Source organism: Tamandua tetradactyla, chromosome Y (genome assembly GCF_023851605.1).
Source record: "Tamandua tetradactyla isolate mTamTet1 chromosome Y, mTamTet1.pri, whole genome shotgun sequence".
Taxonomy (NCBI): domain Eukaryota; kingdom Metazoa; phylum Chordata; class Mammalia; order Pilosa; family Myrmecophagidae; genus Tamandua; species Tamandua tetradactyla.
This window is the reverse complement of record NC_135354.1, coordinates 15587552-15731730: the sequence shown is the minus strand read 5'-3', so window position 1 is coordinate 15731730 and position 144179 is coordinate 15587552. Positions and strand designations below refer to the sequence as shown.

At 37.6% G+C, this 144179-nt stretch overlaps 1 protein-coding gene, 1 long non-coding RNA gene and 1 other non-coding gene across 3 annotated transcripts; 2 read left to right on the top strand and 1 right to left on the bottom strand.

Moving 5' to 3' along the window:
- Positions 1 to 59663: 59663 nt before the first annotated feature.
- On the top strand, positions 59664 to 63417 carry LOC143672523 (testis-specific Y-encoded protein 3-like). Its single transcript, XM_077147128.1, has 6 exons — positions 59664 to 60825; positions 61706 to 61783; positions 61918 to 62029; positions 62128 to 62273; positions 62384 to 62466; positions 63125 to 63417. The coding sequence occupies exons 1-6, from the start codon at positions 60256 to 60258 to the stop codon at positions 63216 to 63218; spliced, it is 1083 nt and encodes a 360-aa protein (XP_077003243.1). The 5' UTR covers positions 59664 to 60255; the 3' UTR covers positions 63219 to 63417.
- Positions 63418 to 68665: 5248 nt separating this feature from the next.
- LOC143672634 (uncharacterized) lies at positions 68666 to 125096 on the top strand. The gene is made up of 3 exons (XR_013169924.1): positions 68666 to 68870; positions 124061 to 124226; positions 124883 to 125096. It is a non-coding gene; the product is annotated as an uncharacterized LOC143672634 (long non-coding RNA).
- A 17978-nt stretch (positions 125097 to 143074) lies between these two features.
- LOC143672646 (U4 spliceosomal RNA) lies at positions 143075 to 143215 on the bottom strand. Its single transcript, XR_013169928.1, has one exon. It is a non-coding gene; the product is annotated as a U4 spliceosomal RNA (small nuclear RNA).
- Between the last annotated feature and the right edge of the window lie 964 nt (positions 143216 to 144179).

Sequence of the window (144179 nt, the reverse complement as noted above, 5' to 3'; positions counted from 1 at the left end):
GCATAGAATAGGAATTTTGTTACATCCATTGTGTCTTCTATTTTCTGTTTCAAATACTTTTTACAATTGGTTAAAAAATCCATTTTTAAAACACCTATATTGTCTTCATCCACATATTACTGAAATATTATGGGCTTAACTTCACCTGCATTGAGTGCCTCAGAACCTGTTGTGGACTTTCACATTCTCATAGCACAGAATATCTGCTCCAGGTAAAATATTATTCTATTCTGCAATTTAGTTCTTCTAAATGGAGTTGTGCTCATCTCTTCTCTTTGTTTGGGAATGGTGCATTCTTCTTTACCCATCCTGAGTTTTACTATAATTGTTGTGATTCATAGACTAATAGTGAGTTCTACATGATGTCCAAGGTTTTTTTATTCACTGAACTTTCATTTTCTTTTTCTACATATAATATAAAGTTTGTCATTTTAAACATTTAAAGGTGTACATTTCTGTTGTATTAGTACATTCATGTTATAGGGTAACAGCCAACATTATCTAGTTCAGAATATTTTTGTCAGTTTCCAAAAATAGTCCATGCATAGTAAATAGTCTTTTTTTTTTTCGCATGGGCAGGCACCAGGAATTGAACCCGAGTCTCTGGCATGGCAGACAAGAACTCTGCCTGCTGAGCCACCATTGCCTTCCCATGCACAGTCTTTTTGATTTGTAACTACATAAATAATTTAGGCAACAGTTTTTCATTTCTGAGGAAAATGACATTGGCATGTTTAGGAGATTACGTGAACTTTGTGCATACTTTGCATAATAGTGCCATCTTAATGATATTAATTTTTCCAGTCTATAGCACAGGATGTCTTTCCATTTACGTTGTTCTTATTTATTCTTTCCAGCATTGTACACTTTTTTCAGTATCCTAGTCTTTCATGTTTTTGGTTAAAGTTATTCCTGTTAAATTTTATTTTTTAGAATTGCTTTAATAAATTCATTGTCATTGTCATTTCATTTCTTTTATTTACTTATTTATTTTTCATTTACTTTATTTTTAATGCAATTTTATTGAGATATATCCACATACCATACAAACCATACAAATCAGTGACTCATAGTACCATTGGTACGTGTGCATTCTTTGCCATGAATAATTTTAGGATATTTTCTTTACTCCAGGAAAATAAATAATAATAATAATAATAAATAAAATCTAATCCTCCCAGATCCATGATTTCCCCTATTACTCACCTACAGTATTGGTGTGGTAGATTTATTACTGGTAATGAAAGAATAGTAAGTCATCACTTTTAACTCTGGTCCATAGTTTGCAATAGATGTATTTTCCCTGTATTATTAACTCCTTTGGTTGTGTGAAACATTTGTTCTAGTTCATGAAAGAACACTTTTATGTTTGTTCAGTTAATCATAGACATTGTCTACCACAAGATTCACTGTGTTATACATTCCCAATGTTTTAGCTTCCAGATATCTTTCTGGTAGCATACCTGATTGTAAAGTTCCCATTTCCCCAGCATTCTCCACTGTTGTTTATACTCACAGTAATGTGCCAATACTACCTTTAGCTTTCCTAATATTTCAAGTCAACCTAGTTAAACATTCTGCAAATATTAAGAATCCCATCCCTGCTCTCCTGCCTCATTCATTTCTATTCTGGTAACCTGTACTGCAAATTTTATGACTATGGGCTTACACATTATAATTTAATTCATATTAGAGACATCATAAAATATTTGACCTTTGTTGTTTGACTTATTTCAAGTAACATAATGTCGTCAAGGTTAATCCATGTTGTTGTGTGCTTCAGGACTTCATTCATTCTCTCTGCTCCCCCTGGGCAGACAGCTTGACAAGTCTGGCTGTTTGCAGGCCCCAGGTTAGACCTTTTTCACTCAATGCAGAGTTATACTTGGTGTTTTTGAAAACCAAACTGTAAAAATAAAGTCTTTTAGTAAGACCTCAAAACATGAAAGCTAAATGACAAATATGGGCAAAAAGCAAAGGAGGATCATGCTGTTTAATTTTGTGTCTGTTCCAGGGGTGGGTATTGTAGACTCAGATGTCTAGAGCAAAGTGGTGTTGTTTGGGAAAGCTAACTACTGATTCTCTCTTACAGTGCATTTTGCTTGCATCAAACAACAGGACAGAGATATACACAAGTCCATGCCACTTCTTGTGGTAAGAGGTCATTTCTTAAGTTTACACCCAAAAGTCAAGCAATTAAAGAAAAACAGATACATGGGACCCCGTTAAAATTGAATACTTTTGTGCTTCAAAAGATTTTGTCAAGAAGGTGAAAAAGTAGCCTACTGATGGGAAGAAAATATTCAAAAACCACATATCTTTATTTGGCATTGCATTCTTAGATATGTTGGCATAGCATTCTTAGAAATTGTTGCATATGTTTTGCACATGCAAAAATGAACACATGCAACAAATGAAAAAACATATTAATTAGCCTTCTCCAAAATTAAGTTTTGCTCATCAGTCACTTGTATAAAGAAAGAACAAAGACAATACATATAAGAAACTATTTGCATGCCATATATCTAAGTCAAGTGTGTACAATATATGGGTCAAGTGTGTACAATACATGGGCCAAGTGTGTACAATACATGAAGAACTGTTACAGTTCAACAGTGAAAAAGACAACCAAATTGAAAAATTGGCTGAGACCTTGAATAGGTATTTCTCAAAGACACATCAAATATCAACGGAATATAAGTAGGCTTATAGCATATAAACGTGACCAAAAAGTACATGCAAAAAAGTATAGTATTGTTTTTATTAGAGATATGAAAAATAAAACCACAAGGAGATGGCAATGCACATCAGTAATAATGGCTATAATCAAATGAAAAAAATGACAAGTGCTATTCAGTAGGCAGAAGAGCTGGAAACTGATACAATGGCAGTGGGAGTGTAAAATGATGTCGCCATCATGCTACACCAGTTTGGCCGCTCCTCAAAAAGTTAAACATATGATTACTATATGATCCAGAAATTCCTCCTCTGGATATATTCCTCAAAGAACTGAAAACAATATTCAAACAAAAACTCAGACATCAATATTCACAGCACACTATTCACAACAGTCCAAAGGTAGAAATAGCTTACATGTCTATCAACTGATAAATAAACAACATGTGGGGAATTCATACAAGATGAAAATTTTCAGCTATGACAGGGAATGAAGAACTGATACGTGCTACAGTATGGATGGACCTTGAAAACATTAAGCCAATTGAATGGAGAATTATGCAAAAGATCAAGTACTTCGGGATTCTGTATACTGTATATGAATTATCTGAAAGTGGCAAATCACTAGAAACATGAAGCCGATTAGTAGTTTGCAGATGCTGGGGGTAAAGAGAGATAAGCACTGACTGTTTTATGGGTACAAGATTTTCTTTGGGGGTGATAAACATATTCTGGGTATAAATAGTCATGGTGGCTATACAACATTGTGACAATGTATTGTATTACTAATGTTAAATTTTATATTATGCATATTTTATCATCATAAAAATTCCATTCTTATAACTTGTATCACAGATCATGTGAATAACATAGATCTTTATGATTTACTGTTCCTGGAGAAATGCTTCTTCTGCGAGTGAGATAACTAGAATTTCTAAATGTTGCCTTCTTCTGGCCTTGACTCATTTTCTTTGAGAAAAGCTTCTGTGTATTAATTTTGTGAGATGCTTAAGTTCCTTCAATTATATAACCCACTGGAAACATTGCAGAGTGTGTCAAAAAAATGAATAGGATCTTTTAATGAAGAAAGGAACCTCAAGTTTTTAAACTGGAAGGAATATCGAACTGATACTTTGCAAAAGAAGATAAAGAAATGGCCAAAAGCATATTAAAAGATGCGTAATATCCTTAGGGAAATGCAAATTAAAACCACAAGGTTATTTCTGTATACCCCCTAGGGTGACTAAGTCCATTAAAAAATGTCAAGTGTCTGTGAGGATATGACATGGAGCAGCTGAAACTCTCATGTCCCATTGGTGGGAATGTCAAATGGGACAGCCACTTTGGTAAACAGATGGGTATTTTATTATAAAACTTAAGGCCACCAACTCTATACCCAGGAACTTATCCAAGAAAAAAAAATTGGTACTGTACAAATACTTGTACATAGATACTCTGATTCATAGTAGCCTACAATTGGAAAGAATCCTATTATCCATCAAATATAGAATTGCTGAACAAATTTCACTGTATTGATACAGTGGAATACTATTTGCAGGTACAATGAGTATGACTTAATGTAAATTAAGCCCAATGAAGGCAAAATTAATCTTGGCAAAAAAAAAAAGAAAGAAAAAAATAATAGCTAAAAACAGTTGTTTCCTAGCTTGAGATGAAGATCGGGAAAAGCCTTAGGTACTTTTTGAAGGGATAGACTGTTTGTGCTGGTTTGAATCTTAGTTGTGTACACCAGAAAAGCCAAGTTTTTAAATCCTCATTCAGTATTGCTGGCTGGAATCTTTTTGATTAGTTTCCATGTAGATGTGGCCCACCCAAATGTGGGTGGTAACTTTTGATTAGAGAGTTTCCAAGGAGTTGTGTTTCCACCCATTCAAGGAAGGGTTGCTTACTGGAGCCCTTTAAGAGGGAAGCATTTTGGAAAAAGTTTTAGAGCCCATATAGCCAAAGACCTTTGGAGATGAAGAAGGAAAATGCCCCTGGGGGAGCTTCATGAGAACAGAAAGCCTGCGGAGGCAGCCAGCAGACTTCCCCATGTGCCCTTCTAGTTGAGAGTGAAATCCTGAACTTCATCGGCCTTCTTGAACCAAGGTACCTTTCCCTGGATGCCTTAGATTGGACATTTCTCTAGCCTTACTTTAATAAGGACTTTTCACTGTTTTAGAACGTGTAAAGTTGCAACTTAATAAATTCCCCCTTTTAAAAAGCCACTGTGTTTCTGGTATACCACGTTCTGGTAGCTTGCAAACTAGAACTGAGTTTGCATTGGAAGGTAGGTTACATGTATATATGCAACTGTCAAAAAGCTATTAAATTGTACTTTTCAGGTGTGTGAGTTCTTTTTATATTCCACCGAGTTCTATTATACATTCACTGAATGCATATATTATTTTGAAATAAATAATATGTCATTTAAAAAATGTAAAAAGTCATTATGGGACAGATAACCAGAAACTGTGTACAAACTTATGAAAATGTGCATCACCATCTGTGAAACCATCTTTCGTTGATAATTTTGCAGGAAACATGAGAACAGTAGGAGAATTTATTCATTGATCTGTCGTCTATCTAATGAAATATTTCAAATCTTCCCAAGCCCACTGCCATTCTCTCTCCAGCCTGCTTCCATGAACCCTGAGGAATTTTATGAGTCAAGATTTTTTCTACTATATGTAATACTCTTTTAGAAACTCTTCCTTGGGTTAATTTTTTTACATCATAATTCTCTTAACCAACTCCTACACCGTTTCTGTCAAGCTAAAGGCTAAAATCTTCAGTAAATCACATGGCTATACCAAGTCAAATGGAGAGCAGAATTAATTCCTGGTAAATCTCATTCTTTCTGGTCCAATAATCCACTATTTGAGAACAGAGGAAAGAATAATGGATGAGTATGTTTGTGAGGGTCTTTAAGAAATGTTTAGATCAAAATTTCCTGTTACTATTAGACTGATAGTCCAGTTCCAGTTTACTTCATGGACCATAGAAGGAAGGCACCTTGAAGATGTCAGGCAATTCAATGTGGTTATTTATGGGAGTATATATACTCAGATACAGAAACTCCAATAGAATAACCTAAGAAGGTTAAAGAGTCCGTAGGGGTTTCAGAAAATTTTTGAGATAATGTGGAAAGAAAAATGATATTCCTGCCCATTTTAACTACGAATACCAGATTCTCTATTTGTTTCATGTTCACAGTCATGTTGTTTCTTATCAAAATCTGTTAACTGCTCAAGAGAAAAAGTATACTCACTTTGTACATTTTTAGACATTTTTAATCTAATATTCTACTCTTATCTCTGACTGTCAGCCCCATTGAGAAGGAGTCAGTTTCATCGTCTCAACAAATTTATGAGTAAAGATGGGAAGGTGTCAAACTCTTGCGTTTGTTTGATTTTGAGGTAAGAAGTTAAAGGTCCTAGAATGTTGCTCATTTCTTGACTTGCATACTTGAGATATGAAGTTCAGCATCTGAAGCACTACATTAGTTCACTGAAAGTCGTATGGGTTGTTTGAAATTTAGGCATAATTTTTCAAGAACAGAAACACTTCTATACATCCCTGGAAAACAAATATGGGGTGTCTGTGCTCTTTAATTCAACATGCTAAATTCTTCCTGCCAGAAAACTTTGATTTAATGGCTTTCAATTACCCAAGACATTAAAGTATTCTATAATTGAACTTGGCTAATGAGCATTAATATTAACCATCAAGACATTTAATAGTCAGACTGAATTGGAGTAGACTGAATTTGAAGATCAAATATTTTTTAATCTGCCCTTTCTCCACTCTTATGAGCACCAACCAGTATTTATATTTAATTACATCTTCTTTAGAGTTGATTACAAATGATTCACTTCAGTCAGAAATTATTCATTGTTCTACAATTCTAGTGCTAAAGGTACAGGTAGGGATAAATGAGACAGAAAGTTCAGGTCCCCATGAATGTCATAAACTATGGATTATATGTTTGTTGTTGTAAGTACCTTTTGAGCACTATGGCTAAGGGTTTAATGTTTAATGCTGCACTATGAGCACAGGTGATTTTTTTTCCCCTCAGGCTGTAGAAAAAGGTGAGCTACTTAATTATGCTGAACTTCAGTTTCTTACCTGTGGAATAGGAATAATTATAGTATACATCACAGAAGGTTGTGGGCATGGTTGAGTGAAATAACTGCAATGACATAATTAACAGTGTGATTGGCATTTTATGTTATTTATAAACAGTATCATTACTACCTATAATATAAAGGAGGGTGGTTCTTAAGGCAGTTCAAAAAGTCTTGCTTAAAACTGTTATGGTTAAGGAAAAGGGGAAAAATGGATATTTTGTCTTTAATATAAAAGCAAGATAGATATGAATTTACTGATGACTACTTGCGGGACATTGGCCCACTGTGACTTCATGAATACGTTATTTTATATTGAACATTAGGTAAGAGGAACTCAAGATGGAGCGACTAGCAGTGACAGATTTTTAAAGATGCGTGAATGAGGAACAGTAAGACTATATGATGTAGTGAAGTGGGATTAACAAGAGAAATGGGATTAGCTTTATTTTTCTTTTAAATTTATAGGGCCTCAGGAATTTAGAAAAGACGTTGGGTTTAACAATGGTAGAGATTTATTGGGATCTACATCCTGTTTTGTGGTTGATTTAAATAAAATTATGAAGAATTACAGCAGAATAATAGATTCCAGCTAGTATGGTTTTTCCTATGAGAAAGAGAATCATTAAATTTGCACATTTTATTAAGTAGGCTGCTGGTTACTTTTCCGTGTATTATTGTTTGTAATTTTTGGTAGCCTTTGTGCACTGTTTAGAAAAATAGTGGATTAAGAAATATGATTCTTCTAGCTTTGCCTGTTGGTTTATGCATGCAGGATCACTGTCTGTAGTGCTCTCCACTCATGTAATTTCATCACTTTAATTTAAAGAACTACATGGCAGTTGAATTTTCAACCATCAAACCTAATTTCTCTGGTTTTTTTTTTCACAAAGGTTTAATTATGTTTCAAGTGTATAATATCGTTTCTCTTTGTACAAGTCTCTAGCACCTTCTCACATTTCTTGGAAAACGAGCATTTTCGGTTGTAGGTTGCTCGCTGTCGTCGTAATGAGAATTTTGACCCAGTAATTTACAGTGCAAGTGGGTTGAGTTCTGTCGCGAGAACATGGGTAGGCAGTGGGTAGATTAGTCAACCGTGATTACTGAGGTATTTCCTCCATCTTCTGTGGAAGCTGGTACTCTTGTTATGGTCAGTTTATGGCAGTCTGGCGTTCACTACTGGGCCATTATGCCTTAATCTTAGAGGTAAATCAGTGCAATGTGTTGTTTTCTGCAGTTAAGGATTCTGTTGGGTTAGAGTTACAGAATCTGTGACAATGCTTAACCCTGTACCTTTCTCTGCTGCGTGTTTGTGTTTCTTTTAGTTTTGTCTATCTGTACTTGAGAATTTTTTTCCCAAAACTTTTTTGTGGATATGTCTTTTTTTTTCTCAGTTTTTTTTTTCTTACTGTCTTTGCCCCCGTTTTTTCCTTATCTTGTGTCATTTCATCTGATACTTTGTCTCTGAGTTTTATTTTTATTTTATTTTAACGTGTTTTTATTGCTGTATTTGACCTTTTTTTCCAGATATTTCACTTAAGGTTTTTCGCTCTGTTAATTTAATTTTATTGTATTCAATTTCTCATGTGTATCACTGTCACCCTTTGATACCCCTACCCCTCAATTTATCACTGTCTTATTTTTAGGCTTTTTCTACCAGATTCCTTTTACATTTGCTCTGCCTTTTCCAGTCACCCCCACCCCCCCATCTGCTCTGTATCATTTTCTTTGTTGGGTTTGAGTATAGAGAACTGTCCTCTTTGTTTCTTTCCTTTCAAATAATTTAATCTTAAAAACATCCTTATTTTTTTCCTCCCCAATGCCTGAATCTCTTTTTCATTTTATCCATAGCTCTTCCATTACTTTTGACGATTTTTAGTATTGCTACTATGTACTCTGCAATCTTTGTTTACTGGCTTTTTTGTTTGCTTTTTCCTCCCTATTTCTTATATTTGATCCATTTTTCTCTTCATCTTTTTTCCCTGAGTTACGAGGAACATTTACTTTTCTCAGAATCTTAAATATCTTTTTGGCTTTGGACTTCCTCTTTTCCTCAGTTTCCTTTCTCTGCTTGTTTCCTTGCCCTCATTTCTTATCTATGTGACTTTTCCCCTTTTCTCTTAATTTATTACACACCTTAGTTGTGCTCATTGTCCAGCCTTCCCTCATTACCCTACCTTCCTTGATTTCATGCTCTTATTCTTTATTTCTCTTTCTTTCTATCATTCATATAACCTTTCTCTTAGACTCCTGCTTTGAGAATGACTCAAACGAGTCATTTATTTGACTTCTGTTTGTCATTCTCAGTCTGCTTCCCCCTGTTTTGTTCCGTATTGCCTTGCTCCTTCTGATGTTTTTATTTTTTTATTTTTATTAATTAAAGAAAAAAAAGAAATTAACACAACATTTAGAAATCATTCCATTCTACATATGCAATCAGTAATTCTTAACATCATCACATAGATGCATGATCATCATTTCTTAGTACATTTGCATCGATTTAGGAAAAGTACTCGCAAAACAACAGAAAAAGATATAGAATGTTAATATAGAGAAAAAAATAAAAATAATAATAATAGTAAAAAAAAAAAACCTATAGCTCAGATGCAGCTTCATTCAGTGTTTTAACCTGATTACTTTACAATTAGGTATTATTGTGCTGTCCATTTTTGAGTTTTGTATCTAGTCCTGTTGCACAGTCTGTATCCGTTTAGCTCCAATTACCCATTATCTTACACTGGTTCTAAGTCCTATTGGTCTCTGTTACCACTGACATATTCCAAGTTTATTCTCGAATGTCTGTTCACATCAGTGGGACCATACAGTATTTGTCCTTTAGCTTTTGGCTAGTCTCACTCAGCATAATGTTCTCTAGGTCCATCCATGTTATTACATGCTTCATAACTTTATCTTGCCTTAAAGCTGCTTAATATTCCATCGTATGTATATACCACAGTTTGTTTAGCCACTCCTCTGTTGATGGACATTTAGGCTGTTTCCGTCTCTTCGCAATTGTAAATAATGCTGCTATAAACATTGGTGTGCAAATGTCTTTGTGTCTTTGCCCTTAAGTCCTTTGAGTAGATAACCTAGCAATGGTATCGCTGGGTCGTATGGCAATTCTATATTCAGTTTTTTGAGGAACCACCAAACTGCCTTCCACAGTGGTTGCACCATTTGACATTCCCACCAACAGTGGATAAGTGTGCCTCTTTCTCGCATCCTCTCCAGCACTTGTCATTTTCTGTTTTGTTGATAATGGCCATTCTGGTGGGTGTGAGATGATATCTCATTGTGGTTTCGATTTGCATTACTCTAATGGCCAGGGACATTGAGCATCTCTTCATATGCCTTTTGGCCATTTGTATTTCCTCTTCTGAGAGGTGTCTGTTCAAGTCTTTTTCCCATTTTGTAATTGGGTTGGCTGTCTTTTTGTTGTTGAGTTGGACAATCTCTTTATAAATTCTGGATACTAGAACTTTATCTGATATGTCGTTTCCAAATATTGTCTCCCATTGTGTAGGCTGTCTTTCTACTTTCTTGATGAAGTTCTTTGATGCACAAAAGTGTTTAATTTTGAGGAGCTCCCATTTATTTATTTATTTCTTCAGTGCTCTTGCTTTAGGTTTAAGGTCCATAAAACCACCTCCAATTGTAAGTATCATAAGATATCTCCCTACATTTTCCTCTAACTGTTTTATGGTCTTAGACCTAATGTTTAGATCTTTGATCCATTTTGAGTTAACCTTCGTATAGGGTGTGAGATACGGGTCTTCTTTCATTCTTTTGCATAGGGATATCCAGTTCTCTAGGCACCATTTATTGAAGAGACTGTTCTGTCCCAGGTGAGTTGGCTTGACTGCCTTACCAAAGATCAAATGTCCATAGATGAGAGGGTCTATATCTGAGCACTCTATTCGATTCCATTGGTCGATATATCTATCTTTATGCCAATACCATGCTGTTTTGACCACTGTGGCTTCATAATATGCCTTAAAGTCCGGCAGTGTGAGACCTCCAGCTTCGTTTTTTTTCCTCAAGATACTTTTAGCAATTCGGGGCACCCTGCCCTTCCAGATAAATTTGTTTATTGGTTTTTCTATTTCTGAAAAATAAGTTGTTGGGATTTTGATTGGTATTGCATTGAATCTGTAAATCAATTTAGGTAGGATTGACATCTTAACTATATTTAGTCTTCCAATCCATGAACACGGTATGCCCTTCCATCTATTTGGTCTTCTGTGATTTCTTTTAACAGTTTTTTGTAGTTTTCTTTGTATAGGTTTTTTGTCTCTTTGGTTAAATTTATTCCTAGGTATTTTATTCTTTTAGTTGCAATTGTAAATGGGATTCGTTTCTTAACTTCCCCCTCAGCTTGTTCATTGCTAGTGTATAGAAATGCTACAGATTTTTAATTTTAATCTTGTAACATGCTACTTTGCTGTACTCATTTATTAGTTCTAATAGTTTTGCTGTGGATTTTTCCAGGTTTTCGACGTATAGTATCATATCGTCTGCCAACAGTGATAGTTTTACTTCTTCCTTTCCAATTTTGATGCCTTGTATTTCTTTTCCATGTCTTATTGCTCTGGCTAGAACCTCCAACACGATGTTGAATAACAGTGGTGATAATGGGCATCCTTGTCTTGTTCCTGATCTTAGGGGGAAAGTTTTCAATTTTTCCCCATTGAGGATGATATTAGCTGTGGGTTTTTCATATATTCCCTCTATCATTTTAAGGAAGTTCCCTTGTATTCCTATCTTTTGAAGTGTTTTCAACAGGAAAGTATGTTGAATCTTGTCAAATGGCTTCTCTGCATCAATTGAGATGATCATGTGATTTTTATGCTTTGATTTGTTGATATGGTGTATTACATTAATTGATTTTCTTATGCTGAACCATCCTTGCATACCTGGGATGAATCCTACTTGGTCATGATGTATAATTCTTTTAATGTGTTGTTGGATTCGATTTGCTAGAATTTTGTTGAGGATTTTTGCATCTATATTCATTAGAGAGATTGGCCTGTAGTTTTCTTTTTTTGTAATATCTTGGCCTGGTTTTGGTATGAGGGTGATGTTGGTTTCATAGAATGAATTAGGTAGCTTTCCCTCCACTTCGATTTTTTTGAAGAGTTTAAGGAGAGTTGGTACTAATTCTTTCTGGAATGTTTGATAAAATTCACATGTGAAGCCGTCTGGTCCTGGACTTTTCTTTTTAGGGAGCTTTTGAATGACTGATTCAATTTCTTCTTTTGTGATTTGTTTGTTGAGGTCATCTATTTCTTCTTGAGTCAAATTGGTTGTTCATGTGTTTCCAGGAACCCGTCCATTTCATCTAAATTGTTGTATTTATTAGCGTAAAGTTGTTCATAGTATCCTGTTATTACCTCCTTTATTTCTGTGAGGTCAGTGGTTATGTCTCCTCTTCCATTTCTGATCTTACTTATATGCATCCTCTCTCTTCTTCTTTTTCTCAATCTTGATAAGGGCCCATCAATCTTATTGATTTTCTCATAGAACCAACTTCTGGTCTTATTGATTTTCTCTATTGTTTTCATGTTTTCAATTTCATTTATTTCTGCTCTAATCTTTGTTATTTCTCTCCTTTTGCTTGCTTGGGGTTTAGTTTGCTGTTCTTTCTCCAGTTCTTCCAAGTGGACAGTTAATTCCTGAATTTTTGCCTTTTCTTCCTTTCTGATATAGGCATTTAGGGCAATAAATTTCCCTCTTAGCAGTGACTATGCTGCATCCCATAGGTTTTGATATGTTGTGTTTTCGTTTTCATTCGCCTTGAGGTATTTACTAATTTCTCTTGCAATTTTTTCTTTGACCCACTCGTTGTTTAAGAATGTGTTGTTGAGCCTCCACATATTTGTGAATTTTCTGGCACTCCATCTATTATTGATTTCCAACTTCATTCCTTTATGATCCGAGAAAGTGTTGTGTAAGATTTCAATCTTTTTTAAATTTGTTAAGACTTGCTTTGTGACCCAGCATATGGTCTCTTTGAGAATGATGTAGTATCCTATAAATGTCTGTTAAGTCTAGCTCATTTATAGTAATATTCAGATTCTCTATTTCTTTATTGATCCTCTGTCTAGATGTTCTGTCCATTGATGAGAGTGGTGAATTGAAGTCTCCAACTATTATGGTATATGTGTCTATTTCCCTTTTCAGCATTTGCAGTGTATTCCTCATGTATTTTGGGGCATTCCGGTTCGGTGCATAAATATTTATGATTGTTATGTCTTCTTGTTTAATTGTTCCTTTTATTAGTAGATAGTGTCCTTCTTTGTCTCTTTTAACTGTTTTACATTTGAAGTCTAACTTGTTGGATATTAGTATAGCTACTCCTGCTCTTTTCTGGTTGTTATTTGCATGAAATACCTTTTCCCAACCTTTCACTTTCAACCTATGTTTATCTTTGGGTCTAAGATGTGTTTCCTGTAGACAGCATGTAGAAGGTTCCTGTTTTTTAATCCATTCTGCCAGTCTATGTTTTGATTGGAGAATTCAGTCCATTAACGTTTAGTGTTATTACTGTTTGGATAATATTTTCCTCTACCATTTTGCCTTTTGTATTATATATATCATATCTGACTTTCCTTCTTTCTACACTCTTCTCCATACCTCTCTCTTCTGTCTTTTCGTTTCTGACTCTAGTGCTCCCTTTAGTATTTCTTGCAGAGCTGGTCTCTTGGTCACAAATTCTCTCAGTGACTTTTTGTCTGAGAATGTTTTAATTTCTCCCTCATTTTTGACGGACAATTTTGCTGGATATAGGAGTCTTGGTTGGCAGTTTTTCTCTTTTAGTAATTTAAATATATCATCCCACTGTCTTCTAGCTTCCATGGTTTCTGCTGAGAAATCTACACATAGTCTTATTACATTTCCCTTGTATTTGATGGATTGTTTTGGTCTTGCTGCTTTCAAGATCCTCTCTTTCTCTTTGACCTGTGACATTCTAACTAGTAAGTGTCTTGGAGAATGCCTATTTGGGTCTATTCTCTTTGGGGTGCGCTGCACTTCTTGGATCTGTAATTTTAGGTCTTTCATAAGAGTTGGGAAATTTTCAGTGATAATTTCTTCCATTAGTTTTTCTCCTCCTTTTCCCTTCTCTTCTCCTTCTGGGACACCCACGACACGTATATTTGTGCGCTTCATATTGTCATTCAGTTCTCTGATCCCATGTTCAAATTTTTCTATTCTTTTCCCTGTAGTTTCTGTTTCTAGCTTCTGTCTCTTTAAATCTACCATTGTAGGTATCCATTGTTTTTTCCAGCTTTTCTACTTTGTCTTTCACTCCCATAGTTCTGTGATTTGTTTTTTCAGTCTTTCTGTTTCTTCTTTTTGTTCAGCCCATGTCTTCTTCATGTCCTCCCTCAATTTATTGATTTGGTTTTTGAAGAGGTTTTCCATTTCTGTTCGTATATTCAGCATTAGTTGTCTCAACTCCTGTATCTCATTTGAACTATTGGTTTGTTCCTTTGATTGGGCCATATTTTCAATTTTCTGAGCGTGATCCATTATCTTCTGCTGGCGTCTGGGCATTTAATCAGATTTCCCTGGGTGTAAGACCCCACAAGTTGAAAGATTTTTCTGTGAAATCTCTGAGCTCTGCTTTTCTTATCCTGCCCAGTAGGTGGTGCTCGTGGTGCTCATCTGTCTGCAGGTCCCACCAGTAAAAGATGCTGTGGCTCCTTTTACTTTGGAAAACTCTGGCTGTAGGGGCGGGGTTGCCCACCAAAGCGGCTTGGGGGAGTGCCAATCCGACTCTCCCAGCCGCCCCAGGTATCTGCGCGTGGGGAGGGTCACCAGTCTCCGCGGCTTGGGGGAACGCCTGTCCAAATTTCCCAGCCGGCCCAGGCGCCAAGCGTGGTGGGGGGGGCACCAGTCGCCGTGGCTTGGGGAAGTGTCTATCCACCATTCCCAGCCGGACTGGGAAGCCACATGTTTGGAAGGGATCCCGGTCGCCATTCTCCGCAGCTTGGGGATCTCCGATCCAATTCTCCCAGCTGGTCCGGGGGGGGGGCCATGCGTGGGGGGGACGCCAGCTGCCACAGCTTGAGGGGATCACCTGTCCAATTCTCCCTGCCAGCCCGGGAAGGAGGGCGGGAGGGACTCCGGCCGCCTGCCGCTCTGGTCCGGGGAAGCCCGTGCCCCTCGGTGATCTCACCAGAGAGGGTTCTCCTAGCCAGTCAGCAGCATTCCAGAATGGGGTACGCTGTCTTCTTGGTCTCTGTTGTGGCTTCGGGAGCTGTTCTGAATCGTTTCTACTTCTCTAGTCGCTGTTCTGGAGGAGGAACTAAGACCCGCACGTCTTACTAAGCTGCCATCTTCTCCAGAAGTCCCTCCTTCTGACTTTTTTTCCCCAAGGTTTCTCTTTTCTTCTCTATTTTGTACTGTGTTTTTATCTCTCTGACTTACTTTCTCTGTTTTTCTTTATACTATCTTGTGTCCACTATCTGGGCTAATTGCCTCTTCTATTCCTCTTTTAAATCTACCACTGTCTCAGAACATCTCATCATTCTATTTCTGATTCTGTTTCAACTTTTCTTCTCTCTATACATTTTCTTCTGTTCCCCACCGGCCCCCACCCTTTCTGGGTTTTTTCCTTTTTTTTTTGTTCTTTACTTTCCCACACTTACTGCTTTGTCTCCTTTGTCTTCTGATTTTTCTAACTTTGATTTTTGGGACAAGGATTTGAATGACTTTGAAAAATATTTTTCTATCTTTCCCTCACCTTCCTCATCTGGATAAAAACTGATTTTTCCTAATTCCAACTGATTCAGGCTCGATTGCTATCTCTCTCACTGTTTGATTACCATGCCCGATACCTTTAGCTCACTTTATCCTATTTTACCAATTATACTCCAAATCATGTAATTTCCAGACTTTCTTTGACCAGTTTTTTTTTGTCTTTGATCCTGTCTTTATTTTTTTCTATGTATTTTAAGTTGTCTTTTTGGGTTTTTGTACCTTCCAGTGCATTTGCCCATGCAGAGCTTTGCTTGCCTCTCTCTCAGTTGCTCATTTCCTTCACATATCCCTTTCTTATAATTTCTACCTCCTTGTCTCTGAGTGATTTCATTTTGCCTTTCTTTAGTTTTCTCTCTTGCTTTTCTGTTTGTTGTCTCACATTCCCTTTTCTTTTTCATTGCCTCTACAGTTTTTCACTTTTTTAAAACTGTCTTTTAACTTTGTTTTTGTTCTGTGTGCAATTTGTCTTTTCTTTCATGTTGAATCTTGCTTTGTTCACTTGGCAAGATTTTTCTGGCTCTTTTATATTGACTTTGTGAAAGCAGGAAGCTCTCTGTGTCTTTTATTTACTCATGTATACTAAACAAACATGACTAAACATGGAGTAAATTGGTGCACAATAATCAAATGTTTCTCACTTGTTTCTCTACTTGCGTACCTATTATATATTTTTTGCTTTTCTATATCTGTCTTCATTATTTCTTTGCTTTTGTTTATGACTATGTACTTTTTCTTAAAGTAGCTTTGTGCATGGGTGTAGCAAGTTGTGAACTGTGTAAACCTTGGTTGACTTATACTTTTCTCCTTCATTTTACATTTCTGATTTCTGTCTTTTTTCTTCTTTTTTAATCAGTCCTTGGCCATCATTCTTTTTCATTCTTTATTGCTCTAACTATATAGTGTTTACTTCCCATTTTTGCCTTCTTCATGTCCCACCATTCTAATACTGAGACATGCTTTTTATTTCAGTTTTATAGACTTCTTTCTTTTGCTCTTATTTTCCTCTTTGATGTCATGCTTTCTCATGTTTTTTTGTTCTCTTAGGTTTTCATGTTCTAAGTAAATTTCACCATTTGTGAAATCTTTTCTGGAGAAAACTACTGCTGATAGTTCTTCATTCACTTCTGCACACTACTAAAGAAAAGATTTATACTAGCAGCCAGGGCTGGAGGTGGTATACAATGACGATATACAGGGGGCTTAAGGTGTTAAAGCTTTCCTTTGCTCATCTGTTCCATCTCTTTAGCATTCTCCTTTATCTGAACTTCTTAAATCTTCCAGAAGTCTAAATGAGAAATCGCATTCTGTGGAAATTTTTAAGACTTGAGGTGAAAATGCCAAAGAAGACTCATCTTCCTCATCTGCTGTTACCTCTCAGGAGCAAAAACACACTAAGATGAGAAGCTTGATAATATTCCCTGTGCTTGTAGAACACAAAACAGATGAGTTGACTAAAACTCCCACAAACCTGTCCAGTTTTGCAAGTATTAAGCCTGGCATTGGCTCTGCCAAGAAATTGGTAATTAAAAACTTTAAAGGTAATATAATCATGGATTACAGGTTCTGGTCTTTCTTCCCCATTCCTTATTGTTGCTGTCATATTTTAAATCCAAAGAGTTACTTTAAATTTTCTGAAGGATTAGCAGCATGATTCAGGGTTTTGCACCCCAAAGACTTCGGGTCCAGACATGATATCGTCTCAGAGAAACGTGACCTTTGGAAAATTGTTTCATGTCTCTGATCCTTTGTTTTCCTATAAAAATAAACAGCTCCCTGGATTTCTGAAGTATCATGCTAGATTGACAAGGCTTTACAAATTATGTTTCCTGTGTTCCATCTACTTAAAGAACAGCTCTGTCATATTGCTAAGTGATAGTCTTCCACTTGTTTCAAAAGGCAACAATTTAAACTTCTGATAACTTAGAAAATGTAGTGAGAAACATGCACCTTTTAGAACAAAATGAAATGAGATACATATCCATTAATGAGTGGATACATTTCAAAATTTCCAAGAAAATATTCATATCATTTTAAGAAATTAGAAACTCAATACAACTATTGAATACCGGTTGGTTTTTTTTTTTTCATGTAAAATTTGTAAAGAAATCATCTTTTTGTCAGTAGTATGCCAGTTTGAATCTATTGTGTACCCCAGAAAAAACACATCCATTAATCCTCCTTCAGTATGGCTGGGTGGGATCTTTTTTACTTGTCTCCATGGAGATGTGACCCACCCAGTTGTGGGTGGTAACTTTTGATTAGATGGTTTCCATGGTGATGTGTCTTCACCCATTCAAGGAGAGCTTGCTTCCTGGAGCCCTTTAGGAAGGAACCATTTTGGAAAAAGTTTTAGGACCCACACAGTCAGAGCCCTTTGGGGATGAAGAAGAAAATGCCTCTCGGGGAGCTTTAGGAAATGAACAGAGGAAGCTAGTAGACACTGCCATGTGTTTTTCCAGTGGACATAGGTGTCCAAAACCCAAAGACTCCAGCAGATGCCAGCCCGTTGCCTTCTCAGCTGACACAGTTTTCTGGATGGCATCAGCCTTTCTTGAGTGAAGATAATTTCTAATGCCTTAATTTGGACATTTTCATGGCTTTAGAACTGTGAACTTGCAACCTAATGAATTCCCTTTTGAAAGCCATTCTGTTTCTGTTACATAGCCTTCTGACAGCTTACAAAATAGAACAAACAATTATTCTTTTTTTTTTAAAAATACAAAAAATTTTTTTTTAAAAAAAACCACATCTTTTGTATTAACTCAAGTTTCCACTTCTTAGTTTACACTGTAAAGGCATAACTCCACCTTCGGTTACTACTTTTAATTGTCAGGGAAAAATTTACCTGTTTCCTATTCAAAATAATTTCATATTTTAGAAAATTTTTAAATTTATTTTTTCTGCTTTTATAACACAGTTTACTCCTTGATATTTTTTCATCTTTCTGTTTTCTTTTATTTCATGTCCTAAAACTGATGTCTGCTGAGTTTATTGTGCTGAAACTACATATTGGATTATTATTTCTACTACAAAAAGCACTTCCTTACTTTAGAAACCAAATAATATTTCATAGGATGAAACTTTGGAATTTCTACCTGTATTTGGTAAACTTGAATAAAAATAGGATACATTTTAAGAAATGGAAAGCCTGGGTCCTTTTTTTTAAAAAAAAAAAACCTGAACAGTATTTGAGATTCATTTGATTTGTATTTTCATAATTAAGATTTAAAGTTATAGAATCAACATTGGTTATTTTCTAAAGTTACTGTTTTTCTATTTCATGTAAATGAAATTTATTCTTTTGTTTCAAATTTTAGGATTCAGAATGTAATTAGATAATGTAATAAAATTATATATTGAATGTGACTACAAGGGCAAATTTTAAGTGGTATGCATGTTACTAGAATAAAACTTAAAAAGAAAAACTATAGGAGTGTGCTACACAAATAGTGAGCTCTAAGGTAAACTATGGACTACATTTAGTAGTACCTTATAATAATATCTTTCATCTATTTTAACAAAGTTACCTCACTGATGCAAAGCATTAATAACAGGAAAAACTGCATGTGTGAGTGGTTGGATGTATGGGAACTCTGTTCTGCATGAGTTTCGTGTGAACCTATAACTTTTCTAGTAAAAACAAGCAAGTAATTTTTTTCTTAATTAACTGAGTTAGAAAGCAGAGACACAATCAAACTCCAAAATATTCACTTGAGGAGGAGAAACTCAATAAAGCAGTCCAAAAAAACCCAGAACATTAAATCAGAACTTTCCTCTATAAGAAAAATTGATATTTTTATTTTGAAGCTCCTTGATAGGGAAATGATAGTTCAAGAATAACAAATTCCAACATTTGAAATGAAAAAAATTTCATTTTTTTAAATGGCATTCACTCTCAAGCCTCAAAAACACACCTTGTCCAAAGAGGCAAACATTCCTCCTTTAATATAGAATTTTACTATCTAATTATACAAATTTCATCCTGAAAGAATGAGTTCCTTTAAAAGAATGAAAACTATTATTAGGTAATGAAAGTGTATTTTCATTCAAACTATATTTGAATGTAGTTAGCCATATTCAAATATATAATTTAATTATATTCACATTCTGGGACTTCCATCACAATCATTCTTTACCAAAAATTTGTTTCACCCTGAACAGAAATCCTAAAAAATTAAGGACTAACTTCCCATTTCTTGGTCCCACACTGGTCCCTGGTAACCTGTGTTCTAGTTTCTGACCATGAATTTGCACATTCTATTTATTTCATCAATGAGATCATAAAATATTTGTCCTTATTTTACTCAACATGGTGTGTTCAGTGTTTATCCATATTGTTGCGTGTATCGGAACATCATTACTTTTCACAGTTAATACTCAACTGGGTATACAGGCCCCTTTTTGTTTATCCATCATCTATTTTAGGACACTTGGGTTGATTCCACATTTTGGAATTGTGAAAAATGCCAATAAGAACATTCATTTGCAAATATCTGTTTGCGTCCCTGCTTTTTTTCTTTTCAATGTAATTTTACCGAGATATATCCACACACGATACAGCCCATCCAAAATACACAGTCATGGTTTTTACAATCATCTTCAAACACCAGTTTTACTGATTACAGTGTAACAGCTTCAGGTATTTCCTTCTGGCTATTCTAAAACACTAGACACTATAAAGAAATATTTACATAATGAGTCAGTAGTCACAATCAGTCATTTGTTGCATCCTAATTTCTCAATTACACCTCCCTCTGATGTGATTTTCCTCTCAGTCTACGGGGGAAAATACATTTACTAAACAAAACTATACAGACTTAGCACCAAGAACATGCCATAGAACTTTCAGTAATGCTGTTGGTTGTGGTTGGCATGCAGTGGTAATTTGCAGTATTTGGCTGAAGCTTGGATAGCAGGAACCTCCAGAATGACCTCTCGACTCTATCTGGAATCACTTAGCAATTGCACTTTTATTGTGGCTCATTTCTTTACTGCTTTTAGGTCAAGAAGGCATTCTCCATCCCACAGTGCCAGATCCAGGCTCATGCCTGGAAATCATGTCCTACATTGCTAAGGAGGCCTGTACTCCTGGGTAACTTAGTTAATTTTTACTTATATTAGTATTACTGCTTTTTTCGCCTTATTTTGTTTTGCTTTGCTGGCAACTTGAGTCTAATCCTTTTGCTTTTCTTCAGTAGTTTAATTGCAAAATTTAACAATTTTTATCAAAAATACTTGAAGATGATCGAATAACTGGGTTTTTAAAGTTGAACCTGTGTTTGTGAAAACTTTTTACTGACATTCTCTTTATCCAGTGCATGAACAGATGAATAAAAAACGGACAATAAATAATTGGATGTTCTGAGTGTTCTTTTTCACTTTTGTTTTGACTTTTATTCTTTTTTTGGAGTCATGAGAATGTTAACAAATTGATTGTGTTGACGAATGCACAGCTAGATGATAATGATGTGAACCACTGACTGTACACTTTTGTTGATTATATGGTTTGCTGGTTTGAAAATATTACGGACCCCAGAAAAGTCATGTTTTAATCCTGATCCAATCTTGTGGGGATAGCTATCTCTATTTCTTTTAATCCTGGTTTAATAGCGTAGGCTGGAAACTTTTGATTAGATTATCTTCAGAGATGTGGCATGCCCAATCATGGGTGTGGCTTTTTTATTAGATTAGGATGTTGTTTAGTTTACTGGAGTCCTTTAAAAGAAGAAACATTTTGGAGGGAGTTCAGAGGAGAGCTGACGTAGATATTGGGAAATTGAAGCAGAAATAGCCTCAGTGCTAAGCAGCAACTCACAGAAATAGCTGGAACCTGAAGAAAAGAGCTCTCTGGCCCCAGCAGATGCTAAGAAATGAAATCCAGAGTGTTAAGCCCTGGTGCAGCTAAGTGACTGTCCACAGGAAACAGATGCTGGAAGCACCAGAGCCCAGGAGCAAAGGACCTGCATATACCAGCCATGCACTTCTCAGCTGATGAAGGTGTTTGAATGGTGTCAGCCTTTCTTGAATGAAGGTCATCTCCTGGTGGGCTTGAATTTGGGCATTTTTCAAGGCCTTACAACTGTAAACTTGTAACTATTAAATTCCCTTTTTAAAAGCTATTGCATTTCTGGTATATTGCATTGTGGTGGCTTTACAAACTAATACATATTGTATGTGAATATATACCTCAGTAGTATTGCATTTTTTTAAAAAAGAATACCTTTTCCTAATTTTGGTGTATGTTTTTCTTATTGGGAGAAAATTCACAGAGCATAAAATTAAATATTAATAAATTTAAAGTATACAATGTGGTGCATTAACAGTGTCATGCTACTATCATCTCTGTCTCATTCTAAAACATTTCAATCACCCTCAAAAGGACATTCTATAGCTAGTAAAAATACATTCCTCCTCACTCCAGCCCTTGGCAACGAATAGACTGTCTTTTCTCTCTATGGATTAGCTTATTCTGGATATTCTATTAATTGGAACCATATAATATCCGACCCTTTGAGTCTGGTTTATTTGACTTTAATATTTTCAGGGTTCATCCATATTGTAACTTGTATCCTTTCTTTTTTTTAATGGCTGAACAATAGAGCATTATATTAGAGCCATAAATTTTGTCCATTCATTGGTGTATATTTGGGATGTTTCTAACTTGACTGCTGTGGATAGTGGTACTGGGAGCATTTGTATGCAGGATTTGTGTATGTGATCGGTGATTCAGCTGAGTCAGAATTGTGAATGGCCCACTCCCAGCTGTTCTCTATTTCAATAATTATTAATTATAGACTAATAGGTTTATACAAAAGTCATATAAAATATAGTTTTCCCCTAAACACCCCTGTTGTTCACACTTCACATTAGTGTTACTTTTGAGGCAGTTGAAAGTATATTAGAATATTACTGTAATCAATGTTTCATTATTTACATTGGATGCATTTTTTCCGTACACCACCCTATTATTAGCATCTTACTAGTAATAGAGGTGTCATATAGTTGTTATATTTCATGAAAGACCATTTTTGTATTTGTACCATTAACCACAGTCCATCTTCCAAAATAGGGTTCACTTGCCATGCGCCTTCCCATGAAATGCTGAGCAAGCCAGAATCTTAAGTTTTATCTCCAAAAAGCAAAGTGAAGGCCCACAGATTCTAGGAGAAGCTGCTGGAATCAGAAGCACAAAGCAACAATCAGAAGCAAGGACCTCAAATGCCAGCCATATGTCTTCCCAGATGACAGAGAAATTCCGATACCATTCAGCCTTTCTTCGGAGTCTTGGTATCTTTCTCTGGATGTCTTAGTTTGAACATTGTTAAGGCTTAGAATTATAAACTTGCAACAATAAATCCCCTTTAAAAAGCCATCCATTTCTGATATACTGCTTTGCAGCAGCGTTAACAAACTAAAACAGACTGCATCACAACATAAAAATTTGAACTTTCAATAGAGAGTAAACTAATATATAATTATTTTTCAGATATCATGGGCAAAATAGCAAAGCCACAAGAACGCTGTTTTAAAGGATTCTTTAATCTGGAAAAAATAATAAAAAAGAAAAATTTACTGTACATCTGTTTTTCATTATTGTGAAAAATAATTTTTAAACAGCTTTACAATCTGTAAATCTGCAAATATTTTGAATAGGAAGTGTGTGGTGTCAGTTTTCCTCATTCGTGAATATCTCGACTGGTAATTTAAAAAGTTTTCTCTTAGAAATAGAGCCATTTAGAGGAATTATCAGACAGCTGAATAATAATTTTACCTACGAACAGAATTATTTAAAGTCAATAAGTAAAAAAAAAGTGATGCAAACGTCATTAGCTATAACTATTTACATAGGAGGTAAGTATTCATTTATAGAAAAATAAAACAGAATTTCAGCTACTTTGAAAGGGACAGTCTAGAAAGTACAGGAAACTCTGTTGAAAGCCATGTCACTGATGATATATTAATGCACAGTTATGTTTTTTACATCATCTTACTGACATGGTCATTTATTCTGTGACTTAAACAGTAGTGTGAATGACGAGAATATAAACACTTACAATCTCTTTCTCTGTCTTGTAAATGAAATGAATAAGCATTGTAATAGGCTATTGAATTAAAGCACGTGGATTTTAATCTCAACTAGGTGTGGATTTTAGGCACATTTTAATTCTCAGACACTCAGTATCCTTTCTATAAAAATGGGAATGATAGAAGAAACTGACACATAAGATGGTTTGGATGGTTGAAGAATATATTGGCCAACTCATAGTGAGTCTTTTTTAAAGCAGTTTTATTTACACATTGAACAATCCATCCAAAGTTTTCGATCACATAGCTTTTAGTATAATCACAGAGTTGTACATTCATCACCACAATCAATTTCACATTTTCATTGATCCACACCCAAAAAAATCCATACTGCTTTTACCTCATACACAGCATTGCTTTGGACCCTTTGTTACAACTGATGAAAGAATATCAAGATATTACTATTAACAGTTCATAGTTTCTAATAGGTACAGTTTTCCCCATATACTCCTCATACATTAGCTTCTATTGTATGTATGCTTTTTGTATAGTAGTAACTCTTTGTAGTAGTGACGTACTTTGTACTAGTTCAAGACAATTTTTACAAGTTGTTCTATTAATCACCATCATTATCCACAGCAATCTATGTTGTCTTAATTTATTGTCATACAGTTGTTCATTGTATCTGCTTTTGACCTTTTATTTCTACTGGGTCTTTTGTAATGACACTTTTCTTATTTCTCATTTTAATAGCATCTTCTCTCTTTCGTTCTCTGTCTACTTAAGGATTTGTAAATTTTATTGATCTTCTCAAAGAACCAAATTTTGTTTTTATTGATTTTTCTATTGTTTTCTTGTTCTCAGTTTCATGTATTTCTGCTCTGATCTTTATTTCTTTCCTTCTGCTTGCTTTGGGATTAATTTGCTGTTCTTTCTCTATTTCTGCCAAGTGTTCAGTTCAGTCTTTGAGTTTAGCTCTTTCTTTTTTTTAAGGTATACATTTAGACCATACACTTTTCTCTTAACACTGCGTTCACAGCATCCCATATGTTTTGACATGTCGTTGTGCTGATTTGAAGCTATTATCTGTGCCAGAAAAGCCATGTTCTTTAGTCCTCGTTCAGTGTCGTTGGGTGGGATCTTTTTTATTGTTTCCATGGATAAAGGACACCCCAATTGTGGGTGGTTCACTTTTGATTAGGTGGTTTCCATGGAGATGTGTCTCCACCCACTCAAGATGGGATTGGTTACTGGAGCCCTTTAAGAGGAAACCATTTTGGAAAAAGGTATCAGAGCCACCAGGACCAAGAGAGACAACAGAACGGATAAGGCCGTGAGAAAGCTAGCCAACATCACCATGTGCCTTTCTAGTTGAGAGAGAAACCCTGAATGTCATCGACCTTCTAGAACTAAGATAACTTTCCCTGGATGCTTTAACTTGGACAACCTTAATCTGGACGTTTTCACAGTCTTAGAACTGTAAACTTGTGACTTAGTAAATTCCCCTTTTCTGTTTCTTGTCTGATGTGTTCTGGCAGTTTAGAAACTAGAACAGCCATGTTCTCATTTTCATTTGTTCTTAGAAATTTACTGATATAGCTTGGAATTTCTTCTTTGCTTCTGTATATTTGTGAATTTCCCAGTTAGGATTTCCAGCTTCTTTCTATGATGTTGTGTGTAATTTCAGTCTTGGAATTTAAGACCTTTTTTGTGCTCCCAAATGTGGTATTTCAGGAAGAATGTTCCATAAGTTCTTAGAAATAATATGTATCCTGCTGTTTGAGGTGTAGTATTCTATATAGGCCTGTTGGTTGTACTTCATATATTATTTATGTTCTTTATGTTCTTATTAATCCTTTGTTCTACTGAAGAGAGTTGTATCTTGAAGTCTTCCACTATTATTGTAGCATCATCTATTACTCACTTCATCTACTCACATAGATGTTTATGCTTTTTATTTCTTCTTAGCGAATTACCTCCTTTATTGATATATAATGCCTTTCTTTGCCTCTTATGATGATTTTTTTTCTCGTGTAAAGTCTGTTTTTTCAGTTATTGGTACAGTTACTTCAGGTTTTTTGGTTTTTATTACTGCTTGCAGGGAATATCTTTTTCCACCTATTTGTATCTTTGGGTTTAAAATTTGTCTCTTGTAAACAGTTCATAGGTGTATCATATATCTTTTGATTAGGAAATTTGATAGATTAACATTCAGTGTTATTACTACAAAGGCAGTAATTACTTCAGTCATTTTATCCTTTGGGCTTTATATTTAATAGTTTATTTCTGGCTCTCTTTTTATCCTCCATGTTTTGTCCGTTAAGGCTGTAGAACTCTCTTTAATACATCTTAGAAGGCAGGTCGCTTGCTGACAGACTCACTCTCTGTTTATCTGTGAATATTTTAAGTTCTCCCCCATTATTGAAGACAATTTGCCCAGATAAATTATTCTTGGGCTGACATTTTTTCTTTTCCATCTGTTTAAATACATCATACTATTACCTTCTTGCCTCCATGGTTTCAGATTAAAAAACTGGCATTTAGTCCTAAAATTTGGCATTTAGTGGGTCTCTTGCATGTGATGACTCATTTTTATCCTATTGGTTTCAGGATGCTCTCTTTATCTTTGGCATTTGACACTCTTGTTAGTATATGTCTAGGGGTAAGTCAGTAAGGATTTATTTTGTGGGGAGTACCTTGTGCTCCTTGGACTTGTCTATTTATGTCTTTCATAAGCACTGGGAGATTCTAAGCCCTTATATGCTCAGATATTCTTTCTGCCCCTTTCCCCTTCTCTTCTCCTTCTGGGCATGCATGACATGCAATTTTGCGTGCTTTGTGCTGTCATGCAAATTCCTATGACTCTCCTCATTTTTTTTCCCATTCTTCTCTATGTCTGTTCTTCAGTCTGTAAGATTTAATTACATTGTGTGCCAGTTCATTGTTTTATTCTTTTGACTGTTCACATCTGCTTTTGTATGCCTCTGGTGTATTTTTAATCTCTTCTATTGTCTGTCATTCCCACAATTTCTCTTATGCTCCTTTTATGCTATCAAACTCTTCTTTATGCTTGCCCAGTGTCTTTTTAATACCTGCTGTTTCTTTAGCCTTATTTTCCTTCCTCTTGAATTGATTTAGGAGATTTCTTTGAGCATCTTTGATTAGTTTTTCCAAATTCTGTTTTTTCTCTGAAGTTTCAATTCATGCCACTGTCCCATGTTTTCCTGTTTCTTGGCGTGGCTTGTAATTTTTTGCTGATGATATAGAATTTGATTATCTTGACGAGTTTATTTTCAAGGTCAGTTTTTCTCTCTTACCTGGGGTTTTCTTATTGATTGTCTTTGTACTAAAGCTCTTCTTTGACAATTAGTTCAAATTATTCTAGATCAGAATTGTTGTGTTCATTTGATGAAAATTTTTTCATGTCTCTTCATTGATTCTTGCCTTGGAATATGCTGCATAATTTTTAAGTTTGCATTCCTTGTATAATTGTTTTACTTCCAGAAAAAACATTTTTTCCTGTCTTCCTTCTCCAAGAATCTTGATCTGGTCTGTTTTTGTTTTGCCTCTACAGGGTTGTTGTTGTTTTTTTTAAACATTCCTTTCATGTGTCTAGCTCCTTTTGCTTGGAAGGACATGTTCTAGGATGGGTACCACCCCAGAAAATACTTCTTAAGTCAGTGTTCCCATCGAAGACAGGGCCAGGGACTCACAAATTAGCAGAGACCAGCTTCCTAGAACTCCAAGGAAAGGGTCTGGAAAGATGCCTAAAGCTATTTTGATGACTCCCTTATGCTGCATTTCCTTGCTCTCCTACCTGATGGAACTCTTCAGCAAATTGTTTCCTGCAGGCCTAAGGTGACCCTGGGTCTTTGAAAATCCACCACCTCCACTCCTAGTGAGGACAGGGTTGACATGACTTCATACCTTTTTTATAGCAGCACATCATTTGTTCATAAATATCTACCATTGTTTGCCAATCTACTTCTCAGTTCTGTTTGCTTTTTAAATTACAGCCATTCTAGTAGGTTTGAGATGGTATCTCCATTGTGTTTTTAATTTTTATTTTCTAGTAACTAAAGATGTTGTGCGAATACCTCTTCATATGCTAATTGGAGTTTTTATACCTTGGGGAAATGTTTATGCAAGTTGATGATCCATTTATATTTGGGTTGTTTGTCATTGTGTTATAGTAATTTTTTATAGATTCTTGATGTTAGGCCTTTATGAGTTATTAGATTAGAAAATATTTTCTCCCATTCTGTGGGTTGTCTTTTCACTTTTTTGATAGTGTCCTCTCATACACAAACATTTTTAATTTTAATGAAGCCCATTTATTTTTATTTTTATTCAAGTGTTTGATGTCATATTTAAGAATTTATGTCAAATTCAAGGTTGTGATATTCACTCAGGTATTTTGTATAAATTTTAGAGGCCCCAGCTCTTACTTTTATGTTTGCTTCATTTTGAGCTGTTTTTTTGGTAAATAATGTGAAGTAAGTCTCCAACGTCATTCTTTTGTATGGCAGTGTCCAGTTTCTCAAAAGGATTTATACAAGAGATTATCCTTTTACTATTGATTGGTCTTGGAACCAGTCAATAATCTGCCTGTCATACGTGTTTGGTGATGTAATATGTTATACAGTCTTTTGACAACTCCCAAAAGACTTCTTGCTATAATGTTATGTTTTCTTTGTTAGATAAACCCTTGCTCCAAAATGGCTTGGATAGGGAATATGGGAAGACTAGTAAAGTTGCCAGCAGCTTCTTCATGGTTCCCCGGGATGTGCTTTCTTGACTGGTCCAAAAAAATGCAGCCTTTCAGCTGACCCCTGCACCTGTGAGGAAGTGTTCCATCTTCAAGTCTCCTCCACTGCTTCTCTCTCCCTGGCAGGTCATTTCAGTGGTTGCCCTCATAGCTGGACTACCAGCAACATGAGGTACTAAATCAACAGCAGTATCAGTGACCTGCCTCTTCCTTGTCCCTCTCCACCCTCATTTCAGGGAAGTGGATTTTTTTATTTAAGAAAACAAACAATATACTTAGAACCACCAAAGATGGATTTCTTAGTAAGCTTAACCATAGGCTTGCTTGCTTATTTATTTCTTTATTTGCTTATTTATCATTTCCTGGGCATTTTTGAAGCTTTAATAGTTCATTTCCACATACAATTTACCACTATAAAGCTCAGTGACATTTCTGTGGTAGGCTGAATAAAGGCGCCCCAAAAAAGTGTCCATCCCCAGCTCTACAGAATTTGTGGATTTTCTGGTTTACTAGCTGCTAAAATGCAACGTACCAGAAATGGAATGGCTTTTAAAAGGGGGAATTTTGGAAGTTGCATGTTTACGTATCTAAGGCTGTGAAATTGTCCAAATTCAAGCAAGTCTATAGACGTGTCCAAACTAAGGTTCCTAGAAAAAATTACATTCCCTCAAGAAAGGCTGATGATGTTCAGGGTTTCTCTCTCAACTGGAAAGGCACATGGTGAACATGATGATGTCTGCTGGCTTCCTCTCCAGGCCTCTTGTTTCATGAAGCTCCCCCAGGGGCATTTTCCTTCTTCAGCTCCAAAGTCTCTGGCTGGTGGACTCAGCCTCATGGCTCTGCCATGATTCTGCAGCGCTCTCCTCATTCTCTTATCATTCTCAAGCTTTCTCCAAAATGTTTCCTCTTTTAAATGATTCCAGTACACTAATCAAGACCCATGTGGAATTGGTGGAGTCACATCTCCCTCTAATCATAAGTCAGTACCCACAATTGGGAAAGTCATATCTCCATGGAGACAATCTAATCAAGTTTCTAATATGCAGTGCTGAGTAGGGTTTAAGAGAAATGGTTGCTCCCTAAAGATTGGATTAGGATTAAAGCATGGCTTTTCTGGGGCACACAAATCCTATCATTCCAGCTCATTCCACCCTCTGGACCCTAGAAGACATGTTTTCCCATATATAAAATACATTCCTTCCATCACAATACCAAAAAGCCTTAAACCATTTCAGCAACAATACAAGATTAAAACCAGTACAAAGTCTCATCAAAGTCTGTTACAAGCATGGTGTGTCCTAAGGCAAAATTCTTTTCTGGCTCTGGACCTGTAAAACTCAGAACATGTTGTTTGCTCCCAGTAAACAAAGGAGGGCAGTCACAGGATACATATTCGCATTTCCATAGGGAGAAATTGGAAGGAATACAAGGGTGACTGGACCCAAGCAGTCTTGGAAATCTTCAGGGCAAAGTCTATAAGATTTCAAAGTCTAAGTCATTTATGTTCAGGGCTTTAGGAAGTGGCATTCCCACTCTTTCCAGTAGCTATGCAGTGGCTTGCTGCTCTCCAAATGCAAACTTGGGGAACATTTATAGAGACCACCATTTTCTTGGCTCCACCCTCTCCAAGCACTGGGGCTATACCCAGCCTCTCTGCCATCTTTGGGGCACACCCTCAACCCCACTATTTATCTCTCCCCAACCTCCAAGGTATGTACTGCACTCTCTCCAAAGTCTGAGGTGGCAGAACTCTTCCACTTCAATTATGTGGACAGTGCAACCTCTGCTTTTAGGGAAACTCACCCTCTTCATGTTCTTGGGTGGGTCTGTTCCCCTGGCCTGAGGCATCTTGACTCTAGACTTTAGCTTTCATAGTTCTTCCCCTGAAGTTATTTTTCCAGTGTGTCCCTTTTCTGTCCTTCTCGGTCCAGATTGTCAGTGATTCTATTTATAGAGATCCTGCAGCATTCTTGGCCTTTTTTTTTTTTAATCATTCCATTCTGGATATATAATCAGTAACTCACAATATCATCACAGTTGTATATTTATCACCATGATCATTTCTTAGAACATTTGCATCAATTCAGAAAAAGAAATAAAAAGAAAACAGAAAAAAATTCATACATACCATACCCTTTACCCTGCCCTTTCATTGATCACTAGCATTTCAATCTACTAAATTCATTTTAACATTTGTTCCTCCTATTATTTATTTATTTTTATCCATATGTTTTACTTATCTGTCAATGAGGTAGATAAAAGGAGCATCAACGAGGTTTTCACAATCACACAGTCACATTGCAAAAGCTATTTCATTATACCTCATCTTCAAGAAACATGGCTACTGGAACACAGTTCTATATTTTCAGGCATTTCCCTCTGGCCTCTCCATTACACCTTAACTAAAAAGATGATATCTATATAATGCATAAGAATAACCTCCAGAATAACCTCTTGACTTTATTTTGTCTCATTTCGCTCTTCCTCCTTTTGGCCAAGAAGCTTTTTCTCAATCCCTTGATGCTGAGTCTCAACTCATTCTAGGATTTCTGTCCCACATTGTCAGGAAGGTCCACACACCTGCGAATCATGTTCCATGTGAGAGGGGGAGGACAGTGAGTTTGCTTGGTGTGTTGGTTTAGAGAGAGACCACATCTGAGCAACAAAAGAGGTTCTCTTGGGGTGACTCTTAATTTTACGTAGCTTAGCCTATCCATGCAGGGTTAAGTTTCATATGAACAACCCCCAAGATTGAGGGCTCAGTCTATTGCTTTGCTTGTCCCCACTGCAGGAATTCTCCACTTGGGGAATTGAATTTCCACCTTTCTCACCATTCCCCCAAAGGGACTTTGCAATACTTTTTGTATTCACTGTTCAAATCACTTTGGGATATACTGGGGCATCTCTCTGGACAAACCAACAAAATCTCAGGCCCTAATCAAGGTTCCAGATACTTACAGTGTTCAATTAAGTTGTCCACATAAGTTATATTAGGTCAATCCAAGATACTTTGATCTTTAAGCAAATTTTAAAAAATGTTTAAAGTTCAATATGAGTCCAACACCACTACTAAGAGCTATGTGAAATAGGCACTATATATTTACAAGATTTAAAGACAAAACCAACTTCAGGTCTATGATATCACTGTAGAAAAGAATAAATTAATACTTCGCCCAGTACTTAAATCCTTTTCATAAAATTAGCAAAATGACCTCTAAAATTTCCTCCAAAAACTGTACTTAAATACATATATATATATTTTCTCTCACAGAATTTGTATATAAAGTAGGAAAAGTTCCCACTAGAAAGATAAAGGTGTAAATGTTCTTTGATTCGCTTGGCAGACAAGACATATGCTCCCAGGAAGCAATCGTAGTTAACTAGCTTCGTTCAGGAAGATGTGTTTCTCTAGGAAGCGTATGTAAAATGTTCATTCAGTCTTTTTCTCAAACATCTTCATCTTCTCAGTAGACAAAAAACACTGAGAGGCCATTACAGAAATTCTCTTTGACCAAGTAAATGTAGCATAGTTTCCAGTGAAGTTCACGTGTGAAAATAATCATGATGACAAGAACCAGCGCAGAAAGGAATGGCGATTTTACTTATATCCTCCATCTTTCTTGTCTTAGTGTAGCTAAAGGTTAAACAATTTTATTGATCTTTTCAAAAAGAACCAACTTTTGGTTTTGATTAATTAATTTCTGCTCTAGTCTTTGTTTTTTTTCTTCTTTCTGGTTGTTTTGGATTTCTTTACCAGCTTCTCCAGGGTGTGTGGCTAGATCTCAGAATTTATCTCTTCTTTTTAACATAAACATTAGGGTTATGAATTTCTCTCTAATTAGGTGTCTTCACTATATCCCATATGATTTCACATATGTTCTCATTTTCATTGATCTCAAGATACTTACTAATTTCCTTTGCGATTTCTTCTTTGATCCACTGTTGTTTACGGGTGTATTATTTAATTTTCCTCTATTTGTGGATTTTCTAGCAGCATTCCGTTGTGGTCAGAAATATGCTTTGTATAATTTCAATGTTTTAAAATTTTGTAGATTTATTTTTTGGTCTAATATGATCTATCCTACAGTATGACCAATGCACATCTGATAATTATGTATGAGTTCTGTTTTGGGATAGAATCACAAAATCCTGCTGTTTTTAAGTTGTTTTTTTCTTGATTTATATCTCACTCATAATAGTGATCAGGTACGCCATTTCGTCAGTGATCTTTGATCTAGATGTTCTATCCATGCATGGAAGTACTGTGTTGGAACCTCCAACTGTTACTGTAAACTGTTTCTCCCTTCAGTTTTGACAGTAATTGCCTAACGTATTTAGGCACTCCAGGTTTAGTGCCAAAATGTTTAATTGCTCTTACTTCATATCCTTCATCTCATATCTTTTTTGTCTGTCTTTTGTTATTGCAGCCTCATTTTGTCTCTTTTTGGTACCCTGTGGTTTGTATTTAACAGTCTAGGTCTATAAAAAACTAGTTTGAAAGGATATCAACCTAAGTTCCATAGTATACAATGTCTCTGTTCTTCTGTCCCTTCCATTTCTCTTCCGTAAGTTGTTTTATCAACAAAATTTTATATTTTGTGTGCTCAGTACAAGGAACTATGCTTGTTTCATATTTTTGTATTCTAAATAAGGAAATAAAGAATAGAATTACATGTTATGTATACAGAACAAATTGGTTTTGCATTTACCCATTTACCTGTCTTTTTCTTTTAACCTGAAGAATTCTGCTGAGCATTTCATGAAGGGCACAGCTTTTCTTTTTTTTTTTTTTTTTTTTTTTTTTTTTAAGAGAGAGGGAGGAAGGGAAGGAAAGACAGAGAAGGAAGGAAGGATGGGAGGAAGAAAGGGAAACATTTTTAAACATTTTCTTGTTTTATTATATTTTGTTTGTTTGTTTGTTTTTTACATGGGCTGGGGCCGGGAATCGAACCGGGGTCCTCCGGCACGGCAGGCAAGCACTCTTGCCCGCTGAGCCACCGCGGCCCGCCGGCACAGCTTTTCTTGTTGAACTTTCTCAGTTTTGTTTATCCATGAATGTCTTAAACTCTTTCTCATTTTCAAAGGGAACTTCGTCAGATAAAGACTGCTTTTCTCATTGCATTGCCTTCTCACCTCCCTGGTTTCTGGAGAGCAATTGGCACTTTTTTGAATTCTTATTGAAAATCATTTGTTTTCTCTTGAAGCTTTCAGAACCCTTTTTATTTTGGCATTTCACATTTTGATTAGTCTGTCTTTGAGTCATTCTGTAGGGTTTATTCTTTTTGGAGTATGTTTTGCTTCTTGAGCATGTATAATTATGTCTTTTGTAACAATTAGGAGATTTTCTGCCTTTATTTCCTCAAAATACTTTCTGCCCCCTTGACCTTCTCTTCCTTTGCTGATTAATGCATGTGTTGCTATTCCTCCTTATTTCCTGTGGTCCCTCAGGCTCTGTTCAATTTAACAATTCTTCCTTTATTTCTCTGATTGTGTAATTTTTATTGTCCTTTGATCTAGTTCATTGATGCTGTCTTCTGTCTGTCCAATTCTGCTGCTGCATGCATCTAGTATATATATTTTAATTTTTTATTAATTTTTAAATGTAAAAAAATCATGACAACAAAGAAACACAAATATTCTTAACATAAGATCATTACATTCTACGTATATAATCAGTCTTTCACAATATCATCACATAGTTGGATATTCATCCTCATAATCATTTCTTAGAACATTTTCATCAACTCAAAAAAATAAATAAAAAGACAACAGAAAAAAATTCATGCATACCATACCACGTACCCCTCCCTTTCTTTTTTTAAATTAATTTATTTTTAATTTATGATACATAACCACATATAAATGCAAACATTCTTATCATAGGATTGTTCCATTCTTGTTATATAATCAGTAACTCACACTATCATCACATAGTTGTATATTCATCATCATGATAATTTCTTAGAACACCTGCATTAATTCAGATAAAGAAATAAAAAGAAAACAGAAAAAATTCATACATACCATACCCCTTACCCCTCCCCTTCACCGATCACCCACATTTCAATCTACTAAATTTATTTTAACATTTGTTTCCTCCATTATTTATTTATTTTTGATCCATGTTTTACGTGTCCATTGATAAGGCAGACAAAAGGAGCAGCAGACACAAGGCTCTCACAACCACACAGTCAAACTGCGACAGTCATAACATCATACAATTATCTTCAAGAAACATGGCCACCAGAGCACAGCTCCACATTTTCAGGCAGTTCCCTCCAGCCTCTCCAGTACATCTTGACTAACAAGGTGATATCTACTTAATGTGTAAGAATAACCTCCAGGATAACCTCTCAACTCTGTTTGGATTCTCTCAGCCATTGACACTTTATTCTTTCTCATGTTGAGTTCCAGCTCATTCTAGGACTTCTGTCCCACATTACCAGAAAGGTCCGCACCCCTGGGAGTCATGTCCCATGTAGAGAGGGGGAGGGCAGTGAGTTTGCTTGCTGTGTCAGCCGAGAGAGAGGCCACATCTGAGCAACAGAAGAGGTTCTCTTCGGGGTGACTCCCAGGCCTAATTTTAAATAGGCTTAGCCTATCCTTTGTGGGATTAAGTTTCATTTGAACAAACCCCAAGATTGGAGGCTAGGCCTATTGCTTTGGCTGTCCCCACTGCTTCTGAGAATATCAAGAGTTTTCCACTTGGGGAAGTTGAATTTTCTCCCTTTCTCACCATTCCCCCTAGGGGACTCTGCAGATACTTCCCTCTTCACTGTTCAAATCGCTCTGTGATTTATCTGGGCATTACTCTGGACAAACCTATAAAATCTCATGCCCTATCCAAGTACTATGGTATTCAGTTAAGCTGTCCACTTAAGTTATATTAGGAAATGCACTAGTCAAAATAAAAATTTTGTACCAAATAAACATTTTTGCTTGTCTCACACATAATAAAGTTTTAAAATATTATCATCTATTTTCAACACCCTGCATTATTGACATTCCTTTGTTCTTCCTCATGCAGAAACATTTTTAAATTTGTACACTTAGTCACTGTCATTATACACTCTAGGCATTCCTAGATTATACTATATCAGACTTTATTGTCTATCTTTCCTTCTGATTTCATTTGTGCCCCCAGGCCTCCTCCTTCTATCATTCTCACATTCAGCGTCATTCAGTGTTCTAACATTATTGTATTATAGTTAGGTTGTATTAGTTATCCATTTCTGAATTTTTACAATCAGTCCTGTTGTACAATCGGTATCCCTTCAGCCCCAATTGCCCATTATTTATGGTATTTCTGTCTCCTGATGGTCTGTTACCAACTGAAATTCTCTGCGTTCACTTGCTAATGTCAGTTCATATCAGTGAGACCATACAGTATTTGTTCTTTTGTTTCTGGCTCATCCCACTCAGCATAATGTCCTTAAGGTCCATCCATGTTGTTACATACTTCATGACTTTATTCTGTCTTACAGCTGCATAATATTCTGTTGTACATGTATACCACAGCTTGCTTAGCCACTTGTCTGTTGATGGACATTTTGGCTATTTTCCATCTTTTGGCAATTGTACATAATGCTGCTATAAACATTGGTATGCAAATGTCTCTGTGTGTTCTTGCCCTCATGTCCTCTGAGTAGATACCTAGCAATGGTATTGCTGCGTCATATGGCAATTCTATACTTAGCTTCCTGAGGAACCACCACACTGCCTTCCACAGTGGTTCTACCATTTGACATTCCCACCAGCAGTGGATAAGTGTGCCTCTTTCTCCACATCCTCTCCAGCACTTGTTGTTTTCTGTTTTATTGATAATGGTCATTCTGGCAAATGTGAGATGATATCTCATTGTGGTTTTGATTTGCTTTTCCCTAATAGCCAGGGAAGTTGAGCATCTTTTCATGTGCCTTTTGGCCATTTGTATTTCCTCTTCTGAGAAGTGTCTGCTCATGTCTTCCGCCCATTTTGAAATTGAGTTGTCTGTCTTTTTGTTGTTGAGTTGAACAAACCCTTTATATATTCTGGATATTAGTCCTTTATCTGATCTATCATTCCCAAATATTGTCTCCCATTGTGTCAGCTGTCTTTTTACTTTCTTGACGAAGATCTTTGATGCACAAAAGTGTTCAATTTTGAGAAGTTCCCATTTCTTTCCTTCTTTCTTTAATGCTTGTGCTTTGGGTGTAAGACCTAGGAAACCACCTCCTATTGTAAGATTGATAAGATATTTCCCTGCAGTTTCTTCTAAAAGTTTTATGTTCTTAGATCTAATGCTTAGGTCTTTGATGCCTTTTGAGTTAATTTTTGTATAAGGTGTGAGATATGGAGCTTCTTTCATTCTTTTGCATGTGGATATCCAGTTCTCTAGGCACCATTTATCGAAGAGACTGCTCTGTCCCAGGTGAGTTGGCTTGACTGCCTTATCAAAGATCAAATGTCCATAGATGAGAGGGTCTATATCTGAACACTCTATTCCAGTCATCAATATATCTATCTTCATGCCAGTACCATACAATTTTGGCCACTGTAGCTTCATAATATGCCTTAAAGTCAGATAGCATGAGGTCTCCAACTTCATTTTTCTTTCTCAGGATATTTTCAGCTATTCGGGGCAACTTACCCCTCCAGGTAAATTTGGTTATTGGTTTTTCTATTTCTGAAAGGTAAGTTTTTGGGATTTTAATTGATATTGCATTGAATTTGCAAATCAATTAGGTAGAATTGACATCCTAATTATATTTAGTCTTCCAATCCATGAACACAGTATGCCCTTCCATTTATTTAGGTCTTTCTGTAATTTCTTTTGACAATTTATTTTAGATTTCTTTCTATAGGTCTTTTGTATCTTTAGTTAAATTTATTCCTAAATATTTTATTCTATTGGTTGCAATTACAACTGGAATTTTTTTTTCTTGATTCCCCCTCAGATTGTTCATTACTAGTGTATGGAAATATTACAGATTTTTGAGTGTTGCTCTTATAACCCGCCACTTTTGTGTACTCATTTATTAGCTGTAGTAGTTTTGCTGTGTATTTTTTCAGGGTTTTTGACATATAATATCATATCATCTGCAAACAGTGAGAATTTTACTTATTCAATTCCAATTCTGATGCCTTGTATTTCTTTTTCTTATCTAATTGCTCTGGCTAGAACATCCAACACAATGTTGAATAAAAATGGTGGTAGTGGATATCCATATCTTGTTCCTGACCTTAGGGTGAAAGTTTTCAGTTTTTCCCTATTGAGGAGATGCCAGCTGTGGGTTTTTCATATATTCCCTTTATTATGTTGAGGATGTTTCCTTCTATTCCTATCCTTTCAAGTGTTTTCAACAAGAAATAATGCTGAATTTTGTCAAATGGCTTTTGTGCATCAATCGAGATGATCACAAGGCTTTTGTGCTTTGATTTGTTGATATGGTGTATTACTTTAACTGATTTCCTTATGTTGAACCATCCTTGCATACCTGGGATGAATCCTACTTTGTCATGGTGTATAATTTTTTTAATGTGCTGCTGGATTCTATTTGTTGAGGATTTTTGTATTTATATTCATTAGAGAGATTGGTCTGTAGTTTTCTTTCCTTTTTTTATATCTTTGCCTGGCTTAAACACTCCCTCCTCTGCAATTTTCTGAAGAGTTTGAGCAGGATTGGAACTAATTCTTTCTTGTATGTTTGGTAGAATTCACATGTAAAGCCATCTGGTCTTGTACTTTTGTGTGTGTGTGTGTGTGTGGAGCTTTTTAATGACCAATTCAATTCCTTTACTTGTGATTAGTTTGTGGAGATTGTCTGTTTGTACTTGAGTCACTGTTGGGTGTTCATGCCTTTCTAGGAAGTTGTCCATTTCATCTACATTGTCTAGTTTATTAGCATAAGGCTGTTCATAATATCCTCTCATTACTCCCTTTATTTCTGTGGGGTCAGTGGTAGTGTCTTCTCTTCCATTTCTGATTTTATTTATTTGCATCGTCTCTCTTCTTCTTTTTGTCAACCTCGCTAAGGGTCCATCAATCTTACTGATTTTCTCATACATAGAACCAACTTCTGGTTTTGTTGATTTTCTTGATTGTTTTCAGGTTCTCAATTTCATTTATTTCTGCTCTAATCCTTATTATTTCTTTCCTTTTCCTTGCTTTGGGGTTAATTTCCTGTTCTTTCTCAAGTTCTTCCAAGTGAATAGTTAATTCCTCAATTTTTCCTCTTCCTTTTTTTTGATGTAGGCATTTAGGGCAATAAATTCCCTCTTAGCACTGCTTTTGCTGCATCCCATAAATTTTGATATGTTGAGTTTTCATTTGCATTTGCCTTGAGATATTTACTGATTTCTCTTGTAATTTCTTCCTTGACCCACTGGTTTTTTATGACTGTGTTGCTGAGTCTCCATATATTTGTGAATTTTCTGGCACTCTGCCTATTATTGATTTCCAGCTTCATTCATTTATGATCTGAGAAAGTTTTTTGTATGATTTCAATCTTTTAAAATTTATTGAGACTTGCTTTGTGACCCAGCACATGGTCTATCCTTGAGAATGATCCATGAGCACTGAGAAAAAGGTGTAACCTGCTGTTGTGGGGAGTAATGTTATATATATATGCCTGTTAAGTCTTGCTCATTTATTGTATTATTCAAATTCTGTTTCTTTATTGATCCTCTGTCTAGATGTTCTGTCCATTGATGAGAGTGAGGAATTGAAGTCTCCAACTATTATGGTAGATGTGTCTATTTCCCTTTTCAGTGCTTTCAGTGTTTGCTTCATGTATTTTCAAGCACTCTGACTTGGTGCATCAGTATTTATGATTCTTATGTCTTCTTGTTGAATTTTTCCATTTATTAATACATAGTGTCCTTCCTTGTCTCTTTTTAACTGTTTTACATTTGAAGTCTAATTTGTTGGATATTAGTATCGCTACTCCTGCTCCTTTTTGATTGTTATTTGCATGGAATATCTTTTCCCAACCTTTCACTTTCACACTATCTTTATCCATGGGTCTAAGATGCATTTCCTGTAGACAGCATACAGATTGGTCTTGTTTTTTAAACCATCCTGCCAGTCCATATCTTTTGAATGGGGAGTTTAATCTATTAATATTTAGTGTTATTACTGTATTGGCAGTACTTTCTCCTACCATTTCACCTTTTGGATTTTATATGTCATATCTAATTTTTCTTCTTTTTATCTTTACTGATAGTCTTCATTTCTATACTCTTCTCCACATCTCTCTTTTCTGCCTTATCTGTCTCTAGTTCTCCCTTTAGTATTTCTTCCCGAGCCAGTCTCTTGGTCACAAATTCTCTCAGTGATTTTGTTGTCTGCAAGTGTTTTAATTTCCCCGTCATTTTGAAGGACACATTTGCTAGATATAGAATTCTTGGTTGGTAGTTTTTCTCTTTTAGTATATATCATTAAATACATCATCCCACTGCCTTCTTGCCTCCGTGGTTTCTGCTGAGAAATCTGTGTATAGTCTTATTGGGCTTCCCTTGTAAGTGATGGATTGCTCGTCTCTTGCTGCTTTCAAGAGTCTCTCTTTCTCTTTGACATCTGACATTCTGATTACTAAGCATCTTGGAGTACATCTATTTGGATCTATTCTCTTTGGGTATGCTGCACTTCTTGGATCTGTAATTTTAAGTCTTTTATAACAGTGGGAAATTTTCAGTGATAATCTCCTCCATTAGTTTTTCTCCTCCTTTTCCCTTCTCTTCTCCTTCTGGGACACCCAGAACACGTACATCCGTGCACTTCATGTTGTCATTCAATTTCCTGTGTCCCTGCTCATATTTTTTCATTCTTTTCCCTATATTTTCTTTTGCTTGTTGGATTTCAGATGTCCCATCTCCAGTTCACTAAACCTATCTCCTGTCTCTTGAAACCTGACATTGTAGGTTTCCATTGTCTTTTCCATCTCTTCTACTGTGGTTTTCATTCCTATAAATTTTGTGATTTGTTTTTTCAGATTTTCTATTTCTTTTTTGTTCATTCCTTGCCTTCTTTATATCCTCCCTCAATTCATTGATTTGATTTTTGATGAGGTTTTCCATATCTGTTCAAACATTCTGAATTCATTATTTCAACTCCTGTATCTCATTTGAATTGTTGGTCTGTTCCTTTGGCTAGGCCATTTCTTCAGTTTTCCTACTGTGATTTGTTGTTTTTTGCTAGCATCTAGGCATTTAATTACCTTAATTTGTTTATTCTGGAGATTGTTTTCACTTTCTTTTTTCCTAGGGTTTTCTTGCTGGATGACTTTGTTGTCTATCTGTTCTTTGACATTCAGGTCAGCTTATTCTAGTCTTCTAGATTAGGTTTTGTTTAATAGATCAGAATTTTTTAGTTCTTGTTTTTGTTTTTTTTTTTAATTCTTGCCCTGCCTGTATGGTGCCTTTACCCCTTAGGAGGGTCTACTTAGGTATTATAGACCCCAGTCAAATTTTCCCAGACCAAACTGGACTCCTCTCAGGAGGAAAGAGTTCCCTGCATCAGTTTTCCCTGAGGGTGAGAGCCAGTAGATTAAAAGTCTTTCTTATGAAGTCTTTGGACTTTGTATTTTTCCTATCCTGCCCAATATGTGACACTTTTCTGCCTTTGGGTCCTACCAGCATAAGGTGATGCGGTACACTTAACTTCAGCAGACTCTCCTGCTGGGGGCACGGTGGAGATAGAGGAGAGGTTATAGGCTGCCTTTAAATGCTTCCATTTCCCAAACCCTGTGGTCTCAATTCCTTAAGGGAGGAATTCTACCTGAGCTGGGCCCCACCCCTCTTCTGGAGGAGGCACAGGCTCCAGAGAAGCTCTCAAAAAAACCTGTTTCTACCTATCCCTCAGGCAATGGAAGCTGAGAAGCCTTGCAGCTGTATCCAAAGAGTAAACAAGCCATAGAAACACAGCCACAAAAGAGAAAAAGAAAAATACTTTTCCGAGCAGGATCCCATTCCTCAGGTTTGCCAATCAAGAGCTTCAGTTGGTACGTTGCTCTGTGTATCTCCAGGTCTTATGTATCCCCTCCTTTCCTGCAGGGCCCAGACCTTTCCAGATCCTCAAAAAAAACCTGTTTTTTTTCTTTTTCTCTCAGACCTGCCTCTTCTGCACCAGAGCAAATACCAGCGACCTCTGCTGCTTTTACTCAAGCTCACCTCTAGTGAGCTGGGGGCCTATTTTTAGTAGTCAGAATTTGTTAATTAATTCCACAATTGGCATTTGGTTGTGTTCAGCCCCTGCTGCTAGTAAATTCCCTTTCCTCTCCCCTCTGGGAAGCAGCCTGTGTAGATGGGGTGCCAGCCACTGTGTCTTGGGGAACTCATGGTTATGGGTAGGCTCACAGCCAGTTCAGCTGGTCCAGATTGGGGTACACTGCATGTTGGGTCACTGCTGTGGCCCCAGCAGTTCTTCTGTACTGTTCCTGGCTACTTATTAGCTGCTCTGGAGGACCAACTAAATCCTACACCATGCTAAGCCACCATCTTGGCTCACCTCCATCTAGTATATTTTAATCTCCATTCAACTCCACAGAACGGATGTTTTATTCCTTTTCATACTTTCTGATTCTTTTTTTTCTTCACACATTGTCTTCTTAATATTTAAAATCTGCATTAAATTTTTCTTTAAAGTTTCCCCTTAGGTCCTTAAATTGATTTAGACCTGTTTGACCTTTTTTTTTATTTGTCCCAGTGTCTGCTTTTACTTTGAAGTTTTAATTTGTTCTCTTGAACAAGATATATCTTTCTTGTTTTCTTGGATGGCTTATGGATTTTTCTGGTTATCCAGACATTTGAGTATTTGTTATACTAATTCCATCTTTCCTAGGCTTTTATTGAAAATTGACCTCGTGTTATGGCTCTTTTCAACACTTGGTCCAGATTATATTGAATCTTTAGAGCACCCATGTTTAACAGTTCAGATTTTTCTCATGTCATCTGTACCTGTCTCTGGTCCTGGGCATGCACTGTAACTTTTAAGATTAATCTATTATGTGTGCCTCCTTCACCTCCAGGAAAATATTTCCTTTCCTCAGTTCCTTCTCTAAGAGTCCTGGGCATTGTTGTTTGGTTTATTCTATTTTAATTTTTTGCAAATTTTCTGTCCCAATGGCTATGATTTCTTTAATTCCTCTCCCATGCTGTAGGCTGCCTTTTCACTATACCTTTCTGACTTCTATTTATAGTTACAGTGGTTCAGTCTCCCCACCCCCAGCCCCTTTTCTTTTGCTCTCAAAAGGCTTTTCTGCCTCTGGTAGCTTCCGTGTTATGGTATCCCTCCCCAGTGAGCCTGATGAACTCAGTGTTCACAAATCCCTGTTTTTTTTCTTGTCAAGGTGCACTAGTAATTAGGGATTGGATTGGCAGTGTAAACCACCTGCCACCAGATCTGCTGTGGTTGTTTTGTTTTGTGTTTCCTGTAGGCCACTTTATATGTGTACATTTGTCAACTGCTAGGGGCTTTCCCTGGGTCTATTTGGCCTTTGGTCCCCTTTTCTAGTGCTTATAGCCCTAACTCACTATCTTGAATGACTGTCATTATCAGTGACAACAGAGGGACTTGTTCAGTCTGATTGTGGCTATTGACCCTTAAGCTGCACAGAACCAAGTCTGGGGAAGAAGTCTGGTCTGGCAGGTCCCAGTTACAATTCTCGTATCTTCCTTTTTCACTTTTTTCTTATTTTATTCAGTGTTTGTGAAGTCTCTTTCCAGTCTCTTTTCTTCCACAGTGCAAAGACAATGGAATATGCCACCTATATTTAGTTGTCTCTCTGGGGAAACTTTCCCAGGAATGTCTTATGCTTTAATCCTGATGACATCATTCCTACCAAATTCCTTCTGGGGGAATTTTATTTTTTCTAACAATGTCTTCAGTTTTGTTTGAATCATTTAAACTTTTCTCTCTGTGTTAATATTCTCTTGTGTTCATCTGTCATTTTCTTTGTTTCCCTTATTGCTTTTTTTTGTTACTTTCTTTAGTCTTTGTGCATATTTAGGACCATTTTATAAAAGTCTTCTATGTCCCTAATCTGGTTCTCCTTCTTAATGGTCACTAATGCCTTATCTTGTTCGTTTGCATGGGCCATCATTTTCTGTTTCTTTGTATGTTTTACAGTAAATTGTTGCAGAATGGGCTTTTTGACATTTCAGTTAACTGTGAACACAGAGGCCTTATTCCTTAAGGTTGTATCCAGCTAATGTGGTAGAAGAGGCTTCCTTGAATATCATAAGCTTACAAAAAAGAAATAATGGAATAAAAAACCCTTCTTTCTCCACTTTTGCAGATTGACCTGTGAACTATTTTCCTTCAGATATCCTCCATGCACATAATTTAGAGAAAATACCAAGTCAGAAATGTAAGGACTCCCTTTTCTTTTTCTGTGCATGGTCTCCTGGACATGTGCACAGCCTTAGGAATTCCTATTTTACGTGGATCTGAAAGTCACCTTTTCTTCTAAAATTATTGCTTCTTCACACTCCTGTGTACCATCCCTTATGTTCCAGAACCAGGTAATCTTTGCCTTTGGCAGCTGCAACTTGACTATTCCTCAGCATTCTGGAGGAGAGATTTATGAGCTGTCTTTATATACAGAGCAACTGCTGAGGTGACAATCCCATAAGAACTGTCCTGGTTTAGTTCCTCAGGTCACCACAAGATATGTTGCCATGGATACACAGGCACAAATATGTACATGAGGCTTTTTGTGCACCTTCCAAAACCATGACCAGGAATTCTCACTGGGACTCCATGTTGGTTTTCACCCTACACTGGTAAGGACATGGGAGAAGGACCAGCGGAGGGTGTCACAAGATCCTAAAGATTTTAAGATGCCTTTTTCTTGATTTGCTATTTGCATTATAATTACAGCCCTTTAACTATATTTCAAATCTTTGAGAAAGATGTTTCTGCCTTTTCTTTCTGGTTGTTCAAAGGTTTTATTGGGGGACAGACCCCTGGAAAATCTCATTTTGCAGTCTTGATTCAGGTTTATTTTAGTTTTGATTTGTATTTCCTTAATGATTAAAGATATTGAATATCTATTCATATGCTTCTTGGATGTTTTTATATCTTTGAGAAATGTCTTTCGAAGTCCCTTTTTAAAATTGGTTGTTTGTCTTAAGGTCTTGAAATGCACCCAGTTCTTTTTTATTTTATTAATACTAAACCCTTAATATTTCTATGCAATGCCAATATCTTCTTTCAATCTGTACACTGGATTTTCACTTTCCTGAGAGTGTTCTTTGATGCACAAAAGTTTTTTTTTCAGTTAAGAAGTTGTAGGTTTACAGAAAAATGCATAAAATACAGCGTCCCTAAATACACCATGTTATTGAATTAGTGTGGTACATTTGTTACAAATTATGGAAAAACAATTATAATTGTACTGTTAACTACAGTGTGTTGTTTACAACAGGTTTCACTTCTGTGTTGTATAGTTCTATGTTATCTGCTTTTAATTTTTATTCTAATCACATACATACCACCTAAAACTTCCCTTTTAATCACATTCAAATAAATAATTCAGGGCAGTTAATTACATTCATAGTATTGTGCTACCACTACAATCATCTTTTACCAGAACTTTTACAACAGCCCAAATAAAAACTCTGCTCGGTTTAAGCATTTACTCCTTATTCCCCCAAGCTGGCCCTGGTAACCTATATTTTAGTTTATGTCTATATGAAATATCTGATCCTAAATATTTCATATCAGTGAAATCATACAACATTTGTTCTTTTGTGCATGACATTTCACTTGACATGGTGTCTTTATGATTCATTCAGGTTATCGTGTGTAGTAGAACTTTATTCCTTTTTTATGACTGAATAATATTCCATTGTTTGTCTCTATATATTTTATTTCTCCAGTCATTGGTTAATGAACACAAGGGAGCTTCCATCTTTTGGTGATTATGGATAATACCTCTGTGACATCAGTATGTAAATATCTGTTTGAATCCTTACTTTCAGTTCTTTTAGATATATGCCTGGAAGTGGAATATCTGGGCCATATGTTAATTTTATACCTGACTTACTGAGGAACCTTGAAACAATGACTGCACCATTTTATATCCCTATCAATGATGAATCAGTGTTTCTATTTATCCAGGGCCTCTCCAACATTTGTGATTTTATACCTTTTTTTTTAAATAGCAAACTTTTTAGTATTTTATTTTTTACCACCATTTTATTCGGTGGTAAATGTGCTGTCATTGTGGATTTCATTTGTATTTCCCTAATAGCTAAGGATGTTGAGCATCTTTTTATGAGCTCTTAGCCATTTGTATATCTTTTCTGGGGAAAGGTCTATTCAAAACTTTGGCCAACTTTTCAGGGGATTATATGTCATTGTCTGTTGAGTTGTAGGATTTCTTTTTATATTCTGGACATTAAGCCATTCTCAGATAGATATGTTTGAACCCTTCAACTTCATTCTTCTTTTTCCAGGAGGCTTTGACTTTTTGCATTCTCTTACCTTTCCCTATGAATTTGATGATTCACATTTTCTCATTCAAGAAGTATGTTGGAATTTTGATTAGGATTGTGTTGAATCTGTACATCACTTTTTGTAGAATTAACACCTTAGCAATATTTAGTCTTCCAAATCATGAACGTGGAATATCCATTTATTTGGGTCCTCTTTGATTTCTTTCACCTGCTTATCAGTCCTTTGCATCTTTCCTTAGATTTCCTTCTGAATATTTGAATATTTTTCCTTGTGGAATTATTTTCTTGATATTTTCTTCAAAGTACTTATTAGTAGTGTAGTGATTAGAAGTGATTTTTCATTGTGGATCTTGTCTCCTGTCACTTTGATTAATCATTTATTATTTCCAGTAGCTTTAATGTGGACTTTTTCAGGATTTTCTGTTTTTAGAATCATGTCATCTGCAAGCAGGGGAAGTGTCACATCTTCCTTTCCAGTGTGTTTGCCTTTTCTTTCTTTCTCTTGCCTAATTGCCCTAGAAAGAAATTTCAGTATGATGTTAAATAACAATGGTGACAGTGAAGATACTTTTATATGTATTATATATATTATATAACATTTACACTATATAATATGTATTTTTAGTATTTTATAAATCCTATTATATTTATAGCTTTTCTTCAGCCTTCCTTTCGCACCTGGGATGTATCCGATTTGGTCAAGTGGTATAATTCTGTTCATGTGCCATTAAACACATCTCGCTAGTAGTTTTTGAGGATTTTGCATCTACATGCTTAAAGAATATTGGCCGGTAGTTTTCTTCTCTTGAATTATCTTTATCTGGCTTTGCTGTTAGGGGGATGCTGGCCTGAAAGTATGCTTTAGGAGTGATCCCTCTTCAATTTTTTTAAATGTTTGATCAGAATAGGTATTAATTATTTTTGGATTGTTTGGTAAAATTCACCAATGAAGTCATATATTCCTTAACTTTTCTTCTTTGGGAAGTTTCTGATAATCGATTCAATGTCTTTACTAGTTAAAAGTTTGCTAAGAAGTGCTTTCGTACTTGGGTCAGTATAGGCAGTTAGTGCATCTCTAGGAATTCATCTATTTCATGTGTATTAACTATTTTGTTGGCATACAGTTATCAATAATATTCTTCTCAGTCTGTTTATTTCTGTGAGGTTGAGGTTGGAGGTCATGTATTCCTATTCATTTCTGATTTTGTTACCTCTCTTTCTTTGTCAAGGTAGCGAAATATCTGTCAAATTTATTGATCTACTTAATAAAACAATTTTTGTTTTTGTATTCTCTGTTTAATTTAAATCTACTCTAGCTGTGTTATTTTCTTTCTTTTGTTTGCTTTGGGTATAGTTTATTATTCTTTCTCTACATCCTTCAGCTTTGAGCTTAGATCTGTTTTTTCTTAATGTAAGCAGAGGTATAAATTTCATACTCAGCACTGCCTTTGCTGCATCTCATACATTCTGGCATGTTGTATTTTCATTATCATTTGCCTCAAGATATTTAATAAATTCCCTTGTGATTTCTTCTTTGACCTACTGGTTGTTCAAAAGCACGTTTAATTTTCATGCATTTGTGAATTTTCCAGTTCTCCCTCTGCTGTTGATTTCCAGCTTTATTCTCTTGTGCTCACAGACACACATGTGAAACATACATGTTTCACAATTTTTAATTTATCGAGATTTGTTTTGGAATCTAACACATATGTCTTTGCTGGAGAATGATTCATATACACTTGAGAAGAATATGTAGTTTCTCATTCTTGAAGTGTTCTATATATGTCTGTTAGGTTCAGCTGATTTAGGGTGTCGTTTATTTCTTTTCCTTATTTATGCTCTGTCCAAATATTCTAACCATTACTGAAAGGTAGAGTTGAAATTTCCTACTGCTAATGTATTAACATCTATTTCTCCTATCAAATATGTCAATATTTCCATCATATATTTTGGGTCTCTGCTGTTATGTACTATTTATGCACAGGGTGTTCTTGCTAAATTCACCCCATTTTTAGTAAAATAATTCTTTGACCCAACAAAAGACTTTGATTTAAAGTCTATTTTTATGATATGATTTTAGCTTTTTTTCAGCCCTCTTTTTGTTGTTACTTGCCTGGTGTAATTTTTCCTATCTATTCACTTTCAGCCTACTTATGTCTTTGAATTAAAACTGAGTCTCTTGTAAACAGCGTATGGTTGAATCACGTTTTTATCCATTCTCCTGATCTCTGCCTTTTGATTGGAGAATATAATCCTTTTACATTTAAAGAAATTACTGATAATGCAGTACTTTCTTTTGTCATTTTGTTATATTGTCTGAGTCACATGCATTTTTTGATCCACAATTTTCCTTTAATGTTTTTTGCCATATATACTTTTATTTTGTTTTATACTATCTTGAGTTCTTTTTCGCTTCTTTCTAAATATATTTTGCATGTATTTTCTTTGTGCTTACCATTAGGGTAAAATCTAAAACAATCGTTTTTATTTGATACAAGCTATGCTGGTTTGAAACTGTTATGTACCCCAGAAAAGCCATTTTCTTTTAATTCAATTTTCTTTGGACATATTTGGGGTGGAACCTTTTGATTAGTTTGTTTCCATGGAGATGAGACCCCACCCATTCAAGAAGGGTCATATTCCACTTTCTGGAGTCCTTTAAGATGGAACCATTTTGGAAAAATCCTCAGCGCCAACAAAGAGAGAGACCTTTGGAGATGCAGAAAGTAAATGTTCCAGGGAATGCTGTTTCAAATAAGAAGTTAGGATAGAAAGTTAGCAGATGTTGCTATGTACCTTCCCAGATGACAGAGAAACCCCTTTCTTGAGTCCAGGTCTCTTTCTCTGGATTCCTAAGACTGGACATTTTTATGCATTTAGAACTGTAAACTTGTAACTTGTTAAACTTCCTTTATAAAAGCCAACCCACTTCTGGTATATTGCATTTCTGGCAGCATTAACAAACCAAAAAAAGATTTTGGTACCAGAGAAGTGGGATACTGTGGTTTGCAAATACCAAACATGTTGGAGTGGCTTTTTATAAGAGTGAACCCATTTCTAGTATTTTGCCTTCCTGGCAACTGAAACAGTAGTTTTAGCTTTTATAGCCTTAAATAGACAAAGCAGTCAGGATCCAGAATATAGCAGCAGAAGTGGGAAACACTAGAAGAAGGAAAGCTGTTTGTTTGATCAGCATATCCTGTTATCCAGTAGGCCCTTCTTTTTGTTGATTATCTGGGATTTTTATCTTGTCCTTCAACCAGAGGAAGGTGCTGATGTTAGTACATATGAAGCTTCAGTCCTGCAAGCAGAGCGACGCAGGGTCCATAACAGAAAAGGAGCAGAAAGTAAATTTTTGAGATGAAATTAACAGCAAGCTATTTCAACAACAACATTTTGGCTCAAAATAACTCGAGGCTGCTTTTGTGAAATGATTTTTCTTTAACTACCGAATGCTAGGCATTTCTTTAACTAAAGGATTATATAGAGCATTTTATATCATCCAACTATCAAAATCACTTAGAAATCCATAGTCTTGCAGACTTTTTATTTCTAGGTTTTCTTCCAAGCATTTATAGTTGTAGGTCCTATCTTTGTATCTTTGATCCATTTTAAGTAAATGTTTGTATAGACCATGTTAAACAGCTGCCACTTCATCTTTTTGGATATAGATATTTAGTTGCTCCAGACTATTTGTTGAAGTGGAGAGGGCTTTGAAGTCACAAAATGTGAATTCTCTTTCTTCCTTGTGTCCATGATTATTTCTGTATTTGAAGTTCATGGACCTATGTAGGAATTTTAGAATCTACTTTTCCATTTCTTCACATCATTGTCATTTCAGTTTCATAGGGATTGCATTAAGCACAAAGATCATTTTGGGGTCTTATAACATTTGAAAAATATTAAGTCTTCCAATCCATGATCATTTTAAGCCTTCCTTAATTTCTTTCTGCAATTTCTTTTGTAATTTTCACTTAACAAGTTTTGAACCTCATTGGTTATTTTATTTTCAGATATTAAAGCTATTGTAAACGGAGTTGTTTTCTTAATGTTTTTTTATAAATAGCTCACTTCTACTTATTGCAAAAAGAAAAAAAGAAACACTTGCTTAGACAAATTGTGTAGATAAATCCATACCTGTAACTTTTCTGAATTCATTTATTTGCCTTAATTGTTTTATGGGCCTTCTTTGTAATTTACATATAATATTATCATATGATATATATATATATATATATATATATATCATATATCATATCATAACTGGGAGGGAGAACTTTACTACTTCTTGTCAAATTTGGTTGCTTTTCCTTTGTTTTTCTTACTTAATTGTCCCAGCTAATACAATGTTTAATACCATGTTTAATAACAGTGGTATGTGTAGGTCTCTTTGCTTTATGTTGCTGATGTTAGGAGGAATGTTTAGTATTTCACTCTTGACAGTGATATAACCCATGTTTTAATATTTGTCTTTTACCACGTTGAGGAAGTTTTTCTATTACCTGTGGGCTGAGTATATTTTATTATGGAAGAATGTTGGAATTTTTCAAATGCACTGTTTAACTGAGAAGATCTTTTCCCCCCTAAATTCTGTTGATTTAATTGATTTTCATATATTGGACCATTCTTGCACTCCTTGGAAAATTCTACTTTTTCATAGGGTATAACTATATTGGATCAGGTTTGCTTGTATTTTTAAAAGAATTTTTGCATCAAAATGATAATGAAAGATTGTGGGAAGATCTCCAAGACTCAATCATTTTAGCAGAAAAATTATTAAATAGAAAGAAACAGTCTACAGATTATTTTTTGAAACTCTGGACACAAGAAGAACACAGTACAGCATTCAGGGAAAAGCAGGAAGGAAAGGGTGATGAATTATGAAAAAGAACTGTGTGGGGCTGCTATGCCTCTTCGAGGCTTAGTTGGTTGAAGGACAGCATTTTCTGGGAAGGACAAGAAAGCTGAGCTTTGGGGAACAATGGAAGAAGCTCTTGACACCCTTCCTGATTCCCTTCCTAGGGAAATTTAGAGCTGATCTGTGTCCCATTTATAAGGACCTGTACTGTTTCAGCTATGAATAATAATTTGGGAAAGTTCACTCTCGTGTGTCCTTCCTCTCAGAATTATCTCCCAGGCAAAACCAGCTTGAGATAATGAAACAACATGTAACCATAAAGGAGGACAGTCTTGGTCAAAGGCATACTACATTCAAACACTCAGAAGAGTGAGTTCTATCACTTGGGAAACAGAGAGGACCAGCAAAGTTCTATAATATGGGAACTCTAAAACATACAACAAGCGAAAACCCAGGACAAGACAGGCCCAGACAGATAGGGAAAATCCTGCACACTGCATCCAACTTGAGCAGACCTTCATGATAGGATGTGTGAAGCTCAAGAAAATATATGTATTATCACAAGCTGATTGCAAATTCAAGAAATAAACATCTCAGGAAATAAATCCTAGAGTTAACAATTTAAAATATTAAAATGTGCTGTGTGGCACAGAGGAGTTTGAGACAAACAATGAATCGGGAAATGATGACTCATCCAGGGAAAAGTATAAAATCCCAGGAAGCAGCAATGAAAAAGACAAGAATGGGGTCTTTTTCATAAAAGACAACACCAAACAAAGATTTTACAAAATGATATTAAACATGCTCAAGGAGATACAGCAAAGAGAAAGAAGTCAAGGATACCTGGAAAAAAGTGATGATCAATATGAGAATCCTTGTAGAAATAGAAATATTGAAAAAGGAAACAAACAGACTGGACTGACAGAAGAAATAACAAGTATAACAGTATATTCACCATGGAGTCATAGAAGGAGAAACAACAGAGAAAGTGGCAGAAGGAATATTCAAAGAAATAATGACAGAGAATTTTCCAACTCTGGAAGAAGTGGAATTGTTGCCTCAAAGCAACCCGAAGAAAACCGAGCAGGATAAATGTGAAAATATTTACATACTGTATCATATATTGTTGATGCAATCAAATGCAAATGACAGGATGGAGTCCTGAAAGCTGCAAAGGAAAGCAGCATGTTTCATACAAGGGAGTCCCAATAAGACTGAGTGCCAGTTTCTCATCAGAAACTATGGAAGACAGTGGGTTGAAATGCTTAGAGTGTTGAAAGCAAACAGCTGCCAACCAATAGTTCTCTATCCAGTGAGATTTTCTTTTAAAACTAAGGTAGAGATTAAGTCATTCCCAGATAAGCAACAGCTGAGAGAATCCATCACTACTAGACCTGCCCAACAAGCAATGCCAAATGGATCTCTTCAGACTTCTTTGAACTTAGACACTGTTCAAGGTGGCATAGAGATATAAATACCTGCAATAAAATGAAACCATTTGCATAATTATAAATGCCAATATTTTTATAATGTATTGTTTTGTATTTAACTCCACCTCTTCCTTCCTACTGGTCTTAAAATACACGTGCATGAAAAGTAATGATAAAACTATGTTTTGCAGTCTACAATGTACTCAAAGGTATGTCATAACAAGTGTACAAAATTAAACAGATGGGTGTTTAAGGAATATATGCTGTTGAAGTTAAGTTGGTGTCTTATATAAGTTGGTATCTTATATATAAATATTATATAATCAGGAAATGATGATATATGTACATACTATTGAATTTTAACTCCCTGGTAATAAGAAGGAAGACAGATAAAAAATATATCCAGAGAAGTTATAACCGATATTTCTAAATTCTGACATACCGAATTATTTGTATATAACCTGGTCATTCCCTGAAATTTCAGATATCTATGTGACACCTGAGACTCAGAAAACTGAAGCTATGAAAGTCAGCATTACCCCATTCAACAACTGTTTACAAAGCTGAGAAAGTGATCAGACTTCATCTAGAAATATGAATGAAGCTGATCTGGATAGAAGAAAGGTGAAATCAGAATTCTGGGTAAAGGGTGATATGGCCCATATTTTCAGACTTCAACCTCTGTGTGAGATCAAAGGGAGAGGTGTTTATTTAGTGCAGAAGTTGTATTTTTGGGAAGTGGGTGATCTAATTTAACTTGTATGGTCAGTTTGCTTGAACACCATAATTACATGAAATCTTGAATAGGGTGTGAGACCTTGTTTGTTTGTACCAGTTAATGTGATGCCCTGCTATATCCCAGAGTATAAAAAAGTTTTTGTAAAATTCCCTTGACAGATTGGAGGGAAAGGAGGAAATAATAAACACCCTCATCTGAGGAATTCCTGATATTCTCACAAGCAGTAGGGACAACCAGTTCAATAAGCTGAGCCCTTGATATTATGGCTCAGCCCTATGAAACGTATTCCTGTGAAGGATACGCTAAGCCTGCTTATAATTATGTCTAAGAGATTCCCCAGAAGAGCCTCTTACATTGCTCAGGTGCGGCCTCTCTCTATTTAAGCCAACTCAGCAGGTGAATTCACTGTCTTGCCCCCTATGTGGGGCATGACTCCCAGGGGTGTAAATCTTCTTGGTAATGTGGGACCTGACTCTTGGGGGATGAGCCAGGACCTGGCATTAATGGAATGAGAAAGACTTCTTAACCAAAAGGGGGAAGAGAGAAATGAGACAAAATAAAGTTTCAGTGGCTGAGAGATTTCAAACAGAGTCAAGAGGCTATCCTGGAGGTTATTCTTATGCATTATATAGATACCCCTTTTTAGTTAATGGTGTATGGCAGGGGCCAGAGGGAAGTACCTGGAACTGTTGAGCTGTATTCCAGTAGCCTTAATTCTTGAAGAAGACGATGTAGCTTTTACAATGTGACTTTGTGATTGTGTCTGACACTCCTTTTATCCAGTGTACGGACAGATGAGTAAAAAAAAGAAAAGAAAATTTGATAAAGAAACAAATAAAATAAATAAACAATAGGGGGAGATAAAGGGTAAAAATCAGTAGATTGAAATTCAGTGGGTCAGTGGAAGGGAGGAGTAAGGGGTATGAGATGTATAAGTCTTTTTTTTTTCCTTTCATTTCTTTATCTGAAGTGAGGCAAATTTCTAAAAATGTTCATGGCAAAGAACACACAACTATGTGATGAAAAAAAAATACATATCCAGATAAAGAAGATAATTCACTCAATAAGGTATGATGCAAAAGAAAGATACATACAAAAGTAGGCATTATGAGAAGAATTGAGGGACAAAAAAGGTATAAGGCATGTGAAGGCTAAATATCAAATGGCAGAGGAAAGTTCTACAATATTAGCGGTAACTTCAAATGCAAAGGTATTAAACTCTCCAATCAAAAGACAGAGATTGGCAGAATGAATAAAAATACATGACCCATTTATAATAAAAATGCTGTCTGCATGACAGTCAACTAAATTAAAACATATAAATAGGTTGAAATTGCAAAAAATATATACACCCACACCATACCATGCCATGCAGTAGTAACTAAAGGAGCTGGTTTGGCTATACTGCTATTACATAAAATGAACTTTAAGTCAAGAAGATTTAGAAGCGAAGATGATCTTCCTATACTAGTAAAGCTGACAATCCAACAAGAATATATAACAGTTATAAACACATGCAGTACCAGCAGAGCACCAGAATATATGAAGCAAATAGTGACCAATGATGTGAGCAGTGGACAGTTCTGTATTTTTGATGGGAGACTTTAATACAACACTTTCAATATTGGATAAAGCATCTTGTCAGAAGATCAACAAGGAAATAAAGACGTGGTTGATGTCTAAACACGGCAGACCTAACAGACATATATAGAACATTTCACCCAACAAAACAGAATACACGTTCTTCTCAAGTACACAGGGATCATTCTCCTGACTAGGCTATACTTTAGGTAACAAAACAAGTCCTAATAAATGAAAAGAAAATACTGAAATGATACAATATATTCCAACCACAATGGAATAAAGCTAGAAATAAATAATAGAGTAAGAAATAGAAAATTTACAAATATGAGATAACATACTTTTAAACAACCAATGAGTTGAAGAGGAAAGCCTAAGTGAAATTAGGAAATACCTTCAGGAAAATAGAAATGCAGCACATTAAACTTAAGGGTGCAGCAAAGATAGTGCTGAGAGGGCAATATACAGCTCTGAATGCTTTCATTGAACATGAAAAAAGGTTTTCAAATCATAGACCTAACTTCAAAACAGAAAAGAACTAGAAAATGTAGAGCAAACTAAATGCAAAGAGAGCAGATGGAAGGAAATAACAGATTAAAATGGAATAAATGAAATAGAAAAAAAAATAGAATCAACACCAAAAGTTGGTTCTTTGAAAAGATTGATAGAATTGACAAACCTTTAGCCAAACTGACACTGAAAAAAAAGGATGCAAATAAGAAAAATCAGAAATGAAAAAGAGACACATTACTACCAACTCCACTGAAATAAAAGGGACTATAAGACAGTACTGTGAACAACTGTATGCTCTCAAGTTAGATAACCTAAATGAATTGTACAAATTCTTAAAAATATGCCAGATACCTACATTTGTTCAAGAAGAAATTGTTCTCAGCAAACCAGTTACTAATAAGAGACTTACCAATGACGCAGAACTTCCCAATAAAGAACAGCCGGAGAACAAATGGGTTTACAGGGAAATTCTCCCAAATATTCCAAGACTTAACTGCAATTCTGCTCAAACGCTTCCAAAAAGTTGAAGCAGAAGGAACATTTCCTATTTCATTCCACAAAGACAATATTGCTTTCATATCAAAGGAAGATAGGGAAACAAGAAGACAAGAAAATTACAGACCAGCATCTCTTATGAATGTAAAATCGTTAGATTCTATCAAATTAGACAATGTTATTGAAAGAAGTATATACCATGATCATGTGGGACTTATGCATCATAATCAATGACTATAATACAGCACATTAACACAGTGAGAGGGGAAAAACACATCTTAATTGATACGGAAATGTCATTTGCAAAATGCAACATTTAAATAGCATAGCATATTTGCAAAAGGACAAACATATTGATCAGAGGAATTGAATTGAAAGTTTAGAAATCAACCTTCACATTTAAGGTGACCCAGTTTTTGACATGGGGCAGACCAATCAATTTGGAAAGATTAGTCTCTTCGATAAATGGTGCTGGGAAAACCAGGTCTCCATTTGCAAAAAAAAAAAAAAAAAAAAATTCCTCCTCCTGCATACCTTATACAAAACTTAACTCAAACTGTATCAAAGACATGAATATGAGAACCAGAACTATCATCTTCAGGATCTTATGTTTAGACAATGATTTCTTAGACTTTATGCCAAAGCACAAGCAACAACAGAAAAATATAAACAGAGCTCATCAAAATTTAAAGAACTTTTGTTCATCATAGGACTTTATCATGAAAGTAAAACCGTAGCCTACACCATGGAAAAAATTATTTGGAAACCACATAGCTGATAAAGGTTTTAATACCTAGCATATACAGTGAAACCCCTCAACTTAACAACAAAAAAGAAAGACAGCAGTTAACAAATGGGTAAAAGACTGGAATAGGTGTCTCCCCAAAGAAGATAAAATTAGAGAAGATAAACAGATGCCCAGAAAGCACATGAAAAAAAATGTTCAATATCAACCATTATGTGTCTGATGAGAAACCAGCACTTACTCTTATCTGGCTTCCCTTCTATGTGATGATGAATTGCCTTTCTGTTGCAGCTTTCAGAATTCTCTTTTTGCCTTTTGCATTTGACTGTCTGATTAGCATGTGTCTTCAAGTGGCTCTATTTGGATTTATCCTGTTGAGTCTACGTTGTGCTTCTTGGATATGTGCATTTATATTTCTCATAAAAGTTGGGAAAATTTTGCCAACATTTCCTCAAATAGTCTTCCTGGCCCTTTTCTCTCCTTTCCTTTTGGACACCCATGATGCATTTGTTTGTGTATATCATGTTGTCATTTATCTCCCTGAGATCCTGCTCAATTTTTTCCTCCATTGTTCTTTTGTTTGTTCAAATTCAAATGTTCTGTTTTCTAGCTCTCGCATCCTTTCTTTTGCCTCTTCATATATGCTGTTGTGTGTGTCTGGTATATTTTCAATTCCTGGTGTATTTTAATTTTAGTGAAGTGCTGTCTTTCCTTTCCATGAAATGTTTTTTTTCTTTGTAAACTTTCAAATTTTTCTCTAGGTCCACCCAGTGTTTCTTAACATCCTTTATCTCTTTAGCCAACTTGTCTAGAAGATTTGTTTGAATCTTTGACTATTTCCAAATTCTGTGCCTCTGACTAAAATTTTTCATTGACTGGACCATATTTTCCTGCATTTTAATATGCCTTGTGATTTTTTGCTGTCTGGCCATTTGATTATAATGATGGGCTTATTGTCAAGAGAGAATTTTATTATTCTCTCTCTTGTCTAGGAGTTTGTTGTTGCCTGGGCTTGTATTAAGGCTCCTGTTTGACAACTGGATCATCAGTATTTCCAAACCAAAACAGGGCCAGGTTCCCAAGTGGGGGACGTAGAGCCTCAGAATTTGTCAGGAAAGATTCTAAAAAGCACCCTTTTCCTGCTTTTTCCAAGCCTGCCTAGCAGCTGTTCAACTATCTATTCCCCTCAGCCCTACTAAGGCATTTTGCTATAGCTTTTTGCTGAATCCTATTCTAAAGTATCTGAAACAGTGGTACTGAAAGAGTCAAGAGAGGCTAAAACTGCAGAGATCCCATGTTCTCATTTTGCCAGTCAATATCTGGTTCACTGTTGGGATGGTTTCCCCCTCTGTAGTTGGGGCAGAGGACTCTCACAGCTGCCTTCAGTTCAAAGCCATCTCCAGGCAAATATCGGATCACCCACCACCGCTTCCTCAAGAGTGGGCAATGAGCGCCAGACGCGATGGATGAAATTATGCAGGTTCCCTGACCACAACTTCTTAGGCTGTTTCCTCTACATTTCTCTGAATGTTGAACTGAACTCCCCTCGTCCCCAGATCCCTTAACAGTTGATTTGGACGGATTCTACCTGGCCACTTGCTGCTCCTGGGAGAGAAGTAACTCCTGACATTCGCTTCCTACTCCTCTATTATGGAATTTTCTCCAGGGGACGTTTTCATATTCAGCACTCCTCAGCAGCTTATGTTCTGCCATGGGTTACTGTGGGCTTGAGTCTGGATATCTTTTGGATTCTAATCTAATGTTGTGTCTTTACAGTCTGTGTGCCCAGTGGTTGGTAAGAAGATCTGGGCTGCTGCCTCTGAGCACATCCCAAGCTTCATGAGGCAGGATGATGGGATGGAAGAGGACCATCCTGTCTAGGATGGAAGTTTGCTTCCTGATATTTTTCAGTTGCCGTGATTCAGCTTTTGTGGGGTCCTTCTCCAGGATCTATCTTCTTCCAGGTTTCTAAGCAAGTGAGATTTGTCCTTTTACTCATTGAATCTCTGAGCAGGTTTTTTTTTTTTCAGGAAATGACCTCCATCACCATGTTGATGATGTCACCTCTGGATTGTCTTTTCATCAGCATATGATGTCATTTTTCTCTTCTAAATTTTTTAACTTAAAGTTTATTTTGCCTGACATTAAATTTGTGCCAAAGGTCACTTTTGATTAGCGAATGTCCTTTCAACTAATTTTTATCTTCGGATCTAAAGTTAGTCTTCTTTCGACACCATATAGTTGGATACTTTTTTAAAATCCATTCTACCGAACTCTACCTTTTAATTGGAAGGTTTAATAATTTTATTTAAAGTGATTACTGAAAAGGAATGACATTTCTGCTATCTTGGCTTATTTGCATGAAACTTAAAGGTCAGCCATAGTTCAGGTCTTTTCTGAACGTACATTCAACCTGAGGCATGCAGCATTCTGATTTCTCAATATGATCAAATGATTTAGAAAATCACCCCTATCCTTGTGTATCTCTCACCAGCATTATCCTTCTTTTGCTTTCCATTTGTTTACTGGTTGACTTGCCTGTAACCCTGTGCCCTAAGCGGCTGTAATTTAGAAATTTGCCTTAAAATAGTTTCAACGAATCCAGTCATGGAGGCGTCTTCGGTCCTGAAAAAGTTCCAAAGTGAAAAGCCTCCTGAGCTGTTCCCTCTTGGAGTCACACCGTGCTATAATTGTTAGGTTGGGGGAACTCGCCTCTTAAACCTTTCAATAATCACCTGTCTTTCTGTTGTGGGTTGCTGGTGCCACAGTGTCAATGAGGACCTTGTTTTCAAAGAATTGTGGCTCTGACTCCAAAACAAAACAGGGAAAGGTGCAAAATCCAACTACAAGCTGAGTGCTGATGGTAATATTAATTCTGATTAAGGTAGACGTGGTGCTCTGGGATTACAGGGGCACCAGTGACAGAAACTTTACATAAGCATGATTACAACAATAAGTACTTAGTGATTTTTAAATCTCAGCATGTAAAGGTTGTATAGAGTCATAAGACACATACTCTGATAAAGTGAACTTAAGCACATATAGAGCAGTGCATGCTGCCAGTGTTAATACATACAGATTAGTATGTGTAAGGAGTCACAGGATAAGAAGACATATGCCAACAGTTGCAGTTAGGCCCAATATGTGCACATATGATCATAGGCAGATGGTACAATCAGCTCACATGAAATGTATTACGGAGGCACAGGATCAGAGCCACATCCAATAGAATTACCAGTAATTCAGCATTGGCACTCTAAGCCAAGTAGGCCATGGCAATATATGGTCCTTCTATGCCACTGTTTGCCTTCCACTGTGTACCTGTAGTCCCATTATAATTCTTTGATTCAGTATCAAAAATCCTCCTCAGGCTAGTTTTCCTTACATTTATTAGTATGGTATGGAGACCCAGTTCTCAAAATTGCTTATATTGTGGGACTGTACTGTCAAATATGGTACTCAAATGTTTTTTTTCCTATTTGAGGAGCTTTTTTCCCCCTTCTGCCACCCATACATCATTTTTATTTATGACAGAAGGAGGATAGAGTGGCTTCTGGGTAGCTGTAGGCAGTGGATGGCTCTAAAATGATATTTAAGATTAGAATAAGAAAAGGGCAATTATCCGTGGCAGCAGTTACGAAGCTGCCTAAAACCTGTTTCTGGCTGAGTGGTGCCAGAGAGTGTATGGTGAAGTCTCTCATCCAGAATCAAGTCATTTATCCGGAGGACCAGCTTTGACATCAGATGGGCAGCGGAATCAATCACTTCGTAACCCCACATTTCCCTCAATCAGACTGCTAGAAGCTGTTGGCTGTTCTGGACATGTGTTCCTGGTACTTATTCTGGACGAAGCTTCGATTCTCCGAAATGAGGCACTAGGCAATAACCTGCACTCAATGGTCGCCCACTCTTCGGTGACGAAAGATTCGGAGCATCGCGAGGATCTCCTTCCGGTCACGGCCGGTCGCATTTCCGGCACAAATAGCTGCGCGTGCGCTGTCTTAACTACAGACACGCCAAGAAGCTGCCCTCAAGTTTGGCTACCTGTAGGTGGAGGTGCTGGAAGTCACCTCGAAGGGACTTCTTTTCAAGGTCCATGATCCAGGAAAGGGATCATATGGCGAGTGAGGAGAGGTCAGGGTTCCCAGACAACCACTTGAAGCCGGCAGGTGGCCTTCTGGTAGGAGAGTCTGTGGGGCCTCGGGGGGAGCAGTCCCCAGAGAGCAGCAGCGCAGGGGCAGAGGCGCAGGCCGCAGCCGTGCGGGAGGTGACGGAAGGGCCCAGCGAGGAGACTGCGATCCTTTGGGTGGGGATGGGGCCGGAGATTGAGAAGCTGGAAGTAAGAGTTGAGATAGAGATCCGGGGCGAGACTGGGCTGGTGAACGAGGACGGAATGGAGACCGTGGCGGTAGTAACGGAAGAGGACGTGAAGGAACCTCAGGAGAGGCAGAAGGAGAAGGAGCAGGTGCAGTCAGACCTTGGTCCTTCGAGGACCCGGCCCTTCCTGGAGGCCCTTGAGGCTCTTCAGTTAGAAATGGAGCCGGTGAATGCCCGAGCACGCAGGGCCTTCTCTAGACTAAGGCGTAACATGTGGCAGAGGCGCAAGTCCCACCTGGAAAGCAGAAGTGCCATCATTCAGGGTTTTCCAGGTTTCTGGGTCAAAGCTGTATCCTTACTGTTGCTCATGCAAGAAGGCCTCCAGTGGGTGTAATTAGGGATGTAATGGTTGGAAAGGAAGCTCCCAACTGGGTAGGGAACACTTCCAGCTGGGGAGGGTATAGTTCTGCAAAAACAGCCAAAAATTTTGGAAAGGGGTCTGGGCTGAACACACTGACCAACCAGAGTCAGAAAACGTGGCTGAATTTGGGGAAATTTCCACTGGAAAGTAAATGCTGAGGTCCACATGCAGAATTAAGAACAGCACAAAGAACCCTTCCCACAGAGTAGGTATTTGTAGCACCTGTTCCCTGAAAAATATCCCACCTGATATGGAAGTCAAAAGACCATTCTAGTCACTCATGGGCTGTGCAGCGTCTGTCACAACCTCACTGAAAAGACACCATATCCTCAACACAGAAGGGTTTCCTTTGCAACAGCTATTGTCCTTGCTTGGCACCATTTTCACAGCAAGTACTGCCTTCCATACATATACCCCGTTTCTTTTCACTATGTGGTGCTAGTAGAACTCCAAACATAGTCACACAGGCAGAGGGGAAACACACAAACCCTGCCAGGATATAGTCTCACATGAATATCTCTATACCCTCAAATTGAGAGCACAGAGAAGAGGTAAAGGGTACATAAAATACACCAAGACCAGGAACTGTTTAGACTGTCCGTATGTTTAGTTTTTAGAGGAACAGAAAACTAAAAGAACCACAGACTATAAGGCAGCCTCCGATGAAGGGTACGGGTTGAGAGAAATAGGTGTACAATGTCAGGAGATATGGGAGATATGTAGTCCGTATTTGGTAGCTTGCCAGATGTGCTTTGCCTGCTTCTAACCCTTCCATTCATAGATTTCTAGGCTCCTTAACCCAGTGCAGATTCTGAACCATCCCCAGATGTCAGCTGTGATCACTGAGCAAGATGAAGACATGCTTAACTACATGACCAATTTGGAGGTAAGGCAGGGAATATCAATGCAATACAACTTGATGTTGGGGAGGGCAAGGGGGAATTACTCATCCATGGAAACAGGCAAGGGCAAGAACCCTAGAGAGAAATTGTATAATTCTACTCCACATCATCCTGACAGGTGGAAGAGATCAACCAACCCAAAAACTTTTGCAAGATCACATTTTTCTTTAGGAGCAACCCATACTTCCAAAATGAAGTAATCATTAAGGAGTATGACGTTGACATTACTGGTAAGTGGTGGCTCTCTAGATGGATCACGGCAGGTGGTAGGGGTGGGCCTTAAGCCAGCAGGATCCAACCCTTGGGTCCCATCTTCCTCTTTCTTCAGGATTTAGGGCTTCTCATTCAACTCCAATTCGCTGGTTCCAGAATTTTGAATGTCAGGCCTACAGTCGCAGGCACCAGAACACCAGCCCTAACTTCTTCAACTGGTTCTCTGACCACAACTTCACAGGATCTAATAGATTTGCTGAGGTGGGGCCACTCAGGGCACATCAGAAATGGCCTTTGTTGCATTCTGCTCCCCAGCTGATGGGGGAATGCAATCCTAACCCTGGCCTGACTCAACCTATTTCTTCTATCAGATCATCAGTGAGGACCTTTGGCTCAATCCCATGCAATACTACCCGAGGGAAGAAGAGACCAGGAGTGGGAATGGAGATAACAGGTCAGGAGCACAGGCAGTGGGAGCTGAAATGCAGTTGTCAGCTGCCTGCGACTCTTAGTTCTCTAGTGGAGCAACTGAAGTCAAGAGTAAGACTGCATGCAATCCCAGGTCATTCAGGGAATCACTCTGAGTCAGGAACATTGGAGAATTATTTCAAACAAGTTACAGCCGGCCAAGGTTAAACTGATAAAGAGCATGACCAGCTCAACACAGACAGTTGCAAAACTGAATCATTATCTCCGTTTCCCTGAACCGTCGTTCTGTGGTTATCGGTCTTATCCTCAGACTCATACATTTAGGTTTCGCTCACCCTAAGGCTACTCCATGACCTTCTCCAAAAATTGCTACAAGTCTCTGTGGAAATGCTCACCACAGTGTCCTATTGCTTTTCTGTTATAAACAATCTTTTAATTGTCTTATCCACCTTTCTACAAGCACACACACCCAATAGCAATACAGAAAATACAGACAGGGAATGGTGTAGGGATTATATAGCATTTAACTCATGGTGGAGGAAGTTTAAGAAACCACAAATGGGGAAGGGATAGTCTCCAGTGCCGGAACTAGAAGAATTAACATAATATTTTAATATTGTTCAGAGAAAATACAAGTTTTTAATATGTATATTCATGTTTGTGTGTGTATGTTCGTGTTCCAGGGCTCCTTCAGCTTTTGATGTGGAAATGATAGAATATCATAGTTTACCAAAAATAACACAAGACCTAAAATGCTACTTCAAAAACGGGAAATGAATAGTCAAGATGGTTCTCATGTGCAGAAGAGAAATGAAGAAAAAGGACTGGGTTGTAAAAGATAAAAGTGAGACACTGATAAACCTGGAGTGATAATAGTGAAATAAATACAAAAATATATACAAATGCAAATCCATGTATGTGCTTGTTGGGAGTGTATGCAATAAATAAGCAACCCCTCATGTTTGGCTTTTTAATCTGATCTAGGAAATTCCTAGTCTGGCTAGGGGATATGGGGACAGAGGGCTGGGCCTATGAATGTAGAGAGAACATTATGCTTTGAGTTTCTAGGTGAAGATGCAGTTCTTTCTAGTAGTGTGGTAGCTGGGATTGGGAGAAGGCAGAGACTACAGTTGCAAAGAGTTACTTTTTTTTTTTATTAGAGACATTGTGGGGTTACAGAACAATCATGAATAGCATATAGGCTTCCCATATATCACCCTATTAATATTTTTCATTAGTGTGGAAAATTTCTTATAATTGATAGTAGCACCTTTTAATAATTGTACTTTTAACTCCATTTCATTGTTTGCAGTTTGCGGTGTAGTGTAGCTCTGTGGATTTCTTTTGAAATTTTTATTCTGTTACATATATGCAATCTACCGTTTCCCCTTTTAATCTCATTAATATATGTGTGTGTGTATATACATATGTGTGTGTGTATACACACATATATGTATAAAAATTGCAGTGCAATTAATTACATTCACAATATTGTGCTATCACCTCTACCCATTACCAAAACGTTTCCATCGTTCAAAACCTGAATTTTTAAAAATTTTAACTTCCCATTCACTTATTTCTAAGAAAGAACTGAAAGAAAGTCTATAGGAAGGACATGGTAAGACATAGGCTGGTAAATCCTAAATTCCGTACACAGTTTGCTTAGATTACACTTTACTCAGTACCCTTTTTTTGATGCTCTTATACATAACATAGCACAAGATGGAGGATATCTTAAATTTCAGCTCACTGCCAAACAAAGCAGTGATTCTGCAAAGATTTTTGACTGTGGAACCCTTCCCAGTGACTACCAAGCTGACCTATCAGGACCGTTCTAACAATTTACTGTTTGGAGACCGGAGGTATAATGTGTTCACGAGCACCTTGGGAAAAGGGAAACATGTGGAAGGTCCAGACTTTCCTAGGTTTCTAAATTAGGTGTCTAGGGAAAGTCAGAACTGCATTTTCCCTCATAACTATATAAACCACAGGTGATCACTTTCCTCTCTTTGGACCTCATTTCTGGTGCAAAATGGATTCAGTCAGAGGTATGGGGTCAAAGTGTATAGGCGCTTTATATGCAAGTACTAGAATATCTTACCTACCCACATGCTGTCCTTCCGTCATGAACCGAATGTATTCATATTGTTATTACCTTCATAACAATAGGCTTGAATACATCTCCTACTCATGAAACACTTTTGTGAGGAAGTTTTTCTGGGTCGAGCCTAGTTAATGGGATGACTGAAAGAGAATGACCCACATTTGAAATCCTCAGTCAGGAATTGGCAAACACCTGGAGTGCACCTTCTTGAGCATGTAATTGCTTCTGAGGGAAGCCCTAATCTCTAGACAGGGTAAAGGACTGACCCTGCCATAGCTGGGTTTCCTGTTTCCTGCTCATTCCGAATAAAGTGCTCCACATGAGAGTCATTGACCTTCTTATATTGACAATGCTGGCCCTATATAAACTCCCCTCACCTCCCATCTTAGAGAACCACTGGGTTCTCTATCAAGGAGAAGGATTTAAATAGATGAATCATCCCCATCACTTCCAAATCTGCTTTGTGGATTTGCAACTCTGTGTGGCACCTCTGCTCCTTCATGAGGAAAGGCAGCTGAGGCTTTAGAGAGGAAGTAGTCATACTAGACAGCTGTTAGTACCGTGACCCCACGGTAGCACTGAAATCAGTCTTCCTAGCTCCATGAGATAAACTTCAAGGAACTCTTGCAGGTTCCTTGTGACTGTTCCTAGGACTTCTAGACACTGGCAAAGGAAGCTATATTCCAGTAGCTTTTCAGTGGAAGGCAGTCATGGCCATAGCCATCCGAGATCAGAGATGGTCTACAGGATATTTTTTCCTCTAGACAGGTGTTTTGGTACAATTTTGCCAAGGGTTTAAAGTATGGAGAAGAGGTACAGACTGGATACTTTAACTGCTTAACGACTCCTGCCAAGTCTTCCTTCGATGCCATGGCTAGTCTTATGTGTGGCTTGCCCTGATATGAAATGAGCAAAATACTATCCAAGATCCACATAGTGAATCTTTACTGTGCTCTTTGTTTCCTTGAGTGCCGCTGGTTGTGGCAATAGTTCCTTCAGAAGGATTAGACCTTAGTGGAATTCGGTCTCCTATGCAGCACTTTCATATTGGGCCTAAAATTCTTTTCTTAGCCAGACTGAGTGTCCAGTTCTGATATCTGTGAAATCTGGGCTCCCATAGTCCTCTCAAATCAGAGAAAGTCATCTTTCCGAGGATTGTACCTCAACTTTCTTAAACCTTAACTAGATTTCCCCCTATGACAAGATCTCTTTTGAAAATGCATAGAATGAAAGTGTTTTGCTTTGGTTTCTCTGTTACAAAGTATGAGTTTTTATTTCTTTCCCTGACTCCACCTGTGACTTTATTTCTGTCATGTCTTTCATTCCTGCCTGTCTAAATTTACACATCAATATTTCCATAATTGTTTTTGTTTTTGTGTGTATTGTTGAGCTATCTCTGCTTCTCCATTTCTGTCTTATGACAGTTTCTGTGTCTTTCTTTAGTAGACCACTTCTCCTTTAACTAAGTTTTTTCTGTTTTTTCTTTTTTTCCCCATAGAGTTTCTTAGTCAAGTCTTTGGAAGCCACCAGAAAGACTTTACTTTGGGCATGGCTATATAGTAATGTGTTTCCTGGTAATTGTTGAGTACCTGATTTCTACCCAACATACTTAGAACGTAAAGAGAGAGGTTGTCCCTCAGAAGAGTGAATAATTGCTATGACTTATAGAGCAGGAAGACAGTATTGAAAGGTGTATTTAACAGTCACATATCTCAGAGGGCCAATTTTTTGGTGTACTTAAAGGTAGGTCCTTAAGTGCTTTGTACTGTGTAAAGCAGAAAGGAAGGAGATTCACTGTAGTAGCTCCCTGAACAACTACTGTTTTGCTTTTTCCTTTAACAATCATTCCTTTAACAGTCAATGAATATCTGCAGTTTCTTCGTTATTTTTTAGCAAATACTTGTGATGACAGTTCACATTTGGCAGTGTTAGAATACGAAAAGATAAACATTCAGAGAACTCTCTTCCTCAAAGGCTTCTGTGTTACTGTCAAAGGTAAAAATATCATGAAGACATCACCTAGAACATCATGCAGGAAGGAATGAAGATGTGGTCTTTTTTATGAAGAGAGATATTATTAAAGAGATACTGACCAAACAACATCCATGATAGTTTAGAGTTATTGCAGAGGAGCACACTAGAAGGAAAGAAATAAAAATGTATGTGTTTACTTCCCAGTGTTAATTTGTCAAGGACAAAGGAGAAAGGAGTGATGAGGCATGCATAACTTTGCTGCATATTGTTCCTAGTTTCAATACCATATTCTTTCAAAGAATTAGTGCAAAGACATAGAATATAGAACTTGCCATTTATCTATGTTTTGAGTGCTCCATTCAGTATCATCAATTATGTATGATAGTTTTGAAAGCACCACCACTCATTATCTAAACTCTCCCTTCCTTCCTTCCCCAGCCCATGGTGAGTTCGAATCTACTATGTCTATGAATTTGTTAATTTAGACTCTTCATATAAAGATAATCAACAATATTCATCTCTTTATGTCTCTGATGGTTCACTCAGTACAATGTTCCCAATTCATTAATGTTGAACTTACATAGAAACTTTATGCCTTTTTATGAACACTATTATATGCATATACCATATAAGGTATATGCATTCATTCATCCTTGATGGACATTAGTTTGATATTTGTTGGTAGCGAATTAGCCTATGAACCATGAATATTGCTGAAATACTATCTGAGTCTCTGTCTTCAAATATATAACCAACATTTGGTATATATTTATAAAAATATAGTTACCTTATTTTTAATTTTGGGAAACTGCCAAAGTGATTTCTATAGTGGCTATACCATTTTATACCCCACCAGCAACACATAAGTGTTTCAATTTTGCCACATCCAAACTGTACTTATTTCTCATTTTTTCAGATGATAGCCATCCAAATGGTTGCTAGGAGGTATCCATTTGAAGTTTTTGTTTACATTTATCTAAGGACTAGCAATGCTAAACATATTTTCATGTGCTTATTGGTATTTGTACATCTTTTTGAGAAACAGCCATTTAAGTTTTTTCCCTTTTTAAAATTATGATGCCTCTCTAATTTTTAGTTATTGGGGTACTTTATATATTCTGCACATTAAACCTTTACAGACGCATGAATCACCACTATTTTCTTCCCTTCTATAGGTAGTCTCTTCATGTTCTTGATAATCTTCGCTGCACAGATTTTGAAGGTTTTATTAAGTCGTTTATTTTTTCTTTTGTATCCTATGACTGCGGTGTCATATTTAAGAATTCATGACCCATTCCAAGGTCATGTCTTATCTATGTTCTCCAAGGGTATTATGGTTTTAGCTCTTTTATATATGTCGCTAATCCATTTAATTTTTGTATATGGTATCATGTAGAGGTCCAACTTAATATCTCTGGGATGTGGATGTGATATCCTATATTCTCAGTACCTTAGCTGAAAAGCTATTCTTTCTCAAAGGTCCCAGACAGATCAGTTAGCCATAGATACCTGAATTTATTTTTCTCAATTCTGTTCTGTTGGTCTTCATGTAAATGCTTATGCCAAGATTACACTGTTCTAATAATAGCAGCTTTGAGGAAAGTTTTGGAAACAAGGAAATATGAGTCCCCCTATTTTGTTCTTGCTTTATCAAGAGTTATTTGGTATTTGTGGCCTCTAAAATTCCATATAAATTAAAGAACTAACTTTTCCATTTCATAAAAAACAAGGCTTCTCCCGGGTTCTATTCCCAGATCTTGCCCATGCAAAAAAAAACAAAAACAAAAATAAAAATACACAAGGCTCCCAGGTAGTTGTTGTTATTTTTTCTATGCTATATGGTGGGGGTCACATTTCATTCTTTTTCCATGTGAGTATCCCATTATTGCAGCACCATTTGTTGATTTTTTTTCTCTTTTCTGGAGGGTGAGGGCGGGACAGGCAGTGCATAGCTGGGAGGCTTCTGGGTTTTAATACGCAATTTTGACTCCTTAGCTCACTTTAGATGGTATTGCTATCATAATCATGGTAAGTCTTCCAATCCATGAACACAGGATGTCTTTTCATTCATTTAAATCTTCTAATTGTTTCAGCAGTGTTTTGTAGTTTCCAAAATACTAGTCATTCACACCCTAATGAAGTTTAAGCTGTGATATTTTAATCTTTCAGGTGCTATAAAAAATGGAATTGTTGTCCTGATATTCTTTTCATATTCTTCATTGCTGCTGTATGTAATGAAGATTTGGGGAGTTGATCTCTTACTCTACAACTTTGATGAAGTGTTTCATCAAAGTGATTTTCTGGTGGATTCTTCCAACCCTTCTGCTGACTACCCCAAGGACTGACCCAAGGTATGTGTCTCTTTCATTTAACCTGGAACTCACTTAGGTTGGAGCATCAAGCATTTCTGTAAAAACACGGTAAGGGAATAATCATACAAAGGACTTGGTTATAAGTTTGTGGTTGAGCTGCAAAAAAAAGCACCTAAGAAAGAGCTGTGAAGTATATTCTTCAGAAGTTAGGATATTAAGAAACATCATGTACATAGAGGAATTTAGAAAGCATATGTTAAGCATGGTAAGGTGCACATTAAGGAAGGACCTGTGAAGACCTTATGCTTTTAACATAGGTTGATTTCTGAAGTCAGCACAGATCTATGTGCTGATGAGAACACCAGTCAGAGAACTAATTTTCAAAGAATGGAAGAGCAGTTTAAACTCCTGGCATTTTAGGAAATCTCTAACCTAAACAATCTGAAAACAAGCCAAAAGAACCAATTTCAGTGGTGATGTATGACAAAGAATTCCATCTTTGTAAGATAGTTTGGAAAATGGCTAAAAAAAAATAAATTATGGTAGTCCTTGAAATAAACCAAAAGGCAAGCTCTGAGAATGGGGAGAATTTGATTTCCAATTTAATACATTATTGTATTGAAAAGTAAGATTTAAACATGTCATAAGAATTACAAAGAAAAAGGGAAGAATAGCCCAGTCATAGAGAAACAATGAGGTTAGAGAAAATGAGGTTAAAGAAGCCCAGATGTCATCAACTATTCTAAATAAGCTTAGTGAAATAAAGGAAAACAGTAAATAAACAAATGGAAGAATTAAAAAAGAGGTAGAAATTTTAAAAATAAACCAAACCGTATTATTGTTCAGGAAAATGGTAGAGTATTCACCCCTAGTGATTGACCTTGCAAAGAAAAGTACAAAAGATAGGCAGAATCTCAGAAGCAATTCTTCCTAAAATTACATGGAAAACTTTGGATGGGATTTACTTGTCCTAGCCCCTGGGTCTTCTTTGGCTTACTGCAGCAATATATTTTGGTAGTTTAGTGGTCTGGGGGCTCATGGGCATTCAAGTGCAGCCACCATTAACATATTTGGTATCTTTGTAATAATGTTTTGGTAATTGTCTTGAAATGCTTTTGACAGATGTTAAAGATTCCATTATCTTAATACAACTCTGTTGTTATATATCTGCTTTTTTTTTTTTTGCTTTTAAATAAAAGAGGATTTATTTTGTTAGTTCTTCAGAGGAAAGGCAGCCAACTTTCCACTGAGGTTCTTTCTTATGTGGGAAGGCACAGGATGGTCTCTTCTGGCCTTCTCTCCAGGCCTCTGGGTTCCAACAACTTTCCCTGGGGTGATCCCTTTCTGCATCTCCAAAGGCCTGGGCTGAGTTGCAAGTGCTGAGATGAGGTATGCTGAGCTGCTTGGGCTGTGCTACGTTGCACTCTCATTTAAGCACCAACCAATTAAATCAAACATCATTCATTGCAGCAGGCACACCTCCTAGCTGACTGCCGATGTAATCAGCAACAGATGAGGTTCACGTACCACTGGCTCATGTCCACAGCAACAGAACTAGGTGCGTTCACCTGGCCAAGTTGACAACTGAATCTAACTACCGCAGGCTCATAAAGTGCCAGTTTTTGAGGGGCGTCAGGGAGCTCACAAACATCTGTCCCCCCAAACCTGTGTTTACGTAAGCAAGTTCCCAGGCAAAGCTAGCTCTGCATCGGGTACCAGCCAGCAAGCTGCCGAGACCCCAGCTGCATTGCTCTGTACCCTTGCTATTCTCTCGGCACATCTCTAGTGAACACCCTTCATGTCCCTGGAACGTTCTGGCAACCCCTGCAAGCCAAGCACCTGCCCTCCTGGAGTTCACGTTCTGTGGTCATCTAGTTCTCAGGCCCCGACTGTGTGTGTGTGGGCCACCTGTGGGGCTGGGGCCAATTAGTAAAAGTCCTAGGGAGATGGATTTGGGTGTGACAGTGGGAAGAACTTCCAACCATTCAAGTGACACAGAATGGAATGGGCTGGACGATGTAGACAATTGCGGTGGACAGACCCTAGGGTGGCCCGCAGGACCTCACCTCCTGGAGTCCTATCCTGCGGGAGCTCACCCCCCACCCCCAGGCAGGCAGGACCTGTGGCACGCAGCAAAGGCTGTCACTCCCACGGTCACTCCGGGAGGTTGTAATGTCTGTCTTGCCGAGAGGAACTCTGGCTGGCTCTGATGGAGCAAGTAGCCATGCCGTGGGGTCCACATGGTGAGAAATTCAAGGTGACCTTCCGCCACGTCACAGCTGGGAAGTGAAGCTGCCCTCTGGCCCAAAGCTAACAAGACACGGAGGCCCTCGGCCCCCCTCTGGCTCCCCACAGCTGACATGGACCCACCATGTGCCCTGGGGTGGGGGTGGGGGTCCTTTCCCACCAAGCCCTGGATTCCAGCTGTTAGATGAGCCCCTGAGCAGAGCAAGTGGCTTAGCCACGCCCAGACTCCTGACCCACAGAAACTGTGAGACCATCAACCAGTGTTGTTTTAAGCGGCTGAAGTTTGTGGACGATGTGGTTACGCAATTGATACAAAGTGTTGCAAAAGAGATTGGTGCATCCCCCAAACAATCAGACCCACTGTCCAACAAGGAGGTGTCTGAGACTCCAGGCCGTGCCTTACTCACCTTTATCTCTCATCTCATCACACGGAGTTTGTTTTCTTGCATGCAATAGGGACTGGATGAATACTCGTGAAGTGATATGTTGCATGGATATCTCTCTTGCATCAGGGAAGCTTGAGGCCTGGCCTACAAAAAGGGAGTATGGCAAAGTCCGGGGGCCCTGGGGTGAAAGCCAGAGTCTGGCTTCTTTGCTTGCTTTGGCTGCTCCCTCCCAGGCTGGCCTGGGGCAAAGCTGCCTCGGCTTCATGGACCTCATTGATAAAACATCGGTCCTACTCAGGCACAGTTTGTGCAGGTCAATTGAGAGGAGGTGAGGCATTATTTGTTATGAAATGTCACCAGCATTCCTGCCGGGTGACTCATGCACAGATCTCAGAGACTTTGAGAGCTTCCCTTCCAAATAAGGCCTGGATAGGGTTTTGGGGTTTGAGGCTGGAGCCTCCGGGAGCTGGTCCTGACTATCCACACCTGTCCCTCCTTCTCTCATTACAGACACCCGCCCTGAAAAGTTGCAGTTACCGAGTCTTTGTTGATGTTTCATGAGGCTGGTCCTTGGTATCAGGCAGGTGGAAGAGAACTGTGGTTTCTTGAAAACAGGCAGCTATGGGGCTAATTTCTGGGTAAAAAGACAGAGGAAGATAGGAAGGAACAGAACTCAGGAGACACAAGCTCACAAGCTGGCTTTCAGAGGCCAGCATCTATTCACAGTTATTCATCACCCTTTGTAGCAAATCATAGTTTCTTTTCTCTTCCTGAGTTGAAGCATGCGTGGCTTTTCAGGGGGTGTGGGCAGAGTCATATATCTGCTTTTAAAGCTTATAAATTGCCTTTTTTCGACCACATGTAATGACTAGCATAAACCACAAGCAAGACTACAATGCAAACTAATTTAAAGTAATATTTTTAAATTAACCTAATAAAATCCTTCACTAATTTAAGCTAATTGAAGGGTCACTACATCACAGGCTATTCTTAAAGCAGTGTGGTTGTTACTTAGCAACCTACACAGTAACTGCAGCTAGAATAAACGCTAATAGAGACAACTGATATAAATATTGATGCACACAGAAGGTAGATAACTTATCCAAGCTCATGGGGCTAGTAAGTAGTAGAGTCAGGTTTTGAAGCAAGTAATCCAGCTCCTTGCTGAAAGATTTTCTGTAGTTACTGTGGCTTCTCGGACTATAATGTACTCTTTAATTCACATTTGGAAAGCCACTGGTATCTAGGACATGAGAATGCAGCCATTTAACAAATTATTTTGTTTTCATTTTACAAGTAACTAATTAAACTGAAAAATGATGAAGTAGAAGTTTACATTCCTAATCCTCACTTCCATGCCTCAAAAGATTTAAATTTAAAGTAATATGTGCACTGTGGAAATATTTTCTTTCCCAATTCATAGCAGTGTGTTTTCTTCCAAAGCCATCTATATATTATAAACATGCTATAGAAATCAGATGCCTTAAACTGAGCAAGGAATAAAATAAAGAAAAGAGAAATTAATTCAGATGTACATATTCAGAAAAGAGTATGTGACTTAAAAGTTAATACAATGTCCTTTTCACTCCCAATCTCCATATCAGGTAGGTTTTGGGCCCCTGAGGTCACCCCTACAGGATCCACATCATCTGGAAGTTTCTCCAGTGGTTCTTTCTCTCAATGGGAACCCACTTGTACATCAAAATGACCTTCTGGTAGCTTTGGCTTCTTAAGGGATTTTTTGCCAGTTCCAGACTTTCCTCCTAGAGAAGAATTCATTTTCCTCAAAGAATGGCACAAAAGAGACAATCTTGCCATTCATGCCGTTCATAGGGCCGAATTCCACAACTTCCATGGTGGCCCCTGCCCCTTGATTTTTGACTCTAGTGAGCTTGGGGCACCTATGCAAAATTTGCCTGGGGCAGAAAAGGAAAGGTGGAATATAACAGTGGAGTAAAGCCAAGCAGATTGCAGCACTTTGGGGTATAAGACTATGATGAGATGAAGCACAGCACCTTGAGCCCTGGAAACAGAGGTTGCCCAGAAAAATTTTTTTGGCTGGGAAGAAGTTATATACGTTGGATAAATCTTGAAGTCTACCAAACACACCCAGGACAACACATATTAAGGAAGAGTGGTGAAGGTCCTAATTGCTGAAAGGGGCTGATCTATAGGTACAGTATAAAAGGAGCCTCAACACAGAGCCAATCTATACTAAAAACAGGAAAAGTGCAGGATCTGACTTTCAGAGTTAGTACATCACAATATTCAGATTCCTAGACTTTGAAAAAAGATCACAAGGCATAGAAATCATCAAGAAGCTGCCTTGTTCAAAGGAATGAAATATAGCAACAGAGAAAGTCCAACACGGGACAACAAATAAAAGATATCAAGTCAAATCTCCAAAATTATGAATTATAGGAAAACCTAGACAAAGAATGAAAGGGAACCAGGAAAATATTGCATGCCCTAATGTATTCTTTTTTCTTCTGAGAATCCAACAGTTTTTTTTTAACTTTTGTTATTATATAATATGACCTGTATACAAAGCAAATTTTAAAAAGAGCAATAGATTTCAAAGCATCTTCAACAAGTAGTTAGGACAGATTCCAGACTTTGTCATGGGCTGCCATAACATCATCTCAGATTTCTCCTTCTAGCTGCTCTAAAATGTTAGATGTTAGAAGGAATAAATACACTTTATCATCACAATCTTGTTTTTCTTTTTTTGTGAAAAATAGTGTATATATTTCTTTATTTATACAAACAGAAAAAGCAAGCAATTTCAAGGCACAGCACATCAATTAGTTGTAGAACAGATTTCAGAGTTTGTATGGGTTACAATTCCACAATGTTAGGTGTGTACTTATAGCTGCTCTAAGATACTGGAGACTAAAAGGAAAATCAGTTTAATGATTCAGAGTCACACTCATTTGTTAAAGCCTACCTTCTCTGTATAACTCCTCCAGCATCTTTGATCTTTCTATTCCATGCTTTAGGGGTATTTGCTCTAAGCCCAATTCTAACTTTTTCTTGTTGGAATTTAGAACAGGAATCATGGGATTGTATATTCAGTGAGTCTCTATGAACTAGAATAAAAGTACATTACTACTACAATGTTAATAATAGGGTGGTATCCAGGGAAAAGTACCCTAAATCAAAATATGCTTTATAGTTAGTAGCAGTATTTTCATGTTCTTGTGTCAATCACCTCAAAGTTGTTACATGAATTATAAGTGAGAACAATAGTGGTTATATTGGAATGTTATGTTTCATTCGTAGAAAAATGTTACTTGTCATAAAAATACTAAGACAACTGAACACATTATATTATACTAGTCAAATCTCATAACTCTTGTGTTTTAGCTTGTTGAAACTGCAGGAACACAATATACCAAAAACAGAATGGCTTTCAAAAAGGGAATTCATTAAGTTTCAAATTTACAATTCTAAGGCTATAAAAATGTCTAAACTATGGCATCATTGGAAAGATACCTTAGTTCAAGAAAGGCTGATGGTTTCCAGAATACCTATGTCAGCTGTGAAGACAGTGACTGGCATCTGCTGGGTCCTTTGACTTCTTGTTTCAATCATATTCCTCAGGGGCATCCTCTTTTTGCATCTTCAAAGGACTCTGGATGTGTGGGCTCTGAAAAAATTTCCAAAATGGTTCAGTCTTAAAGGACTCCAGCAAGTGACATACCCTGAATGGGTGGAGACACATGTTCATGAAAACCATGTGTCTTATCTTTACTTGTATCTCCATGGTTTTTACTTTATCTCCATGGAAACAACTTAGTCAAAAGATCCCACCTAGCAATACTGAATCAGGGTTAAAGAATATGTGTTTTTTCTGTGGTACACAACAGTTTGAAACCTCATACCTTATAGGAATGTAAAGGTGGGACAAATTCAAAAGCAGTCAAATAAAAAGGCCTTTTGGACATCTTACTCATTATATGACATGTTTAGGCTGTTGTGACATTATACAAGATCTGTGATGTGTTTAGGCTGTTGTGCAAGCTGCTATGCCTCTTAAGCCATATGACCCAGCAGTCCAATACTCCTGTGTCAGGGCAAATAGGGATGCTATCTGGAGACATTAGCTGGGCTCTATAGGACAATCACAATGCAAACCCTTGGGAATTTGGAGGAAAGCCTTACCATCCTCTGCAGATTACTCTCCTTTTGAGAAACATCTTTTAGCCTGCTGCTAGTGGGCCTTCGTAGGAACTGAATGCTTAATATCGGCCACAAACTTACCATGAGATCTTAGTTGCTTATCATGAGTTGGGCATTGTCTAACCCACCAAGACAAGTTTGGCATGCACAGCAGCACTCCATCATAAAATAGAAATGCTGTATTAGAGATATGGCTCAAGTAAGTTATATGAGGAAGGGGCCCAAATGCCCATAGCTGTCACTCCTGTCACATTGCCTTCTCTTTCCTAGACCGGAGCTGTGGTGTCTTGGGGAGTTCCTTACAGTCAGTTGAGTGAGCAAGAGAAAACTCAGGTGTGGTTTTCAGGTGGTTATTCATGATATACAGAGACCACCCAGAAGTGGACAGCACTACAACCCCTTTCTGGGATGGAAAATCCTACCAGTGTATGGATTTTATAGGACAGTGTTGATGGAAAACCCTACCAGTGTGTGGATTTTCAAGCAGGTCACCTGGTTGTTCATTTGGCTGTGAGGGGAAATGTTCAGATGTGCATTTGTATACTGACCCCTGGGATATTGATACTGCTCTGGCTGGATGGTCATTTTGCTTGGAAGGAGCCTGATTAGAAAATTGGTTACAAAAAGATCTGGGTAAGTTGTATGTGGATAGAAATTTCTCAGTTGACAACGAACTTGAAGACATTTGTGTCCCAGATGGATGCACACCAGAGGATGACTTCAGTAGAGGAAGGTTTTAATAATGATTTGGATAAGATAACCCATCCTGTTGATTCAAGTGATCCTCTTTCCTCAGCAACTTCTTCCATTGCCCAATAGTCTCATGAATAAAGTAGGCATGGTGGTAGGGATGGAGGTTATTCGTGGGCTCAGCAACTTGGACTTCAGTTCATCAAGAATGACTTGCTATGGCCACTGCTGAGTGCCCTATCAGCCAGAAGCAGAGGTCCACATACAGTCCCTGTTATTGCGCCATTTTCTGAGGTGATCAGCCTGCTACATGGAGACATTGATTATTTTGGACCACTTCTATCAAGGAGGTGTCTAACTTGATCAGACATTCTCCAGAAATGAGTTTGCCTTCCCTGCATGGAATGCTTGCACACATGGACTGAAAGAATGCCTATTCACCATCACGATATTCTATCCAGCATTGATTCTGATCAAGGAACCCACTTTACAGCAAATAAATGCATGAATGGGTACATGTTCATAGTATTCTCAGTCTTACTATGTTCCCATCATCCAGATGAATCTTGGTTGAAGACCCAATTATGGTGCCAACTATGTGGCAATACCTTGCAGTGCCAGGGCAGTATTCTCCAGAAGACTGTATATGCTCTGAATCAATATAAACTGTATGTGCTCTTTCTCCCATAGCCAGGATTTTTATGTCCAGGAATAAAGTGGTGGAAATGGGAATAGCACCACTCAGTAACAACCCTAGTGATCTACTAGGAATATTTTTGCTCCCTGTCACTGAAACTCTAAGCTTTGCTTGTCTAAAGTCCTCAGTTTCAAAAGAAGACTTGCTCCTACCAAGTAACAAAACAATGATTCCATTGTCTGGATGTTAAGACTGCCTCTTTGGTCTTCTCTTGTCACTGGAATCAACAGGCAAAGAGTTGTGTCTGGAGTGATTGCTTCTGACTATCAAAGGGAAATAGGTATTCAATGGAGGTAGAGTTTTTTCTGGAATACAGAAGACCTCTGAGTGCATCTCTTAGAATTACCATGACCTGTGATTAAAGTCAATGGAAAACTGCAACAACCCATTTCATGTAGGACTACCAATGACCCAGAAACTTCACAAGTGAAGGCTTGGTTCATACCACCTTGCAAAGAACCACAGTCAGCTGAAAATCTTGCTGAAGATGAAGGGAACATGGAATAGGTGGTAGGGGAGGGTAGTGATAAATATGAACAATGCCAACATATCGAGTTTCAGAGACAAGGACTGGGATAGTATGAATATTTCCTCCCTGTTTTGTTATGAGTATGTTTACATTTGGACATGAACAAATAACTTGTTTTCCTCTTAAGTGACTTAAATTGCATTGTTCATGTTATAGATTTAAGTTATAGAAGTTTAAAAGTGAATATTACAGTATGAGTTATGGTTCTCTAGAGAAGCAGAATCAATAGGAAACATTTGCAAATATAAAATTTATATAAAAGTGTTTCATGTAACCCTGGGAATGCAGAGTCCAAAATCTGCAGGGAAGGCTGTGAAGCTGACAATTCCGATGGAAGGTCTAGAAAAACTCCACAGGAGAGGCTCACCAGCTTAAGCAGGAAGAGAGCCTATCTTTTCTGAATCCTCCTTAAAAGGCTTCCAGTGATTAGATTAAGCATCACTCATTGCAGAAGACACTCCCCTTGGCTGATTACAAATGGAATCAGCTGTGGATGCAGCTGACAAGATCACGATTTAATTCCAGAAATGTCCTCATCACCACAGACAGGCCAGCACTTGCCCAACCAGACAAACAGGTACCATCACTTGGTTAAGGTGACACATGAACCTGGAAATGACAGTCCACCCCTTATTAACTTGGCAGCTATAAATATCACCTTAAAACTTACCTAATTTCTAAATAAAGCCAATAAAACACACATTTTTTTTTCCTTTCACCTAACGGTGAAAGGAATACCATGATGATGACAAATGGTAGTTTTGGCAGAAGCATTGCATGCAGGGAAAGCAAACATATATCCAGAGTAAGTGTCTATTCCAGTTAGAACAAATCACTGCCCCTTCCATGAAGGGAGTGGTCCAATGTAAACAACCTGCCACCATGTAGCTGGCTGGTCACCTCAGGGAATGGTGCCATATCAGGGACTGAGTGTGGGTCTCTGCTGCTGGCAGATTGGGCACTCAGCAGTGGCTGTAGCCAGGTCAGCCTTGGTGAGTGGAAGTCCATGTTGCTGAGCCCATGCATAACCTCCATCCCTACCACCATGACCACTTTTGTCATGAACCTCTTGGGCAATGACAGGACTTGCTGGGGAAAGAGGCTGACTGGTATCCATAGAACGGGTCATCTTATCCACTCGATTATTAAAATTTTCCTCTGGTGACTTCACATTCTGGTGTGCATTCACATGGGACTCAAATATCTTCATGTTTTTACCCCCCTCAGAAAGGTCTATCCACTTACTTCTTCCCCAGACCTCTCTGTCACCAATTTTCCAACTATGGTCTTTCCAAGTCCCTGACCATCCAGCCAAACCATTAGCAACAGCCCATGAGTCAGTATACAAGCACACCTCTGGCCAGTTCTCCTTGCAAGAAAAATGAACTACTAGGTGCACTGTTTGACGTTCTGCCCACTGGGAGGATTTGCCCCTCAACACTGTCCTTCAAGGACACCCAAGAAAGGGGTGGTAGTGCTGGAGCTGTCCACTTTCGGGTGGTACCTGCATATTGTGCTGAACCATCTGTAAACCAGGCCTGAGTTTTCTCTTCCTCAGTCAATTCACTGTAAGGAACTCCCCAAGAGGCCATAGCTGTGGTCTGGGAAAGAGAAGGTAATGTGGCAGGAGCAGAGACCATGGGCATTTGGGCCACTTCTTCATGTAACTTACTTGTGCCTTCAAGACCTGCTCTGGCCCTATCTCGTATATACCATTTCCATTTTACAATAGAGTTCTACTGCACATGCCCAACTTTATGGCTTGTTGGGTCAGACAACACCCAGCTCATGATGGGCAACTGTTGTGGGGTGCACTGAAAGACCACATAATTCAAAACTGCAAGCCAATTTGGAGTCTTTTTTTAGCCAGCAGGTGACTGCCTCAGAAACTTCCAAGAAGGAAGATTCAGAGAGAAGCCCTGAGAGGTTTTCAAGGTGTGCTTATAAGGGCTAACATCATGTTGTAGTTTTGCAGTTGCTAGCAAGCAAGCATATCATAGAAGCAGAAAAATGCCATTGGCTATTGCCAAAACACATCCCTTTCTCAGTTTCTTAACACTGGTTATTGTTTAACTCCTGGGGCCATTCCACCCTAATGTTGTGGGGACTTTCCCTGCTTGAGCCTGATTGATTGCTCCTGGCTCTCCACAGCAACTCAGGTCTCATGGTAACTTGGTGGCCCATGGGTAAGCATTCAGTCTCTACCAAGGCCCAGTAGCAGACCAAAAGCTGTTTCTCAAAAGGAAAGTAGTTATCAGCAGCAGATGGTAAGTCTTTGCTCCATAATCCTAAGGGTCTGCATTGTGATTCTCCTATATGGGCCTGCCACATGCTCCAAACAGCATCTCTATTTGCCACTGACATTTCCAGCATCATTGGTTCTGCTGGTTCATATGGCCCAAGTGACAGAGCAGCATGTACAGCAGCCTGGACCTGTGACAGAGCCTCCTCTTGTTGAGGTCCCCACTCAAAATTAGCAACTTTCCTGGTCAAATGATAAATGGGCCAGTGTAGCACACCCAAATGAAGAATGTGTTGTCACCAAAATCCAGAGACAAACTAGGCCTAATAGGAGAGGTGAGTGGGGATGTGGTGGGAATCACCACCTCTGCACCCTTCAAGTCTTTAAGAGTTGCAGTAATCTCATAATCCCTCCAGGAATCCGGTATGGCTTCTCATTTGCTATTTTGCTAGGTAGGGGCTGTTATAGTGGCTTCCACTTGGCCTTTCCCACCGTAATAGCCCTCACTGCACGAGTTAGAGAAGCAATGAGGGGATTCTGCTAGTTGCTTAGTGTGTCTATTCTAATTATACAATCTGGAACTGGGGAAATAACTACAGAATTGGTCCAGAAATAACACTGGACTCACTGTGAGATGGACCTCAGCTAAAACTCCATTGATCACCTGGCCTCATAAGCCCCCACTCTGACTGGTGGACCAGAGTGACATTTTATATGTCCTGGAATTAATGTACTTCTGACCCAGTGTCTAATAATCCCTGAAATATCTGATTGTTTCCTTCTCCCCAATGCACAGTTACCCTCGTAAAAGGCCATCGGTCTCCTTGGGGAAGGCTTGGAGGAAGATTAACAGAAAAATTGGTGGCAGTGTAACAGGGTTCTTGCCCAAAGTGACCTGGCCTCCCCTTCATTCAAGGGGCTCTAGGTCTGTAAACTGTCTCAAGTCTGGAAATTGATTAAGGGGCCAAACTCTGTGTTTTTGTAATTCAAGTTGGACTTCTGTTCACTTGACTTGCAACACTTTTATTTATATAGCTCAAAAAAGAATTTAGTAGACTACCCATCTATTGTATTCCTTAGGTACCCCATGATTTACTAGCCAATGCCACAGACCTCTGTGAGTCATATAATTTTGACTCCTGCTTTGAGTTTGCTGTCTATTATAGTAGCCACGCCTACCCTGCCTTTGGTGAATAAGTGCTGCCACTTGGCTTCTGTCAACTAAAGATGCCATCATCCCCATTGTGTTTGAGGATTCCAGTTCAGTTACAACAGTTCCTACAGTATGGCTGACCTACAGAGAAGTGCAACCACAGAGCTCTTCAGGGATGATGGTGCTAGTCTCTCAAATGTATTTCTTACTGTTCTGGTAAAAGGTGCATCCTCCAGACATTCTTGGGTTGTAAGACCAGGCTTTGCATGATAAATCCACTCTAACATTCCAATCTCTCTAAGCCTCTGGATCCCCTCATCTACATAATACGAGGGCAGTTCTGGCATTTCAACTAAGGTAATTTGGCCAACTTTTGATCCATGTTTCAACCAATCATCCAAACAAACTGTTAATACCTTTTCTAACCCCTCAAGCTATAACATTGAATGGAGAATCTCTGCTTACTGGGCCTAAATCAATAAATTCAACCTGATCCAGCCTTATATTCCTCCCACCATTATCCCACACCCTTAAGATCCATTGCCACACATATTCTCCTGATTTCTATCTGTATAATTTGGAAAACTCACACAGTTCTTTTGCAATATAACATACCTCATCATGTGTGATACTTTGAACCTCACCTTTAGGGACCTGTTGGGACTTTAGTCTAGTTATAGGTCTGGAAGAAATGAGGGGTGGTGGGGTGGGTCATGAAAAGGATTAGAAATATCTTCCAAGCCATTTGCTTCATGGCATTCATTTGCAGCTTCATCGGTGATACAGGATTAATCCTCTAGGGCTAATCCCTTCAGGAGGAGGTTGATGGCCAATTCCTCAAGGCAGGCTGGAGTTGGGGTGGCTATGTCCTCAGGGCAGACTATTACCAGGTTATCTAGAGAAGAGTCAGTATCACCTAGGGTTTCAACCTCACCCCCGACATCATTATCAATCCATATGTCACCATCCCATTTTTCAGGGTCCCACTCCTTCCCAATCGTTTCCCTCACTTTAATGGCAGACATCATGCAACATCGAGATTTCAGTTTACATTGTAGAGTTGCTATGCTAATGATAAGATTCTGAGTCTGATTTTTAGAGATCTCAAGTCTACGGATACAGGAAATAAGATTTTCCTTCAGGATACTCATAGAAACTTCTATAATGTCAGGTGTTTCTTAAGCTTCTCGTTTGAAGCCTTAAGCCCATCCCTTTCACTCATTAATGTAGCCAGTGTATCTAACAACAACCAGCCATCATCTCTATACGTTTTATTACCACAAAACTCTGTAAAGGTGTGAAAAACATTATCCCGCAGAACCTGGCTTTGTACAAGTGAAGCATTAGGAGAATCAAATAGTGATATTTTGCCTATCTCTTTTGACAACTCACACCATGGATTGGGAGTGTCATTCTGATTGTGGGAATCAGAGTCTTTAGTGCCTTTGAGTCCAGTCAGAGTAGAAAACCTCTCATAAAATCCCATTTTTAAGATTCTGTTTCTTAAGAACCACTTCTGGTACCAAGTTGTATTAGTTAGGGTTCTCTAAAGAAACAGAATCAACAGGAAACACTCTCAAATATAAAATTTATGAAAGTGTCTCACATAACCATGGGAATGCAGAGTCCAAAATCCGCAGGTCAGGCTGTGAAGCCGATGATTCCAATGGAGGGTCTGGATGAGCACCACAGGAGAGGCTCGCCAGCCAAAGCAGGAAGAGAGCCTGTCTCTTCTGAATCCTCCTTAAAAGACTTCCAGTGATTAGATTATGCATCACTCATTGCCAAAGACATACCCATTGGGTAATTCCAAATGGATTCAGCTGTGGATGCAGCTGAGGAAATCATGATTTAATTCTATGAAATGTCCTAAATGCAACAGACAGGCCAGCGCTTGCCCAACCAGACAAACAGGTGCCACCACTTGGCCAAGTTGACACAGGAACCTGACCATGACAATCACCTAAGGCCTTGCACCCTCCTCTGGAAAGATGCAATGCATTTCCATTTTACACAGGACAGTTGAGTATGGTTAGGTGAAACATGTCTCTTATTGTGTTTTATTTGCAAATTAAGCCAGTTTAAAGTGGCATGTCTTGCTGCCAAGTTGGCAAGGGGCAGATTCCGATGGTTAGATTCTGTTGTCAACTTGGCCAAGTGACTATGCTCTGTTTTCTGTTTAGATAAGCATTGCCTGGCCATTGCTGCAAGAATATCTTATAAATTGTTGACAGCCAGAAAGTTTTTAGGTTAAATCATCAGTCAGTTGAATGCATCTGTGTGTGATTATATCTGTAATCTGCTAAGTCATATCTCACACTAATGAGTTAATCCATCAGTTAAAGTCTAAGGGAGAAGAAAGATTTTTCACTGCTTCCTCAGCCAGTGAGCCTCTCCTGTTCATGTAGATACTCTGTCAAGGCTGCCAGCTTCACAGCCTGCCCTATACATTTTGACTATCCTATTCTCATGGTTGCATGAGACACCTTTATAAATCTCATATTTACAAGTATCTCCCATTGATACTGTTTCTCTAGAGAACTGTGACTAATACACTGTCTGAGAAAGATGTTTCATTGACTTCTGTACAATTCTTGTGATCAGCAAACACACCTGTCTGGAATATCTGTCTAGAAATCTGTGAAACTATTAAGTTTTTTCTAAGAGCGATTAGTGAATTCTAGGTTTCTTTGATATCAATGAAGTAGTTTTATTACAGAAACTCATGTCTTACAGAATTTCCCTAGAAGGCAGCAAATCTACTATGCTGCTTATTTTCGAAAACTGAGTGAAAGACATGCTGAACGACTTCAAACACTTATTTGAGCAGACGTGTATTTCTGGTTTAAAAGTGTGAATAGAAGCAATAAAACATAGGAGAGTCTCAGTTTTTACAATCATCCATGATGCTGGTTTTGCAGGAAACTTACGAAACATTCTATAAAGCTATATTTCTGGCTCACAAAAATCTATAGAAGTCAATCACGTCAAATCCTATCAGTTTTTTAAAACTGCACCATAGGATCTTTGCAGCATTCTAAATTTGAAAGTGTTTTGTTCAAAAGAATTGCATATGAATCAATGAAACATGCATTTCTTTCAGTTTCCAAAATCAGACAGCATAGTCATTTTGCAGCCTTCTAGTACAATGCTTTTTTAAAGTATTATTCAGGTTTCAGGGGAAGCATAGAAATTACTGAAACATGTATTTCACTCAGGTTTCAAAATTAAATGAACTAGTTATATTTCTGCCTTCTTGGGGAAAGAAAAATATGTTTCTCAAAGAAAAGCAGGCATAAAACTCAGTGAAATGTATTTTTCAAAAATTGTTTCAAATCTAAGCAAGACATTTACTTCACAAACCAATGGATGATTGTTCTGTGAAAAGTGAGATTTTAGCAATAAAAATGTACATAGAAAACCGTGTATAATGTATTTAAATCAATTTTCAAAACTAAGTGATGTAGTATCTTTTGCGAGTTCTAGGAGAATTCTATGTGAAGTTTTCTGACTCAAAGTAACTGTAAAACATTCAATGAATAATGAATATCATGCAGATTTCAAAACCAATCAACACAGGTATTTAACATATATGTAGATGATTATTTTGATGATGTGTGTTTATGACCGAATACAGGAACTATGAAATCAAGGCAATATAGAAGCGATGCAGCTATCAAGGTGATTGCTCTGGAAATTGTGTTTAATGCCCAACTGAAGTGCACAAAACTTAATTAAATTGGAATTTCATAAAGTTGCCTAAACTAAGGAACAAAGAATATTGGCAGATATCTAGTTGGTTCTTTTTTGAAAAGTTTTTTTTCTGCCTTAAAAGAATTGCATAGAACTCAGTGAAGCATGCATGACACTCAGGTGTGAAAATTATGCCACACAGTTATTTCCAGGTGATTGTTCTTGGTGATTGTTCAGATGAAAAGTGTGTTTCTATTTTATCAGAAGAGCATAGTAAACTATGAAATGTGAATTTCATTCAGTTTTCAAAGGAGGTAGCATTAGATTCACAGATTTTTTTGGCAAATGTTCTGTGAACTGCATAGAACTCATAAAATATGATTTAACTCAGATTGAAATTCTGAGATTTGCAGACTGGTAGGTGAATGCACTGTGAAAAGTGTTTCTTGCTCCATAGATGCCCAGAGAAATCAATTGTTCTGGTTTTCTAGCTGCTGGAATTTACCAGAAACAGAATGGCTCTTTAAAAGGGGAATTTAATAAGTTGCTATTTTACAGTTCTAAGGCTGAGAAAATGTCCCAATTACAACAAGTCTATAGAAATGTCCAATCTAAGGCATGCATCTAGGGAAATGATTCAAGAAGGCTGAACCATTCTTGGTTCAAGAAGGCTGATGAAGTTCAGGGTTTCTTTCCCAAGTGAGAAGGCACATGGCAAACACAGCATCATCTGTGAGCTTCTTCTCCCGGCTTCCTGTTTCATGAAGCTCCCCAGGAGGCATTTTCCTTTTTCGTATCAAAAGGTCGCTGGCTGGTGGACTCTGCTTCTCATGGCTGCATCATTCTTTGCTCTCTCAGAATCTCTCTTTCTCCAAAATGTTTCCACTGTTATAGGACTTCAGAAACTAATCAAGACCCACTCAAATAGGTGGAGACATACCTCCAGCTGATCCGGTTTAACAACCACTCTTGATTAAATCACATCTCCAGGGAGATGATCTCATTACAGTTTCAAACACTGAATATTGAATGAGGATTAGAAAAAATGCCTGCCTTTACAAAATGGGATTAGGATTAAAACATGGCTTTTCTAGGGTACATACATCACTTCAAACCTGCACATCAATGAATCATGAATTTCAATCTTTTTGAAAATTGGCAAAATAATATTTTTGCAGATCTTTTGGTGAAATTTCTATGAAATGCATTCATGGATCAAAAGTAGTGCATTGTAGTCAACGAAACATGAATTTTCCTCAGAGTTCAACATTAACCCATGTAGTAAGTTCAGAGTCTTCTACATGAATGTACTGTGTATGGTGTGTCTCTGGCTCAAAACAGCTGCAAAGAAGTCACTGAAACATTTATTTCACTAAATATTCTGAGCTAGCAATATAGTAGATGCAGAGACATTTAGGAGAATATTCTGTGAAAGGTAAGTGCTTCTGGTTCAGAAGAAGCGCATAGAAATAATATAAAATTTTCAGAATTTTCAAACATAAAAAGTAGTTTCACAGAGTTTAGAGAGAGAATGCTCTGTGAAAGTGCTTCTGGCTACAAGAACAGTATATATTAATAAAAATGAATGACACTCAGCCTTCAAAACAAGAGGCTCTCTCTAAAATGTTATTTTCCCTCAAAGGATTTAGTATTCTAGTCTAGACCCACTTGGAATAGGTGGAGTCACAACTCCATAGAAGCCATCTTTGCAGAAGTTACCACTCACAATTAGGTGATTCACCTCTCTATGGGAACAATCTAAAAGCTGCCATCCAGCAATATTGAATGAGTATTTTCTATGATCCAGAAATTCAAATTGCAACAGATAGCATTCCTTTTTCTTTAATTGTTTTGAAGAGTTTGAGCAGGATGGCATTCATCCTTTTAAACATGTTTGTTAAAATTCTCCTGTGAAGACATCTCATCCCAATTTCTTTTTTGTGAGCAGATTTTTGATAATTGGTTAAATCTCTTTACTTGTAATTGATTTGGTGAGATCTATTTCTGTTTCAGTAAGTATAGATTATTCCTGTGTTTCTAAGAATTAGTCCATTTCATCTAAGTTGTTTAGCTTGTTGGCAAATAGTTCATAATATTCTCTTATAATTTTTTCAATCTACTAAATTTATCTTAACATTTGTTCCCTCTATTATTTATTTTTAATCCATATGCTTTACTTGTCCATGGATAGGGCAGACAAAAGGAGCAGCAGACACAAGGCTCTCACAACCACATAGTCACTCTGCGACAGCCATAACATCATACAATCATCTTCAAGAAACATGGCCACCAGAGCACAGCTCCACATTTTCAGGCAGTTCCCTCCAGTCTCTCCACTACATCTTGACTAATAAGGTGACACCTTTATAATGCATAAGAATAACCTCCAGGATAACCTCTCGACTCTGTTTGGAATCTCTCAGCCATTGACACTTTATTTTGTCTCATTTCTGTCTTTCCCCTTTTGGTTGAGAAGGTTTTCTCAATCCCTTGACCTGAGTCCCAGCTCATTCTAGGATTTCTGTTCCATGTTGCCAGGAAGGTCCACACCTCTGGGAGTCATGTCCCACATAGAGAGGGGGAGGGCAATGAGTTTGCTTGTTATGTTGGCTGAGAGAGACAGGCCACAGCTGAACAACAAAAGAGGTTGTCTGGGGGTGACTCTCTGGCCTAATTTTAAGTAAGCTTATCTTATCCTTTGTGGGGTTAAGTTTCATAACAAACCCCAAGATTGGGGGCTCAGCCTATTGCTTTGGTTGTCCCCACTGCTTGTCAGAATATCAGGAATTTTTCACTTGGGGAAGTTGAATTTTCCCACTTTCTCACCATTCTACTAAGGGGACTTTACAAATAATTTTTTATTCACTGTTCAAATCACTCTGGGATGTATTGGGGCATCACTTGGATAAACCTACGAAATCTCATGCCCTACTCAAGGTTCCATGTACTTATGGTGTTCAATTAAGCTGTGCACTTAAGTTATATTAGTAAATGCACTAGTCAAAATACAGATTTTGTACCATATAAACATTTTTTGTTTTAGTCTCACAATAAGTTAAAGTTTTAAAATATGAATGACCATCTATTTTCAACAGCCTGCAATATTGACATTCCCTTGCTCTTCCTCATGCAAAAATATTTTTAAATTTGTACATTTAGTCACTATTGTTATACACTCCAGGCATTCCTAGATTATACCATCTCAGTCTGTATCATCTCTTTCCTTCTGATTTCATTTGTGTCCCCAGGCCTCCTCCCTCTATCATTCTCACATTCAGCTTCATTCACTGTTCTAACATTATTGCATTCAGCTAGGTAGTATTGTGCTATCCATTTCTGAATTTTTACAATCAATCCCATTGCACAGTCTATATCCCTTCAGCTCCAGTTACCCAATATCTACCCTATTTCTGTCTCCTGATAGTCACTGTTCCCAGTTGAAATGTAGTAGGGCACACCAACAGAAAGACCACACAATATGGAATTGCAAGCCAATTAGGAGTCTTTATTAGCACGCCGGCATCTGCCCTCTGTCCCCACTTTTGGGGGTACCAGAGTGCATCCCCCAGCCTGATTTTGTGCAGGCTTTGAAAGGTATAAACCACATCCTGGGGTGTTTGAAGCAAGCGAGCAAGCAAGCAAGCAGGGACAGAAGCGGAAAAGGAGCAGTTGGCTCTTTTGCAATAACAGGATGCTTGCTGGGTTTTGTGACCCTGATTTTTGCTAAGTTTTTAGCAATGGAAAATTTTCTCAACCCTTCACAGAAATTCTCCAAATTCTTTCCCTTATGCCCATTCATATCAATGAGACCATACAGTATCTGTTCTTTTGTTTCTGGCTAATCTCACTCACCATAATGTCCTTAAGGTTTTCCATGTTGTGACATAATTCATAACTTTATTCTGTTTTATAGCTGCATAATATTTTGCAGTATGCATATACCACAGTTGTTTAGCCACTCTTCTATTGATCGACATTTGGGTTGTTTCCATGTCTTGGCAGTTGTAAATAATGCTGCTATTAACATTGGTGTGCGAATATCCATTTGTGTCTTTGCCCTCATGTCCTCGAGTAGATACCTAACAATGGTATTGCTGGGTCATAAGGCAATTCTATATTTAGCTTCCTGAGGAACGTCCAAACTGCCTTCCACAGCAATTATACCATTTGACATTCCCACCAGCACTGGATAATTGTGCATCTTTCTCCACATCCTTTCCAGCATTTGTCATTTTCACTTTTCTCTTGTGGGGATTTAAAAAATTTCTTCACGATCTGTGGTAATGACCCCCTCTCATTTCTGATTTTATTTGTGACCTCTCTCTTTTCCTCTTTGTAAGTCTAGCTAAGGGACCATGAATTTTATTGATTTTCTCAGAGAGTCAACTTTTAGTTTTGTGGATTTTTTAAGTTGCTTGCTCTCCAGTTTGTTGTTTTCTGCTTTAGCCTTTCCTGTTATTTCTTTAAATTCTCCAGGTAAGTGGGTAAATCCTCAAGTTTTCCTCATTTTTATTTTTTAAATGTTGGCATTTAGGGCAATAAATTTCCCTCTCAGCACAGCCTTTGCCACATCCAATTAGTTTCTTTTTAAAAAAATTTTATTGTAAAATCTTAACATACAAGCATATATCCTTGACATAAAAACATTCCATTCATGGCGTACAGTCAATGGCTCACAATATCATCACATAGTTGTATGTTCATCACCATGATCATATTTGGAACATTTGCATCACTCCAGCAAAAGAAATAAAAAGAAAAACTCATGCATACTATACTCTCACCCCTCCTGTTCATTGACCAATAGTGTTTCCATATACCCAATTTATTTTACCCTTTATCCCCTCATTATTTATTTATTTATTTATATCCATATTTTTTACCCATCTGTCCATACCCTAGATATAAAGAGTTATCAGACACAAGCTCCTCACAATCATGTAATCACATTGTAAACGTTATGTCTTTATACAGTTGTTTTCAAGAAACTAGGCTACTGAAACTCAGCTGACAGTAGCCCCTTCCAGTATATCATAAACTTCCCAGTAGCCCCTCCAGAATATCATAAACTAAAGAGGGATATCTATATTCTGCTTATGAGTAGCCTTCAGGATAACTTCTTGACTGTGTTTAAAATCTCTCAGTCAGCGAACCTTTATTTTGTCTCATTTCTCTCATTCCCCTTTTGGTCAAGAAGTCTTTCTCAATATCTTGATGCCAGATCCTGGCTTATCCCAGCTTTCTGTCCCACACTTCCAGGGAGATTTACACCCCTGAGAGTCATGTAAGGGATAAGGCAGTGAGTTCACTTGCCATGTTGACTTTGAGAGAGAGGCCACATCTGAGCAACAAAAGCGGTTCTCTGGGGGTGACTCTTAGGCCTAATTTTTAGTAGGCTTAGCCTGTCCTTTGCAGGAATAAGTTTCATAGGGGCAAACCCCAAGAGTGAGTTTATATTATTTTCCTTTCTATTTCCCCCAAGCAGGTGGTGATCGTGATGCTCCGCCCTCAAGCCCTCCACCCTGTCTGGTGCAGCAGACCTGCCTTGGCCTGTCTTGCCAGCAGATGGTGCTCCTGAATCTCCTCCTCCCTCATCCCTGCCCCTCCTGGCCAGAGTCAATTGAAGTCCATGTGCTCAGCAGAGAGCTGCTAAGCCAGAGACAGCCAGCCAGCAGTTCTCTGCCTGGGAACTGGGGAACTGACCACTGCATGCTGGATTAGCTGATCAGGTGATCTTCAGTGCTTGTGGGCCTGCCAGACACCACAACTGGGGGCCAGCTATTCTTGCATGGTACTGGGTGATCACACCCCCTACCCCGAGGCTGCCCTGCTGTGGATAGTCACTGGCCTCTGGGCTCCCCATGGGTGCAGCCCTGGCATTTTCTCCCTGTCTTCTATGTTGTTTCAAGGAGCAGGAGTGAACTTACTCTACTCCACTCCACCATCTTCCCATAAGTCTGAGAAATGGGTTTTATGTCCCTTTTTGGTACTGGAAGCTATCACAGAGGCCAAGCTCAACTGCTGCTTAGCCACAAAAGTGGAGGATGGGCACCAGTAATGGCCTGGAGAGGAGAACAGTTTAATTTGCTGTAATTGACCTGTCTTTTCTTCCTGCTCTTCCCTGGATGCCATGCTGTGTTCCAAAGGAGTGGCTAGTTTCAAAATAGTTGCTTAAGAACATTTCTGTCCATCTAATAGTAGTTTTGGTGAGGGAACTTATTCCTGAAGGTTCCTACTCCTCCATCTTCTTACAACCCTCTCTGTCTGCCTCTTCTTTTGGTTAAAGAAGGGACTAGATGCAACGATTTATTGTATGACTTAGAAGAAACTTCTTGACATGCCTCATACACTAATTGTGTAGAAATTTCACTTATGTGGAAGGTCACTCAATTTTTTTTTTTTTTTGGTTATCTACTACCCTCTGACATACAAATGACTAACCAGTAAGTCTAGTATACTTGCTATTTCTTCTTCATTATGTTTAGTTAGCAGAATCATTGTTATGGACCAGTGTGAAATTTCATGGAAGGAAAAGTCAATCAAAATCCATGCAGGGTAGATGGTGGCATAGGACAGGAGACTTGATATACTACTGAGAAAGTACGGTGAAGGTATATTCCTAGTCTTTCAAGTGCATACATATGTTTTTGGTAGTATTTTGTAATACGTCTTGCCAGATCAGCAGTTACCTACAAGGTGTTAAGGAATGTATAGATATTAATGGTATCACACCTGCAATAGCAAACTGTACTTTTAATCACCCTGTTGTTAAATTATGATAATATATTGTTATCCTCCAAAGTCCATTCATTTTCCTGACTGGCCACATAAAAGAATTGAATTAGGATGTGGTGGATGTCATCATCCCTGAATCCTTCAAATCCTTGATCATGGCACTAATCTGTGCCAACGAGGAATGTATTACCTTTTTGTTTACTAGGTAGAAACAGTTCTAATAGCTTCCACTTGGCCTTTTCTACCATAATTACCTTACTCCAAAGGTTAGAGAACCAATATGGGAATTGTATTCCAAGTAGACATTCCAGAATGAGGGAGATAACTGTTTGGCTGATCCATTAGGTCCACTGTGAGTTGGATCTGAGCTAAAACTTCATTAAACACTTGATGTTTTTATTCTGACTATTGGGCCACATGAATGTTTGAAAATGTTATCAGTTCAAAATCAATGTCTAGTAATCCTGAAATATTTGATCATTTATTTTCTCCAGTGTACAGTAACTGGAGTGGAACATTAACAGTGTAGCACGGTTCCTCTACTGGGAGACCTAACCATTTCTGCATTTAGAGGGTTCTGGGTCCATAAATTGTCTCAAACCTGGGAATTGAGTGAGAGGCTGTGGATCTCTGTTTTTATGATTCAAGTTACTCTTCTTCAGTTGCCCTGAGAATGTTTTTGTTTTCAAATAAAAATTCAGTGCTATTCCCATCCTTTTCACTACTAGGTTCTCCATAATAAACTACCTAGTACTATGGGTCTCTGATTTCTGACTTGACTGTTAGTTTCATTCTAATTACTGCTTTAATTCTTTTTTTCCATTATGGTAGGCATGACAACCTTGTTTTTGGTGTTTACGTGATACCACTTTTCACTTGCCAAATTAGGGCCATCATCACCATTGTTTTTAAAGAAAAAGTTTGTGATGAGAGTTTCCATAGTAATAGGTGACCTAAAGAGAAGAGTGACACAGACATCTTTAGTGTAGTTTCTGTAGTGAATTTATTTCTCAACTCTAATGAGTTGTGGTGAAAGGTACATCTTCTAGACATTCCTGGGTTGGCTGGAAATTCTTCCATGATAAATCTTGTCTATATTCCAGCATCTCTAAGACTTAAATTCCCTTCCTGTATAATTCCCAGTTACTACTGATATTTCAGTTTCATGTAGTATGGCTCTCCATTTTGTAGGCCAACCAAAAATGTTTCAGCCAACCAGTCACACATATAGTTAGAGCCCTTTCTAATTCCTCAAGCCAAAGCAATTGAGAAAACCAAAGAGGAAGAAACACTACCTCATTGTAACCCAACATAAGTCTAAAACCAAAGTTTGATAAAGATGCTACACGAAAAGAAAATTACAGACAAGTTTGACCAGTGAATATACATGCAACAATCCTCAACACACTATTTGGAAGTCAAATCCAAAAACCAATTACAAGAATTGTAAACTAATAATCAAGGGATTTTTATCCCAGATGTCCAAGTGTAGTTGAATACAAGAAAATCAACTAATGTAATACACCACACCAATGCATAATCCAGAGTCCTGCTTTATCAAGACTGATCAAACTTGTTTCTTCTATCATTATCCCATACGCTTTATCTGTCTATAGTCCCCTTACATCTGTCTATATAAATTCTAAAAATGATTCATTTTTTTTAAGAGTTTAACACACTTCATAGCCATTTGTAACTAACATTTCAGGGCCTTTTGGGACTTCAGTCCATCTATAATGTGGAAGAGAAGATGGATGGTAGAAGTTGGACATGTGAGGAACTTACAGTGTCTTGTAGTAGTCAGTTGCCACATGGCATTCCATTACAACTTCACTGGTGAAACAGGATTAATATAATCAGATGGAGGTGATGGCTGATTTCCCAGGACAGACCAAAATAGGTTTATCTGGAGGAGAAGATGGAGAAGAATTTAGGGTTCAGGGTCCTCACCAACAACATGATCAACTCATATGTCTCCATTCAAATTTTTTTGGAATGTATCCATCTCAATGAATGTCTTCTCTTTAACAGGAGGCACCCTGCAAGATTGAGAATTTTTATGTATTGTATTTCAGTTATTTGCACAAATAAAATTCTTATTTGGTTTTTTAGAAATCAACTGTTAGGTTACAAAAAATAAGTTTCTTCTTGGGCACACATAGGGACTTTCCTGACATTGATGCAATGCTTAAGCTGGGACTTTGAATCACTGAGTACATCATTTTCTTTAACAACTTATCAGTTGTATTTAGGAATGACAGATCACAATATTATCCTTTTTAACTTCACAAAACGTTGCTAAGATTTCAAATATACTGTCATTCAGAGCCTTCTAAGCATTTCAGTAGGAAAAATTAGTGGTAATATTTTCCATTACCTATATTTCCAATTCACACCCTGCACTATCAGTTCACTGTCAATAATCGAAAGCAGACTCATTTAGTGCCTTTTAATGTAATTATCCTAGAAAATCAATTCCCAAAATCCCAGTCAAACACATAAATCTCATTCTTGATATTGTTTCTCAAGAACACTTCTGACATTAAAGCCTGTGTTTGAATGGTAGGGAAGTAAGATGATGGAAAAGGGATCTAGGATTCAGTTTGTCCTGCAGGATGTATAAGTAAACAGCTAGGAAATCTGAAACACAGTTTTTAATACCTGGAGACCAAAACAATACTGAATACCGTCCAGGGAAGAGCATAAGGAAGAGATTGATAAACTGTGTTGAAGATCTCTGAGAAGATTTCCCCAGGCTGGTGACCATTCCCTATACTGCCTCAAGAACCATTCCATGGCTGGAAGTAGAAGTCCTCTTTCCTAAGAATGGTGGGGATTAGGAAACATGGTTGGGTATTGTATGTAGGTTTTGATTAGTGAATTCAGATGGCTGTGTTCCACTTTGAATTATTGACAACTTCAAAAGCATATGCAGGGATCAACTTAGAGGGGTTCCAAGAGGGAAGCTTACTGAGGTGTGGAATTGAGTTCATCCTCCAGAGCTGGTAGTAAATAAGCCAAGAACAGTACAGAACAACAGTGACTAGACACAGAGTACACCAGTCTGGACAAGCTGGACCAGCTGTTGTCCCACCCAGAACTGTGAGTCCCCTAAACTGCAGAGATTGGTGCCTCTCTCCTACAGGCTGGTTCTCAGAGGGGAAAGGAAAGACTTTACTAACAACAAGGGACTGAGCTCAACCAAGCTCCAATTGTGAAATTACTTAGCAAGCTCTGACTACTTAAAATAGACCCCCAGCTCAGCTAAACCTTATTACTAGTTACAAGTTTTTGCCCCAACACAGAGGAGGCAGGGCTGATGGAAAAACAAAAACAAAAACAAGTTTTTTGGATTGGACAGCACAAAAATACTTGAAAAGATCTGGACCATAAAAAATGAGAGGTGGCACATAGTACCTGGAGATACAGAGAACAATGTATCAACTTAAGCTCTTGTTTGGCAAACCCAAGGAATGTGGGTCCTGCTCTGAAATGGAATTTTTTTCTCTTTTTTTTTGTGGCTGTGTTTCTATGGTTTGACTGCTCTTTGGATACTACTGCAAGGCTTCTCAAACTCCAACTCCCCCAACCAAGGATGGAATTAAGCTTGTCTGAGAGGCAAAGCAGCTAGTCAGAGGGAAGGAAGTAATTCCCAGGAGGCTGTGCCTTCCCCAGGAGAGGAACGGGCCCCAGCTCAGGTGGAATCTTTACCTCAAAGAACTCAGACTCCAGGGACTGCAAAACTGAAGTGATTAAAGCCAGCCTACAACCTCTCCTCTGTCTCAGCCACATCCCCAGCAGGGAAAGTCTGCTGAAGTTAAAGGTACCACATCACCTTATGCTGGTGGGACCCACAGGCAGACAAGCACCACATACAGGCTTCATAGGAAAATCTGTCAATCTGCCGAGTCTCACTTTAAAAAAAAAAAACTCATGCAGATGACTCTTGCCTCCTGAGAGGAGGTCAGTTTGGGTCTGGGAAAATCTGACTGGAGTCTGTAGTACTTAAGTAGACCCACCTAAGGGGGAAAAAAAGGCATCATGCAGGCAGGGCAAGAAACAAGAAAAAGGACTGAAAAATTTTGCTCTGTTAAATAAAACCTATGTTAGAAGTCTAGAATAAGTTGAATTGAATATCAAAGAACAGATACAGAACAAAGCCATCTACCAAGAAACTCCTAGGTTAAAAAAAGTGAAAACAATCTCCAGAATAAAATAGTTAAGGAAATTAAATGCCTAGACACCACCCTGGCAGTGCTGGTATAAAACAAATTTGCTCATGGTATATAATTTTTCTAATGTGTCAGTGGATTTGATTTGCAGGTATTTTCTTGAGAATTTTTCCAACTTTATTTATAGTTATATTGGCCTATAGTTTTTCTTGTAGCATCTTTTCCTGGTTTTGGTATCACAGTGGTACTGGCTTCATAAAATGAGTTAGTGCTGCTTTTACCTCGGTTTTGGGGAAGAATTTGAGCAAGATTGGTGTTAGTTCCTTTTTAAAATGTTTAAAAAATTCAAGGATAAAATTCCCCTGTGAAGCTGTCTGGCCCTGGTTTGCAGGAAGATTTTTGATGACTGATTGCATCCCTTTTATTATGATTGGTTTATTGAAAGATTCTATTTTGTCTTTAACCAGTATAATTTGTTCTTGTGTTTCTAGTAATTTGTCCATTTCGTCTTAGTTGTCTAGTTTGTTGGAATATTGTTGTTCATAGTATCCTCTTAGAATTTTTAAAAAATTTCCTCACCATCTTTGGTGATGGCTCCCCTCTCTTATTTCTGATTTTGTTTATTTGCATCCTCTCTCCTTTTTTCTTTGTCAGCCTAGCTAAGCATCTATTGATTTTATTAATTTCATCAAAGAACCAACTTTTGCTTTTATTGAGTCTATTGCTTTTGTTGTTGTTCTTCAACTCAGTATTTCTACTTTGAGCTTCATTATGTCTCTTCTTCTATTTGCTTTGGGGTTAGCTTACTGTTCCTCTAGGGTGAGCAGTTACATCCTTGATTTTTGCTGTTTTTTTTTTTAATACAAACATTTAGCATAATAACCCTCTCACCAGTGCTTTTCTTTGCTGCAGCCTGTAAGTTCTGATATGTTGTGTTCTAGTTTGCTAGCAGCTGGAATGCAATATACCAGAAGCAATGGCTTTTAAAAGGGGGAATTTAATAAGTTGCTAGTTTAGAGTTCTAAGGTCAAGAAAATGTCCCAAAAATAAGTCTATAGAAATGGCCAAATTAAGGCATCAACAGAAACATACCTTGGTTCAAGAAGGCTGGTGATATTCAGCCTCTCTCTCTCAGCTGGGAAGACATATGGTGGCATCTGCTAGTTTTCTCTCCAGGCTTCTTGCTTTATGAAGCTTCCTGGGAGGCATTTTCCTTCTTCATCTCCAAAAGTTGCTTACTGGTGAACTCTGCTTTGTGGTTCTGCAGTTTTCTGCTGTGGCTTTTCTGTGGTTCAAAACTGGGACTTTCCCCAAAATGTTTCCTCTTTTAAAGGAATAATGGGTGGAGTCACAACTCCGTGGAGGCTATTGTTTGAAAGTTACCACCCACAATTGGATGGGTCATATCTCCATGGGAATAAGCAAAATCCTCCCAGCCAGCAATATTGAATGAGGATTAAAAGACATGGCTTTTCTGGGGTCCACCACAGATTCAAACTAGTGCATGTATTCTCATTTTCATTCTTTTCAGATTTTTACCAATTTCTCTTTTCAAGTTCTTCTTTGACCCACTTGTTGTTTGAGTGCATTATTTAATCTACAGATATGTGGGAAAATTCTGGTTCTTTGGTGGTATTGATTTCCACCTTCATTTCATTATGATCAGAGAAAGTACTTTGAATAATTTCCATGGTTTTAAATTTGTAAAGACCTGTTTTTTACCCAGTATAATGATTTTAGGATGAATTCATTTATCAAATTATTTAAGTTATCCGTTTCCTTGCTGATTCACTGCTAGTTATTCTATCTATAAAGGAGAATAGTGTATTGAAGCCTCCTAATATTATTGTTGAAATGTCTGTTGCTCCTTTCAGTTTTGCCAATGTTTTCCTCATATACTTTTGAGCTCCTTGATTGGAAGCATAAACATTTATGATTACTATTTCTTCTTGGTGAATTTACTCTTTTTATTAATACATGGTGTCCCTCTTTATCTCTTACAACTTCTTTATATTTAAAGTCTATTTTATCTGATGTTAGTATAATTTTTTTGCTTTCTTTGGTTACAAATTGCATGAAACATCTTTTTCCATCCTTTCACTTTAAGTCTATTTGTATCTTTTCATCTAAAATGAGGATCTTGTAAGAAGCATATAGATAGATCATATATCTAATCCATCTTGCTAGTTTTATCTTTTAATTGGTATGTTTAGTCTATTAACATTCAAAGTCTTACTGTAAAAACATTTCCTGAACATAATTCTGTTTTTATTGGAGAGATACAGTTTTGAAGTCAATTGGTTTCTGAATTATTTTATTATTTATTCCAGGCATTTTAAGCCCTGTATGTAAATGCTTGTGCTCATTGTATACATTGTTCATAATTCTTATTATTCTTATTTCAAAGGCAGGTTTTTAAAAAGTTTCCTTTAAGGACATGGGTCTAGAATTAATTAAATCGTATATAATTTGTGATCAAAAGTTTCAAAGCAGGACTATATATGACATTCCTCTATTAATTGAAAAGGAAAGAAATGGTGAAATGATTGAAGAAGCTTGTTTCGAAGGCTTTTAATGTGCTTTCTGATTTCAGGTGCGTAATAGATTTTTGTCAAATTGGAACTAATGTTTAATCTAATGTTTTAAAGATAAAAAAATGAATTCTTTTTATATTTTACTTCTTAGATTTACCAAGAATCTTTTGAAAATAAATTCTTAGAAGAAACAAGGAATTTCTCTGAAGCAGAGGGAAGGAAGCTGGTAGAAAATAAAGAGGTGTTAAAGATAACTGTTATAAAAGCCTCCATCAAATACCTGTACAGCCTTATTCATTCATGTTTTACTTCTATTTATCTTTCATATTCTCATTACTCTTTTTCTTTGTTAGAGAAGTAGATTTTAAAGAACAATCATGCATAAAATACATATTCTCATTATCATCCTATTACTAATGTCTTGCACTGGTGTGAAACATTTGTAACCATTGATGAAAGCACATGTTATAATTGTATTACCCTAGTTCATTGTTCAAATTAGGGTTCACCATGTAGTAGACTTCCCAGGATTAAAAATAAGTTTTTTATTCTGTTACCATATATACAACCTAACATTATCCCTTTAACCGCATTCAGATATGTATTTCAGCTTTATTAATTACATTCACAATGCTGTACTCTCATTACCACCATCCATAACAAAACATTTACATTTTTCCAAATAGGAATTTTTACATTCTAAGCTATACTCCAATTTCCTATCCCCAACTTATCCCCTGGTAGCCTATATTCTAGAGTCTAACTCTATGAGTTTGCATTTCTAGTTACTTCTATCCCTGAGATCATACAATATTTGTGCTTTTGTATCTGGCTTATTTTACTCTACATAATAACCTCCAAGTTCGTCCATGTTATTGCATATATCAGAACTTTATTTCTTTTAATGGCTGAATAATATTCCATTGCATGTATTTTCCAGATTTTGTTTATCCATTCTTTGAGTTGCCTCAATCTTTTAGCAATTATGAATAATGCCAATATGAATATTGGTGTGTTATTATTTGTTTGAGTCCCTTTTTCACTACCTGTGGAGATTGCTGACACATGATAATTTATACATAGCTTTCTGAGGAACTGCCAAATTGTTTTCCACAGCAGCTGCACCATTTTACATTCCCATATACACTCCAATGCTTGCTACTTCTTTTTTTGATAGTAGCTTTTCTGGGGGTGGGAAATGGTATCTTATTGTAGCTTTGATTTGCATTTTCATGACAGCACATAATGTTGAATACTTTTATATGATTTTTATAATCATTTTTTTCTTTCTGCTTCTTAGGTTGAATCATTTAAATTATCTTGACTTCACATTTGCCCATTCTTTGTTCTGCCAGATCCAATCTGCTGTTGAAGCATGCCATGGTATCTTTCGTTTCAGTTATTGTGGTCTTCATCTCCAGTAGTTCTGACTGGTTCTAAATATATCTGGGTACATATGTGTGTGTCTGTATGTTTGCGAAGATTCCTGTATTGTTCCTTCATGGTTTCCCTGATATCCTTTAGTTTTCTCCCCTGTGTGTGTGTGTGTGTGTGTGTGTGTGTGTGTGTGTGTGTGTGTGTGTGTGTGTTTTCATTTTCTTGAGCTTTTTTTTTTTTTCCACATGGGAAGGCATCAAGAACTGAACCCAGGTCTGTGGAATGTCAGTCAAGAACTCTCCCACTGAGTATTTTTAATTTAAACCCACCCTCCTTGAGTATTTTTAAGATAATTTTTTTACAAAAAGCATATTATATATATATGCATTCTGGTCTTCTTTATTGGAATTTTCTGTGTTTTTACCATCTTCTTTGAATGTGCCATCATTTCCTGTTTCTTTATATCATACTTATTTGTTGCACATGGTATATTTTAATATTTTATAATATTAACTTTATGATTTATTATCTAAGATGCATGTTTCTTGATTGTTTACCCAAGTGGTTGTAAGAGAGGAGAGGTCTTGTTGAGCTTCAGTCCTCTAATCTGGAAGGTGTGCCCAAGGTGAATGCTGTGTGCAGTCTCCTCCTTCTCTCTTTTTTTTTTGAACTTTCAGTTTTGTCCTAGTGCTGTGTTTATTAGTTGTTTTGGACTTAGCCTTGTTTATAGGTGTCTTAAAATTGTTTCACAGGAGATAGATCATCTTCTCCTTGGTTTAAAGCAGGCAATCCTTTGCCCAGACTGTCCACCTTTTCAGCTTCTTACATTCCTTTTGTTATTTCCAGCTACTTTCACCTGGATAGCTAATTGTCAGAGAGTACATGCTGAAGAGGTATTTCCCAACTCCATCTTTCATAGCCATCAGGGCTAGGGATCCGCCAAGAGGAGAAAACTGATTCCAGAGTGCCCAAGAGAGGACCAGGAAACAAGCCAGGAACTTCTTCAGTGGCTCCCATAAACTGAGATGACTTGACTCGCCTATCAAGCATTGCCTTTCAACTGATTGCCATAGTCTTGAGGTAGTGTAGTATCTTTAAGTTGCCTCTGCTGTCCACTTTGTCCATAGCTATTTGGAACAGTGGCCACCTTCATAGCAGGGTTCCAGCATTTGGAAGTCTGCAATTGATAGACCTTTCTTACTCCTAGTTTTGCAGAAGAATATTTTTAACATCCTTCTTTCTACCAACAAGCCAACCATGGATTGGATCCCATGGCAGCCTATTGCAAGAGTGAGAGATGAATGGCAGCAACTTCCAGAAGGAGAGGGCAGTTTATTGGTCTTTACCATAATTTACCAGCATCTTTCTACTACTCTTCTGTGATTGGTGTACACAGTTCTACCTGCCTCTGGAGTTTCACAATAGTTGTTTCAGTCACTTCCTGCCTGTTCAATAGTTGTGCTGGTGGATGGAATTCATCCTATAACTTTCTAACCCACCATCATCCCTTCTTTTTTCTCTATAGTTTTTTTTTAAACGTTTTAAATTGTATAGTACCACATATGTCCAAAGCAAGAAATTTAAAAAAAGTAATAGTTTTCAATGCACAAAAAAGCAATAGTTTTCTATGCACTCTTCAACATGGAGTTATAGGGTAGATCTCAAGGTTTGTCATGGGCTACCATACAATCCTCTCATATTTTTCCTTCTAGCTACTACAGGATATAGGACGCTAGATGGCTTAAATATTTTTTTACCATCACAATTGTTTCCTTCTTTTTTTGTGAAAAGTATCATATATACAAAAAAGCTATAAATTTCAAAGCCAGCACTGCAATTAGTTGTAGAACATATTTCTGAGCATGAGATGGGTTATAATTCCACAATTATAGGTTTTTACTTCTAGCGTTTCTAAAATACTGGAGACTAAAAGATATCAGTTTAATGATCAGTATTCATATTCATTTGTTAAATCCTATCTTCTCTGTATGACACCACCATTACCTTTGATCTTTCTATCCCTCTCTTCAGGGGTGTTTGGGCTATGGCAATTCTAATTTTTCATATTGAAGGGTCTGTCACTAACATGGGGTATGGAGATGGAACTATCTGATGTTCTGGAGAGGCTGTGCCCTCTAGGTTTCAGAACTTATCTGACTCAGGGACCCATCTGGAGGTTGTAGATTTCTGGCAAGTTGCTCTAGTGCATGAAACACTTGAGGAATCTTATATATTGCCCTAGGTGTTCTTTAGGACTGGCTGGAATGGTCCTGGTTGGGGGTTGGCAGGTTGTGACAGGTAGCAAGGTCTACCTGAAGATTGTGTAAGAGCAACCTCCAGAGTAGCCTCTCAACTCTATTTGAGCTCTCTGTCGCTGATAACCTTATTAGTTACACTACTTTTCCCCACCTTTGGTCATGATGGAGGTTAATCCCATGGTTCCAGGTTTGGATTCATCCCTGAGAGTCATCTCTCACATTGCCAGGGAGACTTTCACCCCTGGATGTCATGTCCAACATAGTGGGGAGGGCAATGATTTCACTTGGGCTTGGAGAGACAGAGCCAGAGAGACAGAGGCCACACCTAAGCAACAACAGAGGTCCTCCAAAAGTAACTTAGGCAAGCGTAAGTTATACACCTCAGTCTTATCATCTATCTTCCATTCTGGTTACATACATACCTCCAGCCTTTCTCCCTTGATAATCCTCACATTCAGCTTCATTCAGTGTACTTACATTATTATGCTACAATCAAGTAGTATTGTGCTATCCATTTCTGAATTTTCAGTCTTCATGCACAATCTGTATCCCTCCAGCAATTATCCAATCTCTTCTCTGTTTCTATCTCCTGAAATCCTGTGTTCTTAACTGAAGTTCTCCAAGTTCTAATTTCACTCAGCATAATGTCTTCAAGATCCATCCATGTTGTTACATGCTGCATGACTTTATTCTGTCTTACAGTTGTGCAATATTCCATCATTTGTATATACCAGATGTTTAGCCATTCATCTATTGATGGGTGTTTGACCTGTTTCTATTAGTTGGCAATTGTAAATAATACTACTATAAAAATAGGTGTGCAAATGTCCATTTGTGGCCTTGTCCTCATGTCCTCTGAAAAAATACCTAACAATGGGATTGCTGGACCATAGGGCAATTCTATACTTAGCTTCCTAGTGACCACCAAACTGCCTTCCATAGCATGTGTACCACTTTCCATTCCCACCAATAGTGGATAAGTGTGCCTCCTACACCACATTCTCTCCAGCACTTATGTCTTCTGTTTTTTTTTTTTATATACTGGCCATTCTAGTGAATGTAAGATGAACCACGATGATATCTCGTGGTTTTGTTTGCATTTCCCTAATAGCCAGTGAAATTGATCATCTTCTCATGTGCCTTTTAATCATTTGTATTCCCTCTTCTGAGAAGTGTCTATTCATGTTTTTGCCCATTTTTAATTGGGTCATTGTCTTTTTGTTGTTGAATTGAAGAATCTCTCTATATATTCTGGATATTAAACCCTTATCTGATATGTGGTTTCCAAATATTATCTCCCATTGCATAGGCTGCCTTTTTACTTTCTTGATAAAATTCTTTTATGCACAGAAGTGTTTAATTTTGAGAAGTTCCCATTAATTTATTTATTTGATGCTCATGCTTTGGGTGTAAGATCTGGGAAACCACCTCCTATTACAAGTTTTATAAAATATTTCCCTGCATTTTCTCCTAAAAATTTTTTGGCCTTAGCTTTAATGTTTAGGTCTTTGATCTACTTTTAGTTAATTTTTGTATAAGGTGTGAGATATGGGTCCTCTTTCATTCTTTTGCTTGTGAATATCCACTTCTTCAGGCACCATTTATTGAAGAGCCTACTCTGTCCCAGGTGAGTTAGCTTAACTGCCTCATCAAAGATCAATTGTCCATGGATGAGAGGGTCTATATCTGAACACTCTATTCAATTCCATTGGTCAGTATATCTATCTTTATACCAGTATCATGTTGTTTGGATCACTGTAGCTTCATAATGTATCCCTAAGTCATGCATTTTTCTTTCTCAAGATATTTTTAGTTATTTGGGGCACCTGCCCTTCCAAATAAATTTGGTTAATGGTTTTTCTATTTCTGCAAATAAGTTTTCAGGATTTAAATTGATATTGCATTAAATCTATAAATCAATTTAGGTAGAATTGGCTTCTTAACTATATTTAGTCTTTAAATCCATGAACATGGTGTGCCCTTCTATTTATTTAAGTATTCTATTTTTTTTATTAACGGAAAAAAAAATTAACCCACATTTAGAAATCATACCATTCTACATATGCAATCAGTAATTCTTAACATCATCACATAGATGCATGATCATCGTTTCTTAGTACATTTGCATCGGTTTAGAAGAACTAGCAATACAACCGAAAAAGATATAGAATGTTAATATAGATAAAAAAAATAAAAGTAATATTAATAAGAACAAAACAAAGCAAAACAAAACAAAAACCTATAGCTCGGATGCAGCTTCATTCAGTGTTTTAACATGATTGCTTTACATTTAGGTATTATTGTGCTGTCCATTTTTGAGTTTTTGTATCTAGTCCTGTTGCACAGTCTGTATCCCTTCAGCTCCAATTACCCATTATCTTACCCTGTTTCTAACTCCTGCTAGACTCTGTTACCAACGACATATTCCAAGTTTATTCTCGAATGTCCGTTCACATCAGTGGAACCATACAGTATTTGCCCTTTAGTTTTTGGCTAGACTCACTCAGCATAATGTTCTCTAGGTCCATCCATGTTATTACATGCTTCATAAGTTTATCCTGTATTAAAGCTGCATAATATTCCATCGTATGTATATACCACAGCTTGTCTAGCCATTCTACTGTTGATGGACATTTTGGCTGTTTCCATCTCTTTGCAATTGTAAATAACGCTGCTATAAACATTGGTGTGCAAATGTCCATTTGCGTCTTTGCCCTTAAGTTCTTTGAGTAGATACCCAGCAATGGTATTGCTGGGTCGTACGGCAATTCTATATTCAGCTTTTTGAGGAACCGCCAAACTGCCTTCCACAGTGGTTGCACCATTTGACATTCCCACCAACAGTGGATAAGTTTGCCTCTTTCTCCGCATCCTCTCCAGCACTTGTCATTTTCTGTTTTGTTGATAATGGCCATTCTGGTGGGTGTGAGATGATATCTCATTGTGGTTTTGGTTTGCCTTGCTCTAATGGCCAGGGACATTGAGCATCTCTTCATGTGCCTTTTGGCCATTTGTATTTCCTCTTCTGGTAGGTGTCTGTTCAAGTCTTTTTCCCATTTTGTAATTGGGTTGGCTGTCTTTTTGTTGTTGAGTTGAACAATCTCTTTATAAATTCTGGATACTAGACCTTTATCTGATATGTCGTTTACAAATATTGATTCCCATTGTGTAGGCTGTCTTTCTACTTTCTTGATGAAGTTCTTTGATGCACAAAAGTGTTTAATTTTGAGGAGCTCCCATTTATTTATTTCCTTCTTCAGTGCTCTTGCTTTAGGTTTAAGGTCCATAAAACTGCCTCCAATTGTAAGTTTCATAAGATATCTCCCTACATTTTCCTCTAACTGTTTTATGGTCTTAGACCTAATGTTTAGATCTTTGATCCATTTTGAGTTAACTTTTGTATAGGGTGGCAGCGCGAGACCGCCAGCTTCGTTTTTTTCCTCAAGATGTTTTTAGCAATTCGGGGCACCCTGCCTTTCCAGATAAATTTGCTTATTGGTTTTTCTATTTCTGAAAAATAAGTTGTTGGGATTTTGATTGGTATTGCATTGAATCTGTAGATCAATTTAGGTAGGATTGAAATCTTAACTATATTTAGTCTTCCAATCCATGAACACGGTATGCCCTTCCATCTATTTAGGTCTTCTGTGATTTCTTTTAGCAGTTTTTTGTAGTTTTCTTTATATAGGTTTTTTGTCTCTTTAGTTAAATTTATTCCTAGGTATTTTATTCTTTTAATTGCGATTGTAAATGGGATTCGTTTCTTGATTTCCCCCTCAGTTTGTTCATTACTAGTGTATAGAAATGCTACAGATTTGTGAGTGTTGATCTTGTAACCTGCTACTTTGCTGTACTCATTTATTAGCTCTAGTAGTTTTGTTGTGGATTTTTCCGGGTTTTCCACATATAGTATCACATCGTCTGCAAACAGTGATAGTTCTACTTCTTCCTTTCCAATTTTGATGCCTTGTATTTCTTTTTCTTGTCTAATTGCTCTGGCTAGAACCTCCAACACAATGTTGAATAATAGTGGTGATAGTGGACATCCTTGTCTTGTTCCTGATCTTAGGGGGAAAGTTTTCAATTTTTCCCCATTGAGGATGATATTAGCTGTGGGTTTTTCATATATTCCCTCTATCATTTTAAGGAAGTTCCCTTGTATTCCTATCCTTTGAAGTGTTTTCAACAGGAAAGGATGTTGAATCTTGTCAAATGCCTTCTCTGCATCAATTGAGATGATCATGTGATTTTTCTGCTTTGATTTGTTGATATGGTGTATTACATTAATTGATTTTCTTATGTTGAACCATCCTTGCATACCTGGGATGAATCCTACTTGGTCATGATGTGTAATTCTTTTAATGTGTTGTTGGATACGGTTTGCTAGAATTTTATTGAGGATTTTTGCATCTATATTCATTACAGAGATTGGTCTGTAGTTTTCTTTTTTGTAATATCTTTGCCTCGTTTTGGTGTGAGGTGATGTTGGCTTCGTAAAATGAATTAGGTAGTTTTCCCTCCACTTCAATTTTTTTGAAGAGTTTAAGGAGAGTTGGTACTAATTCTTTCTGGAATGTTTGATAGAATTCACATGTGAAGCTGTCTGGTCCTGGACTTTTCTTTTTAGGAAGCTTTGAATACTAATTCAATTTCTTTACTTGTGATTGGTTTGTTGAGGTCATCTATGTCTTCTTGAGTCAAAGTTGGTTGTTCATGTCTTTCCAGGAACCCGTCCATTTCCTCTAAATTGTTGTATTTATTAGCGTAAAGTTGTTCATAGTATCCTGTTATTACCTCCTTTATTTCTGTGAGGTCAGTAGTTATGTCTCCTCTTCCATTTCTGATCTTATTTATTTGCATCCTCACTCTTCTTCTTTTGTCAATCTTGCTAAGGGCCCATCAATCTTATTGATTTTCTCGTAGAACCAACTTCTGGCCTTATTGATTTTCTCTATTGTTTTCATGTTTTCAATTTCATTTATTTCTGCTCTAATCTTTGTTATTTCTTTCCTTTTGCTTGCTTTGGGATTAGTTTGCTGTTCTTTCTCCAGTTCTTCCAAGGGGACAGTTAATTCCTGCATTTTTGCCTTTTCTTCTTTTCTGATATAGGCATTTAGGGCAATAAATTTCCCTCTTAGCACTGCCTTTGCTGCATCCCATAAGTTTTGATATGTTGTGTTTTCATTTTCATTCGCCTCGAGGTATTTACTAATTTCTCTTGCAATTTCTTCTTTGACCCACTTGTTGTTTAAGAGTGTGTTGTTGAGCTTCCATGTATTTGTGAATTTTCTGGCACTCTGCCTATTATTGATTTCCAACTTCATTCCTTTATGGTCCGAGAAAGTGTTGTGTATGGTTTCAATCTTTTTAAATTTGTTAAGACTTGCTTTGTGATCCAGCATATGGTCTATCTTTGGGAATGATCCATGAGCACTTGAGAAAATGGTGTTTCCTGCTGTTGTGGGATGTAATGTCCTATAAATGTCTGTTAAGTCTAGCTCATTTATAGTAATATTCAGATTCCCTATTTCTTTATTGATCCTCTGTCTAGATGTTCTGTCCATTGATGAGAGTGGTGAATTGAAGTCTCCAACTATTATGGTATATGTGTCTATTTCCCTTTTCAGTGTTTGCAGTGTATTCCTCATGTATTTTGGGGCATTCTGGTTCGGTGCGTAAATATTTATGTTTGTTATGTCTTCTTGTTTAATTGTTCCTTTTATTAGTAGATAGTGTCCTTCTTTGTCTCTTTTAACTGTTTTACATTTGAAGTCTAATTTGCTGCATATTAGTATAGCCACTCCTGCTCTTTTCTGGTTGTTATTTGCGTGGAATATCTTTTCCCAACCTTTCACTTTCAACCTATGTTTATCTTTGGGTCTAAGATGTGTTTTCTGTAGACAGCATATAGAAGGATCCTGTTTTTTAATCATTCTGCCAGTCTATGTCTTTTGATTGGGGAATTCAGTCCATTAACATTTAGTATTATTACTGTTTGGAAAATATTTTCCTCTACCATTTTGCCTTTTGTATTATATATATCATATCTGATTTTCCTTCTTTCTACACTCTTCTCCATACCTCTCTCTTCTGTCTTTTCATATCTGACTCTAGTGCTCCCTTTAGTATTTCTTGCAGAGCTGGTCTCTTGGTCACAAATTCTCTCAGTGACTCTTTGTCTGAGGATGTTTTAATTTCTCCCTCATTTTTGACGGACAATTTTGCTGGATATAGGAGTCTTGGTTGGCAGTTTTTCTCTTTTAGTAATTTAAATATATCATCCCACTGTCTTCTAGCTTCCATGGTTTCTGCTGAGAAATCTACACATAGTCTTATTGGGTTTCCCTTGTATGTGATGGATTGTTTTTCTCTTGCTGCTTTCAAGATTCTCTCTTTCTCTTTGACCTCTGACATTCTAACTAGTAAGTGTCTTGGAGAACGCCTATTTGGGTCTAATCTCTTTGGGGTGCGCTGCACCTCTTGGATCTGTAATTTTAGGTCTTTCATAAGAGTTGGGAAGTTTTCCGTGATAATTTCTTCTATTAGTTTTTCTCCTCCTTTTCCCTTCTCTTCTCCTTCTGGGACACCCACAACATGTATATTTGTGCGGTTCATATTGTCCTTGAGTTCCCTGATACCCTGTTCAAATTTTTCCATTCTTTTCCCGATAGTTTCTGTTTCTTTTTGGAATTCAGATGTTCCATCCCCCAAATCACTAATTCTATCTTCTGTCTCTTTAAATCTATCATTGTAGATATCCATTGTTTTTTCCATCTTTTCTACTTTATCCTTCACTTCCATAAGCTCTGTGATTTGTTTTTTCAGTTTTTATATTTCTTCTTTATGTTCAGCCCATGTCTTCTTCATGTCCTCCCTCAATTTATCGATTTTGTTTTTGAAGAGGTTTTCCATTTCTGTTCGTATATTCAGCATTAGTTGTTTCAGCTCCTGTATCTTATTTGAACTATTGGTTTGTTTCTTTGACTGGGCCATATTTTCAGTCTTCTGAGCGTGAGCCGTTATCTTCTGCTGGCGTCTGGGCATTTAGTCAGATTTCCATGGGTGATGGACCCAACAGGTTGAAAGATTTTTCTGTGAAATCTCTGGGATCTGTTTTTCTTATCCTGCCCAGTAGGTGGCACTCGTGGCACACGTTTGTCTGCAGGTTCCACCAGTAAAAGGTGCTGTGGGTCCTTTAACTTTGGAAAACTCCCGCCGTGGTGGAGGTTCGCTAGCCGAAGCGGCTTGGAAGAGTGCCAGCCGGCCCAGGGGTCTGAACGCGGGGAGGGTCGCCAGCCGCCGCAGCCCGGGAGAGTGCCCGACCGAATTTCCTAGTCGGCCCAGGGCGCCAAGCATGGCGGGAGGGCGCCAGCCACCGCAGCCCGGGAGAGTGCACCATTCCCAGCCGGACCGGGGAGTCACGTGTTTGGAAGGGACCCCCCTGGTCACCGTTCTCCGTGGCCTGGGGATTTCCGATCCAATTCTCTCAGGTGGTCCGGGAGTCTCGCACGGTGGGGGCACCAGCCGCCGCTGCCTGAGGGGACCACCTGCCCAATTCTGCCAGCTGGCCTGGGAAGGAGGAAGGGAGGGACTCCGGCTGCTGCCATCCCACCCGGGAAAGCCCACGCCCCTTGGCGATCTCACTGGAGCTGGTTCTCCCAGGCAGTCAGCCATTCCATGATGGGGTACGCCGTCCCTTTGATCTCCATCGTGGCTCCGGGAGCTGCTCTGTATCTTCTCCACTCCCCCAGTAGCTGTTCTGGAGGAGGAAAGTGAGGGTGGCAAGGCTGTTGAGGCCGGTGGCGGAGGAGCTGGTGAAGGCAGAAGAGGGTACGGTGGTGGTTGGAGAGCCGCCGGAGCAGGAGGAGAAAGGGAAGCATAAGATGGCAGATGGAACGCCGCCGGAGCAGAAGGGGAAAGAGGAGGGCAAGATGGCGGTGGGAGCACCGCCGGCAGAGAAGGGGGAAGAGGAGGGCTGGCTGGCTGGCGGCGGGAGCGCCACCGGTGGAGAAAGAGGGAGAGGAGGGCTGGCTGGCTGGCGGCGGGAGCGCCGCCGGCCGAGAAAGCTTTATTTAAGTATTCTGTGATTTCTTTTGAAAGTTTCTTGCAGTTTTCTGTGTCTAGGTGTTTTGTGATCCTTAGTTAAATTTATTCCTAAATATTTTATTCTTTTCGTTGAAATTGTAAATAGAATTTTTTCTAGATTTCCTCCTCAGATTGTTCATTAATTGTGTATAGAAGAACCACAGATTTTTTGAGTGTTGATCTTGTATCCTGCCACTTTTTGTACTCTTTTATTAGCTCTAGTAGCTTTACTATGGATTTTTGGGCTTTTTTTTTAAACGTATAGCATCATATCTGCAACAGTGAGAATTTTACCTTTTCATTTTCTAATTTGAATGCGCTGTATCTCTTTTTCTTGTCTAAATACTCTGGCTAGAATTTCCAACACAGTGTTGAATAATAACGGTGGCAGTAGACATCCTTGCCTTGTTCCTGACCTTAGGAGGAAGGCTCTCAGTCTTTTCCCATTAAGGGTGATGTTAGCTGTGGGTTTTTCATATATTCCCTTTATCATGTTGAGGAAGTGCCCTTCTATTGCCATCCTTTGAAGTGTTTTCATCAAGAAAGGATGTTGAATTTTGTCAAATTCATTTTCTGCATCAATCAAAATGATGCTGTGTTTTTCCTGCTTTGATTTGTTGATATGGTGTATTGTATTACTTGATTTTCTTATGTTGAAGCATCCTTGCATACCTGGGATAAATCTCAATTGGTCAGGGTGTATGATTCTTTTAGTGTGCTGCTGAATCCAATTTTAATGTGCTGCTGGATTGCATGAATTAGTTGAGGATTTATGCATCTATATTCATTTAGAGAGTTTGGCCTGTAATCTTCTTTTCATGTAGTACCCTTGTCTATCTTTGGTATGAGGGTGATGATGTTGGCCTTTCAGAATGAGTTAGGTAGACTTCCTTCCTCATCAATTTTTTTGAAGAGTTTGAATGGGATTGGCACTAATTTTCTCTTGAATGCTTGGTAAAATTCACGTGTGAAGCCATCTGGTCCTGGACTTTTCTTTTTTGGGAGCTTCTTGATGACTGATTCCATCTCTTTACTTTTGCTTGGTTTGTTGAAGTCATCTCTTTCTTCTCGAGTCAATATTGGGTGTTCATGCCTTTCTAGAAAATTGTCCATTTCACCTATGTTTACTTTATTATCATAAAGTCGTTCATAAAATTCTGTCATTACCTCATTTATTTCTTTGGAATCAGTGATTATGTCTCCTCTTCCATTTCTGATTTTATTTATTTGCATCCTCTCTCTTTTTCTCAACCTAGCTAAGGATCTATCAATTTTATTGATTTTCTCAAAGCACCAACTTATAGTTTTGTTGATTTACTTGATTGTTTTCACATTCTCAACTTCATTTACTTCTGCTCTAATCTTTGTTATTTCTTTCCTTTCATTTGTTTTGGGGTTAGTTTTCTGCTGTAATTCTTCCAAGTGAAGTTAACTCCTCTATTTTGCTCTTTCTTCTTACTTTTTTTTTTTTTTTTTGCATGGGCAGGCTCTGGGAATTGAACCCTAGTCTCCAGCCCTTCTTTTCTTTTTTATGCTTTTCTGGCTCTTCTTTTTTTTATATAGACATTTAATGCAATAAATTCCCCTCTTTGCTGCATCACATAAATTTTTATATATTGTTTTCATTTTCATGAAAAGTGAAATTTTCATTTTCATTTACCTCAAGATATTTACTAATTTATTTTTTAATTTATTCCTTGACCCACTGGTTGTTTAAGAGTGAATTGTTTTTAGCCTCCCTTTGTTTGAATTTTCCAGCTGTCTGCCTGGTATTGATTTCCAACTTCATTCATTTAAGATCTGAGAAAGTGTTTTATATGATTGTAGTCTTTTTTAATTTATTGAGACTTACTTTGTGGCCCAGCATATGGTATAGCCCTGGGAATGATCCATGAACACTTATGAAAAAGGTGTATCCTGCTGTTGTGGTGTGTAATGTTCTATAAATCTCAATCAAGTAATTTATTATATTATTCAAATTCTGTTTCTTTATTGATCTTGACTAGATGTTCTTTCCATTGAGGAGAGTGGGATTGAAATCTCCAACTATCATGGTAGATGTGTCTAATTCTCCTTTCAGTGTTTTCAATGTTTGCGTCATGTATTTTGGAGCAGACTGGCTTGGTGCATAAATATTTATGATTATTATGTTTTCCTGTTATATTATTCCTTTTATTAGTACATAGTGTCCTTCTTTGTCTCTTTTAATTGTTTTACATTTGAAGTCTAATTAGTCAAATATTAGTATAGCTACTCCTACTCTTTTCTGATTGTTGTTTGCATGTAATATCATTTCTCAGCCTGTAACTTTCAACCTGTGTTTGTCCTTCGACCTAAAATGTGTCTGCTGTAGACATCATATAGATGAGCCCTTTTTTTTTAATCCATTCTTCCAGTTGTGCCTTTTGATTGGGGAGCTTAACATTTAGTGTTATTACTCTAAAGACAGTACTTTCTTCTACCACTTTGCCTTTTGGATTTTATATATCCTATCTACTTTTCCCCTCTGATACTCTTCATTTTTATCCTCCTCTACACACCTCTTTCTCCTGTCCTTTCCTCTCTGCCTCTAGACTCCCTTTAGTATTTCTTGTAGAGTCAGTCTCTTCGTTACAAATTCTCTCAGTGATTGTCTGAAAATTTTTTTTCTCTTTTTTAATCTTGAATATATCCTACTATCTTCCTGCTTCCATGGTTTCTGCTGAGAAATCCACATATAGTCTTATTGGGCTTCCCTTGTATGTGATAGATGGCTTTTCTCTTACTGCTTTTAAAATTCCCTTTCTCTTTGACACCTTACAGTCTGATTAGTAAGTGTCTTGGAGTATGTCCAATTCATCTCTTCTGTTTGGGGTACGCTACACTTCTTGGATCTGTAATTTTATGTCTTTCATAAAATATAGGAAATTTTCAGAGATAACTTCCTCCATTAGTCTTTCTTCTTCTTCTCACTTCTCTTCTCCTTCTGGGACACTCATAGCATGTATATTCATGCCGTTCATGTTGTCATTCAATTCTCTGAGATCCTGCCATGTGTTTCCATTCTTTTCCTTATATTTTCTTTTGCATGTCAGATTTCAGATGTTCAGTCCTCCAGATAACCAATCCTTCCTTCAGCCTCTTCAAATCTATCATTGTAGGTTTTCATTTTTTTCATGTGTTCTACTTTGTCTTTCATTCCCATAAGTTCTATGACTCATTTTTTTCAGAATTTTTATTTCTTCTTTTTATTCACCCATTGCCCTTCTTTATATCCTCCCTTAAGTCATTGATTTGGTTTTTGATGAGATTTTCCATGTCGTTCAAACATCCTATATTAAATGTTTCAATTCCTGTATTTCATTTGAATTGTTGGTTTGTTCCCTTAACTGGGCCATATATTCAATTTCCTAGTATGACTCCTTATATTTTGGTGGCAACCAGGAATTTCATTTCCTTAATTAGTTTATTCTGGAAATTGTTTTCACTCTTTTACCTGTGATTTTACATAGGTTTTAAGTGACTTTCTAGGTGAATTGTAAGTAATGTGTGCTTCTTGCTCAAGAAAAAAAAAACTATAGGATTTTTGAAACTTAAACTGCATGCAGTTTTCAGAACAATTAATATTAGAATATCATAGACATCTAAGGAATATTCTGTGAAATGTGAGAAACTGGCTCAAAACTAGAACAGGTAATTCAATGAAACATATGTCACAAAGGTTTCAAAGCAAAGCATAGCTTTTTAACAGATTTTAGGTGAAGATTCTGTGAAAAGTTTGTTTTGCAGATCAAAACAAAAGTACATAGAAGCCAATGATATATGTATATCACTGTATTCATTAGGGTTCTTTAGAGAAAGAGAATCAACCGGGAAGATTCACAAATATAAAATTTATAAAAGTGTCTCATGTAACTGGGGGAATGCAGAATCCAAAGTCCACAGGGCAGGCTGTGAAGCCGGCGGTTCTGATGGAGGGTCTGGACGAACTCCACAGGAGAGGTTTGCCTGCCAAAGCAGGAAGAGAGACTATTTCTTCTGAATCCTCCTTAAAAGGCTTCCAGTGATTAGATTAAGCATTGCTTATTGCAGAAGACACTCCCCTTGGCTGGTTAAAAGTGGAATCAGCTGTGGACACAACTGACATGATCATGATTTGATTCTATGAAATGTCCTAATTGCAACAGACAGGTCAGCACTTACCCAACCAGACAAACAGGCATCACCACTTGGCCAAGTTGACACATAAACCTGACCATGACAGTCCACCCCTTGTCAACATGGCAGCTGTACATAGCACCTTAAACCATACCTAATTTCTAAATAAAAAACAGTAAAACACACATTTTTATTTTCAGGTAACAATACTCAACTGTCCTGCATTTAACAGTAAACACATTAAATCTCTCCAGAATAGAGTAACATTTGTTCTTAAGCTTGATATCTTACAACTTAAATAGTATAACATGAACAAAACAGCATTATAGTCCTTGTTTCTGTAACTGATCATGTGGTCATAGTTCATATTTATCACTACCTTTTTCCACTACCCATTACATGTTCCCTTTACCCTCAGCAAGCACTTCAGCTGGCCATGGTTCTTTGCCTGGTGGGGTGACCCAAACTTCTTTCCTGAAGATTCAGAGCCAATGTTAGCCCTGGCTGGATTGGGTTGTTGCAGTTTTCCATTGATTTTAATCACAGGGCATGATGGTGCTAAAAGTCACCCTAGGGGATCTCCTATATTCCAAGAAAACTGTTCTTTACCTCTATTGTGTAGGCGTAGTCCTATTTCCCCCTGACAGTCAGGGTCACTTACCCCTTACAATAGTCTAGTCCTCTTCTTCACTTATTGATCCATGGGCATGAGTAGCCCAAAGTGACCAGGTAGGAGTCTTAGATTCCAGTTCAGTGGAATCATTGTTGTTTCTCCTGGTGGAAGCACTCCCCCTTTTGGAAATAAAACCTGTAGACCAGCAAAGCTCAGGGTCACAGGGACAGGTAGCAAAATTTTTCTTAGTGGATCCCTAGAGGTAATAGTGAGTGGTATGACTCCCATTTCCACCCCTTGGTTTCTGGACCCATGGATCCTGGCTATGGGAGAAACAGCACCATACAGTGGATGCTGATTCAGAGCATATACAGCTCCCTGGAGAACATTACCCCAGCCCTTCAAGGTATTGTCACCTCGTTGGCACTGTAATTGAGTTTTCAAAAGGTCATTCCACCAATCTATTAATCCATCTGCTTCTGGATGATGGGAAACATGGTAAGACCAGAGAATTCCATGAGCATGTGCCCATTCCCACACTTCATTTGCTGTAAAGGGTGTTCCTTGATCAGAAGCAATGCTATGTGGAATACCATGATGATGGATAAGGCATTCTGTAAACCCATGGATGGCAGTTTTGGCAGAAATATTGCATGCAAGGAACGTAAATCCATATCCAGAGTAAGTGTCTATTCCGGTTAGAACAAATCGCTGCCCCTTCGATGAAGGGAGTGGTCCAATGTAATCAACCTGCCACCATGTAGCTGGCTGGTCACCTCAGGTAATAGTGCCATATCACGGGCTGAATGTGGATCTCTGCTGCTGGCAGATTGGGCACTTAGCAGGGGCTGTAGCCAAGTCAGGCTTGATGAGTGGAAATCCATGTTGCTGAGCCCATGAACAGCCTCTATCCCCTCCAATCACACCATGACCACTTTGTTCATGATCCCAAGGGACAATGACAGGAGTTACTGGGGAAAGAGGCTGACTAGTATCCATGGAATGAGTCAACTCTTCCACTTGATTATTAAAACTTCCTTTGCTGAAGCCATTCTCTGATGCAGATTCACATGGGATCTAAGTATGTTCATGTTTTTAGCCCACTGAGAAAGGTCTATCCACATACTTCTTCCCCAGATTTCTTTGTCACCAATTTTCCAATTATGGTCTTTCCAAGTCCCTGACCATCCAGCTAAATCATTAGCAATAGCCCATGAGTCAGTATACAAATGCACCTCTGGCCAGTTCTTCCAATCAAAATGGACAACCAGATGCACTGCTCAAAGTTCTGCCCACTGGGAGGGTTTTTCCCTCACCACTGTCCTTCAAGGACACCCCAGAAAGGGGTTGTAATGCTGCAGCTGTCCACTTTCGGGTGGTACCTGCATATCGTGCTGAACCATCTGTAAACCAGGCCCGAGTTTTCTCTTCCTCAGTCAACTAACTGTAAGGAACTCCCCAAGAGGCCATAGCTCTGGTCTGGGAAAGAGAAGCTAATGTGGCAGGAGTGGAGACCATGGGCATTTGGGCCACTTCTTCATGGAACTTACTTGTTACATAAAGGACCTGCTCTGGCCCTATATCATATATACCATTTCCATTTTACAGTAGAGTGCTGCTGCACATGCCCAACTTTATTGTTTGGTAGGTCAGACAACACTTAGGCAACTCATGATAGGCAACTCAGGTCTCATGGTAACTTGGTGGCCCATGATTAAGCGTTCAGCCTCTACTAAGTCCCAGTAGCAGACCAAAAGTTGTTTCTCAAAAGGAGAATAGTTATCTGCAGCAGATAGTAAGGCTTTGCTCCAAAATCCTAAGGGTCTGCATTGTGAATGTCCTAAAGGGGCCTGCCAAAGACTCCAGACAGCATCTCTATTTGCCACTGACACTTCCAGCACCATTAGATCTGCTGGATCATAAGGCCCAAGTAGCACAGCAGTTTGGTTTTGTACTTTTGTACAAAAGTCTGGAGCTGTCACAGAACCTCCTCTTGTTCAGGTCCCCACTCAAAATTAGCAGCTTTTCTGTTCACTTGATAGATGTGCCATAGTAGCACACTCTAATGAGGAATATGTTGTTGCCAGTATCTAAAGAGACCAATTAGGCATTGTGCCTCTTTGTTTTGGTTGTGGGAGGGTCCAGATGCAGCAACTTATCCTTCACTTTAGAAGGAATATCTCCACATGCCCCACACCACTGGACACCTAGAAATTTCACTAAGGTGGAAGGCCCCTGTATTTTTGTTGGATTTGTCTCCCATCCTCTGACACACAAATGCCTTGCCAGTAAGTCTTGAGTAGTTGCTACTTCTTGCTCACTAGGTCCAATAAACATAATATCATCAATATAATGGACCAGTGTGATGTCTCATGGGACGGAGAAATGCTCAAGTTCCCTGCAGACAAGATTATGACATAGGGCTGGATATATAAAATTTTGAGTTAAATGCCCCTGAGGCAGGACAGTGAAAGTATATTGCTGACATTGCCAGATGAACTCAAACTGTTTCTGGTTGTCCTTACTAATAGCTGTTGAGAAGAAAGCATTTGTGAGATCAATAGCTGCATACCAGTAACCAGGGGGTGTATTGATTTGCTCAAGCAATGATACCAAATTTGAACAGCAGCTGCAATTGGAGTTACCACCTTGTTGAGCTTACAGTAATCCACTGTCATCTTCCAAGACCCATCTGTTTTCTGCACAGTCCAAATTGGAGGATTGAATGGGGATGTGGTAGGAATCACCACCCCTGCATCCTTCAAGTCCTTAAGAGTGGCAGTAACCTCTGCAATCCCTCCAGGAACCTGGCATTGCTTCTGATTTACTATTTTGCTATGTAGAGGCAGTGCTAGTGGCTTCCACTTGGTCTTTCTCACCATAATATCCCTCACTGCAGAAATTAGAGGGCCAATATGGGGATTCTGCCAGTTGCTCAGTATGTCCATACCAATTATACATTCTGGAACTAGGGAAATAACTACAGAATGGGTTCAGGGACCCTCTAAGCCCACTATGAGATGGACCTGAGCTAAAACTCCATTGATCACTGGCCTCCATAAGCCCCCACTCTGACTGGTGGACCAGAGTGACGTTTTGGGTCTCCTGGGAATTAATGTCACTTCTGAACTAGTGTCTAACAATCCCTGAAATATCTGATCATTTCCTTTTCCCCAAGGCAGTTACCCTGGTAAAAGGTCATCAGTTTCCTTGGGGAAAGCTTGGAGGAAGACTAATAGTATAAATTTGTGTCAGGGTAACTGGGTTCTCCCCCAAAGGGACCTGACCTCCCCTTCATTCAAGGGGCTCTGGGTCTATAAACAGTCTCAAGTCTGGAAATTGATTAAGGGGCTGTGACTCTGTGATTTTGTATTTCAGGTTAGACTTCTGTTCACTTGGCCTAGAACTCTTCTGTTTATACAACTTGAATAAGAATTTAGTAGACTACCCTTTTTTTTTTCTAGAGACCATGATTTCCTAGCCAATGCCTCAAATTGCTATGAGTCATAAAATTTTGACTCCTGCTTTGAGTTTGCTGTCTATTATAATAGCCACGTCTACCCTGTCTTTGGTGATTAAGTGCTGCCACCTGGCTTCTGCCAACTCAGGATCCTGTCAACCCCATTGTGCTTAAGGATTCCAACTCATTGGCAGCAGTTCCTACAGTAATATCTGGCCTACAGAGAATTGCAACTACAGAGCTCTTCATGGATGATGGCCTTAATCTTACAAATTTATTTCTCACTGTTCTGGTAAAAGGTTCATCCTCTGGACATTCCTGAGTGTAAAAGCAGGCTTTGCATGATAAATCCACTCTAACATTCCAATCTCTCTAAGGCTCTGGATCCCCTCATCTACATTATACCAGGGCAGTTCTGGCATTTCAACCTCAGCTTATGTCCGCTACCTTTTGATCCATGTTTCAACCTACTATCAAAATGAACTGTTAGTACCTTTTCTAACCCCTCAAGCTATAACACTGAATGCAGAATCTTTGCTTAGTGGGCCCATATCAATAAATTCAGCCTGATCCACCCTTATATTTCTCCCACCATTATCCCACACCCTTAAAATCCATTGCCACACATATTCCCCTGATTTCTGTCCATAAAACTTGGAAAACTCAAAACAGTTCTTTTGGAGTATAATGTGCCTCCTCATTGGTGATACTTTGAACCTCATCTTTAGGGACCTGTTGGGACTTTAGTCTAGTTATAGGTCTGGAAGAAATGATGGATGGTGGGGGTGGGTCATGAAAAGAATTAGAAATGTCTTCCAAACCATTTGCTTCAGGGCATTCATTTACCGTTTCAACTGGTGAAACAGGATTAATCACTCTAAAGCTAATCCTTTCAGGAAGAGGTTGGGTGGCCAACTCCTCAAGGCAGGCTGGAGTTGGGGCATCTATGTCCTCAGTGCCCACTATTACAGGGTTACCTAGAGAAGACTCACCATGACCTAGGATCAGCATGACCTAGAGTTTCAACCTCACCCCCAACATCACTATCAATCCATATTTTACCATCCCAATTTTCAGGGTCCTATTCCTTTCAATCAATACTCTCACTTTAATGTCAGACACCATGCAACATTGAGATTTCAGTTTATATTGTAAAGTTGCTACTCTAACAATAAGATTCTGAGTCTGATATTCAGAGACCTCAAGTCTACAGCTGCAGAAAATAAAGTTTTCCTTCTGGATATTCACAGAAACTTCTACATATGTCAGAGGGTGCTTAAGCTTCTTGTTTGAAGCTGTAAGCCCATCCCTTTCACTCATTAATGTAGCCAGTGTATCTAGCAACAACCAGCCAACATCTCTATACCTCTTACTTCCACAAAACTCTGTAAAGGTATCAAAAACATTATCCCCAGAGACTGGCTTTGTACAAGTGAAGCATGAGGAAAATCTAAGGGTGATATTTGGTCTATTTCTTTTGCCAACTCACTCCAGGGATTGAAAGTGTCACTCTGATTATGGTAATCAGAGTCCTTAGTGCCTCCGAGTATGGTCAAAGTAGAAAACCATTCCTAAAAACCCATTTTTAAGATTCTGTTTCCCAAGAACCACTCCTGGTACCAAGATGTATCAGCCAAGGTCCTCAAGAGAAACAGAATCAACAGGGAACACTTGCAAATATAAAATTTATAAAAGTGTCTTACATGACTGTGAGAAAGTAGGATCCAAAATCCACAGGGCAGGCTGTGAAGCCAACAATTCCAATGGAGGGTCTTTATGAACTCCTCAGGAGAGACTCACCAGCCAAAGAAGGAAGAGGAATCTGTCTGTTTGAATCCTTCTTAAAAGGCTCCCGGTGATTAGATTAAGTATCACTTATTGCAGAAGACACTACCCTTGGCTGATTACAAATGAAATCAGCTATGGATGCAGCTGATGTGATCATGATCTAATTCTATGAAATGTCCTTATAGCAACAGGCAGGCCAGTACTTGCCCAACCAGACATACAGGTGCCATCACTTGGCCAAGTGACACATGAACCTGACCATGACAATCACTCCTTTTTAAAAAATAAACTACATAGTTGTTTCAGAGTCTTTTAAGAGAATATACAATGAAAAGTATGTTTCTTATGGAAGGGCATAGAATGAATGAAACATAGTTCTCTCAGAATAAGAAACTAAGCATTGTGCCATTATTACAACTTCTAAGTAAATATTCTGTAAAAAAATTTATTCTGAATCAAGAAAAGTGAATTGAAAACAATGACATGAATTTATTTCAGTTTCTAAAATTAAGATAGGTTTGCAGTTAAGATGCTTTCTAGGAGATTGTTTTGTGGTAAGTGTGGTTCTGGATCAAAAGTATCACATAGAAATTTATGAAAATATATATCATTCTTTTTTTAAATTAAATATCATAGTAGTTTTATAGATTTTATTGGATTGTTCTTTGAAAATTGTGTTTCTCCCTTTAAAAATGTGCAGAAGTCAATAATTCATGAATTTCATTTAATTTTCAAAAGTAAGTAACAGTATTCTAGGCAATTGTTCTGTGAAAACTGTTTCTGGCTCAGGAGAAGTACAAACAAGTTTCTGAAAACATGTTTACTCTCAGATTCCCATACAACGAAACATAGAAGTCTCACAGACTTCTTGAATAATGTTCTCTGAAAAAATATTTTTCTCTATCAACAAGAAGTGTTTGGATGACAGTGAAATTGTTCAAAATTAACCTATATAATGGTTTGGAATCTTCTAGGAGATTATAAGTGAATGCATTTCTAGCATAATAGAAGAGCACAGAATTCAATGAATCATGTACTTAGGTTTTCAAAACTAAGCAACACAATTTTTTACAAATTTTTAGATGAATGTCCTGTGAACAGTGTGTTTCTGGCTCAAAACAAAGATTTAAAATTCAATAAAACATGTATTTCATTCAGGTGATTTTTTGTGAAAAATGTGTATCTGGCTCAAAAGAAGCATGTAGATGTCAATGATCCATGAAACCTACTACGTTTACAAAACTAAGCATCATAGAAATTTCACAGGCTTCTAGGAAAATTTTTGTGAAAAGTGTGTTTCTAGATTCATACAAGTGCATAGACAGAATGATTCATGAATTTCACTCAGTGTTCAAAATTAAGACCAAATAGTTTAGATTTCTAGACAAATGTTCTGTGAAAAGCGTGTTTGCAGCTACAAAATGTGCAGAAGTCCATTAAACTATATTATACTCAGATTTGAGAATAAAGTAACATAGTAATTTCCCAAGCTTCTCTGAGAATATTCTGTGAAATAGCATATCTGGTCAAAGCAAGCCCATAAAAGACAATGAGATATTTATATCACTCATTATCAAACTAAGCAACATAACTTCACAAGACCTAAGAGAATATTCTGTGAAAAGCATTTCTAAGAGAAATGTTAGAAGTGAAAGAAGCACATTTCTCTCAGCATAGCATTTTCAAAAAATTCTAGATACATGTTCTTTTAAAAACGTGTTTCAATCACAACAGAAGTACAAAGAAGTCAATGAAATACAGATTACTGTGATTCCTTAAATAAAGCTAGATGGTAGTTTGGAAGGCTTCTAGATAAATGTTCTTGTGAAAAGGGATTTTCTGTGAAAGTGAGATAGATATGCAGATGATAGATAGGTGATACATACATAGATAGATGCACATCATATGGATGCAGATGTTTCTGTATTAGTCAGCACTGTAGGCAGGAAACTTGATTGGAACATCTCCACAGAAATGTGAAGCACCCAGTGGTGGATATTAACCTTTAATTAGAGGGAGATGTGACTCCACCTATTCCAGATAGGTCTTGATTAGTTTACCGGAAGCCTTTAAAATAGAGAACATTTTGGAAAAGACATCAGAGCCACAACAGCCCACATAGCCAGAGTCCTTTGGAGATGATAAGGGACAATGCCCCTGGGGGAGCTTCATGAAGCAAGAAGCCTGGAGAGAAGGCTAGCAGATGTCACCATGTTCTCCATGTGCCTTACCAGCTGAGAGAGTGACCCTGAATCTCATCAGCCTTCTTCAATCATGGTAGTATTCACTTGATGCCTTCGATTGAACAATTCTATAGATGCTATAATTTGGGCACCTTTACAGCTTTAAAACTATAAACATAAAACTTATTTAATTCCCTTTTTAAAAGCTATTCTGTTTCTGGTATATCACATTCTGGCAATCAGCAAGGTAGAACAGATTTTGGTACTGGAGAGTGGGGTGCTTCTGTGGTTTGCAAATACCAAACATGTTGGAACATTTTTTTAAATGGATAAGGGAAAGATTCTGGAAGAATTGTGAGGAGTTTGATAGAGAAGGCCAAGAATGCTTTGAAGACACTGTGGATATAAATGTGGACTGTAAAGATACCTCTGATGAGGCTTTAGACAAAAATGAGTTATGCATTATTGCAAACTGGAAGGAAGGTGACCTTCCAAAGGTGACTTCGGCTTTAAATGAGAGGCAGATTTTAAAAGCCATGAACTTGAATATTTAGCAGAAGAGTTTTCAAAAATTAAATATGGGAAGTGCAGCCTGGTTTCTCTTTGCAGCTTTTAGTGAAATGTGACAGGAAAGAGAAGCTGAGAACTGAATCCTTGGATACAAGGAAATCAGATGTTGATGTTCTGGAAAATTCTGGGCTTCAAGAAAGGGAGATCTCAGAGAATAATGTTCCACATGGGGGATTTAACCAAATGTGGAACCAGTCAGCCGTTTCAGAGGAAGCCAGGATTGAAGATGGAGTTATTCAGGAAGGATTTGTGGAAAATCATTTTCTGATGGCATGATCTAAGCCTACTACATAGAAAGTTTTAAGCACTTTTTTTGGGCCCAAGACACTCTTTTTACAGAATATTTGCAGAGAAATCTGCAAAACAAGTTTATTGCTTAATTAAGTATAATGAATGATATTTATGCTTCATTGAATTCTGTGCATTTCCCTTAATCCAGAAACAAACTTTCAGAGAATACTCATAGGGAAAGTTCAACTACTTTTTTGTTTAATTTTGGAAACTAAGTGAGATTCATGTATTTTTGTCTTTAATGTATTTATCTTGTTCCAGATCACATTTTTGAGAACATTTGCCTTGCAGTTTGTGAAAATTCTAGGTTGATTTTATTAAAAACTGTGAGAAATACATATTTCATTGACTTCCATGCCCTTCTTTTAAGCCCCAAACACATCTTTCTCAGAATATTCTCCCAGAAGACTGCAAAAAAAAAAACCTCTTTGTTACTTCAAGAAATGTGTGATATGCATATTTCATTGTCATCAATGCATGTATTAATCCAGAAACACATTTTTCAGTAAATATTCCCTCAGAAAGCTACTAAAGTGTTATTTGTCCTCTTATGCACTTGCCTAAATTCAGAAAAACTCATTTCACAGATCATTTACATGTATCTTTGAAAACAGAGTGTTGCTTGTCTCTGAAAACTGAATGAAATACAAGTTTCATTAAGTTCTATACCCTTTTGTACCAGAAAGCCGCTTTTAACTGAATGTTCACAGCTAAATCTGTAAAACTAGAATGTTGGTTTGTTTTGAGATCTGAATCATATTTCTGGTTCATTAAAGTCTATACATTTTTTTTTTTTTAGCAATAACACTTCAGAGAACATTTGCCTCAAAAATTAAACTTCTTTTGAAAATGGAATGATATTCATTTACAATATCTTTTATGCACTTTTCTTGTTCCAGAAACACACTTCTCAAATAATATTCTCCTAGATTGCTGCACATTTGAAAAATATGTGCTATACATATTTCTTTGTCATCTACGCATTCTTTTATCCAGAAACGCATTTTTAGTGAACATTTACCCACAAAGTTGCTGTTATGGTACTTAGTTTGGAAAACTGTGTGAAATTCAAGTTTTATTGAATTCTATACCCCTTTTTTTTGAGCCCCAAATATGTTTTCACTGAGAAACTCCTAGAAAGTGCTGAAAATACGGCTTTGCATTGTGGTGAAATTCATGTTTCTTTTTCTTCTACTCACTTGTCTAGTTTCAGATGCCAACATTTCACAGGTCATTCATATTGGAATCTTGGAGAATACTGAGAAGATCACATATTTCATCAGCTCTATGCACTTATTTTGGGCCAGAAGGACACTTTTAACAAAACATTTGAGGGAAGTCTGCAAAACTAGTATGTTGCTTAGATTTAAGAGGTAAGTGATATTTATTTTTCATTAATTTCTATGCATTTCCCTTGAGCCTGAAACATTCTTTCCAGAGAACATTTCTGTTAGTTAGCTGTAAAACTGCTATGTACCTTAATTTTGAAATCTGAGTGACATACAGGTTTCTTTGAATTCTGTGTGCTTGTTTTTAACCAGAAACACATATTTCATAGAACATTCTTCTAGAAAGTGCTGAAAATACTATGTGCTTCCCTTTAAAAAATTAGGTGATATCCATGTTACATTCATCTTTTGTGGAAGTCTTTTAGAATCATATCCACTTAGCTTTGAAGCTAAGGAAAAAACTGTTTTCATTACATTCTTTGCACTCTTTTGAGCCACAAATACAGGTTTCACTAAACATTCTTCAGAAATCTGCTAATCTGCAATATGTGTTAGTTTTGGGAACTGAATGAAATCCAGGCTACATTGATTCCTGTGCCCTTATTTTGAGCCAGAAAAATTTTTCACTAAGCATTCACCTAGAATGCTGCTTAATTTAGAAATTTGAGTGATATTCCTCTTTCACTGTCTCCTGTGTGCTTGCTTAGATTCAGAAACACATATTTCACATATAATTCCTTCCTAATAATATGTTGCTTTATTTTGAAAACTTGATAATGTATGCTTTGTTTAAATTCTAGGCACAACAGCTCAGAGCTGACACAGACATGGTCATTTGAAGATGCAGAAAAGGAATGAACCTGGGGAAAACTGTTTGAACCCAGATGCAGGGAGGGAAGGCCAACAGATGTCACCTTGTGTCTTCCTATAAGACAGAAAGTTAGAGAAAGCCAGCTGTCTTTGTTTGAAGAATTACAATTTTTTAAGTAACTAACTAAATTCTATGCATTTATTTTAGGCCCAAACTGCACTATTCTCTATCCAATGGCCTAGAAATATACTAACATGCAATGTAGCATAGTTGTGAAACTAAGTGAAAATTCAAGCTTCATTGCTTTCTGTGTGCTTTAGTTCGGAAGTATGCATTTCACAGATCATTCAATGGCATGCTTCTTAGTTCTGAAAACTGAGTGCAATACATGGTTAAGTTCTCCTTACTCCTTTGATCCAGAAATAAACTTCCAACAATATTTGCTGAGAAATTCGTGAAACTGGAATGCTACTTTGTTTTGAGAAGTGAGTAATACTAGTTTCATTGGCTTCTTTTTTTTTTTAGAGCTCAGATGCAGCTTCATTCAGTGTTTTAACATAATTACATTACAATAGGTAGTATTGTGCTGTCCATTTTTTTTTTTTAGAAATCGTACCATTCTACATATGCAATCAGTAATTCTTAACATCATCACATAGATGCATGATCATCGTTTCTTAGTACATTTGCATCGGTTTAGAAGAACTAGCAATACAACCGAAAAAGATATAGAATCTTAATATAGATAAAAAAAATAAAAGTAATAATAGGAAGAACAAAACAAAACAAAACAAAACCTATAGCTCGGATGCAGCTTCATTCAGTGTTTTAACATGATTACTTTACAATTAGGTATTATTGTGCTGTCTATTTTTGGCTTTTGTATCTAGTCCTATTGCACAGTCTGTATCCCATCAGCTCCAATTACCCATTATCTTACCCTCTTTCTAACTCCTGCTGAACTCTGTTACCAATGACATATTCCAAGTTTATTCTCGAGTGTCGATTCACATCATTGGGACCATACAGTATTTGTCTTTTAGTTTTTGGCTAGACTCACTCAGCATAATGTTCTCTAGGTCCATCCATGTTATTACATGCTTCATAAGTTTATCCTGCCTTAAAGCTGCATAATATTCCATCGTATGTATAATACCACAGTTTGTTTAGCCACTCGTCTGTTGATGGACATTTTGGCTGTTTCCATCTCTTTGCAATTGTAAATAACACTGCTATAAACATTGGTGTGCAAATGTCCATTTGAGTTTTTGCCCTTAATTCCTTTGAGTAGATTCCCAGCAATGGTATTGCTGGGTTGTATGGCAATTCTATATTCAGCTTTTTGAGGAACCGCCAAACTGCCTTCCACAGTGGTTGCACCATTTGACATTCCCACCAAAGGTGGATAAGTTTGCCTCTTTCACTGCATCCTCTCCAGCACTTGTCATTTTCTGTTTTGTTGATAATGGCCATTCTGGTGGGTGTGAGATGATATCTCATTGTGGTTTTGGTTTGCATGGCTCTAATGGCCAGGGACATTGAGCATCCCTTCATGTGCCTTTTGGCCATTTGTATTTCCTCCTCTGAGAGGTGTCTATTCAAGTCTTTTTCCCATTTTGTAATTGGGTTGGCTGTCTTTTTGTTGTTGAGTTGAACAATCTCTTTATAAATTCTGGATACTAGACCTTTATCTGATATGTCGTTTACAAATATTGATTCCCATTGTGTAGGCTGTCTTTCTACTTTCTTGATGAAGTTCTTTGATGCACAAAAGTGTTTAATTTTGAGGAGTTCCCGTTTATTTATTTCCTTCTTCAGTGCTCTTGCTTTAGGTTTAAGGTCCATAAAACTGCCTCCAATTGTAAGATTCATAAGATATCTCCCTACATTTTCCTCTAACTGTTTTATGGTCTTAGACCTAATGTTTAGGTCTTTGATCCATTTTGAGTTAACTTTTATGTAGGGTGTGAGATATGGGTCTTCTTTCATTCTTTTGCATATGGATATCCAGTTCTCTAGGCACCATTTATTGAAGAGACTGTTCTGTCCCAGGTGAGTTGGCTTGACTGCCTTACCAAAGATCAAATGTCCATAGATGAGAGGGTCTATATCTGAGCACTCTATTCGATTCCATTGGTCGATATATCTATCTTTATGCCAATACCATGCTGTTTTGACCACTGTGGCTTCATAATATGCCTTAAAGTCAGGCGGTGCAAGACCTCCAGCTTCGTTTTTTTTCCTCAAGATGTTTTTAGCAATTCGGGGCACCCTGCCTTTCCAGATAAATTTGCTTATTGGTTTTTCTATTTCTGAAAAATAAGTTGTTGGGATTTTGATTGGTATTGCATTGAATCTGTAAATCAATTTAGGTAGGATTGACATCTTAACTATATTTAGTCTTCCAATCCATGAACACGGTATGCCCTTCCATCTATTTAGGTCTTCTGTGATTTCTTTTAGCAGTTTTTTGTAGTTTTCTTTATATAGGTTTTTTGTCTCTTTAGTTAAACTTATTCCTAGGTATTTTATTCTTTTAGTTGCGATTGTAAATGGTATTCATTTCTTGATTTCCCCCTCAGCTTGTTCATTGCTAGTGTATAGAAATGCTACAGATTTTTGAATGTTGATCTTGCAACCTGCTACTTTGCTGTACTCATTTATTAGCTCTAGTAGTTTTGTTGTGGATTTTTCCGGGTTTTCAACGTATAGTATCATATCGTCTGCAAACAGTGATAGTTTTACTTCTTCCTTTCCAATTTTGATGCCTTGTATTTCTTTTTCTTGTCTAATTGCTCTGGCTAGAACCTCCAACACAATGTTGAATAATAGTGGTGATAGTGGACATCCTTGTCTTGTTCCTGATCTTAGGGGGAAAGTTTTCAATTTTTCCCCATTGAGGATGATATTAGCTGTGGGTTTTTCATATATTCCCTCTATCATTTTAAGGAAGTTCCCTTGTATTCCTATCCTTTGAAGTGTTTTCAACAGGAAAGGATATTGAATCTTGTCAAATGCCTTCTCTGCATCAATTGAGATGATCATGTGATTTTTCTGCTTTGATTTGTTGATATGGTGTATTACATTAATTGATTTTCTTATGTTGAACCATCCTTGCATACCTGGGATGAATCCTACTTGGTCATGATGTGTAATTCTTTTAATGTGTTGTTGGATACGATTTGCTAGAATTTTATTGAGGATTTTTGCATCTATATTCATTAGAGAGATTGGCCTGTAGTTTTCTTTTTTTGTAATATCTTTGCCTGGTTTTGGTATGAGGGTGATGTTGGCTTCATAGAATGAATTAGGTAGTTTTCCGTCCGCTTCGAAATTTTTGAAGAGGTTGAGGAGAGTTGGTACTAATTCTTTCTGGAATGTTTGATAGAATTCACATGTGAAGCTGTCTGGTCCTGGACTTTTCTTTTTAGGAAGCTTTTGAATGACTGATTCAATCTCTTTACTTGTGATTGGTTTGTTGAGGTCATCTATGTCTTCTTGAGTCAAAGTTGGTTGTTCATGTCTTTCCAGGAACCCGTCCATTTCCTCTAAATTGTTGTATTTATTAGCGTAAAGTTGTTCATAGTATCCTGTTATTACCTCCTTTATTTCTGTGAGGTCAGTAGTTATGTCTCCTCTTCCATTTCTGATCTTATTTATTTGCATCCTCTCTCTTCTTCTTTTTGTCAATCTTGCTAAGGGCCCATCAATGTTATTGATTTTCTTGTAGAACCAACTTCTGGCCTTATTGATTTTCTCTATTGTTTTCATGTTTTCAATTTCATTTATTTCTGCTCTAATCTTTGTTATTTCTTTCCTTTTGCTTGCTTTGGGATTAGTTTGCTGTTCTTTCTCCAGTTCTTCCAAGGGGACAGTTAATTCCTGCATTTTTGCCTTTTCTTCTTTTCTGATATAGGCATTTAGGGCAATAAATTTCCCTCTTAGCACTGCCTTTGCTGCGTCCCATAAGTTTTGATATGTTGTGTTTTCATTTTCATTCGCCTCGAGGTATTTACTAATTTCTCTTGCAATTTCTTCTTTGACCCAGTCGTTGTTTAGGAGTGTGGTGTTGAGCCTCCACGTATTTGTGAATTTTCTGGCACTCCGCCTATTATTGATTTCCAACTTCATTCCTTTATGATCCGAGAAAGTGTTGTGTATGATTTCAATCTTTTTAAGTTTGTTAAGACTTGCTTTGTGACCCAGCATATGGTCTATCTTTGAGAATGATCCATGAGCACTTGAGAAAATGGTGTATCCTGCTGTTGTGGGATGTAATGTCCTATAAATCTTGTTAAGTCTAGCTCATTTATAGTAATATTCAGATTCTCTATTTCTTTATTGATCCTCTGTCTAGATGTTCTGTCCATTGATGAGAGTGGTGAATTGAAGTCTCCAACTATTATGGTATATGAATCTATTTCCCTTTTCAGTGTTTGCAGTGTATTCCTCACGTATTTTGGGGCATTCTGGTTCAGTGCGTAAATATTTATGATTGTTATGTCTTCTTGTTTAATTGTTCCTTTTATTAGTATATAGTGTCCTTCTTTGTCGCTTTTAACTGTTTTACATTTGAAGTCTAATTTGTTGGATATTAGTATAGCCACTCCTGCTCTTTTCTGGTTGTCATTTGCATGAAATATCTTTTCCTAACCTTTCACTTTCAACCTATGTCTATCTTTGGGTCTAAGATGTGTTTTCTGTAGACAGCATATAGAAGGATCCTGTTTTTTAATCCATTCTGCCAGTCTATGTCTTTTGATTGGGGAATTCAGTCCATTGACATTTAGTGTTATTACTGTTTGGAAAATATTTTCCTCTACCATTTTGCCTTTTGTATTATATATATCATATCTGATTTTCCTTCTTTCTGCACTCTTCTCCATACCTCTCTCTTCTGTCTTTTCATATCTGACTCTAGTGCTCCCTTTAGTATTTCTTGCAGAGCTGGTCTCTTGGTCACAAATTCTCTCAGTGACTTTTGTCTGAGAATGTTTTAATTTCTCCCTCATTTTTGAAGGATAATTTTGCTGGATATAGGAGTCTTGGTTGGCAGTTTTTCTCTTTTAGTAATTTAAATATATCATCCCACTGTCTTCTAGTTTCCATGGTTTCTGCTGAGAAATCTACACATAGTCTTATTGGGTTTCCCTTGTATGTGATGGATTGTTTTTCTCTTGCTGCTTTCAAGATCCTCTCTTTCTCTTTGACCTCTGACATTCTAACTAGTAAGTGTCTTGGAGAACGCCTATTTGGGTCTAATCTCTTTGGGGTGCGCTGCACTTCTTGGATCTGTAATTTTAGGTCTTTCATAAGCGTTGGGAAATTTTCTGTGATAATTTCTTCCATTAGTTTTTCTCCTCCTTTTCCCTTGTCTTCTCCTTCTGGGATACCCACAGCACGTATATTTGTGCAGTTCATATTGTCCTTGAGTTCCCTGATACCCTGTTCAAATTTTTCCATTCTTTTCCCGATAGTTTCTGTTTCTTTTTGGAGTTCAGATGTTCCATCTTTCCAAATCACTAATTCTATCTTCTGTCTCTTTAAATCTATCATTGTAGGTATCCATTGATTTTTCCATCTTTTCTACTTTATCCTTCACTTCCATAAGTTCTGCGATTTGTTTTTTCAGTTTTTCTATTTCTTCTTTATGTTCAGCCCATGTCCTCTTCATGTCCTCCCTCAATTTATCGATTTCATTTTTGAAGAGGTTTTCCATTTCTTTTTGTATATTCAGCATTTGTTGTCTCAGCTCTTGTATCTCATTTGAACTATTGGTTTGTTCCTTTGACTGGGCCATATTCTCAATCTTCTGAGCGTGGATAGTTATCTTCTGCTGCTGGTGTCTGGGCATTTAGTCAGATTTCCCTGGGTGTCGGACCCAACAAGGTTGTAAGATTTTTCTGTGAAATCTCTGGGTTCTATTTTTCTTATCCTTCCCAGTAGGTGGCGCTTGTGGCACACGTTTGTCTCATATGTTTGGAATGGATTCCCCCCCCCACCGGTCACCGATCTCCGTGGCCTGGGGATTTCCAATCCAATTCTCTCCGTTGGTTCAGGGGCCGCGCGTGGTGGGGGCATCAGCCGCTGTGGCTTGAGTGGACCCTGTGGCTGGTCGCTGGCTGCAGCGGGCCCGGGGAATTCGCCACCGGCCCAGGAATTCGCCCGTGGGGGAGGGGCGTTGGTAACCGGTCACCGCGGCCTGGGGAGTTCCCCACCAGACCAGGAAGCTGCCCGCGGGGAGGGGCCACCGCAGCTTGGATAGCCCTCTGATCCGAGACTCGTAGCTGCAGACTCGAAGCCGAGACTCGAAGCCACCCGCAAAAGAGGGGCGCCTGCCGCCTCGGCTTGGGAAACTTGCCTCTCTGAGACTCTCAGCCTGCCTGGGAAGGAGGGAGGGAGGAGCTCCAGCCGCCACAGCTGCCGCTGCTCGGGAAGTCACGCGCTGCTCGGGGATCTCACCACAGCTGAGTCTCACAGTCAGACTCTCCAGTCCAGACTGGGGTACGCTGTGTGTCCATTCCGTGCCGTAGCCCCGGGAGCTGTTCTGCACTGTTCCAGTTCACCTAGTAGTTGCTCGAGAAAGGGACTCATAGCAGCAGCCAAGCTCTCCCGTTTCATTGTCTTCTATGTAATTTCCTTGAGACAGAAACACAGTTTGCAGAGATCACTCACTTGGAAAGTTTAACTGTATTTGCTTAGATTTGGAAATTGGATGAAATTCATGTAAATTAACATATATGCAATGTTCTTGGTTCAGATACAGACCTTTCAGAAAATATTTGCCTAAAAGTCTACAAAAAAGTGATATTGTTTAGTTTTGAAAACTGATAGAAGAATATGTTTTATTGAATTGCATGCTTTTTTAAAGCAAGAAACATATTTTCACAGAATATACTCCTAGGAAACTGAAACAACTGTTTTATTTATGTCTTAAAAATCTGTAACAAACATATTATTATCCTCTGTGTACTTCTTTTGACCCAGAAATATATTTTCCAGTGAGCTTTCACCAAGGATACTGCTAAACTATAATGGCATTTAATTTTTAAACTAGTGAAATATATGTTTCATGAGTCTGTGACCTTGTATTGATCCATAAATGCATTTTTTCATAAAACATTCATGTATAAATCTACAAAACTTTATTTCACAGATAATTCACATTAAAACCTTGGAGAATAATGAGTAAAACACATACTTCATCAGGCTATGCACTTCTTTTGGACCAGACACTTTTAACAGAATATTTGTGGAGAAATATACAAAACTTGTGGCTTTCTTAGTTTTGACAAATGAGTAAAACTGAATTTTCATTGAATGCCATGCATTTCCTTTGAGCTGGAAACACACTGGTAGAAAACATTCACATAGAAATTTTGACTACTTCTTTTCTTAATTTTGGAGACTGATGAAATTCATGTATCCTTATCTTCCATGTACTTATCGCGTTCCAGAATTACACATTTTGAGAACATTTGCTGGGTAGTTTGCAAAAACGATATGTTCATTTTTTTTAAATCTGAGGGAAATATATATTCAAATCATTTCCAAACCCTTCTTTTGAGCCAGAAATGCATGTTCACAGAGTATTCTCCAACAGGAATGCAACACAACTCTGTTACTTACTTTTGAAAAATGTGTGACATGCATATTTCATTATCCTCAAAACTCTTCTTTTGACCCAAACACAAAGTTTTCAATGAACATTCACCCAGAAAGCTACTAAACTATCACCTACTTGCTTTTGAAAACTGAGTGAAATATATCCATCCCTTGTTTTAATCCAGAAAAATTTTTTTCTCAGTAGAGTCACATAAAAATCTATATAACATTTGGTTAGCTTTGTTTTGAAAACTAGATGATATGCATGTTTGTGGTCTTTTTACCCTTGTCTAGATTTGAAAACAAATATATTACAAATCATTCATATAGAAGTCTTTGAAAGCACAATGTAACTTAGTTTTGAAAACTGAGTAATAAGTTCTTTTAAAATTCTATGCACAATTTTGAGCCAGAAACACTTTTATCAGACCTCACAGAGAAGTCTGCATTGGTACTATGTCGCTTAGTTCTAAAAGGTGAGTGAAATTTATGCTTCATTAATTTGTCTTGAGCCAGAGTGACTATCACTCATGCAATGAAACAATTATTTCACTCAGCTTTCAAAATTAATCCCATTGCAGTTGCAGCTTATTAGGCAATACTCTGTGAAAAGTGTGTTTCTGGCTCAAAGGAAATGCAAATCATTTAATTAAAATTGAATGTCACTAAACTCTTAAATTTAAGAAACATACTAATTTTTTAAAACTTTTTTATTGTACAGTCTAACATATATACACAGTAAAGAAATAGAAAAAGCAATAGTTTTCAAAGAACTCTTTGAAACAGGTAGTTACAGGACAGATCCCACACATTGTCATGGGTTACCATATGATCCTCTTATATTTTTCCCTCTAGCTGCTCCAGAACACAGGAAGTTAGAGAGCATTAATACTTTTTATCACCACACTCAACTTTTTTCCTTCTTTTTTTCTGAAAAAATAACATCTATACAAAAGATCAATACATTTTAAAGCACAGCACCACAGTTAGTTTTAGAACATATTTCAGAGTTTAGCATGGATTATAACTTCACAATTTTAGGTTTTGATTTCTAGCTTCTCTAAGATACTGGAAACCAAAAGAGTATCAACTTCATAATTCAGAAATCATATTCAGTTTTTAAATCATGTCTTCTCTATATAACTCCATCATCACCTTTGATCTTTTCATCCTTCTCTTTAGGGGTGTTTGGGCTATGGAAATTCTAACTATTTCATATTGGAAGGGCCTGTCACTAATAAGGAGTAGGGAAATAAAACTATCTGTGTTCTGAAGAGTCTGGGCCCTCTAAATTTCAGGACTTATCTGGTATAGGGACCTATCTGGAGGTCGGACAATTACTCTAGTGCATGGAACCCTAGTGGAATCTTATATATTGCCCTAAGTATTCTTTGGGATTGGCTGGAATGGTCCTGGTTGGGGGTTGGTAGGTTATGATAGGTAGCAAGGTCTAACTGAAGCTTGCATAAGACCAACCTCCAGAATATACTTTCAAATCTATTTGAACTCTCTTTGCCACTGATACCTTATTAGTTAAACTTCTTTCCCCTTTTTAGTCAGGATGGAATTGTTGATTGCATGGTGCCAGGGCTGGACTCATCCCTGGGAATCATTTCCCACACCACCAGGGAGACTTTCACCCCTGGATGTCGTGTCCCACAGAGAGAGAAGACAGTGATTTCACTTGCAGAGTTTGGCTTAGAGAGAGTGAGGCTACATCTGAGCAACAAAAGAGGTCCTCCAGAAGTAACTCTTAGACATACCTTTAGGTAGTCTATGCTTCTCCACCACCTCCATAAGCTTCACAAGAGTAAGCCTCAAGATCAAGGGCTTGGCCTATTGATTTGGGTGTCCCTAAAGTTTGACACAGTATCAGGGGATTTCCAGATGGTAAAAGGTTTAATAGTTCCATATTGTTTCTCCCATCCCTTGAGGGACATTGCCATTACTTTTTGATTATCTGTTTAATATACTCTAGGATGTATTAAGGTATTACAGTAATCTATACAGGATTAAAGGACCTCTCTACTATTCTCAGCTCCACCTGTGTTTCAGTTGTTCAAATGAGTTATACAGATAGATTGAGTTAGACCATGTGGGACAGAAAATTTCAGCTCCAGACCAAACAAACCTTCCTTCCTTTGGTCTCAAAGAGTATGTGTGGTTCTAAAATATAGACAAAAGTATTCCAGTTTGCTAGCTGCCAGAATGCAATATACCAGAAATGGAATGGCTTTTATAAAGGGGAATTTAATATGTTGCTAGTTTACAGTTCAAAGACTGAGAAAATGTCCCAATTAAAACAAGTCTATAGGAATGTCCAATATAAGGCATCCAGGAAAAGATACCTCGGTTCAAGAAGGCTGATGACATTCAACATTTCTCTCGGCTGGAAGAGCATATGGCAAGCATGGTGGCACCTGCTGGCTTTTTCATGGCTCTACAAAAAAAGGGACTCTTTCCAAAATATTTCCTCTTTTAAAGGATTAATGGGTAGAGTTATAACTCCTTGGATGCTATCTGAGCAAAAGTTACCACCCACAATTGGGTAGGTCACATCTCCATGGGAACAATCAAAATGCTCCCAGCCAGCAATATTGAATGAGGATTAAAATACATGGCCTTTCTGGGTTCCATCCAAAGATTCAAACCCACACAGGCACTGTTTTCCTTACCTCTGTGTTTTCAATTAGTGTAATGCCAACCTGATTGGTTTCATGCTTATCTCTAAATATCAGGTTATATATATAAAACAGCCTCTTGAAATCCAGAAATAATAATCACCACTCTAAATTTAATGTGTCTACTGTAAAAGCCTACAATCCAGGCCCCTGTTATCTTATGAGCATTTTCTGAAGGAGACCGTATCATTGTTCTTTTGTTTCTGTCTTATTTTACCTCACAAAATGTCCAACATGTTCATTCACATCTTTGTATACCTCATGACTTTGTTCCTTTTTGTAGCAGCACAACCTTTGTTCATACATATAACTATCATTTGCTGATCTACCTCTCAGTCAGTGCATCCTTCAACCACCTGCATTTGTTAGGCATCATGTAGAGGGCCCAAAGCCCACAGCCCATCAACACTCTCAAGTTTAGATAATTTCATCATTCCCAAGAGAAAGAAAACCAATGAACATATCTTTGTCAAACAGGAGATCTAAACCTCCTCTTAACTTTTGTCCCTTCCCCCATTATTTACCTCTACTGTTGCTGTGGTATTGCTGATGGTCTCCTTTTGGACATAGCTCATAGCATGCAATAGCCATTTGCCCTCATACCCTGGAATAAAACACTCTTTGTACATGAATAATATCTTTGAAGTAATTCTTGCAAGAAATAACTTATATAAGAAACATACTACTTTTGAAAACTACTATGTGAATGCCTGAAAAAATGTGTCTTTGGCTCAAAATAAATGCACAGAATTGAATGAAGTGTGTATTGTGGCCCATATTCAAATCTCAGTATCATAATATTCTCATGGATTTCCAAGTTAGTGACTTGTGAAACATGTGTGTCTTTATCTAAACAATTATAGAGATGACAATAAAACATGTATATCATTTACTTTTCAAAACTAGGTGTTGTAGTTTGCAAGCTGCTGGAATGCAACATCCCGGAAATGGAACAGCTTTCTAAATGGGGAATTTAATAAATTCTGTCAAAATGCAATATACCCAAAAATGTAATGGCTTTTAAAAAGGGATTTTTTTTGCATGCTTACAGTTTGTAGGCCATAAAAATTCCCAAATGTCCAAATTAAGGCATTCAGGGAAGGATACCTTCACTCAAGAGAGAAATGGGTCCAGACCACCTCTATCAGCTGAGAAGGCATATGACTGGCACCTGCTGGTCCTTTGTCTTTTTGTTTCAGATAGTTTATCCAGGATGTTTTCTTTCTGCATCTCCAAATATCTGGGTCTAGTTTTGGCTCTCAGGCAATCGTTCTCCATGACTTTGAGTATTGTTCAAAATGTTTCCCCTTTGAAAGTATTCCAGTAAACTAATTATTACTCGCCATGAGTGGGCTGAGTCACATCTCCATCTATTAAAAATGCCACACCTAAAATTTGGCACATCTCATCTATATGGAGGTAAAGTAATCAAAAGTTCACACCCACCACTTCATGTTTCCATGAAGTCACATTTTCATGGAAACAATCCAATGAAATTTCCACCCTAAATAATAGGCCTAGCCCACAAGAATGGATAAGGATTGAAACATTACTGTTCTGTGGTACATAATAGTTTCAAACATCCCATTCTCTGGACCCTGAAAGATATGTTCTTTCCATATACAATTTTTTTATTCTAACACATTATCACAAATGTAAAAACATTTCAGCAAGAACACAATTGCAATACAAAATAAAAGCAGTACAAAATCTCATCCAAATCAGTTACAGACATGATCTGTCCTAACACAGAATTTGTCTCTGGCTCTGGATTTGTGAAACTGGAACAAATTATTTGCTGTCAATATGTAAGGGAGGTTCTGTCGTAGAATATACGTTTCCATTGCTATAGGTAGAAACTGAAAGGTAAACAAGGGTCAATGACATAAACAGATCCATAATCCTGCAGGCAAATACCATTGTCTATCTAAGTTTGAAGGTCATTTATCAGCATAGCTTTAGAAAGCAGAGTCCCACTCTTTCCATGGCCTTTTGCAGCAGCTCTGCTCACTGCAAACACTGGTGTGAGATTTATAACACTAGGGACTATTGAGAAGACATTTTCTCAGCTCCACCCTCCAAACATCAGAACAATTCCCAGACTCTCTGCTGTCTCTAGAGAACACACTCAAACCCTTCAGAACAATAGGGCAATATCACCAGGCTCCCTACAATTCTGGGTTCATTTACTTCACCTTCTGAGGTCTGGAGCACTGAAACTCTTCCATAACAGTTAAATGGAAGGCCAATCCTCTGCCTCTAGGGCAAACTACCCCTCTCCATATGCATGGGGTTTGGGTCTGTGTCCTGGCCTCACTTTCCTAGCTCCAGACCATAGCTTCCATGCTTCTGCCTCTGAGGTTGGTCCTCCTTCAATTTGTCCCACTTCTATCCCTTTTTAAAATGTCCAGATTGAAAATGGTTCAACTTATACAGACAGAACAATGTACTTGGCAGTATTTGGGGATCATAACCATCAGACTATAGGATTTCTACACATTCTTTCTGGATAATTCCATCTCCAGTACTTGCATGCCTGTAATGGTTGACTGGTTCCATGTTTGTTTAATCTTTATATAGACAAATGCCTCTCTGATTTTGCTTTCTGGAAGCCTGGGGCTTTCCAGGACAACAGTTTCTGTTTTCCTTGCTTCAAGAATTCAGTTCTCAAATTATTTCTTTCCTGTCATGTTTTGCTATAAGCTGCAAGAAGAAGCCATACTACTTTTCCACAATTAGTTTGGAAATCTCTTCAGCTAAGAATGCAGTATTATCACTCTCAAATTCTGCCTCCATCCACAAAGATCACCTTCTTCCAGTTTGCAATGACACATTCATGATTTCTGTCTAAATTGTCATCTGGGTATCTTATGATATTATTCACTTCAAAGCATTCTAGGCCTTCTCTGTCAAGATCCTCACACATTTTCTGGCATCTTCTGCTTATCCATTTAAAATGCCATTCCAACATGTTTGGTGTTTGCAAACCACAGCCCATCACTCTTGGTACAAAGGTCTGTTTGGGTTTGTTAAGTGCTACTGGAATGCAATATACCAAAAATGGAATTGCTTTTAAAAAGGGAATTCATTAAGTTGCAAGTTTACACTTCTAAGGCCATAAAATATCAAAACTAAGGCATCCAGGGAAATATCTTAACTCAAGAAAGAAAGGCAGATAGGTCAAGAATACATCAGCCAGCTGTGAAAGCATGTGGTTGGTGTCCAATGGTCCTTTGGCTTCTGGTTCTAGAAGGTGGCATTTTCCTTTCACATCTATCTTATATGGGTCTCATGTTGGTTCTCAAGTATCTGAGCTTCATCTAAAATGTTTCCCCTCTAAAAGGACTCCAGTAAACTAATCAAGACTTTCCTTGAATGAGCAGAGCTATATATCCATCTATTCAAAATGCCACACCAAAAATGTATGTCTCATCTCCGTGGAGCTAACTAATCAAAAGGTCACATCTGTAGTGGAAATGTCACATCTCTACTGAAACAATCCAAAGGTTCCACCATAAACAATAGGTTTTTGTTTATCCTGACCACAAAATTGGGTCAGGATTAAAACATCGCTTTTCTAGGTACATAATAGCTTCAATCTGGCACAATACTCCTAGCAGCCTATGAAAATTCTATATTGCATTGTTTTTTAATCTTAGGTTATTAGTTTTATTGACTTCTTTACAATTCTTTGAGCTGGAAATACTTTCATGCAATATTCACCTAGACAGCTTGTTAAATAATATGATGCTCAGTTTGAAAACAGAGTGAAAGTTTTGTGTTTTGTACTTGTAAGCCCATGCTCTGAACCAGAACACACTTTCTGCATAATATTCTCATAGAAGACTTTGAAACTTCAATTTGCTTAGTTTTAAAAATTATGGGAAATTTGTGTATCAGTGACTTATATGCACATATTTTGGCAAGATGTACAATTTTTTCAAAGCAATTTCAAATGGTAGCAAAAGAACTATGTTGACTAATTTGACTGTTGAGTTAAATTCATGTTTCATTGAAATCTATGCCCTTCACATAAACTATGAAATGCTTTTCATATTCACCTAAAAAGCTGCAAAACAATGATATTGGTTAGTTTGACAAATGGGTGATATACATTTTTCATTGTCAATTATGCAATGATGGTTTAATATAGTGGAATGTTCTGTTATAAATAGAACATTTACCTGTAAACATCAAACACTGCATGTTCTTTTGGGAATGAGTTATACATGATTCATTGACTTCTTTTGACAATTTTCACAGAATACTTGCTCCAAAAGCTTCTTAATTACTACGTTGCTTAGTTTTTAAAACTGAATAAACCCATGTATCATTGTTTTCTGTGTACCTGGTTTCTTCAGGTAACACACTTTTTAAAGGATATTTGGCCAGTCTGCCAAATACAGTGCCACTTTGTTTTGTAAACAGGAAAATATGTTTCTTTAACCTCTATGCCCTTATCTTAATCTGGAAACAGTTTCTACAGTATATGTGCCTAAAAGGCTGCTGTGAAATTTCTATTAGAATTTGTTTTGGAAACTGTTTGATATATATAAATCATTAACTTCTGTGCTCTACTTCTGAGCCAAAAACATGCTTTGCACAGAATTTCACCTAGAAGGCTCTAAAACAACTATGTTGGTTAACTGTGATAACTGAGTGATTCATATATTTCATTATCATCTATGCTTGTGTGCTGGTTTGAATGTGTTGTTTACCCCAGAAAAGCCAGCTTCTTTAATCCTCATTCAATACTTCTGAGTGGGATCTTCTTGATTGTTCCTATGGAGATGTGACCCACCCAATTGTGGGTGGTAAATTTTGATCAGGTGGTTTCCATTGAGATGTGCCTCCACCCATTCAAGGTGGGGTTGCTTATAGGGCCCTTTAAGAGGGAGCTATTTTGGAAAAAGTTTCAAAGCTGTCAAAGCAAACAGAGCCACCAGAACTGACAAAGCCATCAGAAAGGGACAGAGCTCTGGGGAAGCCATTGAAGAGAAAACTAGCAGACCTCACCACATGCCTTTCCAACTGACAGAGAAATCCTGAATGTCTTCAAATTCTTGAGTCAAGGTATCTTCCCCTGGAGGCTTTAGACTAGACATTTTTATATACTTGCTTGAATTTGTACATATTCATGTCCTTAGAATGCTAAACTAGGAACTTAGGAATTTCCCCCTTTAAAAGCTGATATACCATTCTGTTTCTGGTATATCACATTCTGACAGTTAACAATCTAGAACACACTGATTTTGCATCTTGTTACAGTGATTGAGGCACACTTTATTATTTTTTAAAACAGGTCTTTGTACAAAGAGAATTTGTCATGTGTGCATTTTATAGGAAGGTATTAATGAATGGTGTCAAGGTACAAGAGTCTTTCAGGCAGCTACCATGCCATTCAAGGAGGACAAGCATGGACCTTCCAAACAACAGCATTCTAAGAACAGACTATTTTAGGATGGCACTGAATCTAACAGATAGGACAACCTCACAGTCTATGAAAATGCTATGTTGCGTAACTTTGAATTTTGTGAGAAATACTTGTTTTATTAACGTCTATGCATTTCTCTTGAGCCAGAAAGCCACATTTCAAAGAACACTCTCTAAGAAAACCATGCAGCTACTAGGCTGCTTTATTTTGAAAACTCAATGAAATACAAATTTTATTGAATTCTAATCTCTTCTTTTAACCAGAAAAATCTTTACATAAATATTTGCCTAAAAACCCAAGAAAGGACTTTGTTGTTTATGTGTGATGACTGAATGAAATTTATATGTCATGGACTAATATTCCCTTTTGTTGAACAAAAAAAGCACTTTTCACAGAGCAATGTCCTAAATTCTGGGAAAAAATTATGTGCCATAATTTTTAACACTGAATGATATTCATATTTCATGATCGTCTAAGCACTTCTTTGATAAAGAAGTTCACACTGTTCACAGAATATTTCCTTGGAAATGTGCAAACATACTAGGTTGCTTAGTTTCAGAATCTGTGAGTAATGTTTCCTTGAATCCCTTGCACTACCTTTGACCCAGAAACACTGTTACTCAGAACATTTTCCTTGAAAGCATCTTAACTACTCTATAACTTAGTTTTGAAAACTGAATGAAAATCAGGTATTCTTGTCATCTACGCAGTTGTCTCTGTCAGAAAACACATTTTTCAAAGAACTTTCATATAGAAGTCTTCAAACTACCCTAATGCTTATCTTTGAAAACTGAGGGAAATATGTTTCATTGACATCTGTGCTCTTTTCTTAAGCTAGAAACATACTTTTACAGAACATTCTCCAAGAAGCCTGGGAAACTCCTATGTTCTTTTATTTTAGAATCTGGGTGTAGCACTAATTTCATTGAACTGGTTATATTTCTTTGGAGCTGGCATAAAACAGAAACTTCACCTAGAAAGTTCCTAATCTGCTATGTTGCTTACTATGGAAAATTGAGAGAAAATCATGTATCATTGACTTCTAGGCACTTGTCTTGATCCAGAAAGACACTTTTACAGAACATTCACCTAGGAGTCTGTTCAACTGCTATGTGGCTTAGTTTCAAAAGCCTAGTAAAATATAATGTATCATCTTATAAGCACTTATTTTTTTAGCCTGATACACTTCACAGAACAGTTACTTAAATGATACAAAAATGCTATGTCACTTAGTTTTGAAATGCAATTTCATATTTTATAGAATTTAATACCATTTCTTAATCTAAACATTTTACATTACTTAGAAGACTGAGAAAAAACAGTTTTTTAATGAATGATAAAAATATTTTATTGTCTTAAATATGCACTGATTGTGATACAGAAGAACACTTAAAAAACGTACAGATAGAATCCTGTAAAACTACTATGACGCTTACGTTGGATATCTGATAGCCATACATGTTTCATTGAGCACTTTGCACTTCTTCTGAACCACAAACACCCTTTTCACAGATAATTTGCATAGAAAGCCTATTAATTATGATTTTGCTTAGTATTGCAAAGTGAATTAAAATCATATGTCATCATCAGGGGTGACCCTGGCCTTCACTTCTGAAGTATCTAGACTACAGTAGACTTACATGAATTGGATTGTTTCAGTTTTCCATTGACTTTAATTACAGGGCTTGGTAGTATGAAAAGGTACCCTAGAGGATATGAGATCCTGTATTCCAAGAAAACTCTTCTTTGCTCCATTGTGTAGTTGCAGTCATATTTTCCCTTGATGGTCAGGATCAATCACCCCAGACAGAACGATAATCCCTTTTTGTGCCCATTCATTCAGTTGCATGAGAAGCCCAAAATGGCCAGGTCTTAACTTCTAGTTCAATATAACCATTGTTGTGTCTCCTGGAAAGAGCACTCTTCCTTTTGGAACTAAGACATGTAGATGAGCAGTGAGTAAGGTTTTAGGAACAAGACAGCAAAAATTTTCCCACTGGGTCACTATGGGTGAGAGTGAGTGGTGCCACTCTCATTTCCACTGCTGATTCCTAGACCCATGAATCCTGGTTATGGGAGAAACAACACCATAGAGTGGACACTGATTCAGAGCATAAACAGCATTCTTTTTTTTTTAATTTTTTAAAATTTTATTAAACACACACACACACACACACACACACACACACACACACACACATCAAAGCCTTATGATAGTCTCAAGGAAACCTTTCAAACAAAAGACCCAAAATTTTCTTGAAACCACAATGAGAATAAAAAAGCTTAAAACTAAACACTGATCAATAACTACAATTCTAGAGTAACAACTTTTTTATCTAAGGAGAACAGTATCCTACCACGTGGTAACTTTCTTAAAACAAGAAAATGACAAGAACAACTGCTCAAGAAAACAAAAGCTACTACCTAAAGTACTCTTTTTTTTTAACACAGAATAGCTCAGTCTCCATAGAGACTGTCAAAAATTGCCAGTGCCAACTATATTTCAAGTCATCACAGCGGGGTATTGGGAAAAGTTTTCAATTAGCAATAATTGCACCTCAGATAAACCTCATTGGCTTCGATACGGCCACTGCGCAAAGCTATAAACAGCATTCTTGAGAACACTGTCCCAACCCTGCAATCATCACCTAGTTGGCATCATAATCGGATCTTCAAAAGGCCATTACACCATTCTACCATACCAGCTGCCTGTTGATGATGGGGAACAAGATAAGACCAGAGAATTCCATGAGCATGCACCCATTTCTGTACTTCTTTTACTGTGAAGTGGGTCCTTGATCAGAAGCAATGCTGTGCGGAATACCATGATGGTAGATAAGGCATTCCATAAGTCCATGGATAGTTGTTTATGCAAAAGCATTGTATACAGGGAAGGCAAACCCATATCTAGAGTATGTGTCTATTCCAGTTAAAACAAAACACTGGCCCATCCATAATGGAAGTAGTCCAATTTAATCCACCTGCCACCAGGAAGCAGGATGATTACCCTGGGAAATTACACCCCATTAGAGATTGAGTGTAAGTCTCTGCTGCTGGGAAATTGGCTACTCAGCAGTGGCTGCAGCCAGTTTGGCTTTGGTGAGTGGAAGTCCATGCTGCTGAGACCATGTATAATGCCCATCCTTACTGCCATGACCAACTTTGCTCATGAGCCCAGTGGCTATTGGCAAGAGTGGCTAAGGAAACAGGATGACGTGTATTTATAGGACAGGTCATCTTACCCACTTGATTACTAAAGCCTTCCTCTGCTGAGGCCATGCTCTTCACATTCACATGGGACACAAATATCTTTGTGTATTTAGAAAGTTCTATCCATTATACCTTTATATCAGACTTTTTGTCAACCAGTCAAACCATTTGCAATACTCATGGTTCAGTATGTAACGGAACCTGTGACCAGTTCTCATTCCAAGTAAAATGAAGAACCAGAGGCACTGCTTAAAGTTCCACCCAAAGGGAGGATTTCTTCTCAACACTGTCCTTTAGGGACACTCCATAGAGGGGTTGGAGTGCACCACTTATGGGTAGTCCCTGCATATTGTGCA

Coding starts and splice junctions, on each gene's coding strand:
- LOC143672523 (XM_077147128.1), top strand. CDS start 60,256: ATGATCCAGGAAAGGGATCATATGGCGAGTGAGGAGAGGTCAGGGTTC. Junction 60,826..61,705: donor CAGGTTTCTGGGTCAAAGCT/GTATCCTTACTG, acceptor AACCCAGTGCAG/ATTCTGAACCATCCCCAGAT. Junction 62,467..63,124: donor AGTGGGAATGGAGATAACAG/GTCAGGAGCACA, acceptor TTCGTGTTCCAG/GGCTCCTTCAGCTTTTGATG.